Below are 107639 nucleotides of genomic sequence, written 5' to 3' on the forward strand. Positions count from 1 at the left end.
TTAGTTTTTTCCGGAGGTCCTCTAAAAGAAAATAATTTATTCCATACTAATAATTTTATTTTTGACAGTAAAAAGAGATAATTTATTTCATAATTACATTTTTTTTTTGTACAATGAAAGGGATATTTATTCATCAAAGTTAACTTTTTTTCAGTTCTATCAAAAGAGGAAACATTTTTTTTTTTTTGATAATTTTTTATGGGTCTTGTCAAAAGAAATAATTTATTCGATAAAAATAACCTTTTTTTTTTGTCTTATACAAATAGATATATTTTTTTTAATCCTCTTCTTTTCATACTTTTTTTTTTGGAATTTTGACCCAAAAAAAATAATTTCTTCAATAAATATATTTTTTGGGGGTTTTTTTTTTCATGTTAAAAGAGATTAAAAGAAAATTTCTGATAATTTTTTTAATGGTTACTTTTTTATTTTTTTTGTTCCAGTCAAAAAAGGCAATTTATTCAACATAATTTTTTTTGTTGGTCCCATAAAAAAAACTTTATTCAAATCTTCTTCTCTTTTTTTCTTTTTTTTTGTCTTGTCAAAAGATTATTAGAGATAAAGAGAGTAAATCTAAAAGGGCAATTGTGTCATTTAAAAAATAATTATTATTTACTTGTAAAGTTAGAGTTAAAATTGCCATTTCATTTAAAATTTTAGTGAAGTGCATTTCCCTTTATTAATTTACTTATATATTTCTCTCTATATATAACTATCCGTCTCTCTATATATATTTATATATATACCCCTTAACATTGGTTTATATGTATATATATTATTCTCTAAATATATATTATAATATACAATGGCTCCCTTTGAAAAAAAATTTATGGCTCCATCCATGATGCCAAGCGTTGGCTAAAAAGATGTCCGAATAAACAAGGAGGTCCGACTATAACAAATGCATTACGAGTTCAAATGAAAAAGAATATTACAAAAGGGGCCTTGTATCACATCGAATTCAGATAAAAATATAAAATGAATATATATAAATTGGGACTTCTCGCTTACAAAGTACCACTAAACAATGTTCTTTAGTACCAATTATTTATTTTTTTCTTGCCTTTTTTCTTAAAAAAAATAAAAATAATAAAAATAAAAATTACCTATTTATAAAACAAATTTACTTGATTAGCGGTGAGTTGAAAAACGAGTCAACATTGAATTCGAATCAAAACTAGTTATCAATTTTTTTTTTCAATCATGTTATTGGCATATTCTTTTATCAAGTCCAATCGAATATATCTTTCATACCTAGCCAAATATTTGTTAATATATCCACAAAAATTTATTCCAAGTATTAATATAAATGGTGTATGTTTACTTAATAAATATAGACATATATACACTGCAAGGATGACTTAAAGTAAGATGTGTGATGTCTCTATGCGGATGATTGTCTTCATTAAAATGGAAGTTTGTTGAGCGTAAAATTACCTTCCAATTACTTTCCCAAAAGACATTAATTTTCAATTGAATTAGCCGTGATTCTTACGTTACTTGTTTGTTTATTAGGTGAACTGAATTCTTTGTCACACAGTTAAACCTGGACATATAAGTAGGCTTAGTACCCTTAAATAATAAAATAATCTACTTTTAAAGTTAATTTTTCAATTTGATTGAATTAAATAAAATAATTACAAATACATCAATAATAATTATTAAGGTCCAAAACACCCTCCAAACTCTTATTCTAAAATACCAAAATATCCTTAGAGTAATATAATTTCAAAATACCAGATGTCAATTAAGAAACTATTGAATCTTGACGGTGGATCTTGAGTTTGGAAGGAGCGTGAGTGAGAAAATTTGTGAAGAAAATCAAATCCATTGCAACAAGCATGACAAAAGATTAAGGAATATCTTGGAAATTCAATTTTTTTTTACACGACATTTCTCCCTCTTTATATGTACTATTTACATGTTTATACATATACCATATCTTTAATTAGACATGGTCTGATTTTTTCACTCTTTTTTATTTTCTCTTTAATAGTAAAATTTGGGATCAACCCTAAATGTTTATGGTTTAAGTTGTGACTCTTATTCTTAATTTTGAAATAGATTTTCACTCTTCAATGAGACTTTCTCTCTCTTCAATTAGATCTTTTCTGATTTCAAAATTTTTTGAATTTTTTTTTTTTTTTTTTTTTTTTGGATATAGATCAATTGACCCAAGAACCAAAATTTTCACTTTATCCTTTATTTATTTTTGGTAAGCAAATCATTGTAAATAAAAAGATGAAGCTTAAGCCACTGTACAAGATAGATGAGGAATACAACAAAGACAAGCCATTTTATCAAAGTGGTTGTTCATACTGGAACGAGAGGGAAGAGAGAGAGACGATGAAGATAATGAGGGGCACGGAATGAAGAAGAGAAGATAGAGGGAATGGAACCCAATCTAATTGAAGAGAGAGAGAAACGTCCTTTTGGAAAGACAAAAAAATGGTAAGAGCGATGATGTGTCCATGCTGCGTAAGAATCGAAACAAATTAAGCTCTAAAATATTGGACCAAGTATTATTATTCTTATATAATTATAAGGATATGTTAATATTTTAGAATTAGAGTTTGAGTAGTATTTTAGACCTTAAAAATAATTATTGATATATTTGTAATTAATTTACTTAATTTAATTAAATTAAAAAATAAACTTTAAAAGTATACTATTTTGTTATTTAAGACTACTAAGTCTACTATAAGTAGTTTTCCTCCATTTTTTCCCCTTTTTTTTTGCTTGTCACATCATCACATCTTTCAATCTCTCTGCCTCGTACTACTTGACTCATCAATATTTTATTTTGATTTTTATTAAAAAATAGCATTAGATTCCAATATTTTGGATTACCAATTATTTATAATTTGGAAATTGAAATGGATACACTCCGCTACATTATCGTTATATTGAGAATACAATAGGTGTAAACAATTTTTTGAAGGAGTATTTGAATACGAATTAAGAAAAAATAAAAATAAATTAGTCGAAGCCTCATATCATAGCACTTGCATTTCCTTGTTCAAAGTATCATTTTTCTTACTTTAAAGGGGAAAAACATCTTTAAACTATATTCTGTGTGGTAATTTTTTTTTTTTAATTTGAAAAAGTGTGCAAAAATAATCCTTAATCTTTTCACATTATGCAAAAAATACTCAAGTTGACATAAATTAGTATTATAATACATGTTTTGTCTTTTTACTCTTCAAAAAATATCCAAGAAAGAATATATACTACTAATATCATAGTATATAGTATAGGAGTGTTATGTTCACATTATCTTTTTGTTTTTTTTTTATTTTTAACTTTGAGAATTTGTTAAATAAGGATTTGAATTTTTGAGATTTCAATTTACTGTTTTTTACTAAAATTTTTTTTCTTTACTTTATTTTATTTCGTACCAAAACTTTTAAACAAAAATAATAATAATTCCAATATCAATATGCATTAGTTTTCAGAGTTTATAGCAAATTTGTTTTATTTAGTTTGCACTTATTTTTATTTTTTATTTTTTATTTTTGTCTTTACTTTTTTTTTATACTTTTATTTTTATTTTCTATTTTTATCTTTACTTATCCAATGCCGGCGTCCTCCAATAATGTCTTTTTTGGTCAGTTTATAAAATGTATCAGTAAGGATAATTTAGTCAATTTAAGGTTTAAATTTGTCAGATAAACCTATTTGCACTAAATTAAAACTTTATAGATTTTTTTTTGCACGTGAATGATATTATATGCACTACAAACATATTTTAGGAGTGTTTTATGCTGTTCACCCTACTTTAAATATGTAACTGTAATTAGAAAAGTGCAATACCATTATTATTTTAAATTAACAAAACTTATTATTTTAAAATAATAAATATTAAATTGTTGAGTAAAAGTGTCACATATACAGAAAAAATACTTAACACAAAAAAATTGTAGGCAAAGGGAGCATCCAAACAAACAAAGGTGTCAGCATCATGGATCAGACATAGAGTTCCGTGGTTATTGACTAGGTGGACCAGCCCAAGTCAAGTCATTGACGTGTATTTACTTACTTTGCGTGAAGAATAAAACAACTAAATGTGGTTAAAATACTCTGAAGATTCACAGAAAATGAAATGAAATGAAATGTAATGTAATGAAGTGGATATAGGTAGGAATTTCATAGTCTATTAATGAAATGATTGAGATCCCACTTTTGACTTCTTCTACTTGGCAATATAAGAGAAATTGATGTGAAGTTTCTCTACATAATGAAATCTTTCAATTTCTTTTATTGATAAATATATCATCCACTTATTGTGACATTATCCTCATTCACTCCATTTTATTTATTTATTTATTATTTTATTTTTTTGTCAAAGTTTCCAAAATAGTAGTACCAGTATATCACAAGAATTTTGCCCATTTTTGAGTGTGGACATTAGTTATTCAAAGGATCCATGTTGTTTAGTGGTGAGGTGAGGCCAACTTGGTTTTGGCCTTTTTGTTGAAGATGAAGACCACCAAGTCCACTTTACTTATTTCTTTTTCTTTCCCATATTTAAATAATATGAAAAGATATGCAACCAACAACCCCATTCAGATAAGGCAGTTTCGAATCACTTTCACAGCTCAAAGTCTAAGGTGTGAAACCGAAGAATTGAAAGATGAGCAAGTAATAGGACAAGTAAGCATTATTGTGGTGGTGGTTAAAGAGTGAGGGGGAACCAGTACAGTAGAATCTTATGTTTGGTTTTGCTGATTTTTATTTTATTTTTCAACTTTTCTTTTCCTTTCACAAGGCTGCTTGTCAGAAAACAAACAAACAAAACACCAGTCCTCTCAGTTCTAGAATAGTCCCCACTCTCAGACACATGATCTGTTGTTTTCATCTGCAGCAGCCTTTTATGTCACATTGAAATGTTCCTATATTTCATTTCTCAAGTATTTGAAGTTTTCTATTTTCATTAAACATAATGTCAGGAAGCCCCTCAACCTTGATTGTTCAACTCAAACATTCATTCACTATTTAGACCACATTTCTTCTGGTTCTGTATCAAAACAAATTTTATCTACACTAATCTTTTCATTAGCATTACCAGTGGGCAGTGGTGTTGCAGGGGAATTTGTCTCATATCGAATCTGAAAGGAAAAATGAATAAATATAAATAGGTGAGTATGCAGTACTACTCAATAATTTAAGTTTTTAAATAAATGAGCAAGCATTCACCCGTTATAATTGATTTGAGAGCGAAATTAAGTCCTTGATTCGGTGTCACAACAAGCATCCGCCCCAAAAGGCGTTCGGGTCTTCATTCCGAATAGGTAAAGTGACCCGAGCTACAATGAAGGCGTTGTGAATTCAGATGGGGGAGCTTGTCCCACATCGGATACGGATGAAAAAATAAATGGGTATAAATGAATGAGTATATAGCATTACTCAATAACTTAATTTTTAAATAAATGAATAAACGCACACCCATTACTGCAAACTACTTGGTTGGTTTTCGCCAACCACCATCCCAATCCCGCCCCCTACCCTCAAGGACAAGCGTGCAAGCAATTACACTAGAGAAACTAGTCAACCTTTGTCATATTTGGGTCGCAGGGACATCCATTAGCAGATCAAAATAATACCTGGAAAAAGAAAAGAAAAAAATATTTATCTGCACCTTTTTGCAATTTACTAACAGTCGGTTTAGCAAATGGCCTTATGAGAACTCAAATTTCTGTCACCGGGAATACTAATCAGAAAAATCAAGAGAGAATGAAATCAACCCTAAATAAACCATATAGAGGGTATCAAGCTCTATCAGAAGATAATTCCAGATGACAGTGACAACGCACCAAATCGTTTCGCAAGAAAAACAAAAGGTTCCACTCCATCCATATCTTGTTCAAGATTTAAAATAATGGCTCTACTATTCCATGCCTTCATAGTGTAATCAAATCAAGGTGGCTTCAACAAATTAATCATTTACTTGTTGCAAAGAAGATTCTCCATACCTTTCCGGTGAAAGTTTCTGACATAAAGATGAAAGTTCTATAAATAACAAGAAGAAGAAAAAATTTCCTACTATAAAAGCTTACATTTTCACTAATACAACAATCCAAATGTGCACCACAGGACCAATCAAAGAAGCTAAAAAGATTTTCCGCATGTGAAGTAACCAACATCCCATCCCTGTACTTCAATTTGATTTTAAGCTCCCTAGTCAATTGAAAAGCTACATCACCTCGTCTGCAGGATTCTTTTACCAATAACCAATTTTGCAATTTGCAATGACAGCTCTCTAAGTAATGCAACTCCTATTGACAAGGCAAGAGTGCTGACTTATTTTCTCATTAGATCACACTCCTGCATTTTTGCATTCAGTGAATTGTGCATATACAAGCACTCAAATCAACTTAGACCCCCGACTTTTGCTCATACTGGAAAAGGTTGCCGATTGATTGGGGTTGACAGCACAAAAGTTTTCATGCCCATGAACTTGTTCTTTCCCTCTTCAGAACGTAAATGGTCATCTTTTATTATCTTCTCAAAACGTCCCATTTGCCCGTGACTGTGAGACCATTTATACACTACCCTGCCAGGTGCATTATCCATGGCTTTGACGTTGCTATTCTCCAACCCACTTTTAAGCCAAGCAATATTACTTATATCTGTAGCTATTGCAGCCAATTCGTGCGTTGGAAAGGATGGAGGCTCCGCATAGTCCACAAATTCAGGTCCTAACAAAGACCTTTGAGGATTTTTACTACTTTGATTCCCACAACAACCATAGCCACATTGGTGAGGCACCAATCGCTCACCGTAAGCTCCTTCAAGCAATTTGCTGATCCCATCATCGGGTTTTGAGGCTTGAGTCGAAGACTGTTGCATAGGAACTACCCTCGGAAATGGTAAAGCAGCTTCTGGGCCATCCAAAGTACTATAAACATTAAATGCACTGACACGTGCCACAGGACGGAAAAGAGTGGGCGGATCCTTTGCTTTGTCACTACACTGACCTTCTACTTGAGCCATATCTTCGTACTGATTATCCACGTTTTCCTGAGAACTGACTTCTTTTCCTTCCATGCACTTGAATGAATTGACATCCCCACATGAAAGAGTTTCTTCTGATGATGCTTTGGATATATCCAGGCTAGCATCTTCCGCCATATTGCTGGACTCCGACTTAAACTTGCCAAGTTCCATGCACCGACGCCTCAAGGTAGAATTCCAGTGATTCTTAATAGCATTATCTGTTCTCCCAGGCAGAAGCCTTGCAATTGATGCCCATTTGTTTCCATGGATGGCATGGGCTGCAACTATGATACGATCCTCTTCATCTGAAACAACTTGTATTCTGTCAGACTAGTTCATTCAGAACGGTGCTTAATATATGCATGACATGCTGAAAAATGTTAATCAAATCATATGTAATGACCTTCTCTGTGACCAGCAACAGTGAGGTGCTTGTCTAAAATAGTCAGCACAGGAAGCAAACCAAGAGTTCAGTGCAATTAAATCAACATCATTTGGACATCCCATCTTTTGCTGGGAAACACTAATGTGGTGAAGCAGCATGCACGCACACGCGTCACGTAGCCACCATAAAGATGAAAAAAGAGCTGGCGTTTGCATGCTGATTCTCACATTTGTTGCAAGATCAGGGTAGCCAGAAATAATCAAACAATACATAACTCGATTAGCACACATCCTTTTAAAGGTGTCAGAATTGCAAAAGTTAAGATCATCAAGTAGATACCCGTATGCAGAAGCACCTATTTAGGCATTATAATATATGCAGTGTTGCATAAAAAAAATTAAAAACTCAAGCAGTGGCAAGGAGTTTGCTATGGTTGGACTGATGCTTGTTATATATACAGACAATCTTGTCCGATGTGGCAAGTTTTTCTCAAAGGAATAGGGAAACTTAGTTGCATGAATGTCAGTTTATCATTTAGTTGCATGAATGTCAGTTTATCATTGCAGGCTTTGGTACACCCACCCAGTCATGGAACAACCCAGGCTGCACATTCTAGATTAAAAACAACTTTCTAAACAAAATCTCTATCCAAGGTAACACTTACATAAACTTTATGTTGCCCAGACAATGACTCTTAGAGTAGGAGCGGGGGGCGCGAATAGTAATTGATGTAGAACTGATTACCAAAGCCTTTATGGCAAACATGGACCACCAGAGGGCCAAATGGGAATGCTGACAGGTTTTTCGGGGCAATGCCGAAGTGTCCATTTTTAACCCGAAATGACAATTTTTCGACTGGAAACAGTCCAACAAGCAATACTCACTACTACGCTGTGACGTTTGCCGTTTTTCGGCCAAATTTCATCGTTTAGGGTCTCAAAACGGTTTTGTTTTGGTCTTATGGGAGGCCTGTTGATTATTTCAGGATTTTTGTTCGTGGCCTAAACGGACTCGAATTCTCTCAATATTTATATTTAGTAGTTTTTATTGATTAGGTTTCTTATTCTATTTTTTCGTAATCTTTGGAGAAACTTTATTTTTGCGTGTTAGTTTCCACTTCTTCACTAGCACAAGACAGAGTATGAAGATAGAAATCTAAGTATGCTAGCTAGACAAACAAAATGGTTCAAGCTGTACAAACAGATTGAAATAAAACAAGGCACACATCAGAGTTTGCAAATCACAACAGATAAGGAGTTCAAGGGATAGAGAAATTGCAAACAATGAACACATAGATTTACAAGGTTCAGCATGTCCCAACAGTTAGCCAACTCAGTAAAGGAGAACGTCTCTCTGGTAGTGCTACCAGACGTTCCACGTCCCGTACATTGTACTATTGATCTTATCCTTTAAGCTCGGCCATGTCACTGGATAAGGATGACTTATACAAACAAGCAAACGACCATTTTCACTTGTTATACAGAATTTGAATTAAAGCTTTTTGGCTCCAAAAAGTGAAATATCAAGTGACCCTTTAATGACTGCTTTGCCATTGCTTTTGAATTTAAATAGAAAACAGCTTCTCTAATAGCCTAGGTGCTACTATTATATCCTAAAGTTGAACTTAGAATAATCTTGCAACATAACTAATACTTTACATTAATTCTAACACTGACCAACCCCAAAAGCCCCATTGTCTTGAACTTGATCTTCAATAAGTGTAGTTCTTTCGCCATGTATTGGTCCAGTCGTAAGCTTGTATCCATGAGCTTGAATTGAATATAATCTTGATGCACCATTCATGGATCTACTTAATGCTTGAAATCAAATAATATTCCTGAAATTCTTTACACTCAAGTAGGTTATTAAATGCACACACTAAGAGTTGGTTATCATCAAAATCACCAAGTTTCACTTGGGATGAAACCTTGGGGCTTGTACTCCATCCTATCAACGATTAATTTTTTCTACTAACTATGGTTTTTCTTTCCAGTTTTTCATACTTCCAGAATCCTGGGCAGTTCAATTTGGTAAAATGGTTGAACTTTTCAGTTCAAGATACAGTGCCACGGTGTACTTTTGCTAACACTTTCTTGACTTACTACCATTTATTCATTTTTAAGGCATAGGCTATTGAAGAAAATAGCAAGAATCTACTAGTTTTGTGGAACATTTCTTCAACAATATCCAGTATATGGACATCATAAATACACATCCAAGACTTCTATTTTCATTTTTCTATGTTTTTCTTTTGTGACAATGAAACCATGATGACCTTTCAAAAATAAAATAAAACATAAAAAAAACTAGACAGCGAAACCACGATGACAAAAATGCATTCCCGATTATAAACTGAAAAAATATAATTTGTTAAGTCGTTAACATCCAACATTCAAAGCTGCAAAAATCACTCATCATTAATTACTTCCTAAGATGAATTTTTGGATTAACTGAATTGCAAGAATCTGTTCTACACAAGTGAGGTAATAGAGCGACTCAAAAATCAAACCGTTGACAAGCTCAACATCACTAACAATCCTTCAAGGTTATCCAATTCTGACATTTAAAAGATCGATGATGTCATACTTTGTAGATCCGATGGCAACCACGTTAATAATGACAAGCACCCAAGGAGACCAACGAGATCAAACATTACAAGATCGGTGACAAAAGGGGCGATGAGAAGAATAACAGCAAGAAATTGTGGAACAACTCAAAAATAGTTTATGGTATGATGGTTGTCCGGAAAAATATACAAGGGCAAAGTAGAGAGTATATAAATTCCACTTAAATGTTTGACCCACTTAGCGAAAAAGTCGTTCAAGAAGCATGTTTTTCTTACTTCCTGAAAATGGGCTTCCAATGCAATTACTTCTCATAGAAGGCCTTGTGCAATGTCTTGCCAAACACAATCTGAAACTTAAAATGGACTTCTATGGGTCAAAAGTCATCTTAAGGTGCTCTAAATGCCACACCAAACACTACCTATATATTTCACTTGTCAGTCAAATTTTCTTGCAAATGATTTGAGTTCTCTAACAGTGTGATTATAAGGTCACTTTCTATATAGAAAATGTAGCTTAAATGTACTTTCCCTTTTCGTATTAGCATATTACATGAGGGCAACTCTGGTGTATCTCTTGAAGCATTTTTAATGTAGGGTTTGGTGCTTGAACTCGGGGCACAACTGGATTTTGTGCAAAATTGAGATAATATCACAGACCATTGGGGATCCGTTTCACACATCTAAAAATGTAGCCTGCTTGACATATATAAATATAAATATTATATTTAATATATATACAAATATTTATAACATCAACAAACCGCAACCGTATTTATTTTGCATTTATTGTGATGATAATTCTCTTTTAACTTGTTATAGTGTGTCACTAAAGTAGAATAAAATTGAAAGAAAAAATAACAATGAATTGGTACTAAAACCTCTCAAACTCCTCCAAATTACCTAACTTTGACCTAGAGTGGTTCATTTTTGTTCCACATACACCTAAGTTAGTTGTAGGTATTGTAAAAAAAAATAAAAAATTATGAATTTCCAAAAATGCTCATATGATCGGGCATGTCAGAAGGGGTTCCGCATGAACTAGGAAGAACCCTACGTGGAATTCTTACATGAAACTACTCTGTAAAACAGAGGACACTTAAATGAACTTCCAAGACTTCTTACCAACAATAACCACACACACACACAGACACCCGCCTGCCAAGGCAAGTGTTGCTTTAACTCAATCAAGACACAGGCCAAGCAATGCAAATCCAACCTGAAATCATAAGATAAATCCTAAAAAACAAGACTAACAAATTAAACTACTATAACTGCTGACCTTTTAAAAAAAATAAAAAATTTAAAGTACTATACGTGCAAACCCTTATGAACCACAATCATAGCAATAAGGATGTATAAGTATAACTTATCATCTGCCACCTGTATTGCAACAAGACATGACTCTTTGGGTGTAATGCTTTCAGTATTTAGAATTTTTTTTTTTTTCTTCAGGAGTATTGAATATTTCCATAAATTTGAGCAGTTTACAACTTCCATAAGGTTATTTATTGCTGCTTACCCAAAAAAATAAAAAGTTTTTCAAGTTCCTATTTAACTCATTCAGTGCCTGGTTTAGATAAACAAAGTAAAAAATAATAAATGGAGGTTAATCACCCCTAAGTGGTATAGGTGGACAATTATTAACTGAGATTGTATCTTCTTTCCTTCTCTCTCTATTATTTCTTTTTATCTTATAATTAATGATCAATTGGGATTGTCATATTTGGTAGTCGAGCCTCAGTTGGTATTCCCCTCGCCCCCCCCCCCCCCCAACACACACACACACACCAAACCCAAACCCAAAAATAAAAATAAAAATAAGATATCAATTACCTTATTGCACCTGCCTTTCACTCCTGATATCACTTCGGAATCACTTGGAACTAAGAAACATACAGACCCTACGTGCCTGGCCCTCCTACTAAACTTGCTAACCCACCGGCAACTCCTGCCTACTACCTATTTTTACTGCTATATAATTGTAATTTCCTTGAAATTAACTATATTATATTCAAAATGTCATTTCCTAGCCTTAAAAAAGCTAATATCAATACTTTTTCTGGCATGCTTTTGACGTGTGAGCTATTCCGAACAAGTGCATTTCGCACAAATGAAAGTGACATATGATTGAAGAACATTAACACGAGCATGACAAGTTGAAATTCAATCACTTAAGAGTCAAGTGCAAGCCCGTCAAGTTACGGAGACATCAGAAAATGTCACACCACATATCTACTAATAACAACAAATAGATATAAATAAATAAATAAAAGGGAAAGAAAAAAGAATGTCCAGTAATTTTGATTTGAGACCTGTATTGTTGTGTCATGTGTGCAAGAAGGGATAGATATGGTACACACCTAGCATCTAGAACTGTTCACACATTGAACTTAGTAACTGCCATTACAATCAAAGTTTGAACCTCTGCCACACTTGACATCCTCTGAACTCATCATTATAACTAAGCAGTGGCACTAGTAACGATATACATTTTAAGATAAAACAAAAAATTATATTACTCAATCAAACACAAAGTCAATGTCGTAACAAGAGAATGCATGAGATATGCTGTCAGATTCCCAAACCGATATCCAACTTTTCCTCTGGTTGACTGACTCCAATAATCCCCTCCCCCACCCCCACCGGCACTCGCTTGTATTTTTTGTTTTAACCTTTTCCTTTTAAATATACATGGAGATTTTCAACTCTTTTTTTTTCATTCATATCCTTGCAATAATACCTACATATACCACATGAAATTTTTGAACTTCTTATACCCTAATGTATCCGCTCAAAGATTTAAATAAAATACTTATACCATAATATACATAGAGATTAAAGTAAAATCTATACTTATTGATATTCTTCAGAGATTTGAAGTAAAACAACTATCCAGAACATAATGAACCCCAATTAATTGCAAAGACAAGCATGCAATCAATATAAAATTAATTTTAACAAATGCCGGAACAATGAAAACCTTTTAAATGCAAAATGCATCACAAGCTACACAATTGATGTGTGAACTGAACCCTCGATTCAAATCACAATACAATCACATCTACATATATATCTATATATAGCCAAAGATTGAAAATTTAAGGGTTTAATTGAGAATGGACATTAAATTACCAGTAAAAGGCTTGCGCTTGACGGCTGGGTCGAGCTGATTACACCATCTCAGGCGACATGACTTCCCCGATCTCCCGGCAATTCCTCGGGCGATCAGACTCCAATTCCTCGCCCCAAACTTGCTCACGAGTCCACCCAGTACCGCATCTTCTTCGGGCGACCACGGTCCCTTAACTCGGTCTCCTGACTTCTTGTTCTCTTGAGTGCAGCTTTCGCTTCCGTCTCCGACCACGGCCAAATCCGCATCTCCAATCACTCCTTCGTCACCACCAGCGCCGTCGTCTGCGGCGGCGCTTTCGCCGTCGAGCACCGTAAAGTCCTCCATTTCGGTATCTTCGGGCATTTTCTTTGTTTCACTCTCTACACTTATTCCCGCCTTACAGCGAAGACTTGTTGCGAGGAAAGCTGAATAGAATAGATTCACAGGGAAGTGTTTCGGTGAATTCCATGTGGGCAGTTTTACCCCTATGATATTTTCAAATGACTAATTTGTCCTTGACATGAAAATAGAGTATTTTTTATTCGAAATTTGATTTTATTTTATTTGAGATCTCTAGTTCTGATTCCTCAATTTAGTTTTGAATTTTAAAAGAAAAATGATGAAGTTTTTTGTGGGATAATTAGTTTTCCTTTTAGGAGCCGGAAAGAGAAATACTCACTCGAATTTTTTTTTTTGGAGCAAATTTTCTTTTTCTTAGATCGTTCATAGATTTTTTAGCCGCGTAGAATATATATTGAAGCTATGTATAATTAACCATGGGAAGAATCGAAGTATGATGTAAACAATTCTTATATGTTGCTTTGAAACTACATTTCCAAAATTTAGGACTATGTTTATATCTCTTTAGCATAATTAAGGTTTAGGATTATGGATGATTACTTAAAAATAATTAAGGCATCTATAAACGAAATTAGTCATTGACAATTATCTGATTCTTAAATGAGTTTCAACGTTGACAAACTAACCTAAAAATGAAGAGGGAGTTACGATATCGCATTTATCATTTGTAATACAATTTTAAATATTTTTTCGTCAAGTCTAGCACAACTCATTTTAAAATAAATTTAGTAATTGATCAAGGTTACACTAATTCAACTTACCATCAAATAATCAGGTTGAACTCACTTTGATGATAGAAACATCCTTGATCCTTGTAATAGCTTCTTCTTTTTTTTTAAACATAATAATTTTTTTTTAAAAAAATACTACATTTTTTCTGGCATGCACTCCACTTGATTTAAGAAAATTATTATTATTACTATTAACCTTCAGAAAATAATACAACTCCACAATTGTTCAAATATCAGTCCTAAACTCAACCTTTTAGGCTAAATGGGGTTGGTGTGAAAGAAATTGTGGTGGTAATATCATATTCCTTTCATAATGGAGCATTTGTTTTAATTGCATCCTGGTACAGGTTTATCAGTTCAATTTCTGTTTAATTTATGATATCCAATCATAATTGAGCCAAAGCATCTAATGTGTGGTTCAATCTCTTTAATTCTAGTTTAGTCACATTTAAGAGCAGAGTATAATTTATATATGTTTTATGAGAATAAAGTTTTTATGATATTAGAACATTAATTTTATATAAACCATAATTTATTGATTTATTTTAATGTATCAAAATAGTAAATAAATAAAATTCACATATTTTGTTACAAAGGATATGTCAAATTAGAATTCAAATTTGGATAATGGTATTTAGAAATTATATTATTCATATCGGGATTCTTGATCCCATCAAATCTAAATTCATCGATAGTCTTATTAAAATAAATAGTTGGTAAAAAGAGAAAACACGGTTGATTATGGTTATTGATTCTTGACCCTTTTTTTCAAAGTCAAGCAAGATGTCGGAAGTATAAGTAAACTTCAAATCCAAACAGTTCCCAAAATTTCAGAGAATATGAAATTATTTTAGACAGTTATCTAAAAAAAATATTTTTATAATTGAATTTTCATAAAATAATTTTCAAAAAACTGAATTAAGCAAAAAAAAATTATACAATTATTTGTTTTTAATTTAAAAAAAACAGAAAACTGTTCTTATAGTAAAAGTCGACCTAATTTTGTATTCTTTTATTATACTATGGGTAATGATTGCTACAGTAGTCAAGAATTTGAGGGCAGGGAAGAGTTGACTGAAGTGGACTGAGGAGAAACCTTTTTGAAGTTCAACCCACACTCAGCCCACAATAATTCTAGCCCAAATTCTAAGGGCAATGCAAGTTTCTTTCGAAATGTGATTACACAAACACCTATTAATTTTATTTATCATTATTGTTCTTTCTTTTTTGTATGCCATTTGAAAGGTTCATTTAACTCTCAATTTACATGAATTCAAAGATTAAAATGTGGGTTGAACAATAAATTTTGAATACTTATAATTTATTTTTTTTTTATTTGTTCGCGAAGGTAGTATCAAACTTCTTAGAATTCCTCATAATTTATCACCAAAAGCTTCTAATTTCTTTTTCTGATATGCATATGACAATTAGTGAAAAATTAACTTAAAATATATATATATATATTTCCAACCTCAACCCCATTTGGCAACCCCTCAACTAATCCAATCCAAGTTAAACCCCTGCCATTTTTAGGCTATTGTAAATTCATTATAGCCAAAGAAGCAGCATCACAAGGACTCAAAAACAAGGATAAGTGGGGCCCACAGTAACAGAAATCCATTCCAGCCTCCCATTCCCACCCCCACAATGCCAACGCAATCTAAAACCAGCCCATTAATCAATCAAACGAAGTGGAGGCTAAGAGGATCAAAACTTTTATATTCAGAATCAGAAAGGAAAAAAAAAAAAACAGAGCCATGGTTACAACAATAGTGACAACTCCAACCTCACAGCTCACCTTCTCTAGCTCCCACTCAATCTCTCGTCTCTCTCCCTTTCAAGACTCCTCCAAGACCCTCTTGTCATGCCCCACCACCGCACTCAGGCGAAGACAGGCGGCGGTGTTGGCCAGTGGCAGCATCCGGTGCACCGCGGTGGGGACAGCAGCAGAGGCGGAGACAAAGAAAAAGCAGAGTGGGTATGAGATACAGGCCTTGACTAGTTGGTTGCTGAAGCAAGAACAGGCAGGTGTTATTGATGCTGAGCTGACCATAGTGTTATCAAGCATTTCAATTGCCTGCAAGCAGATTGCTTCACTGGTTCAAAGAGCCGGCATTTCCAACCTCACCGGAGTTCAGGGGGCTGTTAATATCCAAGGGGAGGACCAGAAGAAGCTAGATGTCGTCTCAAATGAGGTCCTACATCAATATATTCTCTATATATGCCATATTTATATATGAATACTCAATATCAGACAATTCATTGCTTTCACATCCAATCATGCATTATATGATCTTGTTCACTTTAAAATTTTAAAATTTATAGGACTTGAATAATTTAGTATCTTATATTTTAATTTTATATAACTTGGTGCAACGGTAGGAACTCGAATTGACAAAAGTGAGTATTGGTTTCGATTTGCAGAAGTAAGAACAGCTATCTAGTACAAAATTAATACTAAAGATATATAACCAATGGACTAAAACAAGACTCTAGAGTAAAAATTGAGCTATTAAATAATCCTAGCAATGCATATAGAGTTATATAACAATCGTAAACCATTGCTTATTGAGCATGGATGGGGATTTAAAGAATTAATTTACACCATAACAGTATTGGCCAGCTAATAAACATGATAGTGTAGAACTCAGAGCAGTCACTTCGTACAAAATTATGCCAAAACTTCAAGTCAAATCTCCAATCTTTCCTTCCCAACATACTGTGTAGGTGGACCATGCACTTTAGGATGTAACACAACAAATGCCTTACTTTATAGAATCTCATACCTAAAAATGTGCGTAGATTTTGCAAAAAGAAATGGTTTAATTTCAGTATCTTAAATTTAATAAGGTTTTTTTTTTTTTTCTTTTTTATCATATGTAAAAGATTGATTATTGTTTATAAGCAGGTGTTTTCTAATTGTCTGAGATCAAGTGGAAGGACAGGGATCATAGCATCAGAGGAAGAAGATGTACCAGTGGCAGTGGAAGAGAGCTACTCTGGGAACTACATTGTCGTGTTTGACCCTCTTGACGGATCATCCAACATTGATGCTGCTGTTTCGACTGGTTCTATCTTTGGAATATACAGCCCAAATGATGAATGCCTTGCTGATATTGGTGATGATGCCACGGTAACTGCCTATATTTCATTTTATCCACAACATTATTTTGATGCATAACATTCCGGCATGTCACACTTTCAAACCAAACAAAATTTCAACTGATTTCTAGGCAAAATGTGTTCCGAAAATATATAATCTCAGTTACTATAATATGTAGTCCAAATAGTTGCCTTAGGAACTCTTAACTTAATCTAAACTTCAAAATAAAACAAAGAAAATTTTGTAACTAATTTCCTGGTCTTTTGTTGTTTGAACAAACTTGATCTTCGTTCTTCAGGGATTTAGGTATAGGTTGAGAATTTAATGAACTAGAATTTTTATGAGTTAGAATAAATTAGACTATCCTAATTGTTCACCGCACAATGCAGCTAGACACTGTGAAACAGAGATGTATTGTCAATGTGTGCCAACCAGGAAACAACCTTCTTGCTGCTGGCTACTGCATGTACTCAAGCTCCGTGATCTTTGTTCTCTCCATAGGAAATGGCGTGTTTTCGTTCACCTTGGACCCCATGTATGGGGAGTTTGTATTAACTCAAGAAAACATTCAGATACCTAAATCAGGGAAGATTTATTCGTTTAATGAAGGGAACTACCAGTTGTGGGATGATAAGTTGAAGAAATACATTGATGACCTTAAGGACCCTGGTCCTAGTGGCAAACCCTACTCTGCACGATACATTGGCAGCCTGGTTGGTGACTTCCATAGGACAATGCTATATGGTGGCATTTATGGGTATCCCAGAGACAGGAAGAGTAAGAATGGGAAGCTGAGGCTTTTGTATGAGTGTGCACCAATGAGCTATTTAGTGGAACAAGCTGGTGGCAAAGGATCAGACGGCCATCAAAGGGTTCTTGATATCCAACCAGAGGAGGTGAGTGCACTTGTGCAGTTTGGTGCTAATCTAGTTTTTTTCGTAAAATGGATAATTAGGAACCTATTATGTTTCTTTGACAGATACATCAGCGTGTTCCACTTTACATTGGAAGCACCGAAGAAGTGGAGAAATTGGAGAAGTACTTGGCTTAATCAATATGCCATACTGAAGGCAGTTTTAATTTTGTTTGATGAAGATGTTTCGTAGCAGTTTCTGCAGAATACAATATATTTGAACTAAGAAAAGGTTGTTGTAAATCCCCAAGGAGGGTCATTTGTGTTGTATACTGTGATTCAAATTCTTTTTTGAGTCTAGGCAGAAAGACTGGTGTTTATTCGACATGAAGATTGGAGATTCAATTTATATGAATTATCAACTAATAAGACTACCTTAGACAGTTCTATTAATGCCACAAATGAACTAGAGTTTATCTATTTTGAGCAAATTAAAAAAAAAAAAGTTAGACATCCAAAACCTGGTTAATAAGGGAAGCAGAATCTCCCAGGATTAATTGCAGACAGCAAAAATCCACTTCATAATGTTCCTTCGGCAGATTCACAAGCATATGGCAATTCACACAGACGAACTAGAGAAACCAAAGTACTTGGCAAAAAAAAAAAAAAAAAAACCAAAGTACTTGGTCTGCAAATTCCTAAGAGTAGAAATCTTAATTTGTCTGTCAACTCATAATTCGGTTTTAACATTTTAAACTTAGTTACATATTTAATGATATCTAAACAAAGAATGATCTTAATGGAAGAGGAACATTTCCATATCAACATCCATCCAATGTGCAATCAACATCCAAGAAGACAGCTTTAAAACAATAATAATAATAAATAAAATAAAATAACTAGAAATATGTAGTATTCATCAAAGTCAACTAGTCATAACAGTACACTAGAGCTTTGTATTTTTCCAGAACTTCATGTGAGGTTTTTTCTATTTTAGGTAGAGGAGAACATTAAATCTGTAAGTAAAAGCCTAACAGGCAATCTTAAGGGAAATTAGTCTAATGCTAGACAGAAATCAATGTCAGTTCAAGCAAATTTGTTAAACTTTGAAGTTACAACATCAGGTGGTAATTACTGTACTGGTCCATGTCAACGTATGAGTAGTTGGTATTGTTAAGCCAGTCAGCTTCTTGCAGACAGATTCTCCCGATCCAAAGTAGAGCATGTATGATTCTTTGCTGAAATTAAAATAGACAACCCGTATCAGTAATTCTAAATTCTTCAAGATAGAAGGAGAAGAATTGAATGGTATAGTTACCAGGACTTAATATCTGAATGCATTTTGTTATGGACTTCACATTGGTCACAGAATCTGGGCCTGCTGGTCATGAAGAGAAAAATGGGAAAGTACATAAGCAATTTATCACAACTAACAGGATGTAATAATATTACACAAAAGATGAGTCTCTATACCTTGTGTATTCATGTCGTTCTCTGAAAAAATTTCTGTCACGGTGGATGAAAACTCAGATAAAACTTGATTAGCACCCAGATTAGCATCTCCTGATTCGTTTTGGGATCTGTGAATAATTCATAAACAGAATAATAATATAAGTAAATTATTTAGATGGCATTAAAGGGGTGATAGAGATGCATAGGATTATAGATAAGATAGGATCAAAGGGGAAACAATTACCCAGAAAGGGAGTCTGGAGAACCCGAGGCTGGCTGGCAAGAATAATTAATTCCCTCACCATCAAGATCAAAATCAACCAACAATTCAGAGAGGCAGAAATCCACTCCAAGAGCATCTAAATTAGGCAAATCAAAATCAAAGATGTCTAAGTCATTGTTGGATTGAGACGTTGGAACCTCATCAATTATCGGTTTTTCAGAGTTAACTGGCATGTCAGAACCATCAAAATCTAGCCTGCCTTTTACATGATCTCTTATGCCAAGCCTCTTCAAATTTGTCTTGACTGGTGAGGAAGAAGAAATGCGGTGATTCCTCTCAATGGAATAATAAGCTACTTGTTTGGCAGGGCTCACTCTAATTGTCTCTGAAGTGATTACAGTGCGGTTACTAGAGATGATCTGCTGGGCTGCAACATTGTTACTTGGAGTAGCAGTGAGTGGAGAAACAGATTTGTCAGTTTGAGAGGAAGTTGCTCTGAGAGGTGTCACGGGACCAGACGAATTAGTTGGAGGGGATTGACTAGGCTGATTGAACAAACACTTGGCAACACTTGATCCTTGAACTGGTGATCCATTGGGCACATTATCATGTTCATGGGGTGAAGATTGAACTGCAGAAAACTGCTGAGCATTTTCTTGATTACCGGCTGCATTTATTGGTTGCGGAAATGAATCAGTACCTACAAGGAAAATGAATATTAATAACAATTCGAGGATTAAAAACATAAAATTTATGTGTGCTTCAAACTCCAATAAAAAGTTACCTTTGACTGGCAAAGGGTTGGTGGTTAAGTGAATACGAGATCTCTTTGCATTTACAGGGCCATCTGGAACACTTCTTGAACCCTTTCTCCGTCTTGAAGTTGGGTTTGTAACTGGTGTGTAGAAATTTTTGGGATCCATATGAGTGTTGGAGGGCCTGGATACTGACATCATGACTGGGGTTTTGTAAGAAGGATGACCTGATAAAAGGACATCAAAATTGAGGTCATTGCTGAAGAAATTGTCATTTCGGGAACCAAGTGATTGTTTCTTGCATAAATTTTGTTTTGCTCAATAATAAGCAGTAAGAAGGAAAGTGATAAATGTACTTTTTCCTTGAGGATTACTGATAAAAAAACTTCAAAAAGGAAAACAATCCATTTATGAAAATTACTGAACATGAAAACTCATTAACTAACCCAGACCTCCCTTTTATTTTGTTAAACTATTAATAAACTTATGAATGAAACTTGATAATTGATCCTAAGTTCCTAACAAAAGTTAAAAGAAATGACTTGAATCAATCAAAATGTTTTCACTAATCTAAGAGCTCCTGAAGTCAAAAGATTTCAAGTCTCTAAAACTACATGAATTAGCACATCTACAAGTACAATACACGCAATTAGAGCACTTCAAAAAAACTGACGCCATTTGCAACAACTATCAATTGCCTAATGCTTATTCTTTCATCAAGTCCAAATGATGTATTATGTATAATAATAACTCAATTTTATGCATAATTCCCAATGAAAAGTTCAACCGACAAGACTATGATATACAAATTTAACTTGAACTGACATTTCTTAGAGAATTGATCCCTTATCAAAGAAGATTGACAATGGATTTTAGTTAGTTGCTTCAAACTTGGCACTAAAAAACCATAATCCGAATATATATGTTCAGTTTCAAACTAGGCACAAGTAAAGCAGAATTTAAAAATAAAACCTTAGAATCTGCAAGGTTTTGGAAGCTCTGCAGGTCACACCATTTGGACTTTAAATTTCCTAAACTCTTTGAATTATGACATCATGGCAAGTAGAAAGCACTAGAGACACTTTCACAACCCAATATGGGTGACCTCATCAATGCAGGGTTCCGGATGACATACAAACATAACGTCTACTCTTACCACAAATGTAAGCCATCATCGTGTAGTTGTGAGGACCAAATAATAGAACAATGCAATCAATGCACATTTTTAAGATTCAGATTGAGCAAAGATACAGATTGACCCTGTGATTTTGGAGCATAGCTAGCGTTTAAAGATGTAGTTCCCATGGGCATATGCAAAGCTTTGATTCACATCTTTTAACAAATATAAGGATGAGATAACAAAATTGACCAAACAATTCCACATAACCAGTATAAATGCTAAGAGATCAGTTAAAACCGACGTTTAACCAGTACATCACAATCTCACACATTAATCTATGGTGGTATCCTCATCAATTGAGGGTACTGCAAAGGGTTGACTGGATCTAGACCTAACATTTGACATTATTTGCACAAAGTGAATGCACCCAGAATTTAAATCCGCATTCTCACATTTGAGATCATGAACATTTCACTAGTGCACCAAACAATGACACCTCATTACAGTCTCAAACATTATTTAACCCAATTTCAGCAAATTGAAATATGTAGAAATAGATGATAAAGGAACTGAAAATGTTACCTGCAGCGGGCCCAATAGTTAGGTCTATTTGGGGAGCCATAGGCATTGATTTTGGGGCTGTAGATGGAACCATAGACGGCGGACGATTATAAGCATTCATCGCATCTTGCATACCTCTCAACAGCGTTTGAACCCGAAATTTCTCCTGTTCCAAACGGTGCTTATCTTGATCCATCATCACTTTTTGCTCCTTCAAACATATGTACTCATCCAACATTGCTCCCAAACTCAACAAACTCTTCGGTGCCTGCAAAAACCACATCGATCTATAATCTACTGCACAAAATGATAACTATAATCACAGAAATATTGAAGACACCGGAGAACTAGAACACGTGTACATATGTATTTTATCATATATGTTATATACATTTTTAACTACCTCTTGAACAGGAGATTTGGCGATGAGGTCTGAAGCTTCGTTTCGGAAGGCGGAGCGAGTTTGGGTATAGTTGTTGTCAGAGAGATATCGATCTACGATGAAGGCGATTTGGACCGGAGTTACCTTCCCTTTGCCGAATTTCTCTGCTTTCTTGGATTTGGTTTGCTTCCCCATCACTGCAAGTTGGAGAAGCAAGAGAAAGAGAGATAGGAGATATGTGTATATATATATAAAGGGGTAGCTGAGAAGTGATGAAAAAAACGCGGGACTGTTTGAAATTTTTGGAGGACAACTTTAGGATGCAAAAATAAAGGTTTTAGGCGGTTATTTGAGAGCGCGCGCTCTCTCTCTCTCTCTCTCTCCATTATTATTATTATTATTTTATTTTTATTTTTTCCCCTTCTTTCTTTTTCTTTTTGGTTTTTTTTTTTGTTTTTCTCTGAAATCTTTGGAAATTACTTCCAAGAAAAGCCCACTTCATTATTATTATTATTTCCCAGGTAAAGTGGGAAAAACACCCTAATATTTACATTTTGGGCAATTAACACTCTTATAAGTTTGAATAAATGAGTTCGTTAAGTTTGAAAAAATAAATAAAGAAGGGCATAAAGTCACTATTAAGATATAAAATTTCAAAAACACTCATATCTCTTATATATATATATATACACACACACACTCAACTAACACCTGACATATCAAGTCATCGTTATTGTTCCATTATCGACAATAGTGATGAAGAAGAAATTCCAAAAAAAAAGGGAGAATTTAGTCATTTCATATTTAATTAGTTTTTACTTATTTTTATATTAGTTATAGAGGGACACTTTAATATTTTCAGCATTTAAGTCCTTATTTACTTCAAAATTAAATTTTAGAAATTTTTTAAAACGTATAAAATGTTATAAACTCTTTATGCATAACATAGGGTAATTTTGGCTTGCCACCCCCTTAATAATAGGCTCTTTTTCTCTTAAATATATATATATAGTAATAGTAATGGCAAAGTATATTAGTACCCTAATTGAGAATCGGAGATCTTTGGACATCTAAAAGCCAACAAGGCCCATTTTCAAGCCTGATTTTTTTTTACTAAAGGCCCATTAGCTCAATTCATGAGCTACCCTATAATATTCCATATAGAAGCCCATTGCCAAATGCCAAAATCAATTTAAAGCCTTACATGAAATCAATTGCTCAACATCCTTCAACACATTCATGGATAATGGATCAGATGGTTGAAATCAATTAATGTTCTGGCATTCACACGAATTTCACTCAACTTCTACCTTTGTAAAGCACCCATTGGCTAATAAGATTCAAACTTTCTCTTAGTAGGAGTGCTCAAAAAATCGTTGGAATCATGAAACAGGTAAGAATTGTATCGTTTTAGTTCGGTTCTTTTAAACTTTGGTTTTGTTTTTGTTTTCAAAATGAGGAATCGTTAATTGGAATCGTTAATTTACGATTCCAATTCCGATTATTCGTACATTGGAATGGAACTCAACCATAAACTAAATATATACTATTCTTTATACACATATTATAATATTAATAAACTATAATATAACATATGTTACAAATATAAAATTACACATAAATATACAACAATATGTTTTTTAGACTACACACAAAGATAAGGCTACTCTCAAATAATTTTTTACTTCTAAATTTCATATTTAGTAAAAAAAATAATAACAATAATAACTCATTTGTTTTTAAATTACAAATATATTTTATTTCTAGAATAAGGACCTGTTGGAATGACCTCTATAAGGCATAAGAGTTTTACATTGATCTATCCAACTTATTCTAGAATTGAGTTTTAAAATGCTCCAAATAATATTTAAGATATTTCTATACAATGCAACATTACTCTACAAACTATATACTAAATGTAGAAAAGTCTAGAATATTCTAACCATGCAGATGGCTTGACATACCTCGACTTAATATTATGGAAAAAGCCACATTGACTTGTGTTTGTAGAGAAGCATCATCCGGACCGCCTTTCAACTTCCATTAATCACAAATACGGACGGAACTAGAAATGGGCACATTGTAGTATTGTACACCATAATATATATTTACAATACAATGTACATGCATATAAGTCAATGTTTAGAGATGAAATTAATTTACAAATACCGAATATAAACATTAAGCAAACAATTTAGGAGAAAAAATAAGAAATATAGATAGAATAATATGAAGAAAAAAAATTAAGGGGACACTTTCCATCTTTTCATAACAAAATATATATATTATTATAAAATATATATATATATATATATAAGAGAAGAAAAAAATTCAGGGGGCACTTGCCCCCGGTCCTTAACTCCTTCCGTCCTTGATTACAAACCCAAACAAACAATATAAATGAAATGAAAAAAGAAAAGACACTACAAGAAAAGAGACTTTTAGCTTCGGAATATTTCACCACGGAATCAAAATTCATTTAAATTATAAATTTAAATTCCGTTTTAATGATATAATTTTCTTAATCATTTATTCGTCGAATACATTGTGGAAAAAGACAAAGGGACTGGTGTAACTTGTGTTTTTATATATTTTCAATCTTCTCATACAATTTCTCCATCTATCGATGTTCTTAATTTCCATTCCTTTTTATTCTAATTTCATTGTCATGACAATTCCATTAGTAATTACAGAGATACAGCCACTGCCATGCAATACTTGACTCCCGGTCAATTTATCATGAGTGGGTGAGTTTTGATTTGCATTCTTAGGTTTTAAAACTGTCCAAGAAGGTTTTTCTTAATTTGCTCACATGCTTCACAGTAACAATTGTATGAACCAATTAAATTGATCTAGAGTGGATTTGCATGTTCCTAATTAGGTTGCATGTGACACATACTGACATTTTTCTTTTTTCCCAATCATTTAGGCCTCCGTCCAACTAAAGAATATTCAAACACATTGATGAAAAGTTAATTAATACCTTAATTACAATTCTAATTTCACTCTGTTCACAACTTCCTCACAAGTTTCTATCCGATATGAAGAAATGAAAAATGTGAATGCTTATATCTTTCTCCCAAATTAAATATATCCCCTGAGAATCGGCTCATCTTCTCATAAATCAAATTAGTTAATGAGTAATGCTACTTAAGTCGAGGAGTTAATCAGAATATTATATTTTGACCGAACATCTTTGATTGGTATGATACAATAAATATAAGGAAGTCCGCTTCTTTATAATTTGAAAGCCTAGAGAGAGTGATTATGTAGTCATAAATGTCCTTAAAATAAACTTTACGTAAAGAAGAGAGGGTGCAGAGATGGGAATATATTGGGGAGCATCATCTTCTTGCTTTTATTCATTAAATTGTAGTATATTGAAACACATGTTCCAGCTATGTAGCGGACTAGTGGTCCTATTATTTGGATTTGTATGTTCACATGTGGTCCATGCATGGTGAATTCTCATTTATTGAGTTGTGTGCTAGCTAACATGAATGGCAAACTAATATTTATTCAACCATTCTCAATGCATGAGAGAATGTGCTTTGGTCTCTGAGTTGAATGACTTTAATTGTTCTACGAGTGTGTTTGATGGAAAGGGAGGATGAGAAAAATGAAAAAGAGGGGTAAATAGATTTTGTACATTATTTTCTGCTCAAAGTGGAGGGCAAAGAAAGTGTTTTCCTCCATCAAACTGCGTCCTTCCTTTAGCAATAACAACATCAAAAGTGCAATAGGAAAGACAAACAACTTTTCTTTTTATTCTTTTAAAAAAAAAACAGAGAGTAAGAGTAAAAGCTTCCTATGAACAATTACATATGATTGGAGTTCTTCACTAACAGTTAGAGTTAGAGTTTAGATCTTAATTTGTTGAAGCTTGAGCTTCATTTTGTTAAGGGTAAAGTGAAAATATATATATATATATATATATATATATATATTCCTATATTATATACAGAATGTGCAAATACCCTTCAATGTTAAAAAAATATACACTTTTCAAATTGAGCAAATAGGACATTTTGTCAATTTGTAGACTAAAATAAATAAAATATCATTAAGTCTAAAAATTTATTAGGGACATTTTTGAGTTTTTATTTATTTTTAAGTAGTCAACCTTACTGTGAAGGGGCAAGTTGCATGATTTTTTGAATATTGTAAGGATGAATGTGTTTGTGTTTTTTTCAACACTTCACCCAGTTTGGTTGGAGGTTAAAGGAAGTGAAAGAAAGGAAAAGAAAGGTAAAGAAAGGTAATGGAGGCAAATTAAACCATGTGTTTGGTATTGTTTTTTAAAGGAAAATAAAGGAAATTGAGGGGTTTGAAAGGATACAAATTAAGCATGAAGTTTTGGTTTCGTAATTCTTTAAAAAAAAATGGGAGAAAATGAAAGGAAATAAAATAAAAGGTTAATATTTTTAATGAAACTTTATTAATATTGAATTTGCCATTAGTTTTATGAAAAGACAAAATTTACAAAAAAGGGTATAAGAGCAAATTTAAGAGCAAATTTATTTAAATAGTTTTCTTTTTTTTCTTTCTCCAAACATGATTATTACCAATGAACCAAACACAATGAATGGTTAACAATGTTTTTTCTTCTTCTTTCCTTTCCTTTCTTTTCTTTTGTTCTCCTAATTAATGTGTCATTCCTTTTTCTTTTTTTCTTTTTTTTTTGGCATTGTACCAAATGTAACCTCAAAGATTGAGCACTGTACCAAACATAGCCTTTGAACTCTAACATTGTACCAAACGTAACCTCAAAGATCGAGCACTGTACCAAACATAGCCTTTAAGCTCTAACTTAACTTGTAAAATTAAACAATCAATCAAATTAAAATTCAAGTTTGACAGTAGTCATAAAACGAATCATTGATGATTTGAATTGCCACAACAATTTTTTATTTTATTTTTTCTTCATATCATATTGGGAGTTAATGGCATTTACTATACACACAAGTAACAACACCAACCCCCAAGGATATTCTGCATGGACCCCACTATATCACGATATATGCACTACTTTGCTTTGATGGTTGATTGGACAACTGTAAAGGCACACCACCAGTGCGGACCCCACATCACACCCAACTGGTAAATCGTACTTGTCTAATTTTGTGTATTTTTTTTCATGGTTTGTATCCGTTGGATGAGTCTCAAAAGTCAACATCAAAAGCTGCACTTGCATGGTCCAATGTACACGCGAGTGAGACACAAACTATTCCTCCTCTAATAAAAACAAATTCGCCAAAGCGAAGGTTCGTTAAATATGATCTGTGTATCGTCCTCATCCAATTCCAACCTCTACTTGTCTAGCTGTCACCATCATTATACAGTATAATATTAAATATGAAAAATAAAATAATTTAAAATTTTGAAAATAATAATTTTGTTATTTTGAAATTGAGTTTAGTAATTACGGATAAACTTTGGTGTAAATTATCAGTATACTAATATTGGTATGTGTGTGTATATATTAATCTGTTGTATAAAACGAGAGGAGAAAAGCATGCGCACATTTTGATAAAATAAATACTCCGTAAAAAATAAAAAGAAAAGGCGTGCGCACATTAGCTTTTTACTGAAAACAAATGGTAAGGAAGGCACAATGCACAACATAAATGTGATTAATAATATCGGATAAAAATAGGAAGTGGGTGTGTCGAAGCCCACTGCGCGAGTTAGATAGACAGTGGTCTCCAAGGGAATCTCCATTCTATTTGCTCCCACAATAATAATACTTCTTGTGTTTTTCATACTGCGACCAAAAAGACGAGAGAGAGAGACCTCTCAGAGCGAGTGTATCCATGATGCACTTGTCCTTCCCCTTTCAATTTTAAATGCTAGCCACCATGTGTGTGTAAATCCAAATATACATCCATGTTACATTTATGTTAAGAAGTCCCTACATGACCCTTGTGTCAATGGTATAAATTTTTCCTCTCAAACGAGAGGTGAGGAGTTCAAATTTTGTAGTTGATAATTTATCGTTTGATCATTTTTAAGTATTATATGTATATTAAACATTATTTTATGACACAATGTATTTTAAAATTGGTTTTAAACTCTTAAAATTTTTAAAGTTAAACTTACTTTACTTTAGAATAGTATCGAGATGAGTGATCTCTTTAGATTTGGAGTGGTACGGAGATTAGGTGATCTTCTGGGATATTTATACAATATTGTGTCTAGGTAAGTTAAGCCTGATTACTCTAGACTAGTAACAAGATGGGAGATCTCTTGAAAACTCTGTACAATATACTCTAAACTAGTAACAAGATGGGAGTTCTCTTAAGAACTATTCACAATATTGTGTATGAATAGGATGAGGACTATTACAGTACCTGTTAATACTTTTTTTTTTTTTAACATCGTGCACACCTGTTATAAAAACTCTACCAATTAAATCACCAGCTGATGTTCATATATAAATACTTACCAAATAGAAAATTTCATTTTAATTAAACAAATCTCCAAATATGAACTTACGTCGAATAATAGTAATTATATGATCCAATGTACATAGTGTGTGTATATATATATTTAATAATTATACGATCCAATATACATAGTGTGTGTGTATATATATATATATATATAATATTGGCATAGGTTTAATAATTAATGGAAATAATACTTAGGTCCAGTGAGTATGTAAATCATCTTAACTGATGTGAATTAACAAAAAATAGACACAAATTTTTTTATTACCAAATTAAAAATGATATATATACCCATCATCTCTAATTTGTTAAGTGTGATGTGTATTTTCGTTGCTTACCACCACAAAAAATAATTATTTTGATCATTAAAATTATCTTAAGTGGACAAAAAGTACAAACAAGAATTGCAAGATGACTAGATAAGCATGAAAGGTCATAAATGTGAAACGAGCATTACCAATGGTCTGTCTTTCCTGCAAAATCAAGCAAAACACAAGGGCATAAACGTAAAGAACCTTATACCATATTCCCCCAGTCAGCAAACACTCACAGAAAGTGAATCAGTGTGTTGCAGAAAAGAGTAAAAGGTATTTAATTTTCACAACCTCCAAGCTTACCGACCACCACCCATTTCTCTTCACTGGTTGTGTTCTCAAACCCTAGAAATATAAAACACAAATACCCAAGTGGAGTAATTGGGTTCATCCAACAAACCCTAGAGAGAGAAAGTAGCAATACACAAAGCACAGTCCCAGAATCTCAGCTCAAACCCGGATCGACTATGGCGGCTTTTTCCCCTTCCAGGTACTTGACAGCCCTTTCTTTACTCTTTCTCTACTTCAAAACCCTGTCCGCATACCCAAATTCGTCCTTTTCTTTCAAGAATTTCGATAAAGATTCGAACTTTGAGTCCCAACTCGCTCTATACGGTGATGCCAAGATCGATAATGGTGGTTCGTCCGTACAACTCACTGGGTCGTCGAGTTCAAGCGCCGGGCGACTCATTTACAAGAAACCCATCAAGCTGGGGGAAGGAAACCCAAAGAGAATGGTGTCTTTTTCGAGTTATTTCTCGTTTTCGATTTCGCCGGAAAATGGTGATGGTTTAGCTTTTGTGATGTTTCCAATTGGGTTTCCTTTGAATGTATTCGATGGTAGCTCATTTGGGTTGTTGGTTGAGAGGAAAATAAGGGTTTTTACTGTTGAATTTGATACATCGAGGGACGATAAGTATGGTGATTTGAATAGCAATCATGTTGGGATTGATATCGGTAGTCTTGTATCAGTGAAAGTGGCCAATGTGTCTTCTATCAATTTGGTACTCAACAGTGGTGAGAAATTGCAAGCTTGGATTGATTATGAGGTGGGTTCGAAGCGATTAGAGGTGAGGTTGAGTAAATTAGGTGAGATTAGGCCAGAGAAACCACTGCTTTGGTGTCCATTCGATTTGTCACAAATCTGGAGAGAAGAGGAGGTGATTGTGGGGTTAAGCTCATCAAATGCAAATTCTTCACAAAAATGTATTGTGCTTTCGTGGAGCTTCAAGCTAAGGCAAGTTCCCTCTTGGATGCATTCTCAACCATTGGATCCCAAGGCTTTTTCCGAGAACACGAAAGCTCTGAGAGTTCCTAAGAGGAGTGATTGTGTTCAGCGAGTTCTTGGTGCCCTGATTTTCGGCACTGGGTGCGGAGCATTGGGGGCATTTCTAGTATTGTTGGCGTGGACCACATTTGGGAATAGGCGTCCGGTGGTGCCGGAGGAGTTTGTTATGCACCCTGTGGAATGTGATTACAAGAAGTTCAAAGTAGTAGTGGATAAACCCATGGAAGATGGTAAGAAGTAGGTGTTTGACTTTGGTTTAGTTGAATGTTTTGTGTTGTAAATTCATCTTCTTTCTCCCCTTCTTGAATGTTGTTGTTTTATTTTGTTGCTGTAATTTGATGATCAATCATCAAAATGTAGTTTTACTAAATATTGTCCAATGTTCTGATCATTAAGATGCAGCATCAAATTGGAAAAATGGAGTATCAGCACTCTTATTGTTTAGACATTTACTGCAAGGCCATTCCTTTTTATTTTAGTAGGTAATTTTGTTTGGGTGAGTTGATTATTAGAGTTCGCATATAATAACATGGTTAACCCTAATACGATGCTGTTTAATGTCTCAAATTCTTTTCTGTTATGTTTTGTAGTCCCATGTCCTTGCACAATACCTCTTTTTGATTTTTTATACTAACAAAGCATGAATGAAGTTATACAGTCAATATTGATGTTGCCCTTTCTCTCCCTGTTCCAGTAATGATTTATTTTATTTCTACATTCTGTTCTTCTAGTGTTTGGGGTAAGTTGTGTATGTTTATCACAGCTTGTACCAGTTTAAGCAATTTTAAGAATTTTTAATATTTGCAACATTTTTTGTTATTCTGATGTTTGATCGTTGAATAAGAAGCAAGGATTCATTTCTTGATTGAGTTAAATACCACCATCCAGTTCTAGATGATCTATGCTAGACAAGTGACTACTTACTTAATACTCAAACTAGATTCTGCAGAAACTCATGCTGTCATACATAACCATTTGCTTGGCTGTAAAAAATGTGGGTGGAAGCAGGATAAAGGGGCTATATTGTTGGAAAATTTCCTTATTAATTTTTTTGAAAGTTAGACTATGGATGACAATTGCATCTTACCTCGTTTTGGGACAGGTTTAGTTGTATTATAATTGAAATAAGAATTTGGAAGAAAATATAAAATGATGCCACTAAAATCCTGCTGGACATGGTTATCTATATTTTATGATATAATTTTTAATTTTTGATTTTTTTTTATTAATTTCCTTGCTATCATTTTAGACTTTTAATTAGAAAGTTAAAAATTTATGTTTGGTATGATGAAAAAGAAAAGAAAGGATAAGGGAAAAGAAAGGAAAGAGAATGGTGATGTGTTTGGTTGATTAATTGGAGAAAGAAAAGAAAGTGAACTATTTTAATAAAATTCATGTTTAGTTTTGATTTTGCCTGTTATAAAATATAAGCACAAATTTGATATTAAAAAGTTTCATTAAAATGAGAACCTCACCTTTTATTGCCTTACAAATTTTTATTTTTATTTTAATAATGACTGTATTTGAGTGCCCATTGCCTAATTTGTCAAAAAAATAAAAGTTTGAAAAAGTTGCATTACCCCCTTATGTTCAAATTCCACCTTCTCAAATATAAAGTCTAAAATGCCTTTCCATTTTTTTGATAAGAAATATAATAAAAAATACCAAAAAGTTGGACTTACCTAGACTAACTAGAAATGGCATAGTTTTGAATTATTCCTTCAACCCAAACAAAAATCACGAGGAACCAAACCAAAAACTCTGTTTGGGGGTTAATAGAACGAAACCATACTCCTTGTCTCTGTTCATCAAGCTTCCTCTCTCTACAGAGACCCACACTATCGATTAAAATCAATAAAATCAAAGCCTAGGCCGAACTGATACCTACTTTGCCCCTTCCTTCATGAAAACATCTAAAATCGACATAACATGGACAATGACGAGAGAATGTTGGTGGGTTTTGAACGTTCGATCCATAGTTTACACCAGAATCGATACTAAGTTGCAATTAAAGCTGCAATTGAAACTCTAGGCCATCGTCAATTTCGTCGCACGGCCGTGGGGGATTTAGACAATTGTGATGAAATCCGGCGGTAATTGATTTAGACAGAGAGAGAGAGAGAGAGGAGTAAGAGGTGGTGCTGGAGGCTATTCATGTAGTGTATTATGATAGATTAGGACTAAGTACGGCAAAATTAACATTGTCATTGGTTCTCCTCTTTGGACATTCATTAGATCTTAGTTTTCAAGCAATGGACATTCATTAGATCTTAGTTTTCAAGCAATAACCATGGTGGATTAAACGTCATATCTATGAATTGCTGATAACGAATTTCCTTCTACAAATTGTTTCACTCTTTTGAAGGTTTTCAGAAAACCTTCAAAAGCCCACGAGCTAAAATTAGTGATTTTTTCTTAATGTATCGTTTTCACAAAAAAAAAAAAAAAAAAAAAACACTATTGATCTGTCAAAGTTTAGGCCATACTTAGGTGACAAATGAGCCACAAGGGTGCCAGGGGCTTAAAACCAACAAATGCAGGCCTTAAATGTCATTTCACCCCAAATCAAGAATAATTTATATTCAATTTATTTAGTTAATTGATTATTGGATTTTATGTTTCAATCCATATTTTAATTATTTTCTGAACGGATCAAAATTGCACCGTTTATAGCAATTTTGGAAGACCATTTAGTTTATTTGGGTTGAAATAATTTCCATTAATAAAAACCTACTAGGGTTTAGAATATGGGAGGAGGTGACCTTACCCCGCAACACAACCCGAAACCAAATTCAGATCGTATTTGGGCATAAAATTCTTTAAGGAGGAAGATTAGAGTTTTTTTTATATGAAATTTCAAAATTGAATGTGTGAGAAAACGGGATGGAATAAAGATTTTATTGGGTGAGTAAAGCCGAAATCCTCATGGCAAGTTGGGATTTTTGAGCAGAGTTTGAAGAAGCTTGCTTGGACAATTTGGCATCGGCCACATTGGACAAAAGTTTCTTGGTTAGTGATTATAGTGAGTCTTTTTTACTAATATAGCTTTTTGATCAGATCGAGGGACAATGTTAAAAACACACAAAAGGTAGAGAGATCACATGACCAGCACATACTCTATAATGTATTTTTATATATATACCAAAGACCTTTTTTGCACACTTTACATAGTACGAGTGAAATTTGAATATCTTGCAACTTTGGAAAACTAGCAGAGCCCAATAACAAAACCAACCCATCAAATTTTAATTTCTTTCCAAATCCTTCCATTCCCTTTTTCCCAAGATTTTATTCAAACAAAAAAAATATATCTCTATTTCCTTTCTTTCCATTTTTTTTCAACCAAATTGAGGTAGTGTTTGGTTCAGATTCTAGGTTTGACACCACAATGGGATGACATATTTTCAAGGGAATGTAAATTCTTGTTATGGGTAGAATGTTTACTCATGGACTCTTCTAACATCTAATGCACCAATATTCCAAGAACAATAATAATAAAAGTATCCAAAATGGTAAATTCAAGAGCTAGAGTAACTTTGCCCAGAAGACATTATCATTATACATCGGCCAAATTATTGCAATGGAAGGGCGAGAGGACAGAACAAGAATTGACATTTACAATCACTCTTATCAAAAAATGATTTAGCACAATTCCACTAATGCAAACTAAGGTTTGTAGAAGACATCCCGATGCGGTTGGTGAAAAAGGCAACACCAAAACAAATAAAAAAACAAAACAAATAAAAGGGGGGAAAAAGCTTATGCATTTATCTTATGCACCATCTAGATAAGAAAAAATGGCAAATGTCTATCAAGATTGTGTAAACAGGAGGCAATTGTTGGGATATGCATCTGACTTGCGCGCGCGCGCGCACACAAAAAAAAAAAAAAAAAAAAAAGGATAAAATGGGAAGAGAGTAAGGAGAACTAGAAGAAATTACAAGAGGAACCCAAAACATGAAATTGGGAGAACAATTCTAACAAAAATATATATATATTTGCAGTAGGAAACTTTTGGATCTCAGTAATTTACAATCATTATCTTCAATCCCTTGTAGGGAGTTACAGATAGATAACGCAGTTTTTTTTACTAACATCATTGATCAAACCCAAGCACAACAGAAACTATTATGATTGTCCAAGAAGATTTCAACTAATCACAACAGTCCAAGATTTTTTGAACCAATTACATATTTCAAAAGCATGAACAAATTATGATTCTAAATAAAATTATTGTTCTAAATAATCAGATTGAACATACATAATAAAAAAATTAAGAGTGGTAGCCGCTAGCACTCCTCTTTTAAGGAAAGAATGGAGAGGGAAAGAGAGTCTCATCCCCACGAGAGGAAGGCAAGATAACAAGTATATTAGATTTCACACAATGATGAATATGTGTGAAATTAACAACAATAAAGTTAAACTTAAGGCAAAAAAAAGTAAATACCTGAAAAAAAAAACAAAAAAACAAAAAAAAAACAAAAACAAAGAGCATCTCAGACAAAATATTCCCCGTAATTTTCTTCACTGGCCATCAAAGTGCAAGGATAACAAAGAAAGAAAATCATCATTGATGCTCATTAAAACCCTTAGACCTCATTAAGCAAAAAATCAGTAAAAAAAAGGGAAAAAATATCTATATGTGATTGCATCCATACTGAAGGATCCTAATCGGATTATAGAAGAATGATGACAATTCACAACCTAAGAGCTGAAACACTTGTGTCGAGTGAACATATATATAGTCAAAACAATCATATTGTACGTAAAATTTGTCTTATGATAAGAAAACCTTTACATAGTTTCACAAAGGGGCATAAAGGATTAACTGCAAGGATATAAAAAAATAAATAAAAAATACCAACAAAAAACTCAAGCATATGCGGGGAGTAACTGAATCTCAGAATTGTATGACTATCTTCAATCCTTTTGAGGAAATTACAGATAGATAACGCAGTTTTTTCAAAACATCATGGATCCAATACCCGAAAAGAACAAGAGGAACAGTAAGCAAGCTAAAGAATTTTTTTTATAAAAATAATAGTAAACAAAAAGGGTTCCAAAATAATTAAAAAAGCATAATTTTTTCCCTCTCAAGTTTCTCCACTAGAAATCAGATCACATGGATAACAAAGGAAGCTAGGATGAATAAGAAAAAGGGTTCCAAATTTTACAAGATATAGGGTTCAGTCTCGGTACCCAAAAACCATATTTTCTATGACCAATATATTTCCTTTCATATGTAGTATATAATAGGACTATAACAATCACATAACTAAAGCAATTAAAAAATAACATCTTATACGCTAAGTTGTAAAGAAAAAAAGATTAGCAGATATAAAATAGGACTATAAAAATCACAAAACAATGGTATATGAAAGCATATACACAGAGGACGAATGAAATAATCATATAATTAACTAGTGTTAGAAGTAAAAACCGAGTCTACAACGAATCACAATAATGACCGATCTGATTTGAGAACTTAAACCCTAGAATTGAGACGACGACGGTAGGCGGCGCTACTACAAGAGTTGAATGAAAGGATGGAGAAAACCGAGCTTATAAATAAAAAACGGTGATGAAGACCGAGGCCCATATGGGCCTAGACAAAAACAAACACTCCCCATTAGCCCAAATAATAAAACTTAATCCAACCCACAAAGTCGTTTTTGTTTGGATTTCGAAATCGTCCCCATCAACTAGGGGTGCAACTTGGGCGGGCTAGCCCAGCCCAACCCGAGTTCAGCCCATAAATTTTAAAATTTGGACATATAAATTCACAATTCGGGTTTAAGTCGGGTTGGATTTTTTCAAAACCCAACCTTATTCGGTTTGGGTTATTCGGTTTGGGTTGGGTTCGGGTGCCCGAACCCAACCCGAGAACCCAAATTAAACCTTTCATAAAAAAAAAAAAATTTTAAACAAAAAAAAAATCCACGATAAACACATATAACAAACCCTAACTTTCTCTCTCCTCATCCTTCGCTAACACTCTCTCTCATCATCCTTCTCTTCTCTTCGCTAACTCTCTCTCTCATCATCCTCTCTCTTCTTTCTGTTTCTCTCTCTGCGGCCATTCATGGGCGAAGCTTGCGAGTTGAGAGGGGGCGAAGCTTGCGAGTTGAGAGGGGCTTAATTTTTTTTTTTTTTCTCCTTTCTTTCTTTCTCTCTCTTCTTTTTCTTTCTCTTTCTCTCTCTGCCGCCGTCCATGGGCGAAGCTTGAGAGTTGAGAGACAGCGGCTGAAGCTTGCGAACGGCGAACCCGAACTGGAACAGCGGGCGATGGAAACTGAAAGATATGGGTTTTGATTTTTTGAACAATCTGAAATGATATGCCGATTTGGGTTTTGATATAGGTAATAGGTTTTGAACTTTTGATTATTGCAACAGATAGATAAACTGAAATATATAGGTTTTGAAATTCTGATTCTTGTAGATTTAGTACTTTGCAGTTGCAGAGAGAGAGAGAGAAGGCAAGTTCGGAGTTGAGAACGTGAAGAGAGATGGAGGCGGCGATTGGTAAGGCTGAAACGATTTGCCCTAAATATATATATATATATATATATTAATAATAATATAACAAAAAATATATAATATACATATATATATAATATATATAAATTTCCCCAAAAAAAATAATAAAAAAAAAAAAAAATCATAACCCGTCAACCTGACCCAACCCAACCCGCCCGAAAAAATTCAGTTCGGGTTATGACTACAACCCATGTTGGGTGTAATTCGGGTTAGCCCAACCCGATTCGGGTTGAGGTTGGGTTGGGCCAACCCAACTTGCAGCCCTACCATCAACCCGTTACACAACCCATACTGAGCCCGATACATCAACCACAACCCGACCCAAGAGTTCAAAACAAAATTCTAGATATAACGGGGACATATGGATATGGATAAACCCTAACATTTAGCCATGGCAACATTTCAGCTGTTACTTCAGTCACCTCTTCCTCATCCCCACCTTCAACACTCTCTCTCTTCATCCCCAAACTCACAAACCCAATTCAAAATTACAACCAACTGGTTCATTCCCACACCCAAATTTCACAAAACAAAGCCACCAAAATCATCCATCCATGGCGACATTAACAACTCTCCAGAAGAAGTTGATGATCCCCCAAAACCCACTCGCCGAGGTCGCAAAAAGAGCACCGTCCCATCATCATCTTCAACAGAAACAACGACAAAGCGAAAACGTTCACCCAAAACACAGATTCAGAATAGCTCAATTGAAGCCACCAACCCAAAAGAAACCCTAAAAGATTTAGCAAATTTGATAGCTGACGAAGAGGACTATGATGATGGGATTGATTTTCCGTACGAAGACCCGCCATTGATATGCTGCTTCGGAGCTGTACAAAAGGAGTTTGTGCCCACTGTGCGTGTGTCCGAAGAGCAAATGCATCCTGACATGTACTCTCATTGGAAGATGCTGCAGTGGAACCCGCCGGAGTTCGTGAGAGCGCCCGGTGGGCCCCCTTCGAACGTCGCGATATCACATGTGAGGCTTGGTGGCCGGGCGGCGTTTATGGGGAAGGTTGGGAATGATCAGTTTGGGGAAGAGTTGGTTTTGATGATGAATAAAGAGAGAGTGCAGACTCGGGCAGTGAAGTTTGATAAGAATGTGAAGACGAGTTGTGCTTATATGAAGATCAAGTTTGATGAGGGCAAGATGAGGGTGGAGATGGCTAAAGAATCAGCTGAAGATTCTTTACTTAGTTCTGAATTGAACCTTGCTGTGCTTAAAGAGGTAATGCACAATTCATTACTCAATGATATATATAACTTGTGGCTAATATACTTGTAGGCTTGTAGCAGTTTTTAATCCAAATGTTCTTGATATGTACATTAATTGTTGATTGAGCATTGCGACTGTAGAAGTTATGACCTACCCAAATTCATACTGAGGGGTTCAAAATCATTCTTTATGGTTAGTTTCGATGAAGAAATTTCCAATTATTCATTTGCAAGCCGTTTTTATAGAAAGATGGTGCTCAAAAGACTAACCCTGTTGTGCCTTGATTCTGAAAATTTTAGCTTTAGGCATATGGAGATTCTCATTGCATCAAGTTGTAAGAGAAGCAAAACATATTTACTCATGATCAAATTTATACATGAACTGGTCTTGCAAATGATTTCTTAATTTATTCAGCAACGAAGATTTGTTTGTTTAAGATGGTGAAAGTAGATGGTGTGCTTGCAAAAGAATGAAAATTTTGAGATATAAATCAGGTGAGTTAAGATTGTTAATTAAATGTGTAGTTTTTCATTGAGGGGTTCAAATCATTCTTTATGGGTAGTTTCTATGAAGAAATTTCCAATTATTCATTTGCAAACCGTTTCTATAGAAAGATAGTGCTCAAAAGACTACCCTGTTGTGCCTTGATTCTGAAAATTTAAGCTTTAGGCATATGGAGATTCTCATTGTATCAGTTGTAAGAGAAACAATTCATATTTACTCATGATCAAATTTATGCTAGTACTATTCTTGCAAATGATTTCTTAGTTTATTCAGCAATGAACATTTGTTTTTTTAAGATGGTGAAAGTAGATGGTGTGCTTGCAAAAGAATGAAAATTTTGAGATATAAATCAGGTGATTTAAGTTTGTTAATTAAATGTGTAGTTTTTCTTTGTTTAACTTTTGCAGGCCAGAATGTTCCATTTCAATTCAGAAGTTCTAACATCTTCTTCTATGCAATCTACCCTTTTTAAAGCAATTGCATGGTCGAAAAAGTTTGGCGGCCTTATATTTTTTGATTTGAATCTGCCCTTGCCTTTATGGAAATCACGTGATGAGACATGGGAATCGATCAAGCCAGCCTGGGAACAAGCAGACATCATTGAGGTGACAAAGCAAGAGCTAGAATTTCTTCTAGATGAAGAGCATTACGAGAGGAGGAGGAATTATAGGCCTCAATACTATGCTCAGGATTATGAGCAGACCAAGCACCGGCGAGATTACTATCATTACACCCGTGAAGAAATCTCCCCATTGTGGCATGATAAGCTAAAGTTTTTATTCGTGACAGATGGGACGCTGCGGATTCATTACTACGCCCCTTCTTTTGATGGAGTGGCGGTGGGAACTGAAGATGTGCTCATAACTCCATTCACCTGTGATAGGACTGGCTCTGGGGATGCTGTTGTGGCAGGTATCATGAGAAAGCTGACCACTCAGCCTGATATGTATGATAATCAAGATACTTTGGAGAGGCAACTTCGTTTTGCAATTGCAGCTGGGATTATATCACAGTGGACAATAGGTGCAGTGAGAGGTTTTCCTACAGAGAGCGCCACCCAGAATCTGAAAGAACAGGTTTATGTGCCTTCAATGTGGTAGACCTTGGTATGCATGGCCAAGTCTTAGTACATGACATGGTAATCCTGTTCAGGAGCAGGTATGTTATATGTCCTCCCAATGTTTTTATAAGTGTCTTTGATGAAGGTGAGTAAGGGCTTATGGTTAGGGAAAGACACAAACTGTACACTGGCCTACCTTGTTAGTTTTAAACTTCAATTCATGTCACTTTTTGGTGTTGATTGATAAGATGTGCATTTTTAGGTGAATTGTATATTATTCTTCTTGAAATCGAGGCACAATTTATCTCTATCTTAACGAGTATATCTCAATGTACAGATCCCACAGATTGATTATTATTTTCTTGTTGCCAGGAGTTTGTGAAGCATCCAAAAGTTGGAAGGACTTTGCATGGAGCTAAAAATGATCCTTTTTTTTGGGTACCTTTAGATGTTTTTTTCTCCATGTGTATATTAGGTATGTTCTCTCTCAAATGACTTCACACACACCCACAATTGAGATTAGTCTACTCAACCTTTCTTGATGCTTATAACTTGTCTAACTATTTGCAGAAGTCCATCATGAAGCATGTCTAATGGTCTGCACTCAATGTTGGTTTATGATGGATTTCCCTGGCTTTTACATGCCATGTTGTTACATCTTTAATTTCTTGTCCATTATCACCACTGTGATTCTTATGGCTAATAATTTCTGTGGCCTAATTTTCGCCTCTTTATCATTTCATGGTTGTCATCCTTAAAGCATGGTGTTGTTTTCCTGTAAAAGTGGACTACCAAATGACAAGTACTTATATGAGGTCCTAATTAAATTGTAGTGTTAGAAGCCAGGGAAGAAAACAATCTGGGATTTTCTGAGAGACTTGTAGAAATCACAGTAGTCCTATCTATACTCTCACATTCAATGTATGTTTGTGTGTGTTTCAACAAAATCCTTTGTTGGTAGCTAAGGTTTCAGTAACTGGAGTATAGAAAAAGACTAATGAATTTATACTATGATTTCTCAATCAAATATTACACGCACAATTTCGCAATTGGATTCGAATAAAAAATAACCAATAAATCAATAAATGGTACTCCACATCTATCCGGGAGAAGGTCCCTATGCCATGTTCCTGACCTGTGTTGTATTAAAATCTATAATATGACCGCTTCTGCTTTCCCACATTGCTTTTATTAATCTATACAAGAAAAAATAAAAACAAAATGGAACTTGCACCTGTAACCTGAGACTTCTAATGATCTCCTCCTGAATGACCCAAAAAAAAAATCAATTCCTTCCAAAAACGAACCCATGTGGAAGGAAGGTGTACTTATATCCTCTACTTTACAGTGGGAAGCCGTATATTTAATGCAAATCACTATTTTTGTGAGGCAACCCCCCTTAGCCTCGTCGTCGGTCTCCGATCAATAAATGGCTGGCCACTGATTTGCTCCTGAGATCTATTACAAATACAACCAGGGAAAGGATTTGCATAGAAGTTCTCCTCCAGCCTTGGTGATTCTCCTGCCTGTCTAGGATATGGCGCTCCAAGCCTGTCCGAGTGTGAACTCTTGACCTCCGAAGAAAATTCTTCCCAAGTTATAACACCCTCATCCAACTGATCGATTAGTTTCACAAAATTTTGCCTGCAAAATGAAAACTTTGTCACCACCTAAACAATGAAGATAAATTATAAAAATTATAACCATAGCCTAGGATGATAACACACCTGTCAGGGTTTATAGTCTTTCGAAACCCTTCGAACTTCCTGTGCCCTTGCACTGCCTTTGCCATATTCCCATCATATGTGTAAACAAAGACATCGCTTTCGAGTGCCACAATATAGTCCAAGGCAGCAAGGCGATTCTGATAGTCCTTGAAGGGTTCCAACTCTTCTTTTGTTGCAAGAGTGGAGTGAGAGAGAACCTTTGGGTACTCCTTACGGAATGCTGCCATGCTGTTACTACCATATATTTCTCCTGCAACGATGTATATGGTCGTGGTGGAAGGATAACCCAAGGCCTTGAGGAATAGGGCTGCCTCCCTCGGTGACATGGGGCATCCCCCTTGGAGTCGTCGTTCTTTGCCGTCTATCTCTTTCTCCTTCCAATGCTTGACATTGTACCTCATGGTATGAAGCTCCTCTGACTCTTCAGCGGTGAGATTGTGGCTGCAGCCAGTGAAAGCAAGCATATCTTTCTCGTATCTGCAGTCAGTATCATTGAACTGAGTTACTGTTATTACTAACTGATAATTGACAACGACGAACGGATTCATGTTAGATGAATTGAGTACCTCAAATGTAAAGCAACAAATGGCTCGCCATCTTCCCAAAGTCTGTCAACCAGTTTCTTCCCAAGCTCCTCGATCTCCTTTGTGTATCGAAGAGCCTCGTAATTGGCACGGCATCTAAGCCTTTGGATAGAGGGTGCAAGTCCATTATTAGCAAGTCTTGAATCGGAATGGCTAAATTTGATCACCTTATGCCGTTGTAACAAATGACCCATCTCCTTTCTATAGTAACTTGACTGCAAATGAAATTATATAATAAGATAATGTTCCAATAATAGAGAAAAGAGAGGGAATATCTGAATAGATTTCAAATTGTTTGCAGACCTTAGACCAGGAAATGGGGGCCTTTACATGCGTCTTCACTCCCTCAAGGCTTGGCGGTAAAGATTCAACTATCTCGATATCATCTTTTAAAACTTCAATAAAATTCTTCCAATCAAAAATGTCCTTGAAATCACTGCAAATAAGTATCGGAAAATATTAGGAAATTGAAACCGTGATAAAGCTCTAATCAAAATCAAACCACCACGACAGGTTAGCAATACCTTGGATCTGTCCAGAATGAATCATGGTCTAGACAAGGAAGAACCAACGTGGCGTTCATAATCTTTGCAATAGCAACCATATCACAAATCTGAATTTGAAAACAAACATAGATTTTAGGTAAGGATTAAGAGTATATGAGATGGGGAAATGTAAAAATAACTAAAAAAAAAAAAATTCTAATTGAAGCTTACCCCAGTTCTCATTTGATTCAATCCGCCATTGGCATGAACTTGAATATAACCATTGGTTGCAGTCCCAGTCCCTACAAGAAGTTCGTATACATATATATGTGTGAGAAATTTAAACAAGGTGTTTGATCACAAAATGAGGAATGGGAAAGTGGAACATACTTATTCGATTCCTTGGCCTGGTAACGCATTGATAATAGTTATCACTGTTTGGTCTTGTCCAAATTTCCGCCGTCTATATAAATAAGTAACCAAATAAAAGAAATAAGCTCACAATAAACCACACAAGTTTTCTAAGGACTTGAAACCACCCTAAGAGAGCGAGTTGTATCCAAAATTTTCAAATTAAAATATTGACTAGTAAAGTACTTGAAAACAGTAAAAATTCATCAAAATAAGGGTAAAAGGGGAAAAAATAATAAATAAATAAAATTGGAAATTCAAATATAAAAATATAATAATAAAATTTATTGTGACAAGAAAAAATTATTCACAATACTAAATCGTAAGTGTCCATAAAATGTGCAAAGAAAAAGAGGATCAAAGACTACGACGTCCAACTAATCATTAGAAAGCCACCGAGCCCGGTCAAAAAACACGTATTCTCTATTTGTTAACACGTATTCTATTAGTTTCCAAATCCAGTACTTGTGGGGTCAGGGACAAAATCTAACGTTCCAAATTCTACAGAAGTAAACATCCATTTTTTTATAGAAAAAAAATCATTCCCAATAATTAGCACCAAGAAAGAAAAAGAAAAAAAAAAAAAAAAAAAAAGAGATTCCAATCAAATGAAATAAGTGTCATTATTACTTGGGGAAAAAAAATTCCCATAAAAAGCAAACGGTTAGCAGAAAAGAAATATACATCATAATTATAAAAAAGTAAAAAAAAAAAATAGTACTTTTTAATTAAAAAATTTCCAACCTCTGCCATCACCCAACCCAGGGAAAAAAAAAAAAAAAAACCTATATATTATAGAAGGACACAAAATGAAATAAATGAATGCGGTTGAAGATTACGGTTAGAAATGTTAAGGGAAAAAGGGTATGTACAAAATCCCAAATCCTGCCTAAAACCATAAAAATCATCTCTAGTGCCTCAAAAAAATTTAGTTTGTTTAAATTTTTAATAGCACCATTATCAATTTTTAATTATCTTCGTTCCATTTCTCCACAAAACTGCCATGAAAATAATTAATAACTTAGGAAGAAGAAAAAGTGCATAAGGCATCCACCAAATTCCCATTCCCCCACAAAATTGCCATGAAAATTTAAGGGAAATCTACATATTTATATCTTGGGTCATCCAAAAACTTCCATTTAATTATGCCTCACATAAATATAAATATAGTAATTCAAAAATTTCCCTCCTCTTACTTATTTTTCTCAGCAGCCAAACAGAGGGATAAGAAAAACAAACACGAAATGTATTCACTTACAACAAGATTCTCCAAAGACCTCTTTGGCTTTGGCATAACGGCTTCAGAGGAGACCTCGCCATCGGACACAACCCTCTGATCCTGCATACTCAACTGCCCATTCTCTGAACTCTTCTCTCCCTCCTCCACATTACTACCTGAGAACTTCACGAACACCGAGAACGCCACCATCATCACCAAAGCGCCAAAGATCAGACGGCGCGTATTCCTCCGCGGTTTTAGAGACCCCGCGATCGTACACACCGTCGGCAACAAATCATCCACCTTAAACAACCACGTTCCCGGAATCTCCGCCCCCTTTTTCCGCAGCAAAAGGTACCAGAGCAGCGAGTAGTGGTGGTGGTGGTGGTCGCCCACGTGTTCGCCGCCGTTCATTTCATCCTCGCCGTAAACTCCGTTTACCACAAATTCCGACGATTTCTCCTCGTCGGTGGTGAAATCCACCACTCGACGGCGGTGGGTGGTGGGTGCGGCCGGAAGTTGGCCGCCGTTGGCGGAGGAGTTAGCGGCGCCACCGGTTGACATCGCCGGAGGGCAACAATATAGAATTAATAATAATAACAACCAATTGATAAAATTTTGAAGGAGATAGTGAAGTATGGGACGACGGAGAGGAGGTGGTGATGGGACGACGGAGAGGAGAAATTAATTGTGACGGAATGGTGGGGATAAGAGGGTTTTGGGTGGCGGTGGCGGGGGTGGTGGTGGTGGTGGTGTTTTTGGTTTTGTGATTCTCTCTCTCCACTAGGAGTTTGATTTGTTTTCTCTCTCTAGAAGTTGTAGTTATAGTGTGATACGGATATTAGGGAACGAAATGGACGGCGAGAAGAGAGGTCATCCGCCGTTAGTGTGTGTGTTTGTGTCAACTTCTGGTTTTGGTGTTCTGTTTATATATAGTTACGTCTCTGTTTATAATATACTAATACTGTTTGGTTTATGTATAAATTATAAATATATATTTGTTTTTATCAATTATATATTTGTTTACATCAATACGATTATACTAATACTGTTTGTTCTCTGTATAAATGTACCATATTTGGTTACATCAATAAGGTTAACGAATTTTGTTTGGTCTCTATATAATTGTATCATATTTGTTTTGACAACAAAATAGCAAGTGTCAAGCAATATTTTGTTTTTCAGTTACAAAAAATAATATTAATTCAAACTAATTGTAACTGTGTTTTACAAAGGCAGTTAAATATATTGTTTAAATTTTCGAAAATTAATTATTCACTAGGTTAAATAATTATTGAAAAAAGTAAAGTGTGAATATAACATGAAAAAGCATTACTTCGAGTGATATGTCATTCGAAAAGGGATTGGATTTGAAGAAAAGGCATGCAAAACTTAAAATATATAATAGTGTTTTGAAATTCCCTTAAAATGGCAAATGATTTAAAAATTAAACACTGCAATTCATTCAACTATAATCCTATTTTAATATCTTAATTTTTTTGTATTCAAAATACAAAAATCTACAAAAAGTGAGATTTTAATTTATTTTATTAAAAGCCACGCTCAAAGATTTGATTCCAAATACCATATAAATAAATATATACACGCTAAAATGATCTTTTGTACATTAGTAAATAAGAAATTTATTCACACCAAATATAAATTTTTTATTCACTGATGTGAAAAATATTATTCTATATATATATTCCTCAAATATAACTACAAGTCCGTAAAATACAGTTGGCTAGGGAATCAAATTTATCTCTTGAGGCTACTCAAATCGGATGTTACGAAGTATAAATTAACAAGCTTGGGTATGACCACCACTATCTGTCTCTTGTACCTTTTATATATTATGTTACAACTCACAAAGTTTACAATTACATGATTTGGCAAGTGTGTTTGGATTGAAAGAGAAGGGAGTTGATATATATAGAAAAAGGAAAGGCAAGGTGGGGATTTGTTAGCCATTTGAGTAGTAGTAGTCTTTTTTATTACCTTTTGCGACAATTAAATTTCTGTAATATACTTTTACTTATTTAATATGATATTTTTTTCATCATAAATTAACTGCCATTTCTGTTTTTCATTCTTAAAGAATAATGATGACTTGAGTCGTCATCATCATTAAATGTCATAAATTACTTTATTTCGCACACTAAAAAATTAAATGAACTAGTTAATGTAGAAAACAAGTGAGTGTAATTAAATTTATGCCGGATTCACGTAATTTATTTATTTATTTATTATTTGAAAGGTACAAAGGCCAAGTTAAGGTGATAGTACAGAGACATAAGTCAAGTCAGATAAAGGCATATAAATCATGAAGCAAAAAAAAAAAAAAATGAAGAACAATCTCCAGATTTGTTGAAAAAGAGCCACCGTTCTGGAACAAAACCACCAAAGAAGAATAGTAGTAATTGGAGTGACTAAAGATCAGGCCATCATCAAGGCAACAATTCCAACGTTGCATTCACAAGGCACCTCCACACACCCAATTCCGTACAAGATCAAATCAAGTCGGGAAAAACAAAAATCGACCTATATCAGAAATTTGGCCGAAGGGGAAATAACAGATCCACCTTGTCGACGTGGAAACAAACTAAACAAGAGCAGATCTAGCCACACAAAAACAAAAAATGACGTGAAAATCACCCACAAGGCGAACTTATTAAAATACGTCAAGATTATTAACTTGTGAGAGGCCAACAATGGCACCTCCCCACTTCTATGGAAGGGAGCATGGAGCAAAATAGAATAGGGACGAGCGTTTTAGAGGGGTAGAGAGATAACAGAGGAAAAGTAAATAAAATGACTATTCTAACAACTTTAAATATTAGCTCGAGGTTCACGTAATTGACCAACTTAATATTTTCACTGTAAAAAAAATATTTAACTAACTTCTTTTATTTTTGTGTATTTATTAATGGGAATTTTATTTTCTTGACCTCATTGGCCAACGTAGTATTTGGTGAATTTTTATTTTTTTTAACTATTATTATTATTATTACTTTTTGTATGAGAGTGTGTGGAGAGAGGAAAGAGAAACTAGACTGGTCACAGCTCATGTCTAATTGGACTTCTTTTAAAAATATTAATTTTATTTATAAGAAGAGATCTCATTGGACTTTCCACTCGTTATTTTTGATTGTGACCACTTTATTTTGATTGGACGAAAATCGCCGGTGGCGAAGCTTCAAAAAAAGGTGTTGGTGTTAGGAAGAGCCACGCGTCACAGCTCTTCAATTATTACGTCTCGTACACGTCTCCGCGTCGGCACTTGACGTCGTCAAATACTTCGTAGAAACGTTAAAGTGCTGCTGCACTCTACATCATCCTCGTGTGAGGTCGCATCGTTTGATTTTTAATCATAGGTGGTCGAATAAACCTTTTTCAATTGTTATTATATAAAATAATTTTGTTTCTTATCTAAATCTAATGAAAGATATGTAAAAGAGATAAAAGAATGATTTAGATTTTATTTGATGATAACCATCTTACCTTATATAGTATTTTTATTAATTTGAAAATAAAAATCTTCTAGATTTTTTTTTTTTTTTTTTTTTTTTTTTTGAAAAATTAAGCGAATTGAATAGATAGAGAAAAAGATACAAGAAAGTGTAATTTATCCTTTATTTATTTATTTAAAATTTTCTAGATTTTATAGGATTTGATTGGTTCACTTTTCTTAAAATAGTCTACTGTTTTCAATATTTTTTGTTTGGGTTAATTGTGTGTAAGATTTTAAAATTTTTTTTTTTAGCAATGATATAAAAATACATTATTTACTAATCTTTTGTACTTTGTTCACTAAGTTCTTGTATAAAAAGTAAATATCAATTTTAAACAATATCCAAAAATAATTTATATAAACACAATACAGTTGGAAAATCTCTTTATAAGCAGGTCATACTATAAATTTGGTCATAAGTGAATTACTTCAGTAACAATAGTCCATGTATAAGTAATGGTTAGAATTTTAGTTACAGGTCGTTACTAATGTTTTTTATATTTTTTTTTTAAAAAAAAATACCAAATCAGACGTACACATATATAATAGATAATGTTAATCCGAGTGATTTGACAAACAATGAATAAAACGGAGCATACAATAGCATAGCACTGCCTAGTTGGTTTCATAAGATATAGAGGTGTACACGGACAATTGTAGAGAGCCCAAATATAAAAATTCAACGCGGAGAATCCTAAAAAGTGATGCCACCACGTTGAGAGAGGAGAGATGTGAACAGCATGAAGTTAATGTTTTTACATTTAACAGCATGAATTGTACTCCACATTTGATAGGGAATGGTTTCATTTGCTTTAATTAAAAAAAAGTGGAGTCAAAGGAATTTTTTAAAAATTAAAAATATTACAGTACATTTTTATCTTCCAATACGGACGAATTAGGCACATCCTAGGTATCACACTTCCAAAAATGTTGGTGCGAAACCACGAATTAGTTGAATTAAGAAAATGGAGCCCCACCATCACAGAATTTTAACACGACTTGAATGATCATGATTGTTGGAAAGCTCCTATCGTTGTCAATGGTTCACAGGAGACTTGCTGGGTGGAAAATGAAAAACTATAAACGCGCGTGCATCCATACAAACAAGTAAAATGTCACTTCGGATTACTTGTGAACTGTTATTATATTATATATATAATAATGCATTATATAAGTATTTTTAATTATTTGATGAATGGAAAATTGGAATTCTATGGCGTGAAGCCAAGGACTAAACAATAAATAAGTATATACTATCTTCGTTTTATAATAGTTATCAATTTAAAAAAATTTGACTCACTATCACCTTTTATTTTTGAATCATTTGATATTATTTTTAGTCATATTCTTTTAATATACTTATATACTACCTATATCCTATACTAGAGGTCTATTTGGATAATTTTAACTCAAAATTTTTAGAATCGACAACTAATATGGGACGAAGCGAGTATTTTGGTAGACTTTTATAGAGCCGCCTAATGAAACCTTTCCAAAGATTCATTTACCTCGAAACATGAATATAAATTAATGTTGGAAACGGGAGTATTAAAAACATAAACTTTGATGAGATTTGGAATGGATTCCGCTAATAATTTTTTGCGAATCTCTAGACGAGCGCATTTCTCTCCGCAAGGAGATGAACGTGGTATATTTACTTTCTCAAATTCGTTTCTGGGTGAATGAAAAATTAGCTCCAAAGTGTGGTATTTTGATAAGCCTAAATGGGTATGCAAAATGTGGGAAGTGTTTGTTCCATATGGAAAAAATGTTGAAAGCAATTGAAATTTAAATAAGCCAAATTTGGGCTTGGGCTTGGGCTTGGGCCTAATTGTAAAGTCCAATTTTTTTTTTTACTAAATGAAATCTTGGATTAGGACTTTAATTTTGGGTTAGGCTTATTTAAATGGGTAGTTGGTTTTTGAATTTAAATTAAAGTTTAGTTTTTTTTCCAAAGGGTTGCATCTATTTCTAAAGGGTTGCATCTGTTTCTAAAGAGTTGCAACTCAAAACCAACAGACATAACTATTCATGTGAACCATTACAACCGATTGGAATGGATGTGTCTATTGGTGAATAGACACCATGTGAACCATTGCAATCAATTAGAGTGGATGTGTCCAGTGTGAAGAGACACATATATATATGGTTGTATCCAATGATGAAGAGACACACCCACCCAAAAAAACACCTTGTTGCCTATAAATACCCCCTTTTGGATCACTTGCAAATCATTCATTTTTTTTTTTTTTTTATCTCCCTCTCTAGACTTGAATCCAACCCAAGTAGGTTCAAACCATAGGTTAAGTGATCCGAACCACTTAGACCCTAATCCAATTTCATCGAACCATATTAAGATTGGTATGAACTATTTGGTTCGGATTACACCTAATTCAGCATTTATATAGTATATAGATGCATTTTTGAGTCAAAAAGAGTATTACACGGAGAAGGTTCGCCGTATTCACAAGTTTGAAGTGCTGCTATTGGTGGATGTAGACCGTTGTATCCTGAGAGATAGGCGCCACTGAGTCCGTTAGCACCATAGCGGAGCGAATCTGTCTTAAGGATATAGTATCCAATACTAGCCTCAGTCTAGGTTATTTATTTTTTATTATTATTTTATTACTTTATTTTGCATATTTAATTAAATATAGAGTTGCATATTTAATTAATGATTTCTTAGCATATTGTCACGGGCTTAGAGTTTCAACACCACTCTAATTACCCCCGTGCAGCACCAAGACGTTATTTCTACTCTCACAAGTGCTTGGTCAGCATAACTCCCGTGCACACCTTAGCCAACACACTTCCCTCTTACGCTTACTAGTGTTGTAATGGCCCTCGCCCTCTCCTCACTTGGCTTGCACACTCACACACACTAAGGCACTTAAGTTGGCAAGGAAAGAACACTTCTGTTACTTCAAAGAATGCTTTGTACAAGGCTAGCACTCAAACTCTCTACAAGGCTCTCAAGACTCACTCTATGACTTGTTGGTTGCAAAATGAAGTTATACTCCTATTTATAGGCATCCCCATCCCTAATGATGGCTAGGATGCATTCTAACTAATGGTGGAGATTGATTCTCTAGAATCTTCTTCCACCTTCTACACACCTCCATACATATCTACAACATTCTAGAACCCTCCATACTATTCCACACAATTCTGGAGAATTCTAGAACCTTCCACACACTTCTAGAATATACTGCACATATCTAGAATCTTTCACACAACTCTAAACTACTCTGGAAGACTCTAGAAACTCCCACGCCATGCAGTCGCCTGCGTGGCGTAACTTCCATAGGCGGGGCGTGACAATATTGTTAAATATCTTATGACATATTAGTATAAGGTTTGTTATATCTTAAATGTCACATGAAGCATATATTTACCAACAATTAATTTATCTCATAAAATTTACTAGTACATGATTTTTACTTCTATCTTCATTTCATTGAACAGACACACATACTTGTATGTTTATCTTAGTTTTGGTGCTTTAAAAGTGCAATATATATTTTCAAAAGAAAAAAGATTGACATGTTACCAAATGGATATTTGAGTACACGTATAAATAGATTAAAAAAAGAAGAGGAGAAGAAAATTAGATTCATAAAATCATAAGTACACGAATGAGCTAGATTTGTATGTTACAACATAACTATATTTTTCTAAGGCGTGGTGTATATATACAATGTAAAATCACTCATTGATAGGGGTGGGGTAGAGTCGGTTAATGCTAGGGGTGCAACTTGAGTTGGGTAATCCGAATCCAACTCGTATTCAGTCCGATTTTTTACGGGTTTAGACAATCATTTTTACAATTAGAGTTAAGTTTGGGTTGAAAAAACTCAACTCAAATTTAATTAGGGTTGGGCTTGAGTTGAAGTGCTAGCAACCCGAGCTAACCTGGACCCGAATTTTAATATTATTTATATATATATATATATATATATATATATTTACTTTTAAATACATTATATATAATATTTAAACTATGAGTACACATATAAATAGATTTGAAAAAGAAAAGATAGATTCATAAAATCATAAGTGCACGAATGAGCTAGATTTGTATGTTACAACATAACTAGATTTTTCTAAGGCGTGGTGTATATATACAACGTAAAATCACCCATTGATAAGGGTGGGGTGGAGCCCGTTAATGCCCGGCATCTCGCTTTCTTTATTTTAATATATTTACTAAATTTATAATTTTTTTTATATATGTATATAAAAATTCATATAATGCTCCCTTAAAATTTTTATCTTCTATAATCATCTCTTAAGTTTTTATTTATTTTCTCTTTTACTCTTTAAATTCATTTAATTTCTTTAAAAACAATTAAAATTTTCTTTTTAAATCAAACTCTAAATATTTTTCCCTTTTAAAGTTCTCTAATTTTTCTTTTCTTTTTTTAATTTTTGTCAACTATTTATCTCTCTTATACTACATATTATTTTGCAATAATTTGTTCTTCTTTTGCCTTTTGATACGAAGAATTTATATATATTGTCATTTTTATTGAATTTTTTTTTTTTTTTTTACACTTTGCACCATTAAATATAATTTCTGACTCCTCTCTGCCCATTGATGATCTTTGTCAAGAGTAAAATGTAGCTGAGAACATTAATTTTATTGATTTTAGTAGTTTGATAGTTAATGTCACTATGTCATATATGGGCAGCCTTAAGTTAATTAATTAAAGCTTTGCCTTCTGAATAAGGTTTAGGTTTTAATTAATAGGCAAGTGAGCCCCCTAAAGTTGATTTTTTAGTAGCTTGGAAAGTCCCTCTTTTTTAAAAAAATAATAGTACTGTTTCTTTGGGAGGTTTCCAATTGGATTGTCCCTCGTTTTATTTTTGATTATTCCGATATTCATATTATATTTTGCACTTCAAGTTTCAACTAACATTAAATAATATTCGAAAATATATGCATTGTATGATTCACTTACAAATAATTTTATAATCAACAGGCAGATAATGCCACCACTCTCTTCACCACTGTTATAATGCAAAACTACTATAAATATAAATGAAATGATTTCTGCATGAATTATAATCTTATTTTTTTTAATTATTCATTTTATATTATTTTATTTCTTCTAATTGGCAATTTTACCAACGCAAATTTATATTTGTGCTTGATTTACATGAATTTTTTTTACATATAATAGCTGGACAACAGCATGTTAAGTTTTGAACATCTCTTTACAGATAAACGTGCTTTTTTATATATATATATATATATATATATATATCAAATATAAATTAAGCAATTTCATCTTGTATATATTTTGTTCAATTTCAGTATAAAACTATTTATCCAACCCCATTCAAGTCTTTCATTAAGCCAAGCTACTCAACTCAAGCCAACCCAAATACGAGTGAAAATTAATATTAAATTCCTCTTAAAATTCAGAGAAAGAATATGAGCATTAAAAACTCTATTCGATAATTTATTCGATGAGTATTACATCCAATTTATAGAATATGATTAGCTAAAATAGGTAATTAATTACCTACCAATTAGTCATAAATCAATAAGTAAATAATTCAATCCTACAGTTGTACTATAAGAGATAAAATCTCAACACTCCTTCTCAAGTTAGTGCATAGATGTCACACATACCTAACTTGTCTAAAATTTTTGAAAACACTTGATTTGAGACTGCTTTGGTGGGAATGTCGGCTAGTTAATCCTCAGATCGAATATTAGGCAACTATACAATTTTCCCATCCAACTTCTCATTAATAAAGAATCTATCTATTTCAACATGCTTCGTACGATCATGTTGAACTGGATTATGGGCAATATCACATGCTGCTTTATTGTCATAATATAGTTGAATATGTTGCCCAGGTAGATAACCCAAATCCCGCAATAGAAGTCTTAACCACAATATTTTACAAAGTACAAATGCCATACCTCTGAATTCAGCTTCTGCACTTGAGCGAGCAATTACATTTTGTTTTTTTGCTTCTCTAAGTAACAAGATTACCTCCTACAAAAGTAAAGTAACCAGAAGTAGATCGCATATCATCTATAGCTCCAGCCCAGTCAGCATCAGTATATGCAGCTATGTTTTGATAACCAGCATTTTTAGTGAACAAAATTCATTTTTTAGGAGCAGATTTCAAATACCTCAAAATGCGCATAACTGTATTCATATGTTGCTCTCCAGGATCATGCATAAACTGGCAAACAATGCTCAATGCATAAGCCAGATCCGGTCTCGTGTGTGCTAAGTACATTAATCTCTCTACAAGTCTTTGGTATCTTCCTTTATTAGCAGGTACTTGGTTGGACTCATCACATAACTTCAGTCCTTCTTCCACTGGTGTCTCAGCTGGTTGACATGCTGTCATGCCAGTCCTATGTAATAGATCTAAGGCATATTTTCTTTGAGATAGAAAAATTCTTTTATTAGATCGAAATACTTCGATCCCAAGAAAATATCTTAAAGGACCTAAATCTTCATTTCGAATTCTCTGGACAAGTACTTCTTGAGAGCTTTCATTTTTTTAGGATCATTTCCTGTAACCACCATGTCATTTACATATACAATGAGTACAGTGATCTTACCCTGTTGTTTCTTCAGAAATAACGTGTGGTCTGAATTGCTCTGACGGTAACCAAATGCTATCATAAACTTTGTTAATCTTCCAAATCATGCTCTTGGAGATTGTTTCAACTCATATAATGATTTATTTAATCTGCAGACCTTCCGACTATACTTTTCGGGTATCATGCATCCTGGTGGGAGATCCATGTAGACTTTTTCAGATAATTTACCATGTAGAAAGGCATTCTTCATATCGAATTGTTGCAATGGCCAATCTAAGTTCATAGCTAAAGATAACAAGACACAAACTGTGTTTATTTTGGCTACAGGTGCGAACGTCTCTGTGTAATCGATTCCATAGGTTTGGGTATAACCTTTTGCCGCAAATCTTGCTTTAAAGTGTTCAACTGTGCTATCTGCTTTATACTTCACAGTGTAAATCCATCGACATCTAACTGGTTTATTTCCTGGTGGATGATCAATAAGTTCCCAAGTTTCATTTTTCTGCAAGGATTTCATCTCCTCGTTCATAGTTGCTTACTACCTAGGGTTAGCTAAGGCTTCCTACACACTGTTAAGAATAGATACAGTAGATAATTGATTTACAAATGACAAATTTGATTCTGACAAATGATAGTTCGACACATAATTGCTCATGGGATACTTAACTTTACTAGAAAGTTCGGGTTCATATGTGGGTTTAGGAATACCTCTAATGTGACGCGGTGGTAATTGTTTTCTGAATGGCTCAGGCACTAAATCAGGAACATCCTCAGCACGCGATTGGTTTGATATATCAGTTACAAGGGACTCGAACTCGGAAGACGATGGGGTTGGCACCATACTATTCATTTCTGGGCGTTCATCACCACTTTGAACCAACCAATCAGGAATCAGGCGAATTAGATTACCATTTTCATTTCGGATATCCCACAAGTTTGAAATAACGACTTTTGGTATGACCAATCTGGTTGCAATGAGTGTATTTGTAGGTAAACTTGTCTGCTCAGGATGATTCAATATTTTTTTCACTCATTTTTTTATTTTATTTATTTATTTATTTATTTTTTTGAATTGGTTTATCACATAACCAGTTTTCAAATGAGGTTACAAAAAACTGGTTTAGTTTTAAACTAATCCAAAACTAGAATAGGAGTACACTTGTAGCCAAACAGAGGGTTTTGAATTTTTTTTTTGAAATATTATATATATTTATAATATATATATATAACAAAATATATTCAAGTAGCCCATTTAGTCTCTGTTAAGAGACAGAAACAACTGAACTGGATGAGAGCAACTGGAGGTGCTCCTCCTTGTGCGACGGCGACGATGGATCCGGTGGCGATGATTGAGACAGCGGCCAGTTCGGTTCGACAGCGGAGAGGCGGCTGGTTCAGCTGAGATGGATCCGGCGACGCTATGGACAGCGGTTCGGCAGTTAAGGGCTGCAGATCCGACAGCGACTGTTAGCGAAAAAGATTTGGCAACGGCAATGATCCGACGAAGTGCAGCGGTTCGTTGCCGGCAGGCAGCGGTTTGGTTTGGCGAAGAACCGTCGATGCGATGCGATGATAGAGATCTGGCGATGCAACACAGATCCGTCGAGGTGCAGCGGTTTGGTTACGTCTGCGGCTTGTGACGGCAGCGACTTGTGATAGCAGTGGCTGCGGCTTGTGATGAAGATTGGTGAATTTCAGGGTTGGTAATTTCTGAGTTGTGTATGGGTCTGTATGTGTATGGGTACGTGAACTTCAAAAAAATAAAATCAAAGGGATTCAAGGTTTCGGTTCAATGATGACTCTGATACCATCTTGAAATTCAGAGAAAGAATATGAGCATTAAAAACTCTATTCAATAATTTGTTCGATAAGTATTACATCTAATTTATATAATATGATTAGCTAAAATAGGTAACTAATTACCTACCAATTAACCCTAAATTAAGGAGTAAATAATTCAATCCTAAATACTATAAGAGATAAAATCTCAACAATTCCATCGAGATAACATAATTATTCATAAAATATAACTTTTTCCTACTTACCATCCTTACACATGTTTTATGTTTTAATTTTGAAATTTTTATCCATTGCTAATTTGATATATTTCTTTTAGTGAAATTTATTATTTTACATGGGTTTATATTTGGGAAAATTACATATAAATGGAGTCAAAGATTCATATTTACTTAGATACTGAGTCAAAGTTCCATATTTCTCTAAAATGGATTGCTGAGGTGGCACATGGTTTTTTACTGTTTAAAAAATTGTGGTGCCTAAAATGCCCTTCCCTAATAAAAAAGTAGTACCTTCAGTTCAAAAAAGTAGTACCTTCAGTTCAAAAAAGTAGTACCTTCGGAGAAAAAGTAGTACTTTCGCGAGTGTTTAAAAAACATGGTACCTGGACGCCAAAAAGTAGTACCTTCAGTTCAAAAAAGTAGTACCTTCGAAGAAAAAGTAGTACCTTCGCGGAAGGGTATTTTAGGCATCACAATTTCTAATCAGTAAAAAACCATGTGCCACCTCAGCAATCCATTTTAGAGAAATATGAAATTTTGACTCAACCTCTAAGTAAATATGGAACTTTAACTCCATTTATATGTAATTTTCCCTTTATATTTTATATATAGTAGTTTTTATAACAATATTATGTATAAGAAATATTCAAAGTAAAAATGTAATATATCTAACATTTTTCAATTTTTACATTTAACAAACAATATGAATGAATCCAACGCAGTATAAACAAGTTTTGAGATTAATACATTCAACACCTATATATATTCTTACATGCATTCTACAAAATTCTTCTCCCACTCTCATTTGTTTTTTTTTTTTTTTTTTTTAAAATAAAAAGAAAATATTGACTTAGTTGTCTCTCAAAGCATTCTTAGACTCTACAATTGAATAATTTTCTTATACTCCACATTTGATAGGGAACGGTTTCATTTGTTTTTAATAAAAAACAAAGTGGGATCAAGGAATTTTTTGGAAAGTAAAAATATTACCGTACCTTTTTTTTTTCTTCCAATACGGACGAATTAGGCACATTCCAGTGTCATCACAGTTCCAAAAACGTGGGTGTGAAACCATGAATCAGTTGAATTAAGAAAATGGAACCCCACTATCACAGAATTTTAAGTCAACTTTAATGATCACGATAGTTGGTTTGGAAAGCTCCTTCGGTGGTCCATGGTTCAAAGGAGACTTGCTAGGTGGAAAATGAAAAACTATATACGCGCATACATGTATACAAACAAGTAAAATGTCACTTCGGATTACTTGTGAACTGTTATTATATAATGCATTATATAAGTATTTTTAATTATTTGTTGAGTGGAAAATTGAAATTCTATGGCGTGAAGCCAATAACTAACTATATATATTTTGGTGGACTTTTATAGAGCCGCCCAATCTTTCCGCAATTTGAAAGTTGAAACCTTTCCAAAGATTCATTTACCCCAAAACAATATATATATTAATTTATCTCATAAAATTTACATTATTTTTACATCTATCTTGTATGTTTATTCAAAAGAAAAAAAGGATAGGACCACGTATGTGTGTGTATATATATATATATATTTGAAAATTTTAAGTCGCAACTTGAGTTTGGTAATGAAAAAAATAAAAAATAAATACAGTAAAATGGATCATATAATTTTTCAACCAATTAATTGAAAATTATTATCCAGTAGAGTATCAAACTCCCCAAATAGTAATAAGAGATGCCATTTTTAAAATTTTTTTTATTTTTTATCTTCTCTTACAAAATGCATCAACCTGTACCATTTTTAAATTTTTTTAAAAGTCCAACATAGTATCGAGAACGATTTTCTCCCCATTAAAATAAATAAATATATAAATAAATTATTTGGAAAAGTCTTTTCAAGTATATTCTTTTTCAGATTCTCACTTGATGATAATATTTTAGAATGCTCGAAAATGAAATCAGAAATATAACAATCCATTTTCATAGATTAAACTCAATGGTCAATGATTTTTATAAAGCAACAAAAGAGACTTCAAAGTTCAAACCCAAGTACAAAACTTGAGAGACTAATCGAATCCCATCTATAAATCAAATTTGCACCATTTTCGTCAAATTTGGAGTAATTGTTTCCAGTTTTCCATACCCAACCTACCCTTTTGATACTCATATGTTTAATAGTTGCTGATGCTACAAAGTAATTCGACCCAAATTCAAATGTTCACAAAATGTCACATTATCCACTTTTTAAAACTAGCTTCTTCATGGGGTAAAATTTTGCCACTCTAATTTCTCGAAGAAAAAACAAAAATTCACTACTAAAAATTTGTTGAAATTTTTGTACAAATGATAAAATTTCATCAGCAAAATTTCAAAGTAAATGGGGTGAAGTCTGTACTGTGGGTTCTGCGGTAAAAAAAGTGTATTGGACATTGAAATGTGGTGCAGTGTGTGTATGGTGGGACTCACAGAAAGAAATTTTTTATTCAAAAATACTACAGAATATTTGTTTGTTGGGTCTAAAAAATGAGCCATTTATGTCAATAGCCTTTTTAGTATGTATGGGCCAAACATTTGTTCAAGAAATGCAAGTTTTCAAATAGGGTAGGCCCAAGCAGATGACAACTAACCAGAACTAAATTTTAGGTGGCCCAAAGTTATGCTATCCCTGGGCCCAAGTCATATATTTTGTCTCTTGGTTTCATTGGTCGCTCTGTTCTTAACCGTCAGATCATTGTGAAGCAATCAGCATCAACGGACATTATAATTCAATACACTATGACTGTCTACACCATATATCCACCATTCCTATATATAGATATATTTCACGTCTCTTTTCTCTCTCTCTAAAGTTTGCAATTAGGGTTTCCGTCTCTGTCCGCATACTCCAGTTGCGTGGTAGCTTCAATCGAAAATGGTGAAGGGTCGCCAAGGAGAGCGAGTCAGGTACATACTTTTTCTCTCTACAATACTCATCTTATCAAAATAACCATCTTTGATTTATACATTTCTTCATATCTCACATAATAAATGTATATTTGTGTGTGTTATATATATTCTAATTTGATTTTATTTTCTGTATAGACTTTATGTTCGAGGGACAGTCCTCGGATACAAGAGGTAACAAACATCATCACTCTCACTCTGTAATTTTTTTTTTCTCTCAATAGAATTCTACTTAAAAAGGAATTAGTTAAGGGTCTAATTGTTGATTTGATGGGTTTTTAGGTCGAAGTCGAACCAGTATCCGAGCACATCTCTGGTGCAGATAGAGGGAGTGAACACGAAGGAGGAGGTGTCTTGGTACCTTGGGAAGCGAATGGCCTACATTTACAAGGCCAAGGTCAAGAAGGACGGCTCGCACTACCGCTGTATTTGGGGAAAGGTCACTCGCCCACACGGTAACACTGGCGTCGTCCGTGCCAAGTTCAAGTCCAACCTCCCTCCCAAATCAATGGGAGCTAGGGTTAGGGTTTTTATGTACCCTAGCAACATGTGAGGTATCCTTAATTGCATATTGATTCTTTTTATTTCTATATTAAGTTCCATTGATCTTAATTTGAGCTTGTTTGGTTTAATTGAGTAAACTAATTATGGATGAGTATTGCAATTTTTTTTTTCCTTTTCTCGTTTTATGAAAGCTTAATAGTTCTTTTTAAGCTCCAATTGTTTGAGAATGTAATTAGAGAAGTATAGTTTAAATTTGGATTTAGTAATTTAAATATAAGTGTTAATAACATGCATGGATTGATTTGAGAGGATTTTTTTTTGTTTATGCGGAAAACCGTCCTGTCCACTCTCCTGCTTCATAGTAAAGCATAAGTTAAAGGGTTTTTTTTGGGGTTCCAAAAGCAACAATTGCATAGGTTTGGTGCAAAAGGTAGTGCTTTTGAACTTCTGAATAGTACTTTATTATCCAGTACTTATGCTCAAACTGAAGAATAGCAAATCACCTTGGATGTCATGTTGTAATTGTCCAATGTTATCTTTTTCTATGTTTGTTTTGCAGCATATAATCTCTGTTGAGTCTAAATAATAGGGTACTGCTTGATATATGATGAAATGAGAATCCATTGGCAATCACTTTTGCTTGTCCGCCCCTCTCCATATGTGGAATCAACACTGCTTGTCTTGGCAGGGGGAGGGGGGGGGGGGGGGGGTTTGCTATAATTCTCCAGAGAAATTTAATCTCTATATTCAAATTTAAATTCTTACTAGCTTAAACGATGTCTATATCTTATCCTCTAATGATCTCTCAGGTCACACCTTTAACTCAAACCATATTGTGGTAATCATTGTCACCAACGGTGACAGTTGTGTGTGTATGCAAACAATTCAGTGGAAATTTCATGCACTAATTTATTTATTTGTTTATTAAATAATTTTACTAACATTCCATTTCAACATTTCTCTTCCCATCGCACTCATTTTATTTATATACAGTATTTATGGGGTGTGGGTAGTCGGCAATCTGATTTTGTCGTGGAGTTGCTTTGTAATCATTCCATTATATTTTTATTTGAGTTGATAGGTATGCATTGATCACACAACTCTACAAGCTTCCTCCTCCTTGTGAATGACCAAACGGTATTGAAAAATAGGGATCGCTTTGTAGCTGTCAACCACCAAAAACATTTTTACTTGTGGTCGCACTTAATCAAGTCTGTATGGTTGAAGGTGGGTTGTAGGGAGAAATCTTTGATTTTCTGAACAAGCGACAAAAAGGAAGAAAATCTCGTACTTTCATTGGCCGGACATGTAAAAAATTAAATACGCTAGTGAAGGATTTAATTCAGTCTTTAGATATAATAAGACTTGTTGCTGCAACTTTTGTCATTAGTAGCAGCAAGTTGATCAATATTTTTTATGGACTATGATTGGTAATTATCAATTTTTTATTGTTGCAGTGAGCTAGTTGGTGTAGATTCAGAGACGACGACTAGAAGGTGAAGCAGAGGATTTTTAATTTTTACCATTTTGCTTTTGAGTTCAGTTTAACGTTTTGTACCGTGAAGCTATCTTAGCTTAGCTAGTTACTTGGATGCTCTCTTTGAATTGATGAGGCAAATGAAATATTTATGATGATGCTTATTGTTAAACTTCAATGGTTATTTTTTCTTTTATTTACCAAGTTTTATATTAATCATTGTTGCCTTAAGTCACCATCAAAAGTGTCGGTGACAAGATATCTTTTTATTGTTTTTTCCTCCAGTCATCCCTACTAATGGGGTCATTCTTAATTTCTTTACTATTAACTCTTATCTCTTTTAACATCCTCATCAGACACGAATTTGTTCTTATTTCTTTTAAAGCCAAACTATTTGGTCCTCATAAAATAGTTCATCTAATAACTGTTCTAAAATAATTTATTTTTAACTTTTTTTTTTATATACTTTTATTGCATAAAACACCACTAATTCCAACCTAGTGACTACCTTTCTGCAAATTAAACTATAAATGTAAAGTTTACATTCATTTTAAATCCCTTAAGAAGGATCCATTCTGGTGCCAGCAGCTCCAATAGCTAGCTTATATCTAAGTTGTTGCAGTTCCAATAGTTTATAGTTATGTTGTTGCAGTTAAAAAACCCGTAGTTGGACCTTGGGTTGGACCGACTGTCGGTGATGCACACCTTTCCTTAATTGAACGCGATGACACAGCTAGGAACTTAATATCAATTCATAATGTTATCTCAGAGAAGCACTCAAGGGAAGTCAGTTTCAAGTCTCAGTGAAGGCCATGTGTATAATTAATCATCGACTTGCAATCTTCTTCAATAATAACATTTCGAATATCCTGTTGCATTACAATAGTCACAGCAACATAGTGAATACTGATTACGAGACCTTCGGAAGAAGAAAAACAGAGTCAATACTGATAACGAGACCTCCACGTTCCTTTAATGGTGACTAGAATGCTGCATCGAAATTCGATTTAAGAAATCCAATTTACAGAGGACTCCATGATTGAGCTGTAACAAGAGACGGTGGCACCTGTAAGACTCTGAAAATATATCCTCCCTCAAAGGGGGAGGTGAGGGTCCATCTTAGTAATAGGCAATTTATAAAATGTGTGTGTGAGTGAGTACAAGAGAGAAAAATATGTTATGAGGTAGAAAATGTATTAAAATGAGCAATACCGATATTTTATTATGGTTCCAAAGATTGTAGTCTAATCTTACTTCCTAAATAGTACAACTCCAATAAAGATAATGATAGATGTGCAAGTGTGTTTATTGTCAATAAAAATAATATATATATATATGTGGTTGATATTAATATCATAAACATTTTCTATACCTAAGGTGAAATAATGGGTTGTCTTGGGCATTCATTTATACAAGAAATAGGTCAGATTTGGTAGAGAGATTATACTTTAACCAAAATTCATTAATGGTCTTGGGTTTCATATTCGAATTAAAAATAGTTTTAAAAAAGTCAAAGGTAGACTATTATCTTTTTATTTAACCAATTCAAGATCTAAACTAAACCAACTGTATCTTTAATATATCCAAACTTATAGGTAGATGTATATATTTAGAGGATTTGATTGAAATTAAGTTGCAGATATGGTTGTATTAAAAAAATAGATTTGGATAGAATTTTCTTAATATCCTATTCCATAAAGTGAAAATTTTCTTAGTCTTCTTTCCCACACAATGTGAAAAAAGAGGAGGAGGAGACGACGAATTAAGAATCACACAACGTGAGATCCATGTGTTGTTTGGCTAAATGGATTGTGACCAATTGAGGTGATTTTAGACCTACATTTGCATCTTCTAAACCTTTGATTTCAAAATAAAGGAAAAAGAGGTCAAAAGTCAATGGCTTCCCTTCCCGCCTAACTTCCCACTTTGACTTTCTTTTCTACATCTTTTGCATTGGATGGGCTGCTCATCAAGAAAGAACATGCCATGTTGTGGGAGGCCACGAATACCTCTTAGAGTCGTGTGGAAGTTCAAAGTCGTCGACTCATTTCATTTTTTTTCAGTTTTATTGACAGGTAAAATAAAAGAAAAAAAAAATATACACATTATATGAGACCTAAATTATTGAAAAACAATAAAAATAAATTAAAAAAGAGATAGAATAAATTATTCTAATTTTCATATTTTTTTGGTAATTATTATTATTTTTTATTTTTTACCATAAGTAAAAAATTGATAATGCTAGTTTAGAAAAATAAAAAGTAATTTTATTGTATTTAAGAAGGAGATAAAGTGAATTTGTAATATGTGGGTCACTATATTTGGTCTAGAAAAAAAAAAATTGTTGGACAATTAAAAAGAGATCAATTCACAGACAATTTTTATTTTTATTTTTTATAATACATTGTTGGCTCCACACTAATGGTGGGTGGTTTCACTATTCCCACTACACGGAAGGGAATCTTCTTATTCAGCATTATTACAGTTTTATCTCTGCCTGAAACTCTCCATTTGCAATGTAATTTACTACTATCTTTAAATAAATAAATAATTAGTTTGAAAAAAAAGAAAAAAAAAAGAATTTAAGCAGAGACCTTGACATGAACGTGTCAGTTTTTAATATAGTATGATCTGTCTAGATAGTGAGAGCTTGTTGAAAATTCATTGAAATGCATAAATCTATAGATTGCGAAATCTTGGAGAATTGGGACCGTAGGATGCTTGGGAGTGTCGGCAACCAAACTTGTGGAGCAATGCCAAATAAGAAATTGATAAAATAATCTTACTATTAATTTTCAACTAACAAATATTCGTGTCCAAAGAAAATTTCTAGGAATTAATTGCAAATGTGATTTGCATTGGAATCTAAAAATCCAGAAAATGCCAGCCAAACAAAAGCCCCCAAAAATTAATTGCATTGGCAACTAGTATTTTTTAAAAAAATCAATTAGCAAGTGTACAGCCACTATCGTCACACAAATATGATTAACATTTCTCTAAAAATCATGGTTCATTAATTGGTCTGCTTGCCTTTTTTTATTTTCTTTTTCTTTTTTAATTCAATTGTTGTACTTACTTGCATGAATAATATACATTTTTTTTTTTTTTTTCCTTTTGCTAGATTTTAAAAATGGCGACACCGTTTCACTTTTATACCATTGTATTCCAATCTAAAAAAAATTCGGTATCTCTGACCATAACTTTAAAATTTAATAATTATTTCTTTCAAATACCACAACTAACCTTTTTAATTATGATAAAATCCTTTTTATCTTTTCCTCTTTCTTAATCAGTGTTTTTGATATCCTATGTTATTTTTGTCAGGTAAAGTACAAAAAACCTCCCTCGACTTGTAACCTTTTTCAGTAAACCCCTCTCATCTAATTTTTTTACCAAAGAACCCCCCTCGACTTGTAGTCATTTCCAATAAATCCCCTTTATATAATTTTTTTACTAAAGAACCCCCTCAACTATCTAAGGGAGGTAAAATAGTTGATATTTTGACCAAAATGTCATTTTATTTAAATCTTAATTTTCCCCAACTTCAAAAATTCACAGAAATGATATATGCACAGAAATCTTATAAAACAAGGATTCCAAAAATATAAGATTTGTTTAACAAAATCTCATAACCAGAGAGTAATAGACAATCCAAACATCTACTGTAATAATTTTATTTTATTTTATTTTTTATAAAATACTCAGATTATTTGCAAGAAAATTTTCAGAACTATTTATTTTCATATGGAGCATATAAAAAAAATTAGTCCCAATAAAGACCGAATATTTATTTTTATTTATTTTTTAAATGATGAGTCAATAAAAGAAAAAAAAAATACTTTGACGCAAAATATGATATCTTGTGATATCGATCTCTGTTAGGGTTATTTTTTTATCTATATATTCGGCTCTATATGTAAATGAATAATTCTGAAAATTTTCTTACAAAAATAAAATAAGATTGTTGGAATAGATTTTTAGATTGCCTATTTCTCTCTAGTTATAAAGAATTTATATTTTTGGAATCCTTATTTCATAAGTTTTCGATGCATATATTATTTGCAATTTCAAAATGTACAGTTTGTGAGATATGAATTTTTGAATTTAGGGAGAATTAAGATTTAAATAACAGGGCATTTTGGTCCAAATATCAATTCTTTTGCCCCCTTCAGATAATTGAGGGATTTTTTTTAGTAAAAAATTAGATAAGGGGGATTTATCGGAAAAAGGCTACAAGTCGAGGGGATTCTTTGGTAAAAAAATAGACAAAGGGCTTACTAAAAAAGGTTACAAGTCGAGGGGAGGATTTTCTATACTTTGCCCTTTTTGTTAATCCCAATTTTCTCTTGTTTCCTGCCTTACCAAGCTCTTTCTCTATTTGTATTAACTTTCTCTTTTCTTACTCGTTAGGGGTTGATATATTGATCTTTGTAGGTAAGAATGAAAGATTTCACAAATGAAGAAATAGCAAAATTCAACGATATAATTGATCTTGTTAGTATAAAAAATATTAAATAACTATTAAAACTTTATGAACCAATTAAACTCATTTGATGATGATAATAGTGATGTGAAGAGTAATTTGTTTTTTATTTTTTATTTTTTTTTATGTTTTATGCTTTGAGTTTATGTTTGGATTTTATTTTTTATTTTTTTAGTGATGTGATTTTTAAAAATTAATTTGGATGTTGGTGGGAATGGTAACTTTTTTTTAAAAAAATTCTTTTCTATTTTATGCTTTGATTTTAGTTTGATTTTTTTTTTCTTTCCCGAATGTGAATTTTAAAATTTTATTTGAAATTTATTTGAATAATTAAGTTTACATTGTACTTGATGATCAATAAAGTTCGAACTTTTTTGACAATAAAATAAAAAGACGAGTGATTATGTGAAAGGAACTATATATATATATATATATATATATATATAGTAAATAAGGTAAGAAAATTAGGAAGGATGCATTAATGAGCTTAATGACCTTCTTGTCATTTCCTTTAAAGAATAAAGAAAAATGGAGTGCACTTGTAAAAAAATGAAGTGCAAACATGCCTCCCTTTAAAAATTGTTGCTATTATGCTCTATTTGGTAGGAAATAAAAATTTGAATGGAAAGAAGAGAAGAATAGAAGAATTGCGTATTTCATTCTTTTTGTTAGTTTTTAGGATAGTATTATAATTAAAAATTTATATAATTTATGATAGTATTTAATTTAAAATTTGTATAATTTAGAATAATATTTAATTTAAATTTTCTATAATGTCCACTTGTCTTACATTCTTTCTTCTGTCCATTTTTTGAGATGAAAATTTGTAAATGAGGAAGAATGTGTCATCCTTCCTATCCTCCCTTATTTTCTTATATTATCTCAACCAAACAAATGAAAATTTTTCATTCCTTCCTATTTTATCTCCACACCTATTTCTTCCTTCCTATTGAACACATTGTTGAACTATTTTCCGGTATTACAAACTTCGAAATTAAGAATTCACGCATTCTTAGACTCTGTTTGTTTCGACATAAAATATTTTTTGCTTTTTAGGTATTTGGCAAAGGTGTAAGTTGAGATTGAGGTCAAGTCTATCAGGCAGAACATATAAAATAATTTACCAAAAATTAATGAATAAATTATTTTTGATAAATTTTAATATATATATATTTTTGTAAATATTTTACATCCAAATAAATTGAACCTAATATAAAATAAATTTGGTCCATAATGCATGTAGTCCAAAAGTGATTTGTACGACTTTTAATCATAGAATGTCAAAAGTTGAAGTCTTTGTAAATAAATACAAAGCGAGCCCGAGTTACTTGCAATGATTCTTTCTCAAATTTAACGTGGTTGGACCAGGTTGAAATTCTTTTAAAAAAATATATCCCAAACATCTCTTTCTATTCAATTCATTCCCAACTATGTTAGATTCGTACGAGCAATCGGCAATTATGGTCGAAAAACTTATCATTTCTCATTAAAGAATGGATAATATTTAACATCCTCACCATTGAATTTGGAATTTCTTTCTTCTTTATTTATTTATCTATTGGGATTAACCTGACATTTGAAAATACTATTTTTTTAGTTTATTTTTTATTTATTTATTTTGAATCCATGGGAATCCGATCAAAAAAAGAAAAAAAGAATTCACTGGAAGGAATTGATTGATAATGAGAAAGGCAATAAATTGGTTGAGGAGTGCAGGAATTCTTTATCTATTTTACAAATTATCCTTCTCTATCTCTCAGTGAACTTTTTTTGTTTTTTGGACATATTTCATGTATTTTAGACCTAATCAAATAGTACTGATTTAAATAAACAATTATTTTGTTAATGGCAGTCATAGTCATTTTAGCTTCTAATCAAAATGTAAATTCCATGAAATTATAACAAGAATCTCCTCACAAGTTTTTTTGTTTTTAAGATAAAATAAACTCACATTTATGCACTCGAATTGTCATCTCCTCCCAATTTGAAAATGAAGCAATTTTCAGAAAAAAAAAAAAAAATTGTAAGAAAAAAACAAACCTGAAAAATGATCTGGCAAAAAGCTTATGTGGTGTCAGAGACTCTTTGTTGCCGAATGCACGTGAGTAGCACGGTAGCGTTAACTCCCGTGCTCTTAACCAGTCAAAGAAAACAAGCCGACAAATTGGACCCATTGGAGGGCAGAGCTTAGTTTTTTTTTCCAGCAAAGCCCACTTGTCTTCCTTTTTTTTTTTTTTTTTTTTTTTAAATTTTTTATTCTGGATTAATCGAATAAGATAAGCAGTCCGAGGCAGCTCCTCTTATTTTTTAACACTTTGTTTGGATGAAAAGAAATCAAGCGAAAATGGAAGAGTAAAGGAGATTTTCCTCTCACCAGTTTAGCTAAAAGGAAAGAAAAGAAACCAAATGCAAGTGTAAACAGACAACAAATTATTCCCTCTTCATTTTACGATGTACTAACTTTCATGTACTAACTTTGTTTTAGGGTTGGTTTAATTAACATATCTTTTACTTTAGGGTTGGTTTAATTAGAAACTATTACTTTTATTTGATTTATTAATTAGTATGTGAGAATTATATTTTTGAGAGGGTTTTTAATGTTAGAAGAGTTTTTGACAATTCATTTATTGAAACTCTTCTACAAAAATATATGTTTTGCTTATAGTTGAAGACTGAAGTAAATTATTATTATTATTTTTCTTGACAAACTAAAGGAGAAAAACACGAACACGAACACGAGTACGAGCACTATCATGAGCACGAGCACAAACATACTCTCTCAAGAATTGTACCAATTAAGTTACTGAATAATGCCAAACTTGCTGTGTGTTTAAAGAATAGAATTTTGATATTTCGAATATCTCATTAAACTTGTAAAAAGGCATAGTTCTTTTTTTTAAAAAAAAATCAAACACCACACAAAACAGTTTTCAAATCTAAAAAAATCAAAAATAACATTTGAAAAGCGAATCTAAATACAATTATTAGAAGACAAGTCAGACCATATTGTAATTCCAAAAATTTAATATGTTGAGATATATATATATATATATATATATATATATTGAACTTCTTCCATTAGTTGTATCAAATTAATTTCATGTTGTCATGCTTGACAATATAATTTTTTTATTAATGAACAATTAAATGGCCAAGAATACAAAGAATACCAACAAATAATTATCTACCCATGTTCTCATTTGGAAAGTGAAAGAAGAGGCCTATCCATGGACAACCTTGTCTTCCAACTGCCATGGTGAAAAGGAGATACTTTAATCACTAATATTCATTTTTTTCTTCTTTTTCTTTTTCTCTTTTAAGACGACATTTATCTCTTTATTTACTCTTAATTTCCTGCTAGTATTTAGCAGTACCAAATATCATTTTCCTTTGAAAAACCACTCTTTTTCAAGAATTAGTTTAACAACAACCATCTAAATTCAATACAGACAAGCAAATCTTAAGGCACATTGCATCAAACGTTGTCTATTGACCGACCCATTTGATCCAAACCTTGCAACTGGTGTGACATGTGAACCAGATTTTCAACCCTATCACAAGACTGGTACATTCCCACATTCCCCCCAAACACCTTCTCCTCTCTCTTTCTATATGTATAGAAAGAGAAACATATATAACTATATATATATGTATGCATATTTCCTTACCGTTACGTACGTTAATCAAACCTGATATACTTTTTTTTTTTTTTACCTTTCTTCCAAGCTCGCTTCTTCTCCGTAGTCCGTAGTAGTTTGCATACATACAGAAAAACCTTCACATCAGAGACTTCAATTCCGAAACGCTTCACTGTCACACAATCTCTCACGAAACCCTCTTAAGATCCACGAGACTTTCTCTCTCCTCTTACCCCTCTAACCCCCCTCTCTATCCCTCTAAAACCTCCACCTCTGTTCTCCATTTCCAGATCTCTCTCTCTCTGCCGTCCTGCAACTCACCCAATTCTAGAACGCTTGACCGAAATAATATTATCTATTCGTATATTCGTTATCCGAAACGCAATTTGTATTATCTCAATTGGGTTTGGAAAACCCTAGAAGAGTTCATTCAATTCGATGAAGGGCTCGAGCCGGTTGTTCACGATCGGGCTCGTGTCGTCATGGTACTCGTCCAACATTGGGGTTCTGTTGCTGAACAAGTACTTGCTGAGCAACTACGGCTTCAAGTACCCGATCTTTCTCACCATGTGTCACATGACGGCGTGTTCGCTGTTGAGCTATGTTGCTATTGTTTGGCTAAAGATGGTTCCTTTGCAGACGATACGCTCACGAGCTCAGTTCACCAAGATCTCAGCTCTGAGTCTCATCTTCTGTACTTCTGTGGTCAGTGGGAATGTGTCGCTCCGCTACCTTCCGGTGTCGTTTAATCAGGCAGTTGGGGCAACCACGCCTTTCTTCACGGCGGTGTTTGCCTATATAATGACGGTGAAGAGGGAGGCTTGGCTGACCTATGTCACTCTCATTCCTGTGGTTACAGGGGTCATCATTGCTAGCGGGGTAAATTTTTCATTTTCCCTTCTAATCTTCTACTTAATTGAAGTTTCTTTGTCTTTCAAGTTATGGATCTTCTTTTTTGGGATTGAATTGAATCAATTGATCTTTTAAGTTTGAAATTGCCTCTATTTTTCACTTGAAGAATTGACTTCTGATTGCAAGAAAACTTTAACTTTGGTTATCCTAAATGAAATGTTAAGACAAATTCCTAGATTAGACAATAGATAGAGTTGAAAGAAGATATTCCTCTTTCTGGGTTGAGACATAAGAGATGATATTCTTGTATGTCTAATTGTTAAGAATCTTCTATCAAAAGATGAAATTTTGTTGATCCTTTTGTATTATCATTGCCAAGGTTTATCTTGCACAATTTGGCAAACAGAACAAAAGATACCATAGAATTGTAGACTGAATCTGAAATTGTAAATCAACTTCAAGAAGTTTTATAAATTTTGAAAAAAAATGGATCATGGGTAAGCAGTAGGACATTTTGCTTGCATAACTTGGTACAAATTCGTTGGGAATTGGAATTGACAAACACTCAAATTTTGTAGATTTACAACTAATTTAGCATCACTTCTATTGATTAAAATAGGATGATCATGAAGAGTATGCACCACGGGACCTCACTTTGTATATACCCATCTAATAATGAATAATTAAGGCTCTGGTACCAGTCTACTTTTCTAAACCTACCATATTAATTCCTTGCTTCTCTAAGCCAATAGAGGTCGTTTTGAGGTCTTTGTACTTCTCACTAACCGTTATATTAGTTGCTGAAGAAGAGAATTCCATCATTGATCTCCCTGGCATAAATCCAATGTGAGTTTTTGACATTGTCGTTCTAAAAATCTTGGGCTCAATCACTCTTTTTAAAATCTCATTATCCAACTTATTAGGTAATGTAAAATTAGTGTGACAGTATGAGACTTTTGAAATTAGATAATTTAATCTTGTTTAGCTGTCCAGCTACAACTTACAAGCAAATTTTTGAGGTGGACCAGAAAAAAGACACCATTGTTCAAAGTGCTTTGAAATGAAATCCACTCTACTCTAGCTTAATTTTCTCCAATCCTAGAGGAATTAAATTCTATTATTTGATGCAGTCATTAGAAAGTAATTTAGTAAATGGCTCCTATGACTCATGGTGAAGAGTAAACCATGCAGTCATCACAATTATATGTTGGTGGTAAGTTAACCACGCAGTATCAAACTGATATCGTAAGATAGAATGGAGGGGGGCAAGAGAAACAAGAAGCTAGCCTTAATGGAACTCCCATTGCAAGATACAGGTTCCTTCAAGGGGATGGATTTGTATCTTACTACTTTATAGTGAGAGATACAAATGCGCCAAACCCCTGTCACAATTTTATAAAACACTTGTGAATCTTCTTTGTTTGTCCTCCTCCCTATGGCACCATCCAGAAATTGAAAAGAAAGTGAAGTGTGTTTTTTTCCTCTCTCAACCTCAAGTGCGGCAGACTATTTTATGTGTTCCATTTTTTATTATTATTATTATTATTTTTTTTTTATGTTTTTGATTGTTTAACAGCTTCTATTGAAAGGGTTGTTGATATATTCATATGCATATTTATTACTTGTGATAAGAAGCCTGTTTTGTAATTTAATTTGTTTTAGAGTATAATTGAACTTTTTTTTTTTTCTCTATAATGTGGATGCAGGGAGAACCAAGTTTCCATTTGTTTGGCTTTATAATGTGTATTGGTGCTACAGCTGCAAGGGCATTAAAATCAGTGCTTCAAGGGATTTTGCTGTCCTCAGAAGGGTATTTATTTTCTGAATTATAAACAAGACTACCTCCGTCCCAAAATTCGTGGGGTGTTTGGGGAATCCAATTTTTTTTTTTTTTTTTTTTTTGGTCCTGGCAATTGGTTGGAGGGGTTAGGGAGTTAAGTTAGAGGGAATCCAACTTTTTATTGTAGTGGAGTTTTAATATTTGTTTATTGTATTGATAAGAGTGAAATTTCCAAAGTTATCCTTGTTAAAAGACAAAAGAATACTCTGTAATTAGTGCAAAAGTCAATATCAGAAGGATAGTTTAGGTATATTATAAAAATAGTACATCCATTTTTGGAATGGGACATTTATTTTGGGACATCCCAACATAGAAAGATGGACAAGTATTTTGGGACAGAGTTATTATTACTGAGTGCTTTAGGGGCTTAACTTCAGTACATGTGTAATTATGTACGTGTTCTTCTTTTTCCAGGGAAAAGCTGAACTCCATGAACCTTCTGCTGTACATGGCACCAATAGCTGTTGTATTTTTACTTCCTGCTACGCTGTTGATGGAGGAAAATGTGGTTGGGATCGCATTAGCGCTTGCAAGAAATGATGTCAAAATAATCTGGTATCTGCTATTCAATTCTACTCTAGCATATTTTGTGAACTTGACCAATTTCTTGGTCACTAAACACACAAGTGCCTTGACTCTCCAGGTATGTTCTGTGTTCAGCACCTGGCATATCATTCTCACTTGATATTCACTCTATTTGATTATGTTTAACCTATAATGGTGCAACTTCTGTACTGCCTGAGCTAATCTCTTACATTACCATCTATACTATATTTTCACTTAATTCAGATTGTTGTTACAAAATCTTAGTCTTGTGTTCATATCAAAATCTAAGGAACATTGGTTTTATGAAGGTGATGATATATCATAGACCAGAGATGTTGTTTTATTGGTGCATAGTTAAAATATAATCGGAAGTGCTACTTTCCAGTGTGCCCACTTTTTAGCTATTTCCTTGTAATTTGTCTGCTGATGACTTTGAACATCATTATTGTGCTACTTGTTAGTTGCTGTCCTAGACAAGTTGACGTGTTTTATTGTATTTTCTTTGATATTTCTGGTTGTTTAGCGAATTAGGATCAATAATTTTGATCAAACTTTTTGTTTTTGGTAAGTAAGACGTGCACACAGACACAATTGCCCCTTATGGAATCTCCTCAACCTTCCAGTTTGTTTAAACTATTTTGACAGATCCATTTATTGATGCTGATGGTGGATGGTTGACTCTATTATTATAGTTTATTCTGTTAACCATTGTTTTACAGAATAATATATGCTGGAGTTTACAGATTGCAACTCATTTATTCCTCGAAGAAGAGTGGTCCCTCGTTGATAAACTAGTTTGAATTGAAATATATATGAAGAGTACATAAGAAGAGTTGAAGAAAGTAGATAAATTTCTGCATTACATGATTTGGCCACTAAGGTAGATGGTCAAACATGCGAGGTGTTAACTAGATGCAAAAATTGAAGCTAGAACCTGAGACAGTTTGGATTCTTTAGAAGCTGATAAGTAGGATACGGGTTTGAGATGCTGACTCATAGTAGGTCTGGATCACTAAATCTTGATGGTATTTAGATGTAATCAGCTTTTAGGTTATTCCACATCCTTTTGAGAAAATCTTCTATGCTTTTCAGTGATGCTTCCAAAAATAATTGAGTTTCAGGGAAACAGTTGAAGGGATTGAAGTAAGTGTCTAGTAAAAAGAAAACAAAAAGTTACTCTCTTATTTTGTTCATGGCAGTTTCTATGGGTTCTAACGATGAGTTTTGTTTTTCTTAAGAAACTGTTGGGTGTATTAATGACATTTCCTGTAGGAACTGCTTTTTTTTTTTTTGATAAGTAAAATTGTATTAGAAAGCGTTCAAGAGGGGAACACGTCCTAAGAGCTGTACAAGAACCAAGAACAAAAAGAAAAGAGAAAACCTATGGATCCAAAGACCCCAAAAAGTCCAAAAAGTCCTCTACAAAAGAACAATCTCTCCCCATACCCCAACTAAAGAGAGAACAAATAATAGAATACTTTAGAGCCCCAATGGGTAACTCCTCCCCAACAAAAGATCTTCTATTGCGTTCTTTCCAGAGGCACCACCAAATGCAAAGGGGAGTCGCCCTCCAGAAGTCACGAACACGAGCCCCCACCCTTTGCCCCCTCCAAATATCAATAAGAACTGCTATAAATTTTTTTCCTTCTTAGAAACCTTCTGCTTGTGCTTATTTAAAATTTAACCTTTTTTGTTGACAAACCACCTCTGTGTTTTTGCGAATTTTGGGCATCCTTTAATATTATCCGGCTATAGTTTATTTATTTTTTATTATTATTATTATTTTAGGGTAAAGATTTATCTTGCTATAGTTGCATAAAGATATGGACATTTCAGACAGTGTATTGTAGACTTCTATTACATATCAATTTCAATAGGAAGTACATATTACATATTATTAAAATGTTTCAAGCTAATTATTTTTGGAGTTGAGAACTAAAAAGTAAAGCACCACCCGCACCCCCAAGTATTCATAGAATAGATATTGAAAAAGCAGATACATGGATTTTAAACCAGTGGAAAATGAAAAAGAACCCACTCTACTCCAAAGTAGATGCTCCGTCTTGGCATTGAGGGCACCTGTTTTGTTGATTGATCTAGGACTTATGCATGAGATGTTAAAAACATCCCCTCTCGGTAGATGCTCTGGCTCCCTCTTGGCTTTGAGGGCACCCGTTTTGTTGATTGATCTAAGGCTCATGCATGAGATGTTAGTATTGGCATCCCCTCCCACAAACTTTTAATGGTTTAGATTACATGAAGCTATTGGATCCATCTCTAAATTACAGGGGAACATTTATTGAGCCTTTGTTGGCGGAACCCATTGGAATTGTAATTGAAATTCTATATCAAAATGATGCACTGTTACTGACTAAAATTGTGGATGGTTGCAAGATATTGAATCATTTGGTGGTGTTGATGTCCAATATATTAAATTAGAAAAGTTTTTTTCAGTTTCAAAGTGGATGTACTAACTGCTAGCACAGGCCTACTGTTTTTCTGAGAATTGGCATATAATTACTACATCTGCCTAATTTACTTTTTTAGTGTTGTTTTGTTGTTCATGTTACTTACGCTGCATACTCTAGCTAGTAGCTAGTAACCTCTAAGTATAAAGTAGTAGATGAAAATGTTTCCGTTTAATTTAAATTTGAACATACAAAATTATTTCCTCCTTTGGGATTCTCACAGTGCTTGTCTTGGATTGAAACTGGCACACAGCATTGGAGTTAGATCTGTGCGTAGATAGGATTTGTCCCGCCTGAATGGCAGGAATACTGCTCTAGTTATCATAATAAATAATTATATAAATAATACTACTGTTGGACCTGCCTATAAAAGATTCGTATGAACCTTTCTTTTACAACTGTTCAACAAAGGTGAAAGGGTGGATTTTGAAAGAAATCCTTATCAATCTGTCTCCCTATTGTCTAACTTGAAAACTTTCTTTAGTCAAAATGGAAAGATCACTGACTAAGAAGAGATGAAGACTTGTCTGATCTAATTATCATCAAAGATGCAACTAAAATTGTCTATACAATTCACTTATAAAAAAAAAATTGTCTGTACAATTCATGGCATCAACTAGCTAGCGCAATTCTTATGCCGAATAGAATTGGAAGATGGAAGAATTGACCAAATTGATCTTCATGAAGTTTTGTCAATCCAGTACATTGTTAGAAACCTGAAAACATTCGAAAGGACAGTTCTTGTGCCAAATATTGGAAGATGGAAGAATTGACTCAATTGATCTTCATGAAGTTTTGTCAATCCAGTACATTGTTAGAAACCTGAAAACACTCGAACTTTTACTTAAGATAGATTAGTAATGACCTTGATTGAACAAAGTTGTATATGCATCAATGTATGTACTTTGGATTGCTTGTAAGTTGTGCTTTGCACGAAGGAAATATACCTAGTCAATGTTGATGTTTTCCTTGTAGTAATACTCATCCCAATAGTTCCACAACAGTAGCTTCACTTCCATTTTCTCACCCAATTTTGTTGCTTATTTTTTTATATTTATATTTTTTAAGATGTGTTCTGAGGAACTTCTGGCCTATTTTGAAACTGAAAGAGCTAAACTTCTACAGGTCTTGGGAAATGCAAAAGGGGCTGTTGCCGTGGTTATCTCGATTCTTATATTTAGAAATCCTGTGTCAGTAACGGGCATGCTCGGCTACATGCTCACTGTCATTGGAGTGGTTTTGTATGGTGAAGCCAAGAAGAGGAGCAAATGGGAAGCCCTTTAACTCCACGTTTCTTCATGTGAAGGTGCCTTCAATCTCTTTCAAAGTCGTCATTTTGAAATATGGTTACAGCGGATGCCATATATTCTTTGTCCACGAAGAAGGCGAGTTCTACCTGTGCGACAAGTAACTTTATGGTTGGCAGAGGGGAAATCTCAATAAAAGCATGTATTGACCTTTTCTGCACTAATCTTCAGGTTATGAGGGCAGCATCAGTTATGCTTTTGGGGGGTAGACTTGGACTCATTCCAATCAATTAATTTTCTTTCTTCTTTCTTTTTTTATTTTTTATTTTATTTTTTTTCCCTCTTATAACCTTAGTGCCAAATGTTGATTGATTGATGAAAGATGCATCAACATATATACCATTGCACAATCATATACAAATTTTATTGTTGTGTAAACACTGTAAAATGCCCATCAACATATATATCAAGGAATTGTTTCTTTTGTTGGTTCATTCTGCAAATTTTCTGCAAGTCCAGCTCAGCTTCTTGTGGTTGCCGTTCTAGTTCCCCCCAACCCCCGAGTGTGCATATAGTTATAGAGAAGTAACATCAGCTGCAACATGAGTATGACCAGGTTGAGACAATTTCAATCATCCCATGCCCAATTCACTCATGTGGATTCTGACATGTTGTCAACCATTTTTTTCTCCCTCAGAACTGTGACAGGAAGAAAGGCTTGTACATCACTCAGGATACCACTGGTGGATTAGTAAGTAGCATTCCACCACTTGAGTGATGGTCCAAATCTTTTTCACCAAAGAATGGAGTAGTCATATGGGACATCCACTTTCTTTTTCATATTGATGGATATCTAGAATCTGATGCTACATTCTTTAATTTCACACCCGTCAATTGCATCATTACATATTCTACAAAAACCATAAAATTATGCATTTCATTTGGACAAAAAAATTGAAAGGTGATCATTTGTAATGGGACAAGACTTGCCCATTCACTGCTAATGTGGTTCAATTATAAATGCATAAATAATCAGTAATTACAAAATGAGTGCTAATGTGGTTCAATTATAAATGCATAAATAATCAGTAATTACAAAATAAGAAAGTGATAAATAAGAACAATAATTATTTTTGGAATAAATCCATTCACCTTTTCTAATTTATTTATTTATTAATTTTCTAATTTTGCAATTAAGAATTATTTGTGCCTTTATTTATTAATTTATTAATTTTGTAATTAAGAATTATGTGTGCATTTGTGATTGGATCACGTCTAAGTAAATCTTATCATTGGCAATGCATAAGATTTTATGTAGGGAAATAATAATAAGGAAAATAACAATACTAGTAAAACATTAAAATTTTATGTAAGAATATTACTACGTCATGTTGCCAAGTCCCAATGCAAAAAATACTTCTTCAGTCCAGATTTAATTGTTCATTTTTTATTAGTATTATTTTTTTGAATTATTTTAATATACTTGTCTTAATTAAAAAGTTAAAATAAAATAAATATATCTTTTCATGAATGACTTAAAATTTTCAAAAAAATTCAACTTAAATTATATAAATATTTTAAAATTTGAAAGAATAAGTATACCTTAATTGCATGTCTCAGATAGTAATACAATATATAATAAGGTTGGTAATTAAGTTCCGTTGGTTCAAAATATTATATTCGGACCTTCTTCTTCATCTTAATCTTATCACAGAATGTGGCAGGCCGTGTTGGCATCAACTTGATGAGTGACACTACGTATAGTTGCGAAAAATGGGAACTTACGGGATTAAAGCGTAAAATGCACTACCGTAGCGAACATGGCTTTGGAGTAAATAAAAACGAATAAATGAAGGTGACGATGGACTCCACGCACCAAATCACGCACGCCCAATTGCACTGCAGTCTCGCTTTTGCTTTTCCCGAGATTCCCATTTCTTCCAAAAGCCGTTACTAATCTCGTCTTTCACTCTCTCTCTCTCTCTCTCTATATAGTCTCATCTATATAGCCCTGATTTCATCCTCTTCATACCTCAACAATACGATTCCTCTAGCAGTCTTCGATGGGGGTGACGGATCAGAAACCCAAATCGGATATCTCATTCGCCGGAACCTTCGCCAGTAGCGCCTTCGCTGCTTGCTTCGCTGAGGTAAAATTCACTCTCGTCAAACTTACAATGATCTTATATATCTATCTTCTTTGTTGTCGATGTGTTGTTCTTCATTTCTGAGCTCAAATTTGAGGTTTTTCATGATTTTATTTTGAATATATTTTGTTGAGACTTGCATCTAGTTAGCTAAGCTCAGATGATAGATGAGATCATGATATGTAGCTTCGATATTGACTGATAAATTTCATTGACACAGTATTTTTTTATTTATTTATTTATTTTCTGTACTTTTGATTAGTTAGATTAGATGTGATAAATATTTAGCGTATTTAAAGTAAGAATGCTGCTTTTTTGTGTCCCCTGTAATGCCACTCATCCCTTCCATTAAGCCATTGCCTCCATCATAACCAATTTATCCATGAATATTCTCTTTATCACGAATTTTTATCAATTTTATCGGTTATACATTGTAGTAGGAGTTTATCGGGTTGTTCTTGTCTTGGCACTTGGATGATCATCTTCAGATTTTTTTTTGGTTGTTGTTGTTGTGCTGCTGCCGCCCACCTTTGTTCACCTTTTAAATCTAAATTTCAAAATTCAAATACTTACTGAAATTTCCTAATGCATTCAGCTTAGTAAGGATCAATGCATACAGCTTAATAAGGCCAATTAGAGGAATCAGGTTTCCTTACCTTGTTTTGGTTCATTCCTCAATTGTTTAAATATGATTGACTTGATAAATATAGTGATTGAAATGAAGAGGGTATTTTCTAACAAATTTCCTATATCTGATATCTATTTGCTCATTTGTGAAATTAAAATTTGGACTAATGCATTCAGTTGCATAAAAGTGCTTTTATTTATTAGTTTGTATTTTAATATTTTGCAGATATGTACTATTCCATTGGACACTGCTAAGGTTAGGCTTCAGCTCCAAAAGAAGGCAGTTGAAGGGGAGGGAATGGCTTTACCGAAATATAGAGGCATGTTGGGTACGGTTGCTACCATTGCTAGAGAAGAAGGTCTATCAGCTCTCTGGAAGGGCATCATACCAGGATTACATCGTCAATGCTTATTTGGTGGTTTAAGGATCGGGTTGTATGAACCAGTAGGTTTCCTATCTTTTTCTCTGTGAACTAGTCATGACCATGACCATTCTCTTTGTTTGCTGGGATTGATTTTTTTTTTTTGCATAATCTTTATAATGAACCAGGTTAAGAACTTGTACGTGGGTAATGACTTTGTTGGAGATGTTCCTTTATCCAAGAAAATACTTGCTGGACTCACAACTGGTGCGAATATCCGGTGGATGCATTTGCATGTTATTATCCCTTCACACAACAATAAAGAAAATTATGTAACTTAATGTGTCTGTACTAGTCCTCTGTGATGCATGTAAATCCTAGACTTGTAATGGGGGTTCATCTTAGTTATCTAATTTTTCGCATTGTATCAATTCTTTTGCTTTTCTGTTTGTTAATTGTACTTTTGTACATCAAACAGGTGCTCTGGCAATTATGGTGGCAAATCCAACCGATCTTGTGAAGGTTCGACTTCAAGCTGAAGGAAAACTGCCACCTGGTGTGCCAAGGCGTTATTCTGGAGCACTCAATGCTTACTCAACAATAGCGAGACAGGTTATATTTCTAATTTGTCTCCCTTCCTAACCCTCTGACCCCCTTGAAATAATTGATCCCTGTTCATTTGATTTATTTATTCAATTTCACTAACATATATCTAGAGTTTAGGAAGGAGTTGGGGCTCTATGGACTGGACTTGGGCCAAACGTAGCACGGAATGCTATTATCAATGCTGCTGAGCTTGCTAGTTATGATCAAGTGAAGCAGGTAAACTCACAATATTAAGTTTCATTGTTTATTGGTTTTTCTTGTGTTATGATCTGCAAATGCTTCACTATGTATCACTGTTTTTCTCAATGCAGACAATTCTAAAGATTCCAGGGTTTACAGATAATGTTTTCACTCATCTGCTATCTGGTCTGGGTGCTGGATTTTTTGCAGTCTGCATTGGCTCCCCAGTTGATGTGGTATGTAATTTATGCATGTTTCTTAAAAATTTGATTTAGTTCAACATTTCCTACTGGCTGATGGAGTTCCTGTGGTTAGTACTGAAATTAGATGATTAATTCATGGTGAAACGATGTCGCACATGGACTAGAACATGACATTTAAAAACCTTTCTCATATTTGCATTATATATATATATATATATATTACAACTACATTACATGATTGTTTGTATGCATTTGCATCTCTTATTTGCTACTTACCATCATTCCTTTTGTGCATAATTGTTTTTTAGTTGATGTTGAGTTACAACAAGGTCCAATTAGCTTGATGAGAATGTGGAATCTCTAAAATGGAAACACTTGAACAGTGTACATAATTGTGTTTTAACTGATGTTAAGTCCAGCAAGGTCCAATTAGAATGATGAAAATGAAGAATCTCCAAAATGGGAGCACTCAAACAGTTGGTGTATTTTGAGAGTAGAAGATAGTTAGTGATCCAAAAGTTAATGGATCTCAACTTATAAACATGAACTAATAAAAAAATATAGATATTTTTGTCATTTAATTTTATCAGTATCCTTTATATATTCTACAGTAGTTTTTACAATCGAGAGATCTTAAATTAGATGGTCAAATTTATTATCTTTACTTTTCTTAGCATGGATGAACAATCACCAGGAACATCTAGCGTGGTTCTCCAACTGAATGTGTGTCAGTTATGCCATTATTCCATCTAAAAATTCCACGAAGTTGATGTGGTACTGTGCCCCAGTTTTTGGCTAAAATCAATCTACAAGTTGATGGCTGAATGTCATTTCATCATATCTATGGCTTAAAATGGTTAATATGAGTCATTATGTAGTTGGTTCAGTGTCATGTCAGTAATGCAAAATATATTTCAAAAAACACCACATTATCCAATTCTCAAAAAAGTTTCTCCCCAAGTATTTGGGGGTCATTTGCATGAATCCTGTTTCGCTTATTTTCAATATATATATATATATATATATATATATATATTTTTTGACTCTAAGTACAGAAGTTCAATTGAACTACATGCTATTGTATTATTCCTAACTTAACATATGTTATTTTTGCTCTTTTTCTTCCCTTATCATTACTGTGAATAACAAGCATGTCTCTTTTTCGTACATGACTAAAACCAACTTGATCAATTTTCTCTCATTTTACCATCAAATTGGTGCTCCTTCAATCATCTCACGGTGTCAGTAATGCAAAATATATTTCAAAAAACACCACATTATTCAATTATCAAAAAAGTTTCTCCTCAAGTATTTGGGGTCATTTGCATGAATCCTGTTTCTCTTATTTTCAATATTTCTAAGGACAGAAGTTCAATTGAACGACAAGCTATTGTATTATTCCTAACTTAACATATGTTATTTTTGCTCTTTTTCAGTTATAAGCTATTGTTACATGACTAAAACCAACTTGATCAAATTTTTTTCATTTTACCATCAAATTGGTGCTACTTCAATCATCTCACAATGTGTTTATTTCTAATCTTATCCTTTCTTATCTTAACACGTGTCCATTTTTAGAATTGGTATTTCATTACAAGAATGGAATGCTCGGTCAAACTTTTCATTCCTTTTAATTGTTTGGTACCCGAAAGAAATAGAATGCCCATTTCATTGTGATGATTATTTAAAATGGCAGAATCTTCATTCTTATCCATGAGGTAATGAATGGGCATTTCGTTCACAGCAAAATTAAATTTGAAAGATCTAGCTCTACAAATTAAATTAACGACACTTTCTCTTGATCTCAAGTTCAACTTATTGCCAATGGGGTTTGCTCCACATCTGGCAAGGTGTAGCAATGGGTCAGATTATTTATCTTTTCTTTTGTTAGGTTGTGTTTGTTTTCATAACTGTATAGTAATCAAACATGAAATTTGGTTTTGTCGTGCTAAGTTGAAAAAAAAAAAAAATCATAATTCAGTTTTGCCATTTATATCCTGTAAATATGTGTTTTCTCCTTTGCTAGGTTGTCTCATTTTTGTAATGTTAAGTGATTAAACATGAAAATTGATTTATACCAATAAATAAATGAAGAAAAGCATAATTCAATTTTTGGCATTTATATTCTGTAAATTAACAGTTCTAATTCAAGACTAGTCAAATGGCCATTCACCCAAAATTCGCTTAGTTGATACTTGGCTTAGTATTTGGTGTAAGTTGAATTCTGTAGTCATAATTAATAAAGCAGTCATCATCATTATCTTTGTCTTTATCCTGCACAGACTGGGTCATTCACATGGATGATAATTAAGAAAGTTGTATGGTGAATTTAAATGGTTACTGCTGCAGGTCAAGTCAAGAATGATGGGAGATCCCACATACAAAAGTACGCTCGACTGTTTCATCAAAACTTTAAAGAATGATGTAAGTTCATTATAATTCCCACATCCATCTATGAAATATCGATTTGTCTTTTTGTTTCTCCTCTGTTTTGGCCTGTTTTGGTTACTGTTTTTGCTAGAGCAATGGCGTGGAAAGAAATTTTTTTTTTTTTTTTTTTTTTTTAATGTTTCTAATTTCCTTCTCTTCTTGGCTATTTTCTTCTTTTGAGCAATAAACCATCGAGGATGAGAGTGTTTCAATGTTTGACTTTCATATTAAGCTAAGCAGTATTTAAATATGTTATTCTGATGTGGGGATATATAGCTGCATGACAGTTCTTGTTGCCTACTTAAAAGTTCGTGAAAATTTCCGTTACTTTCTGGTTTAAAAAATAAATACTCCGTATCATTTTAGAATGCGCTGGAAGATATTGTTATTTTCTTCCTTACATAAAACGACCAAAAATAAATAAAAATACAATGATGCTGCCTAGTCTAGCATTTATGAGGAATTATCATGCAAATGGTAAAGGTTTACTATTAACACAAATGTAGTAAACATTCAAAACTTTGCAGGGACCTTTGGCTTTCTATAAGGGCTTTATGCCAAATTTTGGACGGCTTGGATCTTGGAACGTGATCATGTTTCTGACCTTGGAGCAGGTAAAAGTAGCGAAGCATTTTGGTACTTGTTATTTTCCCTTTATGGTTTATTATTGGTCCTGCTTCCCCTGGGTGGTAGAAAATTTATTTTCAACTCCATCTTCCACGTGTAACTGAAAATCCAAAAATAGGCATTACAATTTTGAGAATTGAAATATCACAATCAAGAAATAGGGTTGTGATATTCTCTGTATTGGTATGTATGTAGGCTTTATATCTCTCCAGCCACTTTCTAAGAAGAGACATTTTTCTGTTGTCACTTCAACATTAACAGTTAACAATGTATCAAGAAAATGTTGAATTTCCGTTATTCGCTAGCTAATTCTTTCTATTGTCTGATGACAGGCTAAGAAGTTCGTTAGAAGTATAGAATCAGGTTGAGCTTGAAAGTTGGACGAATGAAGCCGGGAACTAGATGATGATGTTTAGAAAAGAAATAAGATTCTCATTTCTTCTTGTTCTCATTTTTTGAGACTCAATAAAGAGTCCTATAAGGGATAGATACATTTTGACTGATCCTCCAAAATTTTGAGGCTTTTAATCAATTTATATTTTATTTTCTCTATCATGAATAAATGCAAGGTTTTTGTGAAGTGGCATGCTATGAAAACAGGGAGAAAATGGTGATGTTGTGTGGTTGTTACTGTTAGATTCAGGATTGGAAATAGGAAGTGTTGGAGAGGAATCATGCCTGAAAACAGAGGGTAAACATATTAATGTGTCAGATAATTCAGTTGTATCTGTTAATCGAGAGCCTCTCCTTGTCCCATTCATCTTCTAGCAGTGATGGCGGACATTCAACAGTGGCTGCATAGTTCTAATGGTTTTTCTGTGACCTTTGCTTCTAGGTCAGCCAATGAAGCTGCCCATGCCTTGGCTCATTTTGGTCCAAGCCAATGAAGCTGCCCATGCCTTGGCTCATTTTGGTCCAAGTATCAAGTGTAATGTTGTTTTCTTTCACTGCTTCCCTCCTGTGTTAATGGAAGCATGTCTAGAGATCGCACCTCTCTTTTTAGTTGCAATGAATTGTCTTCTCTTGCCTTGGGAAATATATATACATGAAAATGCAATATTTCACGAATTTAGATTTGTGATTTTATATTGAATTAGGGGGCTATTTATCTGGCAGTTTATTCGGCTGCTTTGTATATCTTTTAAAAGCAATTTTTTTAATATAGGATAGATCTTAATATAGAAAGAGAGAAGAAATAGCAAAATTTTTCATTATAAAAATTAAGTTATATAACTCAATAATTTGAATTCAATTCTGTTGGAAGACTCATTCTCTTAAAATAATTAAAAGTATAATTTATAATTTTTTTTTTTTTTTTTTTACATTGAATGAGTGATCTCCTTCTCGAACCATATTTATATAATTATATTTTTATTTGGTATTTTATTAAAATTTAAAGAGATATCCAACGAAGATATACAAAACCCAGTGTAATTTTTGTTCTTACTTTTTCTTTCCATTATGAATTTGTTTAGTCATGTTAAAATATGAAACATAAATGTATAAAAGAATAAAGTGTAATAGGTATTAAAATATATTTTCCATGTTAGATTCAAGATAAAATCTCGATTAACTCCTTTTTATTACTTAGTAATATTTTCTTTAACATAAACTTTAATCACATTAAACCAAGTTATTTCTTGAAAATATAAGTTTTAAGAGCATTCTTATGGAGTTGCATGTCAAGTTCATTTACTATAAGTGTCCTTTGTACCTTCATGGTAAAGTTTTTAAATTCTTAATATAATCTAAATAATAAGAATATATATTTTAAAATTTTGAAAAAAATTAATAATTTAAATAAACAAAAAGAACAAACCTAAGAAGCATGGATACGGGATACGAGTATGACACAATACCAATACCAGTACAACAATAATGCAAATCTTAAAAAAATAAAAAATAAAAAGAAGATACCAATAGAATAGGATATGACAATAAATTTAAAATTTGTATTTATATATATAAATTAAATTTTTTTGTCAATTATTGTAAAATTGTGAATTTAAATGCAATCATTAATATAATCTAAATTTTGTACTAAATCATGATATATATATTGATAATTTATTTAATAAAAAAGTAAAATTTGAACTTTTCTTAACAACTATAGCATGATATTGTCGTAGGAAAAGCTATATTTTAATTTTCAAAAATACTTAAAAAATATTTTTTATTTTTAAATATTTGAAAAGTAATGTCAAAGTTTGTGAGAGGTATCATATACTTAAAAATATATATTTAAAAATTATGAATACATTTAAGAGGTATTGAAATACGAGTATCCAAAGAGTATCCATATTTGATAGTGTATCACTCCTACAAGTAGAACAAACTAATCTGAAATAGACAAATAAAGGAAGGAAAAAAAAAAAATACATTTTTAGTTTATAAAATGAGGTCATCAAGGATCCGTTTGTTTGAACCTAAAATATTTTTTTAAAAAATATTTTTTGTCTTTTTTTGGTGTTTGGTCATTGTTCATAAAATATGTATGAAGAAAATAAATATTAAAACTTAACAAAAATAATTTATTTATCAATTTTCGAAAAGCCATTTTATACACTCCACTTGATAGATTTCACCTCAATCTCGACTTAAACCTTTACAAAATACAATAAAAATAAAAAGGAAATATTTTCCGACAAAACAAACAGTATTTTCCTCTTTAAACTTATATAGATAATACTAATATATATACTCCTATCACGCTCAACCCTAAACAAGATTTTTCAGCAAAAAATGGGAGGGTTAACATGTATATATATATTTTTTTCTCTCAAATTTACTGTTAATAATTATTAGGTGGACCCTAAACAAGAATTTTGAGAACTATTTGGAAGGATCATGGCCCATGGCTCGGCCCTTGCGAACCCTGGTCCGTGTCCACTGTCCACCCTAAGTAGGAATGGAGATATAAAGTGCAGAACAGCAGATTATACATACAACTCTCCCTCTCTGGGGATCGATCGAGTACCGTCGCGGTTGGAAAGCCAGAACCTGTCCAGAGGCTAACTATACTCTCCAACACCTCCATCTTCATCAAAGGTTAGATCTTCACTATTCATTCCTTCATTCTTCTTCTTGTTAACTCAGGTGTGGACTTCTCAGTTTTGATTCCGTCAAAAAAATTCTTACATATCAATGTCTGTAATAGTATTAAGCAGCTTTTAGGTTAGGGTTTCTGATAGGGCTTGATCCCGAGGATTTTTTCAGGTCTATTATTTTTATTATTTATCTCTTGATGTTTTATGCCGTTTCCTTTTTTCTTCTTCTTCTTCTTCTTCTTCTTCTTCTTCTCCTGATTTAACTGTATATGTAGGGGAATAGGCGTTGATTTATATCTGTATTGAATATAATGAAGAAACTTAGAAACAAAAACTGCAAAAAACACATATTCCAGTCTCTCACAATACAAAAGGCACACTCTTAAAGCAGTGTCCTTATTAGCTCTCAACAAACTATAGTAATCAAGGCTACACACTTTCATCTTGGAGATGTATAGAAAATAAGAGACTGGATGTAAGAGCAGCAAACCCATTTTAATTGGATATCATTGGAGACTTGAGTACATCTCACAATGTAATACTGTGATATGTTTAGAAATTATATATATATAAATGCATGTTTTGTTGAGCATGAATCACAAATTCCTCAACAGAAATCAGTTATGAGATTGACAATTGCCAAATTAGCAGGATCCCAGATGAATAAAAAGGTGTTTTATTTTTTCTTCTTTGAATTTTTTTTTATTTTTATTTTTTATTATTATTTTTATCATAGGTGTAAATTCTAAAGATTCAAAACACCCCCTTTTCAATAAGACCTATATTTGTTCTAACAAATTTTGTGAAACTATTAGGGAAGCTTATGTAATATCTTCTTCTTTTTTTCTTTTTCTTTTTTTTTCTAATTCAGTTACTTATTTGCTATTATAATTTTATTGGTGTTATTTTAGTTAAGTGGTGAAGCAAAATCTAGGAATTTAACTGAGTAGGAAAAAAGTTCATTGAGTAGAAAACAGAAAATATTAAAGTTAAAGAACTCCGGTCATTTTTTAATTTGGATATGTAATGGCTTAAGGTTTATCTTTATGTTTTTATTTTGGACTGCGGTATATTAAATTTTATTAATTCGAATTAGTAGTGTTAAAATATTATTTGAGTTAATGTCTAATTCACAATTGGACAATTAAAATTTGTCCGAGGTGGGAAGGTGTATTATTTCAATTTGATTGAAAGGTGCTTCAGTTTCCTATCAGTTTGTGAATAGAAGGGTTTACTGATTGCAATAGTTATATGTATGTATGTATGTATGTATACATACCCTGGTGGTACAGGAAGAAAAAAAGAAAAGAAACATGCTGGACCCCTTTGTGGGTTGCCTTGTTTATTGGAGTTTTAGTCAGCTTACAATTGGGGAATAGGTGCGTTGGTGGTGCAATGTTTAAAAAAATATATATACAAGGTGTTTAGATTAGTTCAGTGCACTTGGTCTTTGACTCTTCATTAGATGTATAAGTAAAGGGGGGAAAAAAAAACAGAGAAGCTGAGAACGGTGCCCCTCATCTTTTTTCAATCTTCTATCTAAATTTTAGATACGTATCAGTGGGATTTTGCAAGAAGTCAGAGAACAGAAGTTGCTCTTCTAATCATTCTTTACATGCCTATGGTTCAAAAATCTCGATTTGGAGTAGTTTTGAAATTTTGGTAAAGTGGGTCTAACTTGTGAGGTAAGGGTATATTAACCCTAATAACCCATAATTATATGATTTGCCTTTTCTCGTAGTTTTTATTTTATTTTATTGAATAGCATGTTATATATATGTGGTGGAAGATTTTAATTGTTGTTCATATATTTGGTTGGGTCTTGGTGTGGTTGAATTGTTTTAAAGTGAGGTTATTTTGTGTTTTAATTTGTGTGTTGATTGAGAATATATTGTTAGTTGCTATATATATGGAGTTTTAAATGCTGGTTTTTGATATATTTGAGAATTAATGTAGTCAAGGTGTTTGATAAAATACTTCATTGAGTGGTTCCATGCTTCGAGTGGTTTTGACTTACCTTTTTGATGTACTATTTAATAAAAGGGAAATAAGGAAGCATGAATATGGGCTGAATTTATATTTTAACATACTTGGTGATGAATGTGTGGAATTTGGTTTGAGTGTAATTGATTAGTTGATGGGGTTGTGCCGGAAAAGCAAGGTAGGGCTTGGTGCCGAGACTTGTCACATGAAAAAAAAAACTGCTGCATGTTTGATAACGAATGCTCATGAGACTTTTATATGGCTATCTGCCGTATATGCATATACTCAAGTGTATATGGTGTGAAGGCCACCTATATAGATTAATGATTAATGCTTGGATACTAGAATATGGTTAGGTGGCGAACACGTTTTCTAAACTTATGACCCAAATTTGTATATGCACTGGTGGGAGGTGAAAGAGGCTGTGAGTTGCGTCACTGTTTACTTGAACAAGGTATCCTAATGAGGTTTATTGCTATGTGGCAAAAAAAAAGGAAGAAAAGAAGTTTAATTAAATATAATATTAGAATAATTGAATGAAATAAAAGAATGGTCCAAGTTGTGTAAGGTTGTATTAAGATTTGGTTCTTAATTTCCTTTATATTTTATCACTAACCGGTTTTTGGAAACCGGGGTGTGATAGCTTAGCAATTTAATTGGGTGAGCAGTTTGCTTTGGGATCCAATTCCTTTGCCAATTTGATGGTACTGCTTCTTTAATAATACCAAATTTCTCGGCTTTTTAAGGTTGGCCTATCGATATTTGATGTTATCTGAGATATTTGATTGAGTTTTACAGAAATCAGAATAATCAATTTTTTGGTTGTTCACTCAATGGAAATTCTTAGGTCATGGAAGAACGCAATATGGTATAAGTTTCAAGTTCTGACAAATCTTTATAGGTCAAATATGTAACTTTGTAAATATATTTTCTGCTTCTTTCTTCAAGGAAATTGGCTTTGCATCATACATTCACCTGACCAGTTAGTGTAGAAAGGTTGCATTCCATAACGCTTTTGGCCTTTTGGGGATAATGACAACATTGAGCTCCTAAATCCTAAGTTTCTAATTATGCCATCATTTGTGTAATCTGATAGCTGTCACTTTTTCATCCAAAGAAAAAGAAGATAAAAGGGTAAGTTAACATTGAGGAGAAGGGAGGCGATTTGACTACCATGCAATAAAAACTAGAGCCTATACAGATCAAACAAGGGTAAGAGAGTTTTATCACCCGTCGTCATCCTAGCAGACACAAGCTTTAGTTTGACCAATACAATTGATTTCAATCTATAAGAAAGTGCATTTCTCATTGTTGTTTCTTTTTTCCTTACCAGTCCATTGAAATGCTTATTTCTTGATTCTTCTGCTGGAGAAGAACTCAATTCCCTCATTTTTACTTGAGGATTTGAAGCTGACCTTACTAGACGGGAATAGAGTGGAAGGGAATAGTTGGAAGATGCTTCAGATCCGGCTTAGCAATCCAGCCTCAGAAGGTGGTGGAGGGGCAAAGGCTTTGCCAGTGGACACTGTGACGGTTGCATGCCCTGACCACCTTGTTCTTGCTGATCTTCCTGTGGCCAAGAGCATCGGTTCGGCAACTGCAGGTTCCCTTGTGAAGACCGTAGGTCGCAGGTCCCGCCGCCAGCTTGGAGAGCGAGTTCATTTCTGTGTGCGATGTGATTTTCCAATTGCAATATATGGACGTCTGGTGCGTACAATATATGAGTAATATCTTGATCTTGTTTCCTGCTCAAGCTTAGACTCAGTCTCAAATCTGATTTGAGGGTGTTATGTGGAATATCTTTTAGTTGATTTGCTTTTTATGTCAAGTATGCAGACTCAATTGTGATACTTTGTTCTCTTCATGTGTCCTTTATCAATGGAATACTAATTTCTGGTGGAAGGACAAATTAGTTGAAGAAAACTGAGGGAAAAGAAGGAAAGTAAACTTGTACCTAATTAATCAAAGTTAAAGGAAAATCCTTGGTAAACCTGTACCTCGTTGATCAAAGTTTGCCTCAGTTATTATTTTCTCTTGTAATGAGGGATGTCGGGTTGGTTTTATCTTTCCTTCTTTTTTTCCAGTTCACTTTTTAAGCCCTAAATTTATTGGATGCTTTTTTTTTTTTTTTTTTTTTTTTGATAGAGAGGACACTCTTAATCATATATGACATTCTAATGTTCAGATACCCTTTGTTCAGACCATAATTTTTTCTATGCAATGAGGGGGAACTTTTCTTATAGTATCTAAGTGGGGGCAGTGGCCCCCCTTGCAAATTGGTCCTTCCTGTTTCATACCTGCTACATGCCTGCTAAAAGTCTTTAGAACTTGATTTGATTTTTTGTATATTCAAGTATTAAGAAGTTTATGTTCTTGCAGAGCCCGTGTGAGCACGCTTTCTGTCTCGATTGCGCAAGAAGTGATTCTATCTGCTATCTGTAAGGCTTATTTCTGATAACTATGCATCTATATATATATATATATATATATATATATATATATATATATATTTTTTTTTTTCAACAAAAAAATGTCTGATATACATGCTTTTATGTTATCAATCTTGCACCTTATTCTTCATATGATAATTGAAATAGGGAATTTTTATTCTAAATGCAAGTCTTCCTTGTGATTTAAAGTACATTTTTCTTTTGGGTTGCCTTTTCATGCATTACTTTCTTCCTTGTGTGCTATCTTCCTGGAGTGTGTGATGGGAGTAGAATAGAAATATTAGAGGTCGTGACTTGTGAAAATGGATTCTTTACTCTTTTATGTATTTCTCAATTGATTTTAATGTCTTGGTGATGTCCTGATTCTTTGCTCTTTTATGTATTTCAATTGATTTGAGTTCTATAAATGGATTGTACTTTTGTGACTGTCGTACACCTCTTGTGCACAGGCTGTTGTGACCCCTTTGGCTCTATTTGAATATAATACAATGTTTACTTATTGAAGAAGAAATATTTATACCCGTGTGAATGGTTGAAGTCCCAAGTCTCTGTTTCTTTGATGATTCTGAATACGTGGTTGGACCACTTCCATGGAGGTCCTTTTTAAATTTTTGAGTTTAATTTACCTTTGTTTTTGTGCCAAACACCCTTCTACATGCACTTGCTTCACATGCTAGATTTTACATGGTGTACGTAATAGATTTTTGTTCCTCTTTGTTATTAATTGGGATTTCTCTTTTCCCTGATCATGGACTTGCCGTCCTTTATAGATGCCATTCTGGTACTTTAACAACTGTGCTACGATTGCTTTTTACTTTAACTGGGAGCATGTGACTATTGTCTTTGTTGTAAAGGGGCATCCAACCTTCACCTTTATATGATGGAGTTACCGAACGACATTATCCATTCAGGAATAAAGATTAATTCCCATTTCCCACGCCTATGGACTTGGCCTGGAATAGTATTACCCGGAGAAGAGAAATTTGTGTTACAAAGTAATTTTAAAGTTATTTCTCATTATATTCTTTTCACCTGGTCAAATTGTTGCTCGTCTATGAAGTTTATTATATCAGAACAAAAATACCTAGAATATTGCGTGCTTTCATAAATACTCAGATGAGCTTGTCAAATAAGCAGGTGCAAGCAAATTATGGTTCTATATTCTATTCCAATTCCTTATATATTCGTGTGGAATCTCATTGGTAGCCTTGGTAGGGTTGAACTGTCATTACTGTTGTATAGCACCTGTAAAAAAAATTGATTTACCAACATATGTCATCACTGTGAACACATCTTTTAAACTTTAAACGGCTTTAAGCCTTTAACGTAGGCTGTTTACTTAGATGTTTATCCCACTTCCATTCTACAACTTCGTAGTCACATGCACTAGAATGCATGAATAGTGTGATAAATGGATTAAGCAATTGTGTCTTATCTTTTCTATTACACAGTTGTGATGAACGTATTCAGAAGATTCAGACGATCAAAATGATGGAAGGAATCTTCATCTGTGCAGCCCCTCATTGTCTCAAGTCCTTCCTAAAGAAGTCTGAATTTGAATCTCACATTCACAGGACCCATGCTGACCTTCTCCAGCCCAATAGAGAGAAAGAAGATGTAAATGAATCAGAGGGTGTCAGTGCCAAACAATCTACAGCTTTAGATTCCACTGGTCGAGCACCAACAAGGCCAGTCTTCTCTCCTAATTCAAGTTCTCAGGTTAATGATCGTGAAGACAAGGCTTCTCGTTCGCAACCCAGAGACCAACCACCTCCCAGGTCAATTGTACTGCCAAAGCCACCCCAACCACTTTTTGGGCAAATTCAAAGTCATCCATCAGAACCTCAAACAGAAAACAACCGTCCACAAGGCTTTGACAGGCCTGGGTCCCACAACCCTTACCCTCAGCAGGGCTTTGGCACACAGGGTGGCCTGCAGCAAGAATCTGGCCAGTTATTGGACAAGCAGCAAGGAATTCTATCTGAGATTCCATTTTCTGAATATTCCCCTATGTCTGCCCATCCACCACCCAATTATGCGGTCCCCATAAATTCAAATCCAGTTCTGGCGCCGCCTCCATTTGGTTACCCTCCTTTTCCACCTGAGGGAGCTCGACCCTTTTATGGTGCTCCCTATGAGATGGCACGGCCAGATTCAGCGCCTGAAGTTGGATCAGAACAGGGGTCCTTGTTGGGTTTTCCACCAGGTCCAGCAGGGGGGGTGAATTTCTCAGACGGTTATCCTCGGCCATGGATTATGGGACCGGCTGGTGTACCTTTTCAAGCTTATATAGCTGGTCAGGGAATTGAGGATGGTTCTGCGAACATGTCAGATTCTCAAGGAAGAGTTGCATATTTTCATAGTGATTATGGTCGGGATACTGGAGTTCTGGCCTCAAATATGCCTCCCTCTTCAGCTAACAAGGGGATGGAACCAGTACAGGATGCTATGGAACCAAGGGATAGCAGGGGTATACTGGCACCACAGCCCCTGCCACACCCACCACTGCCTCCACCACCCCCTCCTCATTTGTCACAACAGCTCAAACGAGCTGGTCGTGATGGACAGAACTTTGGGTGGCAGAATGAGAAGCGTGATAGCTTTGGAAGTGGCCAGGATTTGTGAAGCTGCTGGTTTCTTTTTGTTCTATCGTGTGCTTTTTCCTTTTGGAACTCTTATTGCATTATCTATTAATACATGGTCTGTATTTCCTGGTTCAGTGATCATTTTATTTTCTTCTTTTCTGCTGTTATCCAAATTTTGTTGTATAAACAATTTTGATGTCAACAGTACAGCTTTAATCGATATAAATATTGCAATGGGAAAAAAAGAATGTGGAGCATCTTTCAGAGACACTTGGCTGATTCAACAGTTAGTGGTGGGCCGGTGGTTTGCTGAGGTTGGCACTTAGCATCAGTTCCCAAACGAAGTGAACGTAATAGTCAAAATACTCTGAAACCCCATAACACACGCAACAAACTTTACACATTTGAATCCCCAACCTCCCATCTGATACAGATATTTAGATCCATTATTGCTCAAGTGAAGGTTTGAACCCAGATATCACTAGACCTAGACCATTGTAGTACGGGGTAATGTTGCTTGCTCAAAACATTATACAATGATAAGTTTGAAGCCTAGCTAAACATGGGTTTTGACATCTTAAACCTAAAGTTTTTTTTGACATACACATTTTGAGAATGAGCCATGCTAAATCTGCTGAGTCGCAACATTTGTGACTCGGCACAAATATGTGGCTCAGGGGAGGTTTGGAATGACATCATTCAATTATCTTCCTAATGAGAAACTACATATTGGAAGTTTGTATTTGAAAAACAAAACAATATAAAGTAAATCCAATGACAAGATTTTACAATGATAATATCAGTTCAATTATATTACAAAAAAAAAAAAAAAAAATCTCCCTGGGTGTTAAAATCAGGTACAAGCACCTTCCATTCAGAAGCAATTTCGTCTGTACATGAAAATGATGATACAGAAGCGAAAAAATTATTTTTGCAATCCACCCCCAAAAAGCTCAGGAAGAACTTTGTCACACCCAACTTAAGCATTCCTTTGTGTCTTCCAAAAACAAGCCAGCCAAAAAAAAAAAAAAAAAAACTCAGCTTAATTTCTTTTTCTCCAAAATCCATCTTCGAACCTTGCCAACACACTCCTCATCAAATCTCACATACAGCTGCTGCAAATTCCTGTACCCCATTAATACGTATCTATCAATATGGTCTTCAAACTTTTCATATAGTGCTGGAATTGTAAGAACAATAACAAGGCCTGCCATGAAGGAAATTGGACATACAAGGATGAGAATCATATATATGGAAATAGAATTGAGAATTCCAAATTCATTCCAGAATTCAGGAAAAACAAAGTCACACTTGGAATTTTGGCATTTTCAATGACTGAGGATGGGTTATATGTTATTAGAATGAAATCAAATAGAACTTACTAGTGTAGCCTAGTGTAAGGAAATCTGTCAAGCCCCCAACAATAGATATTAGCCAAAGATATGCAGCTACTTTGAAAAACATTCCGGAGTCCTTGCCGAGGGCAATATCATGGGACACAGAGAGCAATGCATTTACGCGATCACGGATGAAAGCTGCCACTTCATTCACCATTTCTTCTGAGAGGTATAGGTCTGGTAGTGGTGGAGCAGGACTGTTGAAGACCATTTACAAGAATTAGAAGCAGTTTAACATTTGATTTAGTGCTATTGACGGTTTATTTATTTATTTATAAATAAGCATGGCATATCAAAGTTCTGATTGATAATTTTAATTTAAAATCAAGTGACAGAACTTTCCAGAAAGATTTCAGATGATGCAAGTATAATCATACAAAATCCATATTCAACCAAACTTAAACATGAGAAACTACTAGTTGCTTCAATCTGATATCCAACTGTTCAATACAATATGAAATTGTAGATCAGCAACAAAATCCTCCAAATATTAGGCTAAGTAATCAAGTTGGACCTGAATTAAAGATGAACCAAATAGAGAAAATGATGGTACATCTAATCTCCGATATATCTCCTTCTTTATAGATTACTGCTTGCTATTTAAGATACATAAAGAAAATGATGGTACATCTAAATGAGACGTTTCACGAGAAAGAAATGATAGACGAATATTTGAAGTCATTATCTGCTATCCTTTTGATATGTGTGTAATTAACTATGCCATCCGATTGAAGTGAGTTTCTAAATAACTCAATTAAGGGGTCCTCTAAATCATCTAAAGCATCCAACACTTGGCTTTATTTAGGATCACTTGTAATAATAAAAATTTAAAACTCAGCATTTTTATCAGATGTCTCTCTTGATATAAAAAATCTTTTTTCCTAAAGACAGAGCTCCATCCATATATTGAAATCATACATACGTTTTCCCATCTGAGTTCCACATTTTTATCTCCTTTTTTTTTTTTTTTTTCATTAGATAGATACACATTTTCATCTCTCATGCATATGAGCAGTAAATGTGGCAACAATGGACAAAGAGAATCTCAGCAGCCTTAGATATTAATATGTAAGACATGTATCAAAGCAAATTTCTGAAAATTCCGACTGCAGTAAATCAAGCTTCATATATCCATCCAACAAACCACTTATTAAACCAATTGAGACCTCCCAAGTCACAATGCATATTCTTTTCCAACTTTAAAAGGCAAATTAAATTACTCCGTAATCATATCAAATTTGCAAACCATAAAACGAATGATGAAGGAATTATATAGGTAATATAGGAAAATGAACACCCTAAAAGCAAGACGAATTATTTCACATGACAACACATTGTTTACTATATACATAACATGAATGCCACCTAATTATCTTGAATTGCTTAAATGTCATATGCTTTTGGTTCCACAACACTAAAAATAAATCAAAGCTAAGCTAATTAAAAAAAGATTACCGGTTTAGAATTGCTGCGGATTTGGCCCAGAGAAAAAGAATGCCAATTAGGAGCAAGAGAACACTAGAGACAAGTGATAATAATGTATAACCAGATCTCTCAAATACCACCCAAGCAGCTAGAGTTACCACTAGTATTCCCACTGTTATATTTTTTTGCCTCCACAGCATCACATCTGCAACTGTTTATATATAAACAAACACAAGTATAAAACCTCTTGTCCCCATAAACCTTAAATCAGATTGTATTATACCAACAACCATCACCAGGTTCAAGATAAGTCCTATATAAATAGTCATTAAATTTAGTACAATTTAAGAAACAAATTTGTAATAAACCTTAATGACAATAACATAACTTAATATTTTCTAATTGTTCAACCAACTAATCCAATTAATAACATAATAATCAAACTCAGAAACAACCATTTGTCATCCCCATTCCATAATCAGATAAAAGTTTAGCCCTGATCTATATTAATATATTTATTCTAACGAAGCTTAAAACTGATACACACATATATTTCAGTATGAATATATGGAGTACATATACATACATAAAATGAAGATAATTCCGATTATGAATAAAAAACCTTAAACCCATGATCGGAAATGAGATGAAATAAAGAGTGAATTGATCATAAACTTACCAACTCCTCCTCCAAGGATCTGATGAACAGTTCTTTGCCGATTAAACAATCGATCCGATGAACCCATTTGATAAGACTGAAAGCAAACACGACCCACGATTTCAAAAAAGATAACTTCTACAATAAAAATAAAAAGATCGAAAGCTTTGATGATGATCTACAGGTTGAAATTTTGGAAAATATGAAGTAAAGTGTTTTCTACAGTAAAGCTTTCGACCCACCTCTATCTATATAGTTATATATATGCAAGTATAAGTACGTGTGTTTGATGAGGTGAATGTAGCAAGGTGGGGTTTGTGGTTCTCAATTTCCAGCCCAAAAGCGTGAAAGCATACTCATAGTCATAGCTTTATTTCCTTCTTCTCTGTTTGTTTACCCTGCCCACAATATTTGTATTCAATATATGGATATACAAATACAATACATATATAATATATATTTAATGGAAGAGAGAGAGAGTTTAAAGAAAAAGACATTCCTGCTGTCTGACTGCTTGAATGCATGTGGGCTGCTCCTTATTAAAGAAAAATACAAAATTTTAACCCTTTTTTATTGTTTTTTAAACGGGTTGGAGTTTTGAAAGTAATTCTTCCATTGACGAGGGTATATTCGTCCATAAATTATCAACCCACCCACTTTTCAGTTTTCACAGTCCAATTAAGGACAATGGTAGCGATTACAGGCCATAAACACCTGGCGTTAACAAGTTTGTTATCACAAATTGTAGTAACACTCTGTTATAGTATACAAAAGCAGTAATAATTATGATAATGCAGTCTTTAAAAATAAAATAACTGCTTACATCCTGTTATAGAATGGGATACCAAGTCCAAATTAATTACCCAAATAAGGAGTGAATCCAAATCTGTAAAATAATAATTAAAAAAAATTTAACAGCAAAAAAAGTCCAATACTGTAACCCCTATCTCCATTAATGAAAAAGTAACCTAGCATTGGTAACGTTACTAAACCTATTGAATAAAAGGATTTTTATGAGTATAATATAAGAGTTGACTTGAACCCCACTCTTGTCTTTTTTGCTTACTCTTCTAAAGAATAACTGATATATATATATATATATATATATATATATATATATATATATATTACATGATTATGATTTATTACACTTTTTACCTCCCACCCAATTCTACCACACCATGTGGCTACTCAAAAGCCACAATGGGATTCTGTTTACAACCTAAGCATAATCGTTCATGCTTATTCAAAGTGATCTAAAGTATAACAAGCCAAATTCTTTCGATGATTTAGATGCATATGAAATGTGTACTATCGCATATCTATAGCATGCAGTCATTTGCCTGAGGTTCATATCTAGGAAAGCATACTTTCTTGAGAAAGTTAGATTCACTAGAAGCAATCCTTCACAATACTAATAATCCTTGTTATTAAAACAATTCAAACAAAAATATCTACATATAACCATCGGTTAAACCTGTAATAACTGTCTGATATCCGTGGTTTGCAAGTGATTGTAGACATCTGTAGTTTACACGACTTGTTGGAACGGTTTCACATTGCCGTCGTCATCCTAAAAATAAAATAAAAAACTGTAGCTGAAACCGCAAAAGCTGCCATTGTTTTAGTGGAAGCTGAGAGGTTCTTTTGTTATTTAAGGTTCTACAATATTAAATTAACACGAATGGATTTGAGTAAATTAAAGATGTATATACTGCACATCCAATGACGCTCGTGCCATGGTTTTGACTTGTGACTTCAACGTTCAACCCTCATCCAAGAGAGATCATACCATGACCCCTGCAAACACACATATCTAAAAAAATCCTTCCTCTCATTCTTTTTCCCCACTGATGTTCTTATTTTCATCTTGTGACATGCTGGGTAGGGCACTGCCCGTGGCTGGGGTGGATTCCAACAAGCTAGCAGCTATTGCAGCCTTCAAGTCCTCGTCTTCTGCATCTAAGAGCAATTCTGCTTCCCCGTACTCAAGAGATGGATCAGAAAGCTGTTGAGTAAGACCAGTTCTGTGGGGTGGTCTTTGGACTGAGTTGCTTGATTTAGTTATCCTCTCTGCATCTTCAGGTGACAGCCACTGCCCAAAACCATTAGAAGCTTCAAAGGATGCGATGGAGCACTCCTTGGGGAAGTTCCCCCTCACCAGGAAAATGCTCCAACCAAAGCCTTTTAGAGTGTCCAGAGAGGCTGAGAGGTAAAATTTGGAGAGGTGCTCAGGGGCCGCATAGAGACTGTCAAAGTTGTACCACTCTCCATTCACTTTCCTAATACAGAACCAATGATCCTGTAAATGACAGATAAATGCATTTTCAAGCTCGGGATCAATCTGAGCAGGCTCCGCAACTGGGCAGTCGAGTGGTATCACTTGCAGATCCCACACCTCCAATGCCTTTTGTAGAACCTGCACAAAGAAATTTCACATTAGCCAATAGAATTTTTGGAATAATCACACTAAACAACACTGCGTGCAGAAAGGGCAGGCAATCATTCACTTTGACCATCGAAACGACATGTCATTTGTCTAACATAAACTAACTTCAATGGAAGTGGAAACACTTTGGCTGTAAATTGCATGCAGAATCACATAAAATTCATATCACACATTTTCTGGTAAAAGAGAACACCATTTCTTAAATCAATTAAACTGAGGAAACGACCAGAGGACTCCAACACTGCTGTGCTTATAAACAAAAACCCAAGGTCGTACAAAGCAACTAACAGACTAATGCTTGAACCAAACACCTGCTCTCAAACCCAAGTAAGAGCACTTATTTGGGTACAAAGACGGTATCCCATTTTTATTTTTATTTTCTTTTTTCTTTTTTCGGGCACAACTATTTGATAATATCTAACTAATAAACCAAAAAATATTCTCAAAATTTAGAAAATCAAGGCAAAAAAAATAACTTTTCAAACTAATAAGTTACACAAATTAGTTAGGGAAAAAAAATAGGAAAATCCAATACCTAACTACATTATAAGTATCCAATCTAATAAAGTGAATAACTTGCGCATGCGTAGGATACAAACATAGTTATCATATTGAAGTTCATTAGGAAGTTGACAAGATCTTCTAGTCCCACACCGATGTCATATAAAAAAAGTGGGGAAGATGGCATCTACATATTCTTGCCGCTGTCACTCCGTTTCCATCACATCAAAATTTCAAGCTTGACCATACCTTGCAATAGGTGGTTCTATATAAGGATGCTAAGAAGGTTTGGCATATGATGAGGAGCTCTACACACAGTCACGCAAAGGCTAGTTAAATAAGAAGGTAGTTTAGTGGCCGCCAAATCACTCTTTGGATCAACTAGACCACACATGATTGTGCATGGAGAACTACTCATTACATTTGAACCCTGATAATAATAATAGACGATTAAAGAAAGGAGGAGGTGAACATTTGAGAGCAATGTGACTTGCCTCGACTTTAAACTTGTCTAAGTCTAATCTACAGGTGCATAGGTGATCATAGGCAATAAAATTGCAAACTGGTATAATTGGGCCAACCCCGACCATTTGGCCAGAATATGGATAAAAATCATCCATGCTTCATTTGATCTTGTAAATCAAGCTAAAAGTAACCTTGACCAACAACTAGCAGCCCGCCTATCCCCAAGAACAATATTGCCTACATATTTAGTCAATGTCAGACTGTTACATTACTTATTATAGTTTCTCAAAACTTATATTGTAATTTTTTTTATCAAATTCTGCTAACCACACAAAGAAAAACACTTCGCCACATCGAAATTTCAAGCTGAACCATAACTTGCAATAGGTAGATCTATATAAGGATGCTAAGAAGGTTTGGCATATGATGAGGGGCTCTACACACAGTCACGCAAAGCCAAGTTAAATATGAGGTAGTTTAGCGGCTGCCAAATCACTCTTTGGTTCAACTAGACCACACATGATTGTGCATGGAGAACTACTCATTACATTTGAACTCTACTAATAACAACAGAATTAAAAAAAGGAGGAGGTGAACATTTGAGAGCAATGTGACTTGCTTAGACTTTAAACTTGTCCAAGTCTAATCTACAGGTACATAGGTGCTCATAGGCAATAAAATTGCAAACTGGTATAATTGGGCCAACCCCAATCATTTGGCCAGAAAATGGATAAAAATCATCCATGCTTTATTCGATCTTGTAAATCTAGCTTCAATTTCAAACTTAAGCTTAAAGTAACCTTGACCAATAACTAGCAGCCCGCCTATCCCCAAGAAAAATATTGCCAACATATTTAGTCAATGTCAACTGTTATATTACTTATATATATAGTTTCTCAAAACTTTTTTTTTTTTTGATAAGTATATAGTTTCTCAAAACTTATATTGTCATTTTTTTTTTTTTTTTTATCAAATTCTGCTAACCACACAAAGAAAAACACTCCGTCACATCAAAATTTCAAGCTGGACCATACCTTGCAATAGGTGGTTCTATATAAGGATGCTAAGAAGGTTTGGCCAATGATGAGGAGCTCTACACACAGTCACGCAGAGCCTAGTTAAATATGGGGTAGTTTAACGGCTGCCAAATCACTCTTTGGATCAACTAGACCACACATGATTGTCCATGGAGAACTACTCATTACATTTGAACCCTAATAATAACAGCAGGTGATTAAAGAAAGGAGGAGGTGAACATTTGAGTGACTTGCTTACTTTAAAATTGTCTAACTCTAATCTACAGGTGCATGGGTGCTCATAGGAAATAATTGGGCCAACCCCAACCATTTCGCCAGAAAATGGATAAAAATCATCCGTGCTTTATTTGATCTTGTAAATCAAGCTTCAATTTCGAACTTAAGCTTAAAGTAACCTTGACCAATAACTAGCAGCCCGCCTATCCCCAAGAACAATATTGCCTACATATTTAGTCAATGTCAGACTGTTATATTACTTATATGTATAGTTTCTCAAAACTTATATTGTAATTTTTTTTTATCAAATTCTGCTAACCACACAAAGAAAAACACTCAGTCACATCAAAATTTCAAGCTGGACCATACCTTGCAATAGATGGTCCTATATAAGGATGCTAAGAAGGTTTGGCCTATGATGAGGAGCTCTACACACAGTCACGCAAAGCCTAGTTAAATATGGGGTAGTTTAGCGGCTGCCAAATCACTCTTTGGATCAAGTAAACCACACATGATTGTGAATGGAGAACTACTCATTATATTTGAACCCTAATAATAACAACAGGCGATTAAAGAAAGGAGGAGGTGAACATTTGAAAGCAATGTGACTTCCTTAAGACTTTAAAATTGTGTAACTCTAATCTACAGGTGCATGGGTGCTCATAGGAAATAAAATTGCAAACTGGTATAATTGGGCCAACCCCAACCATTTGGCCAGAAAATGGATAAAAATCATCCATCATGCTTTATTCAATCTTGTAAATTCAGCTAAAATTTCAAACTTAAGCTTAAAGTAACCTTGACCAATAACTAGCAGCCTGCCTACCCCCAAGAACAATATTGCCTACATATTTGGTCAATGTCAGACTGTTATATTACTTGTATATATAGTTTCTCAAAACTAATATTTTAACTTTTTATTTAATCGGATTCTGCTAACCACACAAAGAAAAACACTTTAGAACCCCACCTGTCATATAACCACCTTCCCCTCTCAATCACTTGCCAATCTGTAATAAAACAATACCATCCAAAAAATCCGTATAAGAACAGAACTCCCAATCTTGAAAATACCTCCAGAATGTGGATTCTAAAATACTCCATTGTGTTTCCTATACAAAAATCGGAAGACCATTACATCTTTTGGAACCTAATGGACCCTGCTAATCATGCTAGGAACAAACAATGCTACCTGCATGTATTTTAAATAACCTTTGTAGCAGGGGCCAGAACGTAGATTGATAAGCATGTCATAATTGTAATATATGTAGAGTGAGATAGATATAGATATACTAAATCTTCAGTGTTCACTAAACAATATCAAATCAAGATGATATTGATTTTTCAGAATCATGAAGAACAAGAATTTCAGATAAGACTGGGAAACAACAACATTGGTCTGGGAATAGTAAAATGTAAAGAGGCTCAGGCTGAATTTCTTTATGCAGATTTGCATTAAATTTGGAACCCAATATGTAGAATTCATCAATCTAGTCTTTATCGTGCGGATTATATCTCTGTTAAAACTACGCTTCAATTCCGAATCACGAAGTGTAAAAAGTAACCAAGCAGAAGAATTGAATTAAGACTCAAACTCCAATAGGCCCTTTCCCCGTATTTTAATTCAAAGAAACATGTTTTATTTTCAGAATGTTTCGTGGAAATAAAATGCATAAAGTTGCAAGCGAATTTTAATAAAATATATCGAATTAATTGCTATGAGTAAAAAAAATGGTCATTTAGAATGAGTAAACCATGACCTAATAACCCTCCAACAAATATAACTAAAAATCGATCTTTACAACACAAACTGCTCCTTTATTAGGTCAAACAAAAATCCACCCCAAATCAACTAATTCAATTATGGACCTTTGATTCCTGAAATTAAACTAACTGGAACGAAAAGTATTGATTTTTAAACCCCCCCCAAAAAAAAAAAAAAAATTGAAAATAGATAGCACAATCAAACCTGAATACTGAAATCACCGTCCATCGACACGTTGTGGGACTCCCCCGGGAGGCAACCGTAAGCAGTTTCGCCACCGCCAACACCGCCTTCGAGCATCATTTGACGTTCCTTCCGATCGAGATCGGAGGCGAGAGCGGCCAAATCGAATTCAGAGAAGAAAGGCCCCTGCAACACCGTGTTCACGCAATGCACGGCGCACAGCTTCGATTCTTGCACCTCATGGTACAACATTCCACCATTGATCGGACCTTCCATTTCCCACCTCACTCTCACTCTAAAACTCTCTCTCTCTAAAAACTCCAAACCCTAGAAATCTCTCTCTTTTTCCCTCCCTCTATAGCTTTCTCCCGTTCTGGCATAAATTGTTAGCTTCAGTTTTCTGGGGTGAAGGGAATATAAACAAAATGTCGGCTTTTCTTTTTTATTTCCATCTGGCAAGTACTGGCAAATCTAGTGCGAGTAAGAGCATCTCCAATGTTAAAATGCTAAATTCCGATGCCAAATTTATATTTTGACAATATTACAGTGTCAAAATACTACATAAATCTAGTGCGAGTAAGAGCATCTCCAATGTTAAAATGCTAAATTCCGATGCCAAATTTATATTTTGACAATATTACAGTGTCAAAATACTACATATATTTTAATAATTCTGCTCCAATAATGAAAATGCTATTTTTTAACACGACCAATATTTTTTTTCAACTACCACTCCCAACATTCATATTTATATAAATAATATTAATATTAGGCACATTCCAAATCAAATTGTAGATTAGAAAGAAACTAAAATTAAACTTAATTAAAAAGAATCAAAAATCTAAAATATCTAATCAAAAAAGGACCAAAATATATATATATATATATATATATATATATATATATATATGTATGTATAAATTTATATATTTGATTACATTGATGAGCACTGAAAAGTGCGTATTTAAACTCCTTAAACTTAGACATTGTAGCACCTTTATCTATCTTACTTTACCGTTTTAGATTGATTTCGTATTATTTCTATTTTTATGCACTTATCCCGAAAATAAGCTAACTCAGCCTAATAAGAGCTTTATTGAAGCAATTCTATGATTAAACAAAGAAGGAGCAAAGTGGAGAAAGAATAAAGCAAATGAAGCCAAAGATGGGAAGCAGCAAAGTTCGATCAATCCAACTTCAAGGTTCGATCGATCAAACAATGATCGATTTCAGCACTTCAAGATAGATCCAATCATTGGCCCAAAAGCATAAAGTCCAAAAGTTCGATTGATCCAACACCACCCTTCAATAAATCGAACACTTTTGTTCTTATTCAAATGATTAATCATATCCACAGCTGTACCACCCACTAACCACTTTTGTCTTTTTCCCATAAATATCTCCCAAAATATCTCGAATTTGTCTTTTCCCAAAAAGCTCAACCAGTTGGATCGATCCAGCCTAAGTTCGATGGATCTCAGCCAGTTCGATGGATCCAAGTCCAAGGTTCGATCGATCGAACTTCCTCCAGTGCGAAAAAGTTAAATTTCCATCTCATTGAAAGTTGTCATTTATCCAATCATTAGGAAATATTGTGTGTACGACCCCAACTCATTTTGGGTGTCATTTTGACCTACCTATATAAGGATAAGGATTGCTTTTTACAAGGGGGAGCCAATATCATTTTCATATCATCCCTTGGAGAGCAAGCTTAGAGGAGGAAGAGGCTAGAGACACCATTGGAGACTCTTCATCAACCAATGAGCAAATCTCTTCCATAGAATTAGCCCTTGAGGGTTGAAGCAACATCATCATGAGTGGCTAGACATCCTTTTGGGGCTAGAATTAGCCCTAAGCATACTTTCTATATCTTAATCTTGTGTATTATTGAGAGATTAGTGTTGTAATTGATGTTTTGACACTTTGATATATATAGATCTTGTTTATTCAATGATTTATGTAGTTTAATGTTTTCAATTGATCATTTTATTTTATCCATATGTCTATGTATGCTAGAATAGATGTTCATGTGCTTGTCTCTAAATTTTGTGTTATTGATGTATGTCTATGTGTATTGATGCTATAAATTTTGAGATTGTCAAAACATAGTGCTTAAAATAATGTTCTTGTAATTTTCTTGATGGTTCATATTTATTCCTTGATGGATTGTGCCTCTCCCCTAGTTTATTTTCATGCTAGTATTGTAAATGTAGTGTAGTTGTAGTGTAGTGTTAAATGGGAGGACAATCTATGCTTGTTGTTTGATGATCCAAACTTTTGAATGCAAGTAATATATGTCTCTATCCTTGTGTTGTATTTGGATCGTGAGCTTAATGAAATGATTAAGACTTGTTTTGATCTATTGTGCCTTTCACATGTTGTTTAGACAATATATGCTTCATTGCTTAGATATATTGTGCCTTTCACATGATGTTTAGACAATACATGCTTAATTGGTCATCCTTACTCGTTGAACCAAGCAAACACACACACACACCAATATTGCAACACACCATTTGCCCTCATTAATCACTTGTCAATGGTATTGAAATGCATTGCTTGGTGGTGATCTTTAAACCCCAATATCTCTCTCTCTCTTACTTACTCTTAATTGCATTATTTGTTATCACTTAGTTTAATTTTGTTGCTCTCTAATCAACCAACCAACTAACCAATTGTTTGATCACTCGACCTACTAGCCTTAATAACGATTCCACGACTTTGTTCGATCCTCACAATCCCTTGGGACAATCCCTACTCGCCCTACCTATATTTATAGTGAAAGGTAGTAGTGGTTTCTATAAATATAAAACTTTTGGCCCTCGCCTTGTAATGCAGACACTCTTCAAGCTTGATATGGTGTAGCGACCCTCACAAGGACCACATCATATATTATTATATAATTTTTTTTTATATAATTTATTTTTTCTTTTTAGGAAATTTATATATTATATATATATATATATGTATATTATATATATTTTATTATATTATTATTAAAAATATATATATATTTAGGGCAAATCATTTCAGCCTCCCCAATCGCCTCCATCTCTATTCTCGTTCTCAGCTCTGAAATTGCCCCCTCTCGCTGTTTCAGTTCAGCTTTGCCGTTCGCAAGCTTCAGTTGTTGGCTCTCAACTCTCAAGCTTGCCCCCCCTCCTCTGTGTGAAACTACTAACTTGTATGTATGGATTTTGATTTAATTTTTTTTTTTCTAAATCAACTAATCAAGCTCTATAATTATCTGTAATTTTTTTTCTAAATCAACTAATCCATGACTGGGGCAACCTCCGCTCTCTTCCTTCTTGACATCAAAGGCCGAGAAACTCTTCACCAAACCCATTGAGAAAGAGGTTCAATTTTTGTTTACTTTTTTTTAATCAAGGTCTGTAATTCTTGTTTTGCAAACTTAATCCTATTTGGTGAATTTTTTTAAATATATATATATATATACACTTATATATATACATATACATATATATATATATATGCCAAATCTAAGAACCGCACCCCCCGTTCCCCCCCCTCCCCCCACCCAATCTTCTATCTCTCTCTCTGAAATAGCAATAGCTATTTCTTATGCTACAATTGACAAAACTTTTGGCAAAGTTAAAAATTGACAGCCCTTTTAGCATTGCATTGAAGAGCCCCTTTTGAAGTCCCCTTGCTATATTTTAAAAATAACAGCCCTTTTAGCATTGGATTGGAGATGCTCTAATATACTACCTTGAGGTCTTCGGAACACGTGGCAGCACCGCGTTTTGATTTTGGTTTTGTCCAATATTATAGTAATGAATAGTATAAAATTGTTTAGTAAAAAATAG

The 107639-nt window shown here is 33.7% G+C and overlaps 12 protein-coding genes and 3 non-coding genes across 21 annotated transcripts; 7 read left to right on the forward strand and 8 right to left on the reverse strand.

Annotated features, from left to right (window-relative positions):
- Positions 1 to 5869: 5869 nt before the first annotated feature.
- Positions 5870 to 13502, reverse strand: LOC132313228 (transcription factor MYB1). The gene is made up of 2 exons (XM_059811914.1): positions 13080 to 13502; positions 5870 to 7301 (listed from the first exon to the last, which is right to left on the reverse strand). The coding sequence occupies exons 1-2, from the start codon at positions 13420 to 13422 to the stop codon at positions 6394 to 6396; spliced, it is 1251 nt and encodes a 416-aa protein (XP_059667897.1). The 5' UTR covers positions 13423 to 13502; the 3' UTR covers positions 5870 to 6393.
- Positions 13503 to 15829: 2327 nt separating this feature from the next.
- Positions 15830 to 18491, forward strand: LOC132313230 (fructose-1,6-bisphosphatase, chloroplastic). Its single transcript, XM_059811917.1, has 4 exons — positions 15830 to 16345; positions 17059 to 17283; positions 17643 to 18149; positions 18233 to 18491. Exons 1-4 carry the CDS (start codon positions 15908 to 15910, stop codon positions 18302 to 18304), a joined length of 1242 nt encoding a protein of 413 aa, XP_059667900.1. The 5' UTR covers positions 15830 to 15907; the 3' UTR covers positions 18305 to 18491.
- Positions 18492 to 18969: 478 nt separating this feature from the next.
- LOC132313229 (uncharacterized) lies at positions 18970 to 22827 on the reverse strand. 2 transcript variants are annotated; one of them, XM_059811916.1, is made up of 7 exons: positions 22621 to 22827; positions 22239 to 22485; positions 20566 to 20763; positions 19803 to 20481; positions 19580 to 19686; positions 19425 to 19484; positions 18970 to 19344 (listed from the first exon to the last, which is right to left on the reverse strand). In XM_059811916.1, the coding sequence occupies exons 1-7, from the start codon at positions 22792 to 22794 to the stop codon at positions 19289 to 19291; spliced, it is 1521 nt and encodes a 506-aa protein (XP_059667899.1). In that variant the 5' UTR covers positions 22795 to 22827; the 3' UTR covers positions 18970 to 19288. The 2 variants fall into 2 exon arrangements, with proteins under 2 accessions (XP_059667899.1, XP_059667898.1); XM_059811915.1 differs by having other exon boundaries at positions 19425 to 19487.
- A 6769-nt stretch (positions 22828 to 29596) lies between these two features.
- On the forward strand, positions 29597 to 31098 carry LOC132313231 (L-type lectin-domain containing receptor kinase VIII.2-like). Its single transcript, XM_059811918.1, has one exon. It carries the CDS (start codon positions 29830 to 29832, stop codon positions 30889 to 30891), a length of 1062 nt encoding a protein of 353 aa, XP_059667901.1. The 5' UTR covers positions 29597 to 29829; the 3' UTR covers positions 30892 to 31098.
- A 3565-nt stretch (positions 31099 to 34663) lies between these two features.
- LOC132315531 (small nucleolar RNA snoR27) lies at positions 34664 to 34759 on the reverse strand. The gene has a single exon (XR_009483714.1). It is a non-coding gene; the product is annotated as a small nucleolar RNA snoR27 (small nucleolar RNA).
- A 380-nt stretch (positions 34760 to 35139) lies between these two features.
- On the reverse strand, positions 35140 to 35230 carry LOC132315529 (small nucleolar RNA snoR26). Its single transcript, XR_009483712.1, has one exon. It is a non-coding gene; the product is annotated as a small nucleolar RNA snoR26 (small nucleolar RNA).
- Positions 35231 to 35542: 312 nt separating this feature from the next.
- Positions 35543 to 35633, reverse strand: LOC132315530 (small nucleolar RNA snoR27). The gene has a single exon (XR_009483713.1). It is a non-coding gene; the product is annotated as a small nucleolar RNA snoR27 (small nucleolar RNA).
- Positions 35634 to 36597: 964 nt separating this feature from the next.
- LOC132313234 (fructokinase-like 1, chloroplastic) lies at positions 36598 to 40726 on the forward strand. Of its 4 annotated transcripts, none has more exons than XR_009483402.1 (5): positions 36598 to 37009; positions 37096 to 38415; positions 39315 to 40065; positions 40340 to 40442; positions 40538 to 40726. XR_009483402.1 is itself a non-coding variant. In XM_059811920.1 (3 exons), the coding sequence occupies exons 2-3, from the start codon at positions 37579 to 37581 to the stop codon at positions 40005 to 40007; spliced, it is 1530 nt and encodes a 509-aa protein (XP_059667903.1). In that variant the 5' UTR covers positions 36598 to 37009; positions 37106 to 37578; the 3' UTR covers positions 40008 to 40277. The 4 variants fall into 4 exon arrangements, 1 of the variants encoding a protein (XP_059667903.1); XR_009483400.1 differs by having other exon boundaries at positions 37106 to 38415; XR_009483401.1 differs by having other exon boundaries at positions 36598 to 38415.
- A 223-nt stretch (positions 40727 to 40949) lies between these two features.
- LOC132313232 (O-fucosyltransferase 28) lies at positions 40950 to 45301 on the reverse strand. Its single transcript, XM_059811919.1, has 8 exons — positions 44433 to 45301; positions 43154 to 43226; positions 42995 to 43065; positions 42803 to 42891; positions 42582 to 42714; positions 42261 to 42493; positions 41695 to 42171; positions 40950 to 41611 (listed from the first exon to the last, which is right to left on the reverse strand). Exons 1-8 carry the CDS (start codon positions 44955 to 44957, stop codon positions 41344 to 41346), a joined length of 1869 nt encoding a protein of 622 aa, XP_059667902.1. The 5' UTR covers positions 44958 to 45301; the 3' UTR covers positions 40950 to 41343.
- A 13992-nt stretch (positions 45302 to 59293) lies between these two features.
- LOC132313236 (large ribosomal subunit protein eL33w) lies at positions 59294 to 61567 on the forward strand. Its single transcript, XM_059811922.1, has 4 exons — positions 59294 to 59414; positions 59553 to 59588; positions 59697 to 59968; positions 61376 to 61567. Exons 1-3 carry the CDS (start codon positions 59383 to 59385, stop codon positions 59965 to 59967), a joined length of 339 nt encoding a protein of 112 aa, XP_059667905.1. The 5' UTR covers positions 59294 to 59382; the 3' UTR covers position 59968; positions 61376 to 61567.
- A 7827-nt stretch (positions 61568 to 69394) lies between these two features.
- On the forward strand, positions 69395 to 76963 carry LOC132313235 (probable sugar phosphate/phosphate translocator At3g11320). The gene is made up of 4 exons (XM_059811921.1): positions 69395 to 70395; positions 72075 to 72178; positions 72623 to 72851; positions 76348 to 76963. Exons 1-4 carry the CDS (start codon positions 69955 to 69957, stop codon positions 76504 to 76506), a joined length of 933 nt encoding a protein of 310 aa, XP_059667904.1. The 5' UTR covers positions 69395 to 69954; the 3' UTR covers positions 76507 to 76963.
- A 1342-nt stretch (positions 76964 to 78305) lies between these two features.
- LOC132313237 (mitochondrial uncoupling protein 1) lies at positions 78306 to 84231 on the forward strand. Its single transcript, XM_059811923.1, has 9 exons — positions 78306 to 78619; positions 79470 to 79688; positions 79794 to 79872; positions 80084 to 80217; positions 80329 to 80427; positions 80523 to 80627; positions 82944 to 83018; positions 83552 to 83638; positions 83984 to 84231. The coding sequence occupies exons 1-9, from the start codon at positions 78533 to 78535 to the stop codon at positions 84017 to 84019; spliced, it is 921 nt and encodes a 306-aa protein (XP_059667906.1). The 5' UTR covers positions 78306 to 78532; the 3' UTR covers positions 84020 to 84231.
- A 2285-nt stretch (positions 84232 to 86516) lies between these two features.
- Positions 86517 to 93850, forward strand: LOC132313238 (E3 ubiquitin-protein ligase HAKAI homolog). Of its 2 annotated transcripts, XM_059811925.1 has the most exons (5): positions 86517 to 86699; positions 89778 to 89893; positions 90015 to 90388; positions 91061 to 91119; positions 92583 to 93850. In XM_059811925.1, exons 3-5 carry the CDS (start codon positions 90137 to 90139, stop codon positions 93754 to 93756), a joined length of 1485 nt encoding a protein of 494 aa, XP_059667908.1. In that variant the 5' UTR covers positions 86517 to 86699; positions 89778 to 89893; positions 90015 to 90136; the 3' UTR covers positions 93757 to 93850. The 2 variants fall into 2 exon arrangements, with proteins under 2 accessions (XP_059667908.1, XP_059667907.1); XM_059811924.1 differs by lacking the exon at positions 89778 to 89893.
- Positions 93851 to 94477: 627 nt separating this feature from the next.
- Positions 94478 to 97619, reverse strand: LOC132313239 (reticulon-like protein B12). Of its 2 annotated transcripts, XM_059811927.1 has the most exons (5): positions 97439 to 97619; positions 97218 to 97293; positions 96569 to 96749; positions 95099 to 95310; positions 94478 to 94923 (listed from the first exon to the last, which is right to left on the reverse strand). In XM_059811927.1, the coding sequence occupies exons 2-5, from the start codon at positions 97282 to 97284 to the stop codon at positions 94754 to 94756; spliced, it is 630 nt and encodes a 209-aa protein (XP_059667910.1). In that variant the 5' UTR covers positions 97285 to 97293; positions 97439 to 97619; the 3' UTR covers positions 94478 to 94753. The 2 variants fall into 2 exon arrangements, with proteins under 2 accessions (XP_059667910.1, XP_059667909.1); XM_059811926.1 differs by lacking the exon at positions 97439 to 97619 and having other exon boundaries at positions 97218 to 97432.
- A 982-nt stretch (positions 97620 to 98601) lies between these two features.
- LOC132313240 (ataxin-3 homolog) lies at positions 98602 to 104231 on the reverse strand. Its single transcript, XM_059811928.1, has 2 exons — positions 103834 to 104231; positions 98602 to 99615 (listed from the first exon to the last, which is right to left on the reverse strand). Exons 1-2 carry the CDS (start codon positions 104086 to 104088, stop codon positions 99031 to 99033), a joined length of 840 nt encoding a protein of 279 aa, XP_059667911.1. The 5' UTR covers positions 104089 to 104231; the 3' UTR covers positions 98602 to 99030.
- Positions 104232 to 107639: the final 3408 nt, after the last annotated feature.

This window comes from Cornus florida, unplaced genomic scaffold (genome assembly GCF_030987335.1).
Source record: "Cornus florida cultivar Cherokee Brave unplaced genomic scaffold, ASM3098733v1 CherokeeBrave_3.0.0_Hap2_Chr06, whole genome shotgun sequence".
In the NCBI taxonomy this organism is placed as follows: Eukaryota; Viridiplantae; Streptophyta; class Magnoliopsida; order Cornales; family Cornaceae; genus Cornus; species Cornus florida.

Excerpts from the sequence above, each read along its gene's own strand:
- LOC132313238 (XM_059811925.1), top strand. The coding sequence starts at position 90,137 with ATGCTTCAGATCCGGCTTAGCAATCCAGCCTCAGAAGGTGGTGGAGGG. Across the intron at positions 90,389-91,060 it reads TTGCAATATATGGACGTCTG|AGCCCGTGTGAGCACGCTTT; the intron begins GTGCGTACAATA and ends ATGTTCTTGCAG. Across the intron at positions 91,120-92,582 it reads AGTGATTCTATCTGCTATCT|TTGTGATGAACGTATTCAGA; the intron begins GTAAGGCTTATT and ends TCTATTACACAG.
- LOC132313228 (XM_059811914.1), bottom strand. The coding sequence starts at position 13,422 with ATGCCCGAAGATACCGAAATGGAGGACTTTACGGTGCTCGACGGCGAA. Across the intron at positions 7,302-13,079 it reads CAAGCGCAAGCCTTTTACTG|ATGAAGAGGATCGTATCATA; the intron begins GTAATTTAATGT and ends AAGTTGTTTCAG.
- LOC132313232 (XM_059811919.1), bottom strand. The coding sequence starts at position 44,957 with ATGTCAACCGGTGGCGCCGCTAACTCCTCCGCCAACGGCGGCCAACTT. Across the intron at positions 42,892-42,994 it reads TGAATCAAATGAGAACTGGG|ATTTGTGATATGGTTGCTAT; the intron begins GTAAGCTTCAAT and ends TTTCAAATTCAG. Across the intron at positions 41,612-41,694 it reads AAGACTATAAACCCTGACAG|GCAAAATTTTGTGAAACTAA; the intron begins GTGTGTTATCAT and ends TTCATTTTGCAG.
- LOC132313236 (XM_059811922.1), top strand. The coding sequence starts at position 59,383 with ATGGTGAAGGGTCGCCAAGGAGAGCGAGTCAG. Across the intron at positions 59,415-59,552 it reads CGCCAAGGAGAGCGAGTCAG|ACTTTATGTTCGAGGGACAG; the intron begins GTACATACTTTT and ends TTTTCTGTATAG. Across the intron at positions 59,589-59,696 it reads ACAGTCCTCGGATACAAGAG|GTCGAAGTCGAACCAGTATC; the intron begins GTAACAAACATC and ends ATGGGTTTTTAG.
- LOC132313239 (XM_059811927.1), bottom strand. The coding sequence starts at position 97,284 with ATGGGTTCATCGGATCGATTGTTTAATCGGCAAAGAACTGTTCATCAG. Across the intron at positions 96,750-97,217 it reads GATCCTTGGAGGAGGAGTTG|TTGCAGATGTGATGCTGTGG; the intron begins GTAAGTTTATGA and ends ATATATAAACAG. Across the intron at positions 95,311-96,568 it reads TCCGCAGCAATTCTAAACCG|TCCTGCTCCACCACTACCAG; the intron begins GTAATCTTTTTT and ends GGTCTTCAACAG.
- LOC132313235 (XM_059811921.1), top strand. The coding sequence starts at position 69,955 with ATGAAGGGCTCGAGCCGGTTGTTCACGATCGGGCTCGTGTCGTCATGG. Across the intron at positions 70,396-72,074 it reads GGGTCATCATTGCTAGCGGG|GGAGAACCAAGTTTCCATTT; the intron begins GTAAATTTTTCA and ends ATGTGGATGCAG. Across the intron at positions 72,852-76,347 it reads CAAGTGCCTTGACTCTCCAG|GTCTTGGGAAATGCAAAAGG; the intron begins GTATGTTCTGTG and ends AAACTTCTACAG.
- LOC132313230 (XM_059811917.1), top strand. The coding sequence starts at position 15,908 with ATGGTTACAACAATAGTGACAACTCCAACCTCACAGCTCACCTTCTCT. Across the intron at positions 16,346-17,058 it reads TAGATGTCGTCTCAAATGAG|GTGTTTTCTAATTGTCTGAG; the intron begins GTCCTACATCAA and ends GTTTATAAGCAG. Across the intron at positions 17,284-17,642 it reads ATATTGGTGATGATGCCACG|CTAGACACTGTGAAACAGAG; the intron begins GTAACTGCCTAT and ends CGCACAATGCAG.
- LOC132313240 (XM_059811928.1), bottom strand. The coding sequence starts at position 104,088 with ATGGAAGGTCCGATCAATGGTGGAATGTTGTACCATGAGGTGCAAGAA. Across the intron at positions 99,616-103,833 it reads ACGGTGATTTCAGTATTCAG|GTTCTACAAAAGGCATTGGA; the intron begins GTTTGATTGTGC and ends TTCTTTGTGCAG.
- LOC132313231 (XM_059811918.1), top strand. The coding sequence starts at position 29,830 with ATGGCGGCTTTTTCCCCTTCCAGGTACTTGACAGCCCTTTCTTTACTC.
- LOC132313237 (XM_059811923.1), top strand. The coding sequence starts at position 78,533 with ATGGGGGTGACGGATCAGAAACCCAAATCGGATATCTCATTCGCCGGA. Across the intron at positions 80,218-80,328 it reads ACTCAACAATAGCGAGACAG|GAAGGAGTTGGGGCTCTATG; the intron begins GTTATATTTCTA and ends TCTAGAGTTTAG. Across the intron at positions 80,428-80,522 it reads GTTATGATCAAGTGAAGCAG|ACAATTCTAAAGATTCCAGG; the intron begins GTAAACTCACAA and ends TTCTCAATGCAG.
- LOC132313229 (XM_059811915.1), bottom strand. The coding sequence starts at position 22,794 with ATGGGGAAGCAAACCAAATCCAAGAAAGCAGAGAAATTCGGCAAAGGG. Across the intron at positions 22,486-22,620 it reads CCAAATCTCCTGTTCAAGAG|GCACCGAAGAGTTTGTTGAG; the intron begins GTAGTTAAAAAT and ends TGGTTTTTGCAG. Across the intron at positions 20,764-22,238 it reads AACTATTGGGCCCGCTGCAG|GTCATCCTTCTTACAAAACC; the intron begins GTAACATTTTCA and ends TCCTTTTATCAG.
- LOC132313234 (XM_059811920.1), top strand. The coding sequence starts at position 37,579 with ATGGCAACATTTCAGCTGTTACTTCAGTCACCTCTTCCTCATCCCCAC. Across the intron at positions 38,416-39,314 it reads ACCTTGCTGTGCTTAAAGAG|GCCAGAATGTTCCATTTCAA; the intron begins GTAATGCACAAT and ends TAACTTTTGCAG.